General features: G+C 42.4%; 2 long non-coding RNA genes and 88 other non-coding genes across 90 annotated transcripts; 51 read left to right on the plus strand and 39 right to left on the minus strand.

Moving 5' to 3' along the window:
• The first annotated feature begins 18,582 nt into the window (after positions 1-18,582).
• On the plus strand, positions 18,583-18,655 carry trnav-aac (transfer RNA valine (anticodon AAC)). The gene has a single exon. It is a non-coding gene; the product is annotated as a tRNA-Val (tRNA).
• Positions 18,656-18,778: 123 nt separating this feature from the next.
• trnav-cac (transfer RNA valine (anticodon CAC)) lies at positions 18,779-18,851 on the plus strand. The gene has a single exon. It is a non-coding gene; the product is annotated as a tRNA-Val (tRNA).
• Positions 18,852-19,404: 553 nt separating this feature from the next.
• Positions 19,405-19,477, plus strand: trnav-aac (transfer RNA valine (anticodon AAC)). Its single transcript has one exon. It is a non-coding gene; the product is annotated as a tRNA-Val (tRNA).
• A 121-nt stretch (positions 19,478-19,598) lies between these two features.
• Positions 19,599-19,671, plus strand: trnav-cac (transfer RNA valine (anticodon CAC)). Its single transcript has one exon. It is a non-coding gene; the product is annotated as a tRNA-Val (tRNA).
• Positions 19,672-19,936: 265 nt separating this feature from the next.
• On the plus strand, positions 19,937-20,009 carry trnav-uac (transfer RNA valine (anticodon UAC)). The gene has a single exon. It is a non-coding gene; the product is annotated as a tRNA-Val (tRNA).
• A 14,740-nt stretch (positions 20,010-34,749) lies between these two features.
• trnam-cau (transfer RNA methionine (anticodon CAU)) lies at positions 34,750-34,823 on the minus strand. The gene has a single exon. It is a non-coding gene; the product is annotated as a tRNA-Met (tRNA).
• An 860-nt stretch (positions 34,824-35,683) lies between these two features.
• trnar-ucu (transfer RNA arginine (anticodon UCU)) lies at positions 35,684-35,772 on the plus strand. Its single transcript is given in 2 exon segments — positions 35,684-35,720; positions 35,737-35,772. It is a non-coding gene; the product is annotated as a tRNA-Arg (tRNA).
• Positions 35,773-36,309: 537 nt separating this feature from the next.
• Positions 36,310-36,383, plus strand: trnat-agu (transfer RNA threonine (anticodon AGU)). The gene has a single exon. It is a non-coding gene; the product is annotated as a tRNA-Thr (tRNA).
• Positions 36,384-37,103: 720 nt separating this feature from the next.
• On the plus strand, positions 37,104-37,177 carry trnat-ugu (transfer RNA threonine (anticodon UGU)). Its single transcript has one exon. It is a non-coding gene; the product is annotated as a tRNA-Thr (tRNA).
• Positions 37,178-38,940: 1,763 nt separating this feature from the next.
• Positions 38,941-39,995, plus strand: LOC143707662 (uncharacterized). The gene is made up of 3 exons (XR_013193190.1): positions 38,941-39,216; positions 39,571-39,654; positions 39,902-39,995. It is a non-coding gene; the product is annotated as an uncharacterized LOC143707662 (long non-coding RNA).
• Positions 39,996-40,758: 763 nt separating this feature from the next.
• On the minus strand, positions 40,759-41,634 carry LOC143707663 (uncharacterized). The gene is made up of 3 exons (XR_013193191.1): positions 41,478-41,634; positions 41,111-41,325; positions 40,759-41,025 (listed from the first exon to the last, which is right to left on the minus strand). It is a non-coding gene; the product is annotated as an uncharacterized LOC143707663 (long non-coding RNA).
• A 5,475-nt stretch (positions 41,635-47,109) lies between these two features.
• On the plus strand, positions 47,110-47,183 carry trnat-ugu (transfer RNA threonine (anticodon UGU)). Its single transcript has one exon. It is a non-coding gene; the product is annotated as a tRNA-Thr (tRNA).
• A 139-nt stretch (positions 47,184-47,322) lies between these two features.
• trnar-ucu (transfer RNA arginine (anticodon UCU)) lies at positions 47,323-47,411 on the plus strand. The gene is given in 2 exon segments: positions 47,323-47,359; positions 47,376-47,411. It is a non-coding gene; the product is annotated as a tRNA-Arg (tRNA).
• A 538-nt stretch (positions 47,412-47,949) lies between these two features.
• On the plus strand, positions 47,950-48,023 carry trnat-agu (transfer RNA threonine (anticodon AGU)). Its single transcript has one exon. It is a non-coding gene; the product is annotated as a tRNA-Thr (tRNA).
• Positions 48,024-48,162: 139 nt separating this feature from the next.
• On the plus strand, positions 48,163-48,251 carry trnar-ucu (transfer RNA arginine (anticodon UCU)). Its single transcript is given in 2 exon segments — positions 48,163-48,199; positions 48,216-48,251. It is a non-coding gene; the product is annotated as a tRNA-Arg (tRNA).
• A 538-nt stretch (positions 48,252-48,789) lies between these two features.
• On the plus strand, positions 48,790-48,863 carry trnat-agu (transfer RNA threonine (anticodon AGU)). The gene has a single exon. It is a non-coding gene; the product is annotated as a tRNA-Thr (tRNA).
• Positions 48,864-49,584: 721 nt separating this feature from the next.
• Positions 49,585-49,658, plus strand: trnat-cgu (transfer RNA threonine (anticodon CGU)). The gene has a single exon. It is a non-coding gene; the product is annotated as a tRNA-Thr (tRNA).
• A 747-nt stretch (positions 49,659-50,405) lies between these two features.
• trnat-agu (transfer RNA threonine (anticodon AGU)) lies at positions 50,406-50,479 on the plus strand. The gene has a single exon. It is a non-coding gene; the product is annotated as a tRNA-Thr (tRNA).
• A 10,444-nt stretch (positions 50,480-60,923) lies between these two features.
• On the minus strand, positions 60,924-60,997 carry trnam-cau (transfer RNA methionine (anticodon CAU)). The gene has a single exon. It is a non-coding gene; the product is annotated as a tRNA-Met (tRNA).
• A 95-nt stretch (positions 60,998-61,092) lies between these two features.
• trnal-cag (transfer RNA leucine (anticodon CAG)) lies at positions 61,093-61,175 on the plus strand. The gene has a single exon. It is a non-coding gene; the product is annotated as a tRNA-Leu (tRNA).
• A 778-nt stretch (positions 61,176-61,953) lies between these two features.
• trnam-cau (transfer RNA methionine (anticodon CAU)) lies at positions 61,954-62,027 on the minus strand. The gene has a single exon. It is a non-coding gene; the product is annotated as a tRNA-Met (tRNA).
• Positions 62,028-62,122: 95 nt separating this feature from the next.
• trnal-cag (transfer RNA leucine (anticodon CAG)) lies at positions 62,123-62,205 on the plus strand. Its single transcript has one exon. It is a non-coding gene; the product is annotated as a tRNA-Leu (tRNA).
• A 1,289-nt stretch (positions 62,206-63,494) lies between these two features.
• Positions 63,495-63,568, minus strand: trnam-cau (transfer RNA methionine (anticodon CAU)). Its single transcript has one exon. It is a non-coding gene; the product is annotated as a tRNA-Met (tRNA).
• Positions 63,569-63,663: 95 nt separating this feature from the next.
• trnal-cag (transfer RNA leucine (anticodon CAG)) lies at positions 63,664-63,746 on the plus strand. The gene has a single exon. It is a non-coding gene; the product is annotated as a tRNA-Leu (tRNA).
• Positions 63,747-64,410: 664 nt separating this feature from the next.
• On the minus strand, positions 64,411-64,484 carry trnam-cau (transfer RNA methionine (anticodon CAU)). The gene has a single exon. It is a non-coding gene; the product is annotated as a tRNA-Met (tRNA).
• Positions 64,485-64,579: 95 nt separating this feature from the next.
• Positions 64,580-64,662, plus strand: trnal-cag (transfer RNA leucine (anticodon CAG)). The gene has a single exon. It is a non-coding gene; the product is annotated as a tRNA-Leu (tRNA).
• Positions 64,663-65,952: 1,290 nt separating this feature from the next.
• On the minus strand, positions 65,953-66,026 carry trnam-cau (transfer RNA methionine (anticodon CAU)). The gene has a single exon. It is a non-coding gene; the product is annotated as a tRNA-Met (tRNA).
• A 95-nt stretch (positions 66,027-66,121) lies between these two features.
• Positions 66,122-66,204, plus strand: trnal-cag (transfer RNA leucine (anticodon CAG)). Its single transcript has one exon. It is a non-coding gene; the product is annotated as a tRNA-Leu (tRNA).
• Positions 66,205-66,867: 663 nt separating this feature from the next.
• On the minus strand, positions 66,868-66,941 carry trnam-cau (transfer RNA methionine (anticodon CAU)). The gene has a single exon. It is a non-coding gene; the product is annotated as a tRNA-Met (tRNA).
• Positions 66,942-67,036: 95 nt separating this feature from the next.
• trnal-cag (transfer RNA leucine (anticodon CAG)) lies at positions 67,037-67,119 on the plus strand. Its single transcript has one exon. It is a non-coding gene; the product is annotated as a tRNA-Leu (tRNA).
• A 778-nt stretch (positions 67,120-67,897) lies between these two features.
• On the minus strand, positions 67,898-67,971 carry trnam-cau (transfer RNA methionine (anticodon CAU)). Its single transcript has one exon. It is a non-coding gene; the product is annotated as a tRNA-Met (tRNA).
• Positions 67,972-68,066: 95 nt separating this feature from the next.
• On the plus strand, positions 68,067-68,149 carry trnal-cag (transfer RNA leucine (anticodon CAG)). Its single transcript has one exon. It is a non-coding gene; the product is annotated as a tRNA-Leu (tRNA).
• Positions 68,150-69,438: 1,289 nt separating this feature from the next.
• Positions 69,439-69,512, minus strand: trnam-cau (transfer RNA methionine (anticodon CAU)). The gene has a single exon. It is a non-coding gene; the product is annotated as a tRNA-Met (tRNA).
• A 95-nt stretch (positions 69,513-69,607) lies between these two features.
• Positions 69,608-69,690, plus strand: trnal-cag (transfer RNA leucine (anticodon CAG)). Its single transcript has one exon. It is a non-coding gene; the product is annotated as a tRNA-Leu (tRNA).
• Positions 69,691-70,353: 663 nt separating this feature from the next.
• Positions 70,354-70,427, minus strand: trnam-cau (transfer RNA methionine (anticodon CAU)). The gene has a single exon. It is a non-coding gene; the product is annotated as a tRNA-Met (tRNA).
• Positions 70,428-70,522: 95 nt separating this feature from the next.
• trnal-cag (transfer RNA leucine (anticodon CAG)) lies at positions 70,523-70,605 on the plus strand. The gene has a single exon. It is a non-coding gene; the product is annotated as a tRNA-Leu (tRNA).
• Positions 70,606-71,272: 667 nt separating this feature from the next.
• Positions 71,273-71,346, minus strand: trnam-cau (transfer RNA methionine (anticodon CAU)). Its single transcript has one exon. It is a non-coding gene; the product is annotated as a tRNA-Met (tRNA).
• Positions 71,347-71,441: 95 nt separating this feature from the next.
• On the plus strand, positions 71,442-71,524 carry trnal-cag (transfer RNA leucine (anticodon CAG)). Its single transcript has one exon. It is a non-coding gene; the product is annotated as a tRNA-Leu (tRNA).
• Positions 71,525-72,814: 1,290 nt separating this feature from the next.
• trnam-cau (transfer RNA methionine (anticodon CAU)) lies at positions 72,815-72,888 on the minus strand. The gene has a single exon. It is a non-coding gene; the product is annotated as a tRNA-Met (tRNA).
• A 95-nt stretch (positions 72,889-72,983) lies between these two features.
• trnal-cag (transfer RNA leucine (anticodon CAG)) lies at positions 72,984-73,066 on the plus strand. The gene has a single exon. It is a non-coding gene; the product is annotated as a tRNA-Leu (tRNA).
• A 664-nt stretch (positions 73,067-73,730) lies between these two features.
• On the minus strand, positions 73,731-73,804 carry trnam-cau (transfer RNA methionine (anticodon CAU)). Its single transcript has one exon. It is a non-coding gene; the product is annotated as a tRNA-Met (tRNA).
• A 95-nt stretch (positions 73,805-73,899) lies between these two features.
• trnal-cag (transfer RNA leucine (anticodon CAG)) lies at positions 73,900-73,982 on the plus strand. Its single transcript has one exon. It is a non-coding gene; the product is annotated as a tRNA-Leu (tRNA).
• Positions 73,983-74,645: 663 nt separating this feature from the next.
• Positions 74,646-74,719, minus strand: trnam-cau (transfer RNA methionine (anticodon CAU)). Its single transcript has one exon. It is a non-coding gene; the product is annotated as a tRNA-Met (tRNA).
• A 95-nt stretch (positions 74,720-74,814) lies between these two features.
• trnal-cag (transfer RNA leucine (anticodon CAG)) lies at positions 74,815-74,897 on the plus strand. Its single transcript has one exon. It is a non-coding gene; the product is annotated as a tRNA-Leu (tRNA).
• A 666-nt stretch (positions 74,898-75,563) lies between these two features.
• On the minus strand, positions 75,564-75,637 carry trnam-cau (transfer RNA methionine (anticodon CAU)). Its single transcript has one exon. It is a non-coding gene; the product is annotated as a tRNA-Met (tRNA).
• Positions 75,638-75,732: 95 nt separating this feature from the next.
• On the plus strand, positions 75,733-75,815 carry trnal-cag (transfer RNA leucine (anticodon CAG)). The gene has a single exon. It is a non-coding gene; the product is annotated as a tRNA-Leu (tRNA).
• A 1,401-nt stretch (positions 75,816-77,216) lies between these two features.
• On the minus strand, positions 77,217-77,290 carry trnam-cau (transfer RNA methionine (anticodon CAU)). The gene has a single exon. It is a non-coding gene; the product is annotated as a tRNA-Met (tRNA).
• A 95-nt stretch (positions 77,291-77,385) lies between these two features.
• Positions 77,386-77,468, plus strand: trnal-cag (transfer RNA leucine (anticodon CAG)). The gene has a single exon. It is a non-coding gene; the product is annotated as a tRNA-Leu (tRNA).
• Positions 77,469-78,132: 664 nt separating this feature from the next.
• Positions 78,133-78,206, minus strand: trnam-cau (transfer RNA methionine (anticodon CAU)). Its single transcript has one exon. It is a non-coding gene; the product is annotated as a tRNA-Met (tRNA).
• A 95-nt stretch (positions 78,207-78,301) lies between these two features.
• trnal-cag (transfer RNA leucine (anticodon CAG)) lies at positions 78,302-78,384 on the plus strand. The gene has a single exon. It is a non-coding gene; the product is annotated as a tRNA-Leu (tRNA).
• A 664-nt stretch (positions 78,385-79,048) lies between these two features.
• On the minus strand, positions 79,049-79,122 carry trnam-cau (transfer RNA methionine (anticodon CAU)). Its single transcript has one exon. It is a non-coding gene; the product is annotated as a tRNA-Met (tRNA).
• Positions 79,123-79,217: 95 nt separating this feature from the next.
• trnal-cag (transfer RNA leucine (anticodon CAG)) lies at positions 79,218-79,300 on the plus strand. The gene has a single exon. It is a non-coding gene; the product is annotated as a tRNA-Leu (tRNA).
• A 666-nt stretch (positions 79,301-79,966) lies between these two features.
• Positions 79,967-80,040, minus strand: trnam-cau (transfer RNA methionine (anticodon CAU)). The gene has a single exon. It is a non-coding gene; the product is annotated as a tRNA-Met (tRNA).
• Positions 80,041-80,135: 95 nt separating this feature from the next.
• On the plus strand, positions 80,136-80,218 carry trnal-cag (transfer RNA leucine (anticodon CAG)). The gene has a single exon. It is a non-coding gene; the product is annotated as a tRNA-Leu (tRNA).
• Positions 80,219-81,619: 1,401 nt separating this feature from the next.
• On the minus strand, positions 81,620-81,693 carry trnam-cau (transfer RNA methionine (anticodon CAU)). The gene has a single exon. It is a non-coding gene; the product is annotated as a tRNA-Met (tRNA).
• A 95-nt stretch (positions 81,694-81,788) lies between these two features.
• trnal-cag (transfer RNA leucine (anticodon CAG)) lies at positions 81,789-81,871 on the plus strand. Its single transcript has one exon. It is a non-coding gene; the product is annotated as a tRNA-Leu (tRNA).
• Positions 81,872-82,704: 833 nt separating this feature from the next.
• trnal-cag (transfer RNA leucine (anticodon CAG)) lies at positions 82,705-82,787 on the plus strand. Its single transcript has one exon. It is a non-coding gene; the product is annotated as a tRNA-Leu (tRNA).
• Positions 82,788-83,450: 663 nt separating this feature from the next.
• trnam-cau (transfer RNA methionine (anticodon CAU)) lies at positions 83,451-83,524 on the minus strand. The gene has a single exon. It is a non-coding gene; the product is annotated as a tRNA-Met (tRNA).
• A 95-nt stretch (positions 83,525-83,619) lies between these two features.
• trnal-cag (transfer RNA leucine (anticodon CAG)) lies at positions 83,620-83,702 on the plus strand. The gene has a single exon. It is a non-coding gene; the product is annotated as a tRNA-Leu (tRNA).
• Positions 83,703-84,479: 777 nt separating this feature from the next.
• On the minus strand, positions 84,480-84,553 carry trnam-cau (transfer RNA methionine (anticodon CAU)). The gene has a single exon. It is a non-coding gene; the product is annotated as a tRNA-Met (tRNA).
• A 443-nt stretch (positions 84,554-84,996) lies between these two features.
• Positions 84,997-85,070, minus strand: trnam-cau (transfer RNA methionine (anticodon CAU)). Its single transcript has one exon. It is a non-coding gene; the product is annotated as a tRNA-Met (tRNA).
• A 95-nt stretch (positions 85,071-85,165) lies between these two features.
• On the plus strand, positions 85,166-85,248 carry trnal-cag (transfer RNA leucine (anticodon CAG)). Its single transcript has one exon. It is a non-coding gene; the product is annotated as a tRNA-Leu (tRNA).
• Positions 85,249-86,538: 1,290 nt separating this feature from the next.
• Positions 86,539-86,612, minus strand: trnam-cau (transfer RNA methionine (anticodon CAU)). The gene has a single exon. It is a non-coding gene; the product is annotated as a tRNA-Met (tRNA).
• A 95-nt stretch (positions 86,613-86,707) lies between these two features.
• On the plus strand, positions 86,708-86,790 carry trnal-cag (transfer RNA leucine (anticodon CAG)). Its single transcript has one exon. It is a non-coding gene; the product is annotated as a tRNA-Leu (tRNA).
• Positions 86,791-87,454: 664 nt separating this feature from the next.
• trnam-cau (transfer RNA methionine (anticodon CAU)) lies at positions 87,455-87,528 on the minus strand. The gene has a single exon. It is a non-coding gene; the product is annotated as a tRNA-Met (tRNA).
• Positions 87,529-87,623: 95 nt separating this feature from the next.
• trnal-cag (transfer RNA leucine (anticodon CAG)) lies at positions 87,624-87,706 on the plus strand. Its single transcript has one exon. It is a non-coding gene; the product is annotated as a tRNA-Leu (tRNA).
• Positions 87,707-88,372: 666 nt separating this feature from the next.
• trnam-cau (transfer RNA methionine (anticodon CAU)) lies at positions 88,373-88,446 on the minus strand. Its single transcript has one exon. It is a non-coding gene; the product is annotated as a tRNA-Met (tRNA).
• Positions 88,447-88,541: 95 nt separating this feature from the next.
• Positions 88,542-88,624, plus strand: trnal-cag (transfer RNA leucine (anticodon CAG)). Its single transcript has one exon. It is a non-coding gene; the product is annotated as a tRNA-Leu (tRNA).
• A 1,402-nt stretch (positions 88,625-90,026) lies between these two features.
• On the minus strand, positions 90,027-90,100 carry trnam-cau (transfer RNA methionine (anticodon CAU)). The gene has a single exon. It is a non-coding gene; the product is annotated as a tRNA-Met (tRNA).
• Positions 90,101-90,195: 95 nt separating this feature from the next.
• trnal-cag (transfer RNA leucine (anticodon CAG)) lies at positions 90,196-90,278 on the plus strand. Its single transcript has one exon. It is a non-coding gene; the product is annotated as a tRNA-Leu (tRNA).
• A 664-nt stretch (positions 90,279-90,942) lies between these two features.
• trnam-cau (transfer RNA methionine (anticodon CAU)) lies at positions 90,943-91,016 on the minus strand. The gene has a single exon. It is a non-coding gene; the product is annotated as a tRNA-Met (tRNA).
• A 95-nt stretch (positions 91,017-91,111) lies between these two features.
• trnal-cag (transfer RNA leucine (anticodon CAG)) lies at positions 91,112-91,194 on the plus strand. The gene has a single exon. It is a non-coding gene; the product is annotated as a tRNA-Leu (tRNA).
• A 664-nt stretch (positions 91,195-91,858) lies between these two features.
• On the minus strand, positions 91,859-91,932 carry trnam-cau (transfer RNA methionine (anticodon CAU)). Its single transcript has one exon. It is a non-coding gene; the product is annotated as a tRNA-Met (tRNA).
• Positions 91,933-92,027: 95 nt separating this feature from the next.
• Positions 92,028-92,110, plus strand: trnal-cag (transfer RNA leucine (anticodon CAG)). The gene has a single exon. It is a non-coding gene; the product is annotated as a tRNA-Leu (tRNA).
• A 666-nt stretch (positions 92,111-92,776) lies between these two features.
• On the minus strand, positions 92,777-92,850 carry trnam-cau (transfer RNA methionine (anticodon CAU)). The gene has a single exon. It is a non-coding gene; the product is annotated as a tRNA-Met (tRNA).
• A 95-nt stretch (positions 92,851-92,945) lies between these two features.
• On the plus strand, positions 92,946-93,028 carry trnal-cag (transfer RNA leucine (anticodon CAG)). Its single transcript has one exon. It is a non-coding gene; the product is annotated as a tRNA-Leu (tRNA).
• Positions 93,029-94,430: 1,402 nt separating this feature from the next.
• On the minus strand, positions 94,431-94,504 carry trnam-cau (transfer RNA methionine (anticodon CAU)). Its single transcript has one exon. It is a non-coding gene; the product is annotated as a tRNA-Met (tRNA).
• A 95-nt stretch (positions 94,505-94,599) lies between these two features.
• trnal-cag (transfer RNA leucine (anticodon CAG)) lies at positions 94,600-94,682 on the plus strand. The gene has a single exon. It is a non-coding gene; the product is annotated as a tRNA-Leu (tRNA).
• Positions 94,683-95,346: 664 nt separating this feature from the next.
• trnam-cau (transfer RNA methionine (anticodon CAU)) lies at positions 95,347-95,420 on the minus strand. The gene has a single exon. It is a non-coding gene; the product is annotated as a tRNA-Met (tRNA).
• Positions 95,421-95,515: 95 nt separating this feature from the next.
• Positions 95,516-95,598, plus strand: trnal-cag (transfer RNA leucine (anticodon CAG)). Its single transcript has one exon. It is a non-coding gene; the product is annotated as a tRNA-Leu (tRNA).
• Positions 95,599-96,264: 666 nt separating this feature from the next.
• trnam-cau (transfer RNA methionine (anticodon CAU)) lies at positions 96,265-96,338 on the minus strand. Its single transcript has one exon. It is a non-coding gene; the product is annotated as a tRNA-Met (tRNA).
• A 95-nt stretch (positions 96,339-96,433) lies between these two features.
• trnal-cag (transfer RNA leucine (anticodon CAG)) lies at positions 96,434-96,516 on the plus strand. Its single transcript has one exon. It is a non-coding gene; the product is annotated as a tRNA-Leu (tRNA).
• A 1,402-nt stretch (positions 96,517-97,918) lies between these two features.
• On the minus strand, positions 97,919-97,992 carry trnam-cau (transfer RNA methionine (anticodon CAU)). Its single transcript has one exon. It is a non-coding gene; the product is annotated as a tRNA-Met (tRNA).
• Positions 97,993-98,087: 95 nt separating this feature from the next.
• Positions 98,088-98,170, plus strand: trnal-cag (transfer RNA leucine (anticodon CAG)). The gene has a single exon. It is a non-coding gene; the product is annotated as a tRNA-Leu (tRNA).
• A 634-nt stretch (positions 98,171-98,804) lies between these two features.
• On the minus strand, positions 98,805-98,878 carry trnam-cau (transfer RNA methionine (anticodon CAU)). The gene has a single exon. It is a non-coding gene; the product is annotated as a tRNA-Met (tRNA).
• Positions 98,879-98,973: 95 nt separating this feature from the next.
• On the plus strand, positions 98,974-99,056 carry trnal-cag (transfer RNA leucine (anticodon CAG)). The gene has a single exon. It is a non-coding gene; the product is annotated as a tRNA-Leu (tRNA).
• Positions 99,057-100,346: 1,290 nt separating this feature from the next.
• Positions 100,347-100,420, minus strand: trnam-cau (transfer RNA methionine (anticodon CAU)). The gene has a single exon. It is a non-coding gene; the product is annotated as a tRNA-Met (tRNA).
• A 91-nt stretch (positions 100,421-100,511) lies between these two features.
• Positions 100,512-100,594, plus strand: trnal-cag (transfer RNA leucine (anticodon CAG)). The gene has a single exon. It is a non-coding gene; the product is annotated as a tRNA-Leu (tRNA).
• A 778-nt stretch (positions 100,595-101,372) lies between these two features.
• Positions 101,373-101,446, minus strand: trnai-gau (transfer RNA isoleucine (anticodon GAU)). The gene has a single exon. It is a non-coding gene; the product is annotated as a tRNA-Ile (tRNA).
• A 1,070-nt stretch (positions 101,447-102,516) lies between these two features.
• Positions 102,517-102,590, minus strand: trnam-cau (transfer RNA methionine (anticodon CAU)). Its single transcript has one exon. It is a non-coding gene; the product is annotated as a tRNA-Met (tRNA).
• Between the last annotated feature and the right edge of the window lie 17,257 nt (positions 102,591-119,847).

A 119,847-nucleotide genomic window follows, 5' to 3' on the forward strand; every position in this document is an offset into this window, starting at 1 on the left:
AATCACACCTTAAAAAGCAAATTAAAGTAAAGGGTAAAGCTACAAGCAGGTGATTTTTTTCAAGGTTGGAGGTAAACTGCAGGAAAGGTCTAGAGTTGAAAATCCCTGAATATAAGATTTTTCTTTTCATAAGAACTTACATTTTTCCCCACAAAATGTTTTTTACTATCATTGTAGGGACATTTGGTCCTGGACCACACACACAGGTTGGTATTCCCTGTTTTATGCAAACTTTTCATAGGCATGATTTTTATACTGTATAGACTCCATCCCTTTAACCCTAAACCTACCCATCACTGAAAACTTTCTGCAGTTTTACATTTTCAAAAAACATAATTTGGTGTTGTCTCTGCTCCGCCATGGTGCCCTGCTCTCCGTGTTCCCTTGTATTGGTTTGGTTTTGGCTTTGTTTTCATTAAGGTACCGCACCTGCACTTAAATACATTTTTCCTGTCTGCCATTCTTGCTTCCCCCATATAATAGTACGCATTACTGTACTGCTGTAACAATATAAATGTAAGTGTAATACAAGTATATAATAACACAAGTATACAATAATATAAGTGTAATACTGATAATGCAAAAGGTATGTAAACATAAAAACGGGATATTCCCAGTAGTGTTTTGTGTTGAGCACATCACTGTGTTGTTGGTTGTTAGACATATCTCTTCATTTGTCTTTGGGGACAATTGGGGAAAAAAATATATTTTTAGTCCCCTTTCTATTGACAAAGTGATGAGCTGAATCAGATGGAGACAGTACACTTTTAATGATCGAAACACAGTATAAAGAAACAATTACCTGTTATCTTAATGTCATGATTAATCCACACAAACCCACATCGCAAGCAAGCTTGGGCCGAATGTGGCCTCAAGCTAGCACTGCTGGCCTTCTGTCGGCAATAGCACGTATCCTTTCAGCCAGAACTGGGCATTGTGGCAACGGTGAGGGCCGATTGTTGATGGAAGGAATGTGGCCCAGATCAATCCAGTGATCATTTGGTCCAAATCAGGATTATGAACTTATTTCATTTGAAATTATAAAATTTTACTCTGTTATGATTTGGCATTTCAAAGGATACATTTTAAACAATACTACAGTTTAAAATATTGAATTCATAAAATAATTGTGTGATCATTTAACCATAATCATGCAATATTTCTGTAATATTGTTTATCGTGGGGCATATTTTTATTAATATGCTGTCATAAAATACACCAGATTTTATTCCTGTAGTCCAAATCTTTGGAATGTCATGCTTTGTGTGACAAACTGTCTAATGCAGTTCAACTTAGATTAAAAAGCAGCAAAGAAGAACCTGTTGTTTGTGCATGTGGAGTCCACCTGTGATGCGGCTGATTTTACTGCTTGCTGTTGAACTCACTCTGTCGTGTTCACTACTTCACGGGTGTTAAGCAGCAATGTAACGCAGGTTAATAGGCGGGAGGTTCACTTCCCTGATTGAAGGACGGGCCAGTCAAGAGTTGAAACGTGGACCAGTAAAAATCCCCAAAAAACGGTGTGTTAGAATCCAGTAATGAATGAGTACGGGCTATAAGCAGGAGCGAGTACTAGTTTTGGCATGTTGTCTCATCAGGAGAGATGTGATCACCGGAAAGATGCTGTTTCTATCCATTGTGCTGCGGTTTTAAGTTTGTTTGTTTGCGCTACCGCTGTACTGCCGCTGTATATGTGCGCGGTTTGTATGCCTGATAACTGTTACTTTGGTCACGTTGATAAAACCTTGTTTGCGGCCTGATGTTTAACGATGTGGGCTTTATAGTATCCGTTATATTTTAAGTAAATGTTTGGATTTGGAGCGTTTCACTGTCACACGAGTTACTTCCTGTTTGCGGTGCCGGATGGGTAATGCAGTTAATTGCTTTACATTGATAATGGATTACTATGCTCAGCGTTACTACTTAAAACTACACTCACTGGTTTCATTTTGGGCCAAAACACTGAGAATACCTTTTGTGGTTTTGGGCGAATGGTTTAGTGTATAACATTGACATTGTTGTATATTTGGTGTGTGTGAAACTGTAGCATTTCTGTGTTTAAATGTGTATGCTTTGTTTAGTCATTTAGTTTAAACACTAAGTATATTATAATATTTATAATATTGAATGTTGATTAAATTCCATAATATATTATATATTATTCCATAGTGTTTATAGTATTGGCTATATTGGAATTTATATTTATTTATATTTGTGTATTATTCAGAATTTATGATATATTATGTATGATATATTATGGATCCGATACAAGATGCTTCTTTCCCCTCTCTCCCTGACATGTCTGCCGATCGCAAGCTGAAGTCCAAAAGGTACACTGGGGCATTAAACATGAACACCCGGCCTCTCTCACAGCAAAGCAGCCCAGAAAGAACCAAAGGATACTCTAATCTCAAGCCTCAAATCAGCCTTGAAAAAGCACGGCTACCCACTTTCTCTGGTGACATGAGGGACTATTACTGCTGGAAGACTGAGTGGGAGGACCTACAAGAATTGGGTAACCCACAAGGTGTGGAATGTTTAAAAAGGTTCCACTTATTAAATAGTCTCCACGAAAAGGTCAAGAAGGATCTTGTCCTATCTAGCTGTGGATCCGCCGACGATATGTTTAGGCTACTGGACAGCAAATACGGGAACAGAGCGAAAATAGTCTTAATGGTCACCAACGAGGTCCAGTCTCTTCCCCCCGATAAAGGAAACAATCCAAGAAGAACCATTGAATTGATCCAGGCTGTGGAAAGGGCACTGTGCAACCTCCAGATTCTTGGTGAAGAAGACGCCGTGAAGAACTGTGTTGTTGCTCAATCTCTTGAAAGCAAGCTTCCCAGTTCACTCAAGAAGGAGTGGATTATGCACAAAACTGACCCGGAAAACAGGTTCTCTCCACTGCATCATTTTGATTGCCTCATAGGATTCTTGAAGAAGCAGGAGGAGATTCTTGAGGAGTTGGAACAGGTGGAGCCAAGCCCTGCAGATAAAGGCCCTGTGGAAAAGGGTGCTGCAGAATACCCAGATAAGAGAGGGAGGAAGGCATTCACTAAATCCACAGCAGGTCAGAAGGACGACTATCCCAGCTGTACTGTCTGTGAAGATGACTCCCATGCCTGCAAGCTATTTGCGTGCAAGGTCTCCAGGGAAGAAGATCTCTTAAGAAAAAGGGCCCATGTGAAGAAGCTATGGTTGTGCTCCAAGTGTTTGCGGCCCCACCCCAAGGATGGGAAAGGATGCACACCCAGATACCTCTGCCGAAAAGTAGACTGTCGGAAAGGAGGGATATCGGACCACAATTACCTTCTGTGTCTTAAGCCACCGACTTCAAAGAAATACAGCAGCAGTGAGGAGCAGAGCACCATAAAAATTGGAGGAAAGAAACTTGGCCTAACCAACAAACACGAAGAGTTTCTTGCAGAGCTTACTCCAGAACAAAGAGAGAAATGCAAGAATGTGTTCTCAAACAAAATATCATCAACTGTATGTGCCAAGGCTGGAGATGGACTGCAAGAACATCCAGTGGTGATGATGCTGATGGAAGTAACGACAAACTCGGGTTGCCTTATTGGCTCACTAATCGACCTCACATCTGACACCAATTATATCACCAATGAAACAGCTGATCGCCTTGGACTGTGCGGTGAGAATATCAGGCTTATAGTCCATGGAGTCGGGGGGATGAAGAAGACTGTCCTTACCAAAAGATATTCCCTATGGTTGAAAGTGAAGACACCCAAGGGAGAAGTGGCAAAAAAGTTTACAGACACTGTGTCGTAAATATGAGGCTATAGCACTCAGGATCCCTGACGACACCACATACAGCAAGAGCAGATATACAGTATAACAGGACATTGAATGAGGCGAGAAGCATAAGCACTTTACAATAAAACAATATAATTGCAGAAAAAAAGAGAAAATAAATTGGGAATAGGCTATGGTAAAGCTGCAAAATAGATAAAAAACAAAAGTAGGGTTTAAAGAGTTTTATGTTCCATTCCCCCTTTACCTTTAACAAAAAAATCTAAGAGGTAAACTAAATTCACAAAACTCCAAATGTAAAAAAAGGGTGAGGCTTACTTATGATTTGGATTGAACAAACACCAGATGTAAAGCTGTATGGTTACCAGTGTTGGGTAAGTTACTCAAAAAAAGTAATCCACTACAAATCACTAATTACTACTTTAAAATTGTAATTTGCTTACATTACTGATTACTGCAAGTAAAATCAGATTACTAATTACTTTACTTTCAAGTTACTTTGAAAACCTATTAAAACTACAAGAATTCACTGCAAAGTGAAACTCAGTTCTTTCCGTAATTTAATATTGCAGACATCCCAAGTCTCCCAGAAGTTCCGGGAGTCTCCCGCATATTGATAGCGGCTCCCTGATGCCTGCTTCCTGATGCCCGCAAATTAGTTCAAATCTCCTGGAATCTAGAGTGAGCGAGCAAGAGCACGCATGCGAGAACTGTGCTCCAAACCGTGTAGCGCGCGCACGGCGGAGAGGGAGAGAGCGAGAGACCTTTGCGTGTGTGTGCGTTTGAGCCTCATGAAGCACGTTCTCCGGTAATTCATTAAACCTCATGCTCATTAACTGACGCAGCCGGCCAAATGTGATTAGAAATGCATTTCTAAGACACAACTCTTTGCGCATGGGCGTGCGGTTTGTGTTTGGAGCTCCGTCGAATTGATTCATAAATCCTTGATTTTCTTCTTTACCACTCATTTATAAACAAGCACTTTCTGTTTTTATAGCATGTGAACTTATCTTCGATACTTTTCCTTATAAAAACAATCGGATTGCTTTGATTTCGCTACTTAGATCCAACTTTTCGAATCTCCGCTACTAGCCTTTAGCCCGCTAGCATCGCACACGTGGCCTCTCGCCTATTGATCTCATTTACACCCGTTTCACTGAAAGGATACGGGTTATATCCAGGATTTCAGTCCTAAATTAGTAGTGATATTGGTAGTATCACTACTAATTTACTGTTCATCTGTTATAATGGCGAATATATCGGATGTGTGTCTAACGTTACCTCTGAGTGCAGGTGAGGACACATTAGAGCTGCATTCGGTGCTGTTGGAGCTGGAGTCCGTGGAGAAGCAGATCCTTGGTCTGCTAGAGAGGCAAGCCGAGCTGCGAGATCGGCGTTCAGCGCTTGAAACATCAAGCGCCGATGCTCACAAGTCAGTGGTTAGTAACTTTTTGACTCCGACCTCGTCTACTCCGTGTGCTTCCTGCACAGGACGCAAGCACCCAGGACGCGATCATCCCTGGCTTCATTCACTCCGGCACCGGCACAACACCATGGGCCCTGGGTGATTCCTCAGCGGAAGACACGAGCCAGGACCAGACCAAGAACCTCTCCACCTCTCCCGGTCTTCGAGATCTCCACCCGGAACCGCTTCTCCCCTCTTCGCGAGTCGGAACGCGACGACGCCGTGATCATCAGCAGTTCGTCCGTCATGTCCGTGCTACCTCAGGTAAGGGTAAGGTGCGCACTCACTGCTTTCCTGGTGCTTGTGTTCTAGATGTCGCTGCATATGTTCCCGAGATCCTGAACGCTGACGAACGCGTCGGAGCTGTTGTGCTGCACGCGGGAGTGAACAACATCAGTCTGCGGCAGACGGAGGTTCTGAAGAAGGACTACAGGAGCCTGACCGAGACGGTACGCAGCACATCACCTGAAGCAACGATCATCGTGTCTGGACCGCTTCCCACGTACCGACAAGGACAGGAAAGGTTCAGTAGATTATTTGCACTAAATGAATGGTTAATGTCATTGTGTAATGAACAGAAACTGCTCTTTGTAAATAATTGGAATCTGTTCTGGGAACGACCTAGGCTCTACCGTGCTGATGGCCTGCACCCCAGCAGAATCTGAGCGGCTGTTCTGTCAGACAACATCTCCAAGACGTTACACACCATATGACTAGTAAGTCAAAGTCCAAATCACAGTCTTTGCTGTCCCAACTTAATTGATATAAGTAGTGTAGAACATTATGTAGAAACTGTGTCTATTCCTCGTTTAGTGAGGCCAAACAATAAATCTACTGTAGGATCTAGGAAAATTCTTATTGTAATTAAACCTGAAAATCTCAATATCAGTGAACAAAAACAATTTCTAAAGCTAGGTCTTCTAAACATTAGATCGCTCACACCTAAGGCGGTTATTGTAAATGAAATGGTCGCAGATAATAGTTTCGATGTATTCTGCCTTACTGAAACCTGGCTTAAACCAAATGATTATTTCGGTCTAAATGAGTCCACTCCACCAGGATACTGTTATAAGCATGAGCCCCGTCTGATCGGTTGTGGCGGCGGTGTTGCAACAATCTATAGAGATATTCTAAATGTTACTTAGAAAACAGGTCACAGGTTTAATTCGTTTGAAGTACTTGTGCTAAATGTTACGCTCTTAGATGTAAGAAAGAAATCCCTATTATCTCTAGCCTTGGTTACTGTATATAGACCTCCAGGGCCCTATGCTGATTTCCTAAAAGAGTTTGCAGACTTTCTCTCAGATCTATTGGTCAATGTCGATAAAGCAATAATTGTTGGAGATTTTAACATACACGTAGATAACACAAATGATGCGTTAGGGGCTGCGTTTACAGATTTATTAAACTCCTTTGGGGTCAAGCAAAACATCAGTGGTCCCACTCATCGTCTAAATCATACACTAGATTTAATTATATCATATGGAACCAATCCAACTGATATAGATATTGTACCGCAAAGTGATGATGTCACTGATCATTACATGATAACTTGCATAATACGTACTCCTGAAATTTGTCATGTTGCGCCACGTTATCGACCAGGCAGAACAATCCTTCCAACCACTATAGATAGATTCTCAAATAGCTTACCTGATCTATCTCAGCTGCTCAGTGAACCCAAACAAACAGATGAACTAGAGGAAATGACTAGCAGTTTGAGCACCATTTTCTCTAGTACACTAGATATTGTTGCACCAATTAGATTAAAAAAGGTTAGAGAGAAAACTAAAGCACCATGGTACAACAGTGCTACGCATGTTATCAAGAGAGAAACTTAGAGCGTAACTTAGAGCGTAAATGGAAACAAACTAATTTAGAGGTCTTTAGAATCGCGTGGAAAGACAGTATGTCACGTTATAAAAAGGCTCTAAAAGCAGCCAGGGCTGATTATCTCCGCAAACTAATAGAAAATAACCAAAATAATCCAAGGTTTTTATTCAACACCGTAGCTAGACTAACAAATAAACAAACATCACCAGAGCAAAATATTCCATTACAGTATAGTAGTAATGATTTTATGAATTTCTTCAATGAGAAAATAGAAAGCATCAGAAACACAATTGTAAATGTACAATCTTTTATGGTGTCTTATGATTCAGCCTCAATTATCGCCCCTCAAGAACAACTACACCGCTTTACAACTATAGGACAGGAAGAGTTAAATAAACTTATCATTGCATCTAAACCAACAACATGTTTATTAGATTCAATACCCACTAAACTACTGAAAGAAGTGTTACCTGTAGTGGAAGAGCCTCTTCTCAATATTATTAACTCGTCTTTATCTTTAGGTCATGTTCCAAGAATATTCAAACTGGCAGTAATAAAACCTCTCATTAAGAAACCGCAATTAGATCCAAATAACCTAGCAAATTACAGACCCATTTCAAATCTTCCATTTATGTCTAAAATTCTAGAAAAAGTTCTGTCCGCTCAATTGTGCTCTTTCTTGCAAGAAAATGATATCTATGAAAAATTTCAGTCAGGATTCAGACCGCATCATAGCACAGAAACTGCGCTAGTTAAAATTACAAATGATTTACTTTTAGCTTCTGACCAAGGCTGTATCTCAATACTAGTTCTACTCGATCTTAGCGCTGCGTTCGACACTATAGATCATAAAATACTCTTGGATCGACTACAAAACTACACTGGTGTTCAGGGACAGGCATTAAGCTGGTTTAGATCGTACTTATCAGACCGTTATCATTTTGTCTGTTTAAATGTGGCAAAATCGAAGATAACGTCAGTAGGCTATGGAGTGCCGCAAGGATCGGTGTTAGGCCCTCTGCTATTCTCAATATATATGCTGCCACTTGGTAATATTATAAGAAAACGTGGAATTAATTTCCACTGTTATGCTGATGACACTCAATTATATATTTCATCACGACCAGATGAGAACACTAACTCATCTAAATTGACAGAGTGTCTCAAAGATATAAAATGCTGGATGACGTGTAATTTCCTGCTATTAAATTCAGATAAAACGGAGGTATTACTTATTGGTCCAAAAAACTACCCCCACAACCTTGTACAATACAACTTTAATTTAGAAGGATGTCCTGTTACTTTATCCACTACAGTAAAAGATCTGGGTGTTATACTAGACCGCAACTTGTCTTTCGAAAATCATATTTCATATGTTACAAGAATAGCCTTTTTCCACCTTAGTCAGTTAGTTCATGCATTCATGACCTCGAGACTAGATTACTGTAATGCTTTATTAGCTGGCTGTCCTGCATCCTCAATAAACAAGCTACAGTCTTAACATACCTGAATAGGAATGGGAACGGAAATGCCAGGGAGAGGAGACCCCACCCCATTGGCCAGCCAATCCATACCCCAAACTAAACTAATCAGATGATAAAATAACTTATTCTGCCACAATAATATTACATAAAAAACAGTAGCAGTCAATTTCACATGATTTACAGTAGCCTTGTGATATTGTGGCATCAGTATTATGACAATCTGTTATTCAAATTACTTTTAAAGGGTTAGTTCACCCAAAAATGAAAATTCTGTCAGTAATTACTCATCTACATGTTGTTTCAACCTCGTAAGACTTGCGTTCATCTTCGGAACACAAATTAGGATATTTGTGATGAAATCTGAGAGCTGGGTCACTCCTCCACAGGCTTCTAAGGGATTTTCTTCTCTGTGGGCCTAGAGTGAGTTTACTAGTGTAATAGCGCAGCGCTTCTGTGTCGTTAAATTGGCTCACTATTGGCCGACGCTGGTCATGTGTGTGATGCGTGTGACGTGTGAAATCTTTCAGAGTATCACGGCACTGCATGAATTTCTGCAGTAGTATTGGGATGTGAAATTAACAATTAATATTAAACAATTTAATCAGAGACTCTGATATCAGTCAATCAGGCCACTAAAAGATGACTACTGTAATTCCTCAAATAAAAACCGGTAGTCAATTAAACGCCAGCTGGGCCTCTGATAGTGGCCGGGGGCGGGGTCAACACAGACAATTAAAGGCCGGTCTTAAATTAAGGCTGGGGAAAATTTAGTGTTGATAGGTAATCTCCTAAGTGCCTTTCATGTAATGACATAACGTAACATACTCATTTTCCACTAGATATTTCCCTCTAACGTTACATCTCATCAGCAATTTCGATTTTGGCACGCACTGCAGGAGCTGACCACTGAGGAGCGGATGTACAGTGACGTGACATCACTGCCAAATTCAAACTGTGCTTTCGCGCTATGGCTGGCGCTGAGCTAAAGACGGACTTTCAGCGCTGGTCATACCGTCCGTATATATCACAACTATTCAGTGTTTTTAACCACATAATTTTTATTTTAGGTTTCAGACATAAATACATATAATTTATAGCAAAACAATACATTTATAGTTTGTAAAATACACAATGGTGTCTATGGAACCAGCAATAATTATTCATTCAAATATATTTGCCGAGGTGTTTTAGGGTGCTTTCACACCTGCCTCATTTAGTTCGGTTGAATCGCACTAGAGTTCGTTTTCCCCCTTGGTGCGGTTCGTTTGAGCAGGTGTGAAAGCAGCAAGCGCACATGGGTGCGCACCAAAAGCGGACCAAATAAGCGTACCGAGACCTCCTCGAAGAGGAGGTCTCCGTACGCTTTCAAGCGAACTCTGGAGCGGTTTGTTTGTGGTGAGAACGTGATCCGACCTCGAACAGACCCAACTGCCAAAGAACTGCGCATTTTTGGACTTAACCAGCTGCCGTAGTCGAACAAAATTATTATTTAGATTGTCAATAGCGCTCCCTTTAAGCCATGACTGACTTACCGCGTTCTGCACTCTCACTAAAATCTCATCATAAACCCTGAAGTTGTCTGCACTGCACAGTGAATTTCTTATTTATATCGCATCTAGACTTTGTTGTTTATGGGGGGATTTGCGAAAGGATAAAGCTTGTGCTGATTCTGAACATAATTTTTTTTTACTCTACTTCCAGTTCACCGGCCACTTACTTTCATGTATTTTAGGAGAAACTGATGAATTCACGTGCTGTAATAAATCCAACAGACAGGAATCTCTTAACTGCTGCGGCCCAAACAAACATCTCACGTTACAGATAAAGATCATTGATAAAGGTTTTTTAAACGACAAAACAAACTCACTTGCATGTATTTGAGAATCGGAATAGAAGATAGTTGATAACATGGTAAGCAAGTTTGTTAATATTTAGAAATAAAAGTACTACATCTGTCATACAGCGCTATTTTGGCTGTGGTGAATCACATGCCAAGCATGACGCGTCACCATGGAAACATGGGGGGGCGGGGGGGATCGCGATGCCGTCTCAACATAGTGATGTCTGTCAGCCATCGCGATAGATGATTGCATCGTCCATCGGCCCAATCCTATTATTTATCAAAAAGATGGAATTAGAAATAAAGGCCTGCCTCTAACAAAAGCCTGCTTCAAATAAAAGCTTGTTACCTCCTGCAGTTCAGGTAAATAAAGGCCCCGGTTTTTATTTGAGGAATTACGGTATACAATCATTAACAAGTGAACAACATCATCTAAGTTTCGCTTGCATTTTTCGCCATAACATTTGTGTTTTTTTCCCTCCAATGGTTAATGCCACATTGTGGCATAGTCGGATTATTTTAAATTTTGATTTACTTTTCCCTCCACTTGTTAATGCCACACTATCACCAATACATGACCAACTTCATCTGATGACATTTTCTCCTGCATTTTTTGGCATAACAAATATTATAAGAAATACACAGTTACAGCAGCCAGAGACAAACTAATGATAAGACGTCAAGGGTCAAGAGCCCAACTAAAGCAAACAATAATCACCATAATTTATTTTCAATGATACATCAACATCTAAAGTTGGTCATGTATTGGTGATAATGTGGCATTAACAAGTGGAGGGAAAAGTAAATCACATCAATCCCAATGCTAACATTAGCACGGCACTCGGCCAGCTTCAGCTCATGGTAACTAAACAACAGAGGGCTCATCCGGATGGTGTTCACATCATCGCGGGGGACTTTAATAAAGCTTGCCTTAAGACTGTTCTCCCCAAATTCCATCAGCACGTCAAGTGTGCCACTAGGGGAGAAAACACATTAGATCATGTTTATTCCAACATTAAACATGACTACAGAGCGTCCCCCCTCCCCCACCTCGGACAATCAGACCACCTCTACCTGCTCCTCTTCCCGGCCTACACCCCCCTAAGGAGGCAAACAAAACCAGCCACACAGACCATCACAGCCTGGCCTGAAAATGCTCTCATCCAGCTGCAAAACTGCTTCGTCTGCACAGAGTGGAGTATTTTTGAAGATCAGGACCTGGACACACACACACAGAGTCTGTCCTCTTCTACATCAAGTGCTGTATCGAAAATGTCACAGCGAAGAGACGCATTTAGATTCTTCCCAAACAGCAACATAAAATCCAGGTTGTATGTGGTTATTAAGTCGTTGACTAAAAGTGATTTATTTTTAAGTGAACGGATGTTTAAAAGTGCTAACTTAACAGTCTTACTTTTTGATAATCAAATAAACAGTCGCCCTAAGGGGTCGAAAGGTCGTAGGACCTCCCCCGAATCGGGCCCCAGAGTATCGTGGCTCTAGATGCTTCCCGAGCCTAGTAGGCCCTCTAATCCTAACTGCTGAATTAACCCTAGCAGACACATGCTCCTATAGAGATCAATGGGAGACAGAGAGGTGCATAAAAAATAGCTAAAAATAAACTTGGCATGTCTCGACCTAGCCCGCTCGGTCTGTCGCAGAGGGCCACGTGACGCAACTTTTTGTCGAGTTTGGGGCCCCTCGGACCCCTGGCGGCCGCGCGGGAGCCACTGACACGTGCAACTTATCCCATTCATTTTCATAGGCGTTTGGTGGACATCCCCACGGAACGGTCCCAATAGCTCCGAATGGCTCCAATTTGAAATCTGTGGCCCCTCAGGGTCCCCTCAGACGGTCCACAAAGACTGGGGTCCGTAGTACCCCGTTAAGTGCGTTAGAGTCAAAAACAGCATCCCACCTGTAACCTATTTGACGGGTGCCCTAAATGCTGTCCGTGGACAGTCCATATTTAGGCTAATTATGCATAATTAATAGTTTTAATGTACATCAGTGTGTTGTATTCTGTCCTCGGTTTGGTGTACAGTAGGTTTGACCACAAAAAACCACTGCAATTATGAATTATGGCCTATTAATGCATTGACCACGGACAACCTATTTGGACTCCGTCAAATAAGTTACAGGTGGGCCCTTACTTTGCCCACCTGTAACTTATTTGGCAGGGTCCAAATAGGCTGTTCGTGGACAGTCCATTTTTAGGCTACAGTGGGCCCTTAATTTGCCCACCTGTAACTTATTTGACAGGGACCAAATAGGCTGTTCGTGGACAGTCCATTTTTAGGCTACAGTGGGCCCTTAATTTGCCCACCTGTAACTTATTTGACAGGGACCAAATTGGCTGTTCGTGGACAGTCCATTTTTAGGCTAACTATGCATAATTAATAGCTTTAATGTACATCAGTGTGTTGTATTGTGTCCCCAGTGTGGTGTACAGTAGGTTTCACCTTATAAAACCACTGTAATTATGAAATATGACCTATTAATGCATTGACCACGTAAAGCCTATTTGGATCCTGTCAAATAAGTTACAGGTGGGCCCTTACTTTGCCCACCTGTAACTTATTTTACAGGGTCCAAATAGGATGTCTGAGGACACCTTCCTGTGCCCACCTGTAACTAATTTGACAGGATCCAAATAGGCTGTTCGTGGACAGTCCATTTTTAGGCTAACTATGCATAATTAATAGCTTTAATGTACATCAGTGTGTTGTATTGTGTACCCAGTGTGGTTTACAGTAGGTTTGACCTCACAAATTTGAGTTTTCCAAAAACTCACCCATAGTTTCCAAGAACTCACCCGCTCCAAAAAAGTAAAAAAAAGCATCCCACCTTTAACTTATTTGACAGAGTCCCTGTAAGCTGTCCATGGACATGCCATTTTAAGTCTAATAATGCATAGTTCTTCTGATGGGACACATAGGCCATTCGTGGTCACATAGGCGGTCAGTGGGACAAATAGGCTCTCTGTGGTCAATGGGCAGGGCCACGGGCTGTCACTTAGATTTGCCGTGGACGAACAGGCCATTCAAATAAGTTGCAGGTGGGATGCTGTTTTATATTTTGATGTCATGACTGATAAAAATGAATAAAATTGATTAAATATAAATTTTACGTTAATCTCTGGGCCCCCCTGAGCGATTTGCAGCATGGTACGTACCCCTTTGAGATTTTTTTGGGACGTATTTTCAAGTTTCTCCAATCTCTTTGAAATTCACACCATGGGCAGGGCATGTCCAGATGAGCACAGGAGCGCAGGTTTCATCTCCAAATTGTGTCCAGAGGCTGAGATCTGGACGTCCCACCTGCAACTTATCCCATTCAAAAATTTAGGCTGTTTCATGGACAGTGGAATTGCGGGGTTCTGAAGGCTGCAAATCGCTCAGGGGGGCCCAGAGATTATCGTAAAATTGATATTTAATCATTTTTATGCATTTTGTTTTATCAATCATGACATTAAAATATAGAAAAGATCCCACCTGTCACCTATATGACAGGGTCCCTGTAAGCTGTCCGTGGACATGTCATTTTAAGGCTAATTATGCATAATTAATAGCTTTAATGTACATCAGTGTGTTGTATTGTGTCCCCAGTGTGGTTTTCAGTAGGTTTCACCTTATAAAACCACTGTAATTATGAAATATGACCTATTAATGCATTGACCACGGACAGCCTATTTGGACCCCCTCAAATAAGTTACAGGCGGGCCCTTACTTTGCCCACCTGTAACTTATTCGACAGGGTCCAAATAGGCTGTTCGTGGACAGTCCATTTTTAGGCTAATTATGCATAATTATTAGCTTTAATGTACATCAGTGTGTTGATTGTGTCCCCAGTGTGGTGTACAGTAGGTTTGACCACATAAAACCACTGTAATTATGAAATATGACCTATTAATGCATTGACCACGGACAGCCTATTTGGACTCCGTCAAATAAGTTACAGGTGGGCCCTTACTTTGCCCACCTGTAACTTATTCGACAGGGTCCAAATAGGCTGTCCGTGGACAGTCAATTTTTAGTGGGCCCTTACTTTGCCCACCTGTAACTTATTTGACAGGGTCCAAATAGGCTGTTCGTGGACAGTCCATTTTTAGGCTAATTATGCATAATTAATAGCTTTAATGTACATCAGTGTGTTGTATGGTGTCCCCAGTGTGGTGTACAGTAGGTTTCACCTTATGAAACCACTGTAATTATGAAATATGACCTATTAATGCATTGACCACGTACAGCCTATTTGGACCCTGTCAAATAAGTTACAGGTGGGCCCTTACTTTGCCCACCTGTAACTTATTTGACAGGGTCCAAATAGGATGTTCGTGTACACCTTCCTGTGGTCACATAGGCGGTCAGTGGGACAAATAGGCTATCTGTGGTCAGTGGCCAGGGCCACGGGCTGTCGCTTAGATTGGCCGTGGACGAACAGGCCATTCAAATAAGTTGCAGGTGGGATGCTGTTTTATATTTTGATGTCATGACTGATAAAAATGAATAAAATTGATTAAATATCAATTTTACGTTAATCTCTGGGCCCCCCTGAGCGATTTGCAGCCTTCATAACCCCGAAATTCCACTGTCCACGAACAGCCTAAATTTTTGAATGGGATAGATTGTACGTGGGACGTCCAGATCTCAGCCTCTGGACACAATTTGGAGCTGAAACCTGCGCTCCTGCGCTCATCTGGACGTGCCCAGACCGTGCTGTGAATTTCAGGGCGTTTGGAGAAACTTGAAAATCCGACTCAAAAGTTCTCCCTTTGAGATTATTTGGGTCGGATTTTCAAGTTTCTCCATCTCTTTGAAATTCACACCATGGGCAGGGCATGTCCAGATGAGCACAGGAGCGCAGGTTTCATCTCCAAATTGTGTCCAGAGGCTGAGATCTGGACGTCCCATCTGCAACTTATCCCATTCAAAAATGTAGGCTGTTCGTGGACAGTGGAATTTCGGGGTTCTGAAGGCTGCAAATCGCTCAGTGGGGCCCAGAGATTATCGTAAAATTGATATTTAATCATTTTTATGCATTTTTTTATCAATCATGACATCAAAATATAGAAAAGATCTCACCTGTACCCTATGTGACAGGGTCCCTGTAAGCTGTCCGTGGACATGTCATTTTAAGGCTAATTATGCATAATTATGAGCTGTAAAGTACACCAACATGTTGCATTGTCTTCCCTGTCCACTGTACTGCATGTTTTAAGCAATAAAACATTTACAATATGAATTGTGACCTGTTAATGCATCGACCACGGACAGCCTAAACAGGTCCGGTCAAATAAGTTACAGGTGGGACCTTCCCGTGCCAACCTGCAACTTATTTGGTGCCCACCTGCAACTTATTTGACAGGGTCCTTGTAAGCTGTCCATGGACATGCCATTTTAAGTCTAATAATGCATAGTTCTGCTGATGGGACACATAGGCCATTCGTGGTCACACAGGAGATCAGGAGGACGAATAGGCTGTCCGTGGTCACTGGGCAGGGCCACGGGCTGTCACTTAGATTGGCCGTGGACGAACAGGCCGTTCGTGGTCACATAGGCTGTCAGTGGGATGAATAGGCTGTTCGTGGTCACACAGGCCAAAATTAACATAAAATCAAACTGTCCACAAAAAGCTCACAGGGGCTCCATCAAATAAGTTGCAGGTGGGATGCTGTTTTCAACTTAGACATTTTCAGCGGGTGAATCCCTGTAAACAATTGGGGACTTCAGCACATATGATGAAATCCCCAATTCTTTTCAGGGATTCACCCGCTGAAAATGTCTAAGTCGAAAACAGCATCCCACCTGCAACTTATTTGACGGAGCCCCTATAGGCTACCCGTGGACGGTCAGTAGGATGAATAGGCTGTTCGTGGTCACATAGGTGGTCAGTGGGATGAATAGGCTGTTCGTGGTCACATAGGCGGTCAGTGGGATGAATAGGCTGTACGTGGTCAGTGGGGAGGGCCACGGGCTGTCACTTAGATTGGCCGTGGACGAACAGTCCGTTCGTGGTCACATAGGCGGTCAGTGGGACGAATAGGCTGTCCGTGGTCAGTGGGCAGGGCCACGGGCTGTCACTTAGATTGGCCGTGGACGCACAGGCCGTTCGTGGTCACATAGGCTGTCAGTGGGATGAATAGGCTGTTCGTGGTCAAACAGGCGGTCAGTGGGATGAATAGGCTGTTCGTGGTCACATAGGTGGTCAGTGGGATGAATAGGCTGTTCGTGGTCACATAGGCGGTCAGTGGGATGAATAGGCTGTACGTGGTCAGTGGGGAGGGCCACGGGCTGTCACTTAGATTGGCCGTGGACGAACAGGCCGTTCGTGGTCACATAGGCGGTCAGTGGGACGAATAGGCTGTCCATGGTCAGTGGGCAGGGCCACGGGCTGTCACTTAGATTGGCCGTGGACGAACAGGCCGTTCGTGGTCACATAGGCGGTCAGTGGGACGAATAGGCTGTCCGTGGTCAGTGGGCAGGGCCACGGGCTGTCACTTAGATTGGCCGTGGACGAACAGGCCGTTCGTGGTCACATAGGCTGTCAGGGGGACGAATAGGCTGTTCGTGGCCACATAGGCAGTCAGTGGAAGGAATAGGCTGTTCGTGGTCACACAGGCGGTCAGTGGGATGAATTGGCTGTTCGTGGTCACATAGGTGGTCATTGGGATGAATAGGCTGTTCGTGGTCAGTGGGCGGGGCAACGGGCTGTCGCTTAGATTGGCCGTGGACGAACAGGCCGTTTGTGGTCACATAGGCTGTCAGTGGGATGAATAGGCTGTTCGTGGCCACATAGGCGGTCAGTGGGATGAATAGGCTGTTCGTGGTCACACAGTTGGTCAGTGGGATGAATAGGCTGTTCGTGGTCACACAGGCGGTCAGTGGGATGAATAGGCTGTTCGTGGTCAGTGGGCGGGGCCACGGGCCGTCGCTCAGATTGGCCGTGGATGAACAGGCCGTTCGTGGTCACACAGGCGGTCAGGGGGACGAATAGGCTGTTCGTGTCAGTGGGCGTGGTCAGGGGGCGGTCACGGGCTGCTCACAGGTCACAGGTGGGACGAACGGGCGCTTGGTGGTCGGTGGGTGTGGTCAGGGAATTTCGCGAAAAGGCGGTCAGGGGGACACGCGTGCGCTCCGTGGACGCCCGCCTGCGACCTGTTCGGTGCGCGTCGAATCGACTGTGGGCGGTCGGTGAGCCCCCCTGTGGCCGAGGCCCGGGTTGCGGGCAAGGGGGCCGAATTTCGTCGGGCTCCCGCGGGGCCCCCGGGGCCGCCGGGCCCGACGCGACGCCTCCGGCCCGCCCCACGGGGCCCCCCCCGCGGCCGGGCGCGGTCGGCCGGGCCCTGAAAAATCGCCTAGGGGGCGTTGCGCGCTGGTCCAAGGCACTACCTTTTAAGCTGTCCGCGGACCCCTTCCCTTACTCGGTGGCCTAAAGGGCGAAAGGTCCTCGGTTCGAAACCGAGCAGAAACAGTGGTTGGATTCTGACAGAAAATGTAAACTGTTTGCAATGCTAGGGGGGTGCAGCGCTCATTTCCTTTATATGCTTTTTAATAAGCGTGCACCTAAAGATTTATGTCTGCAACCACAAGACGTGTTTCCGTAGCATAGTGGTTATCACGTTAGCCTCACACCCGAAAGGTCCCCAGTTCGAAACTGGGAGGAAACAGTGGGTGGTTTTTGCAAAAATTACACTTGCAGGGATGTTTGTGGTTTAATCTCTTTAGAAAAGGACAAAAATAAAACAAATGACCGTTGAGGTTTCCTTTACAGTAATAAAAAATGTTTGGTCTGCCAACAAAATTAGCAGCTTTTTGCCATGTTTAAAACACTGGGCAGTTTATAGTTTCAGTTGCTTTTGAACAAGCGTAGCCTAAAAGCGGTGGGACTGATGTCTAAATCAAGTTTCCCTAGAGTAGTGGTTATCACGTTCGCTTTACATGCGAAAGGTCCTCAGTTCAAAACTGGGCGGAAAAAAGTGGAGGCATTTTAAATATAAATGCTGCAATTCACTACAAAACCCTTACTTTGGAGACAGGTGAAGGCCATCGTACGTAAGGAGCTGTAGGCAGACTGCCATGCCGAATAACCTCTGTTCTGTTGTTTGTGGAATTCACAGACTGTCACACTGCCTGCGGAGCAGATTATGGGAAGGAGCCATCTTCTAAAAAGCACATGTGTCTCATCAATAGGTTTCTGTAGTGTAGTGGTCATCACGTTCGCCTAACACGCGAAAGGTCCTCGGTTCGAAACCGGGCAGAAACAGTGGTTGGATTCTGACAGAAAATTTAAACTGTTTGCCACGCTAGGTGGGTGCAGCACTCATTTCTTTTATATGCTTTTTAATAAGCGTGCACCTAAAGATTTATGTCTGCAACCTGAAGACGTGTTTCTGTAGTGTAGTGGTTATCACGTTCGCCTCACACGCGAAAGGTCCCCAGTTCGAAACTGGGCGGAAACTGTGGGTGGTTTTTGCAAAAATTTCGTATGCGATTTTCTGTTGAGCAGGTCAGTACACTTGCAGGGATGTTTGTGGTTTAATCTCATTAGAAAAGGACAAAAATAAAACAAATGACCATTGAGGTTTCCTGTACAGTAATATAAAATGTTCGGTCTGCCAAAAAAATTAGCAGCATTTTGCCATGTTAAAAACACTGGGCAGTCTATAGTTTCTGTCGCTTTTGAACAAGCGTACCCTAGAAGCGGTGGGACTGATGTCCAAACCAAGTTTCCGTATTGTAGTGGTTATCACGTTCGCTTTACACGCGAAAGGTCCTCAGTTCAAAACTGGGTGGAAACAAGTGGAGGCATGTTAAATATAAATGCTGCAATTCGCTACAAAACCCTTACTTTTGAGACAGGTGAAGGCCATCGTACCAAGGAGCTGTAGGCAGATTGCCATGGCGAATAACCTCTGTTCTGTTGTTTGTGGAATTTACAGACTGTCACACTGCTTGCAGAGCAGATTATGGGAAGGAGCCATATTCTAAAAAGCACATACACCTCATCAGTAGGTTTCTGTAGTGTAGTGGTCATCACGTTCGCCTAACACGCGAAAGGTCCTCGGTTCGAAACCGAGCAGAAAGAGTGGTTGGATTCTGACAGAATTTAAACTGTTTGCCACACTAGTTGGGTGCAGCGCTCATTTCCTTTATATGCTTTTTAATAAGCATGCACCTAAAGATTTATGTCTGCAACCTGATGACGTGTTTCCGTAGTGTAGTGGTTATAACGTTCGCCTCACACGCGAAAGGTCCCTAGTTCGAAACTGGGCGGAAACTGTGGGTGGTTTTTGCAAAAATTTCATATGCGATTTTCTGTTGAGCAGGTCAGTACACTTGCAGGGATGTTTGTGGTTTAATCTCTTTAGAAAAGGACAAAAATAAAACAAATGACCATTGAGGTTTCCTGTACAGTAATATAAAATGTTCGGTCTGCCAACAAAATTAGCAGCATTTTGCCATGTTAAAACACTGGGCAGTCTATAGTTTCTGTCGCTTTTGAACAAGCGTACCCTAGAAGCGGTGGGGCTGACGTCCAAACCAAGTTTCCGTAGTGTAGTGGTTATCACGTTTGCTTTACACGCGAAAGGTCCTCAGTTCAAAACTGGGTGGAAACAAGTGGAGGCATGTTAAATATAAATGCTGCAATTCGCTACAAAACCCTTACTTTTGAGACAGGTGAAGGCCATCGTACCAAGGAGCTGTAGGCAGATTGCCATGGCGAATAACCTCTGTTCTGTTGTTTGTGGAATTTACAGACTGTCACACTGCTTGCAGAGCAGATTATGGGAAGGAGCCATCTTCTAAAAAGCACATGCACCTCATCAGTAGGTTTCTGTAGTGTAGTGGTCATCACGTTCGCGCAACACGCGAAAGGTCCTCGGTTCGAAACCGAGCAGAAACAGTGGTTGGATTCTGACAGAATTTTAAACTGTTTGCCACACTAGTTGGGTGCAGCGCTCATTTCCTTTATATGCTTTTTAATAAGCATGCACCTAAAGATTTATGTCTGCAACATGAAGATGTGTTTCCGTAGTGTAGTGGTTATAACGTTCGCCTCACACGCGAAAGGTCCCCAGTTCCAAACTGGGCGGAAACTGTGGGTGGTTTTTGCAAAAATTTCGTATGCGATTTTCTGTTGAGCAGGTCAGTACACTTGCAGGGATGTTTGTGGTTTAATCTCTTCAGAAAAGGACAAAAATAAAACAAATGACCATTGAGGTTTCCTGTACAGTAATATAAAATGTTCGGTCTGCCAACAAAATTAGCAGCATTTTGCCATGTTAAAAACACTGGGCAGTCTATAGTTTCAGTCGCTTTTGAACAATCGTACGCTAGAAGCGGTGGGACTGACGTCCAAATCAAGTTTCTGATAATCAAATAAACAGTCGCCCTAAGGGGTCGAAAGGTCGTAGGACCTCGAGATTCGTCACGGACGACCGCCACGGGCCCCCGAATCGGGCCCCAGAGTATCGTGGCTCTAGATGCTTCCCGAGCCTAGGAGGCCCTCTAATCCTAACTGCTGAATTAACCCTAGCAGACACATGCTCCCATAGAGATCAATGGGAGACAGAGAGGTGCATAAAAAATAGCTAAAAATAAACTTGGCATGTCTCGACCTAGCCCGCTCGGTCTGTCGCAGAGGGCCACGTGACGCAACTTTTTGTCGAGTTTGGGGCCCCTCGGACCCCCGGGGGCCGCGCGGGAGCCACTGACACATGCAACTTATCCCATTCATTTTCATAGGCGTTTGGTGGACATCCCCACGGAACGGTCCCAATAGCTCCGAATGGCTCCAATTTGAAATCTGTGGCCCCTCAGGGTCCCCTCAGACGGTCCACAAAGACTGGGGTCCGTAGTACCCCGTTAAGTGCGTTAGAGTCAAAAACAGCATCCCACCTGTCACCTATTTGACGGGTGCCCTAAATGCTGTCCGTGGACAGTCCATGTTTAGGCTAATAATGCATAATAGTTTTAATGTACATCAGTGTGTTGTATTCTGTCCCCAGTGTGGTGTACAGTAGGTTTGACCACAAAAAACCACTGTAATTATGAATTATGGCCTATTAATGCATTGACCACGGACAACCTATTTGGACTCCGTCAAATAAGTTACATGTGGGCCCTTACTTGGCCCACCTGTAACTTATTTGACAGGGTCCAAATAGGCTGTTCGTGGACAGTCCATTTTTAGGCTACAGTGGGCCCTTAATTTGCCCACCTGTAACTTATTTGACAGGGACCAAATAGGCTGTTCGTGGATAGTCCATTTTTAGGCTACAGTGGGCCCTTAATTTGCCCACCTGTAACTTATTTGACAGGGACCAAATAGGCTGTTCGTGGACAGTCCATTTTTAGGCTAACTATGCATAATTAATAGCTTTAATGTATATCAGTGTGTTGTATTGTGTCCCCAGTGTGGTGTACAGTAGGTTTCACCTTATAAAACCACTGTAATTATGAAATATGACCTATTAATGCATTGAGCACGTACAGCCTATTTGGACCCTGTCAAATAAGTTACAGGTGGGCCCTTACTTTGCCCACCTGTAACTTATTTTACAGGGTCCAAATAGGATGTCTGAGGACACCTTCCTGTGCCGACCTGTAACTTATTTGACAGGATCCAAATAGGCTGTTCGTGGACAGTCCATTTTTAGCCTAACTATGCATAATTAATAGCTTTAATGTACATCAGTGTGTTGTATTGTGTACCCAGTGTGGTTTACAGTAGGTTTGACCTCACAAATTTGAGTTTTCCAAAAACTCACCCATAGTTTCCAAGAACTCACCCGCTCCAAAAAAGTCGAAACCAGCATCCCACCTTTAACTTATTTGACAGAGTCCCTGTAAGCTGTCCATGGACATGCCATTTTAAGTCTAATAATGCATAGTTCTTCTGATGGGACACATAGGCCATTCGTGGTCACATAGGCGGTCAGTGGGACAAATAGGCTCTCTGTGGTCAATGGGCAGGGCCATGGGCTATCACTTAGATTTGCCGTGGACGAACAGGCCATTCAAATAAGTTGCAGGTGGGATGCTGTTTCACACTATATACATGATGCTATATACATGAAAATATATACATTATTTGGAAATGGTTCTCCGCATTTCCTCTAACCACACCTCTTTTGAAACAGTCTCAGTCTGTGGGCAGTACACCCTGCCCCTGTACTGGCTATGTCCTGTTGCACTTGTTTTAAATTGCCCACATTTTTTGCAAGTGTTGGCCTCTACGATTCTCCTGTAGGGTCTCTTGGGCATGGCGTCTGGATTGGCAGCTGGTGAAGCGGGTAAGCGGGTGCCCTGTACAGCTGTTGGCTGTAACAGTGGCTGTATCATTTGCATCCCCTGGGCCATTGGGATGCCCTGGATCATTTGCACTCCCTGGAACATTGGCACACCCTGGAACATTGGCACAGCCTGGAACATTGGCACACCCTGGAAACCTGGTGCTGATGGTATAAGTATATTTGGTACCATCTGCAGTGATGCTCCAGATGCAGATGGTGTCAGCAACGTCTGACTCTGCGCTGGTGCCTTGGGTCTGAGAGGGGGTCGCCCAACAGAAGTCTGCCTCTGCTTTGCCTGACCAGCTGTGCTCTCTGGTAGCTTGTACTGGTGCTGCTCCCCTGGTTGTTCTGGCTCAGTCCGTAGACGTTTGGCTACCTGGAGAGGCTCATGAGCTTCAGGGAGGGGCTGAGGCAACTGAATGCCCTGAAGCAGCACAGACAGCTCCTGCTTTTTCTGTCTTTTGTTATACCACTGAATCAGGGTGTTCTGGTTAACCTCCACCAGCTGCATGGATGTTCCTCCCATCACCAAGCTGTTGCCAGTACAAGCTGCCTTATCCTGCGATAGTCTTGCAGGATCAGAGACAATCTTGACAGGGCTCCCTTGCCTTTTCTTTTGGGGCTTGGGTGGACAGTGCAAAGTCTGATGAAGATGGTCTCCAGCAGACGGCAACAGTCAGGCCACTGAGCAGGTGCGCTGCTTGCACACAGCACACATCTGGTGGTGCTCTCTACACCAGGGTGAGTGGGCTTCTTCGGGACCTTGAAGCGTCCACTCAGCAGTCTCTTTCGGCATCGACTGTCATACACCACCCGTTCCTTGTCCCGGTCATCCAGGTTCTGCCAAAGAGCAATTATGGTGTTGGCTTCCTGGTTGGTCAGGCTGAGGGCTGTGTGGTCCCGGAGATCCACCAGATATTCTGCCAGCTGGTCCACATGTTGATAACCCGGGATATTTTGGTAGTCAACAGCCTATTAAAAAACACAAACATGCAATACAATTATTACATCACATCTGTCTAATGCATAATTCCATAACTGATTGTGTTATTTTCCTGTTTATCACCGTAAAGCACTGTATAGTACAAAGCAGAGAGAGCGCCATTCTTGACATTTTACAAAGCACCAAATTAATAAAGATGACTTGACTTGATGTGTATTTGCAGCTTACAAATGAATTTAGGCTGTACTTTTAAATGTAAAATATGTGGAAAGTCTGGATTTAAAGCACTGGATGTTAATTCATCATAATTATTCTAGTTAATTTGAAAGACATACAAAGGAGTAGAATTTACCGTCTCTTCTTCATCATCATCCTGACCAGCATCCTCTGGCTCTGAGGGGAGAGTTGAAACAGATGTTTCAGAGGGAACAGGTGTGACAGCAGTCCCTGAGGGTCCAGGTGATGAAGGAGACTGTGTGAGGACAAGTTTGGGGTTAGGGACCAGTGAAGGGGATGTGGAGCCCAGTACAGGTGTGGCACTTCTGGTGACCAGGGTGGAAGAACCCAGTGTCAGTGTGGAAGAGGGTGGTGACAGAACAGCCTCCGGATCTGCTATTGTGTGATCCTCGCTGATGTCACAGAAGCCCTCATCTTCATCTCGCTCCTCCACACTGAGGTCCTAAATGAGCTCTGCTGTCTGCTCAGAGTCAGGATTCATGTCCTGCAGTGCCTGACCAGTCTGCTGGAACAGATACTGCACTCCAATGAGCTCACCTGAAATAAAAACAATAAACAAACGGAAATTAAATAGAATGTTGTGTATCATATTTGATACATTAGGCTTTTGTAGTAGCTCATATAGTGTGAGAATATAGAGCTCATCGTCAAGGAGAAAAAAAACAAAACAGTTTTATTAAGAGGCCAAACACGTTTAATTATGGGGGAAAAACATGAAATGAAATGCAATACAATGATGATTGAGAGAAAAGTCTGATGATCATTTTGATATTTACATGTAACATGATTTTCTAATCAAGTGAACCCAAGCTGCTTCAGTCTAGTAACTAGTCATTAAATATTACTAACAATATAAAAGTTATTCTTACAATTACTTTATAAAATCAGTAAAGGTTTTACAATGAAAAGAAACGTGAAGCACGAGCTGAAGGTGGACACTTTTACAATTATACTAAAAGACTATAATCAATCAGACGACAGAGGGCATGTTTCCTAAAAATTTTTGATCATGTTGATCATTTAGAGTCCTTTAGAAACTTGCATATCAATTATGATACAATCGACTCTATAGGGTTAAATCTGACATTTAGACGGAGGTTACACAGAAATTGCAAGTTGATAAAATAAAAAAGATATAAAACAATTCTCACCGGTGTAACATGCAGGGGGACAAAACGTGGGGACCACTTTCCTGCCAAACAGCTTTTCATAATTGCCGTTTACACAGTGAACAAGTTCTCCTGTGTAGCTGCGCAAAGCTGATGGCTCCGATGACAGGGAAGCAGCCTCCCGGTCCTGGTTCCACCGGTGTAGACCCTCCAGCAGATAAATCTGAAAGTTCAGACTGTTTGCACTGGTCCCTGTAAATAGACACAACAGTGTTTAGGAGGTGTTAAAGGAACACACAAAAACACTTAATGCTCTTTCTTTACACCTGCACAGTGTGTGTGACAAAGACAATACCTGGGATGAAACGGTTCAGGTGTAAATGAAAGGACTCGAGAGAAGTGGAGCCTCTGGCACATCTGTAGGTCTTCAGAAGCACACCTCCCTTGTTTAGGCTCCCTGTCTCTGTATAGAGCACAACACCAGGGGGGTCTTGAATGCATTTCACATGCTTCTTCTGGACATTCCAGATGTGCTCCATCCTTTCTCGGTCCAGGAGAGGAACACCCAGGGAGTCTTTGCCCTTGCTGCTCAGGAGCTCTGTAAGCAGCCGCTCAAGGAGAAGGATGGAAGTCTCCTCTCCAAAGGTCCTCCTCCGGCAATGGAGTGCCAGCTCATTCCTGGTAAGATGCTTGTTGACATCTTCATCTGTCAGCGCAGGCCAACCCTGGGATATCAACAGCTCTCTCTTTGCTTTGCGAAGCATAGAAACATCAGCCGCATCCCACTCAAAAATGCACGCTGACAGCCGTGACATGAAGATGGGATACAGCTGATGGGCATCAGTTGTACACCCCATGGCAATCCTGCGCATAAAATGCCAGATGTCCAAGCGAATCATGAGATCAGGCCACCCTCTGAATCTGGTTTTCAGCTTGGTCTCACCCACATCAGTGCAGCAGCCACAGTCCACGTACAAAACAGCAGGTGGATCCACACTAGCCTGCTGGTACCTTTTCACCAGACCATCGACCATCATGTCCAGTCCTGCTCCTTCCTGTGCTGTCAGCACACTCATGAGCACCTGACCAAACTCATTGCCAACAGAGGTAAGCCAGAGTCCCGTTCCCCTTGCCGTCCCAGCCAGCTTCTTAGTGATCTGCAGTAGATGACAGGAAGCATGCAATGCAATGAAACATCACACCATGTAGAATATGATACTCATGCTCTGATAATGATATAACAGTAAACACCATAAATTTACAAAAATCCCCTGCTAACCTTTTTAGTGGAATCCATCTTCAAGACTGAACCATACGTAGATGTTATCCTTGCATGGATTTCATCCAGCCTTGTCAGGATGTCTTGGCTGTACACGGTGAGCAGCCACTTATAGCTTGGGACCACTGTAGGCTCTGGGGGTTCCTGGAATTGTATTTGCAACACCCCGGGTCGTTTGAGGAAGTCCACACATTGGGTGGTGTACCGGGCCATACGCTGGAGCCACTCCTCACTGTGGTTCTCACGCAGCTGTTTGATGACACGGGACTGTTGCCTAGGCCACTTTCACGCAGGAGCCGAATGACTCTCATATCACAGGCATACCTTAGGAAAAGCTAAATCCACACATTCATATATTTTACACAATTGATTTGTAAAGTATTTGCAAACATATGTGATGATGGGCTATCAACTGGATGTGGAATTAAAGTGCCCTTACTTCCGCGTGAGGATGACCCGAAATTCAGAGCGATTGCCCAGATCCAGCTGTTGCAGGACAGTCTGACTCCAGGACACATGCGAGGCTTTACACTTGGTACAGATGAGGGTTTCTGTGACCATGTTGTACATCCTATCGATGTCCAGAACCTGCCGTGCCCTTTTGTGCAGACCGCCTCCAGTCAGCTGATGCTGCCCGCAGGCAGAATTGGGACAGAGAGCCTTGATCTTCCACAGCTTGTACGGCATCCACAGCAACAGAGCATGACAAAAAAATCTGTCTGGAGCTGGAGCCTGGTTGTAAATAAGTGCTGGCTGTGGTGGGTAATACCAGAGCTGTAGGTTGTCTCGAAGCTCTGGTTTTCTCTTGGGCCCCATTTTAAAAAGCCTGCTGGCAATCCACCTGTGATCCTCTGGTGGCAAAGTGTCCGACCACAAACGATGCAGTCGAACTAGAGATGCATCTTGCAGTAATGCCCCCGAAGGAGTATTCTGTGAATGAAAAAGACAAAACATTTAGTCTAGCAGGTCATTTATTTAATTACCGCTTTATCTATCCAAGACTACCCTCATATAAAATAGAAAATATTGGATGTCAAATACGTACTTAAGGTTATAGAATAAAATGTATACATTTGTTCCAATAGTTTTCAGAATTGTGTCAGCTGCTAGCACTAATTTGTGTGACTCTACTGAGTTGTGACAGTTAATATGCAAATTCAATTATTTTAGACCAATAAAATTTGAAATTACTTACCGAGACAACATGCAATGAAATATAATATATGTTGCATATATAACAAGAGAAAGAAACAGTCATAACTGTCCAATAGGAAGTCTGTGAATGAAAAAGACAAAACATTTAGTCTAGCAGGTCATTTATTTAATTACCGCTTTATCTATCCAAGACTACCCTTATATAAAATAGAAAATATTGGATGTCAAATACGTACTTAAGGTTATAGAATAAAATGTATACATTTGTTCCAATAGTTTTCAGAATTGTGTCAGCTGCTAGCACTAATTTGTGTGACTCTACTGAGTTGTGACAGTTAATATGCAAATTCAATTATTTTGGACCAATAAAATTTGAAATTACTTACCAAGACAACATGCAATGAAATATAATATATGTTGCATATATAACAAGAGAAAGAAACAGTCATAACTGTCCAATAATTTTAACTAATCCTAGATGGAATTATACAATACTGTTTAAAGGTCTATGTTCAGTAAGATTCTTTTTGTTTTTGAAATATGATTAAAATACAGTCAAAAACAGTAATAGTGGGAAATAATATTGCAATTTAGGATCGCCGTTTATTTGAATCTGTTTTCAAAAGTATTTTCAGTTTTTTTCAATCGCTAACAAGCGCTTACCCATACTTCAGATACTTTTTCCTAAACTCTTAACACAGACTCACACCAACAAAACACAATTGGCCAAATGGATAATTTTCTTCTCAAGAACACATTTTGTTACAGATTTTTATGATTGTTTACACACTAAAATAAAAATTTCCACACAATTTGCAAAATTCTACTCCAATGAGCAAAACCCCTCCGCAGATTTGCACAACATTACACACAATGTCTGCCTTACCCTTATAGCAAAACATTACACACGGTGATTTGTAAAACTCTACACACATTTTCACACCTTAGACACAGATAAGGATTGTGAGGTTACTTCCTTGTCATTACAAAGCCCCGGATTGCCATTGACCACACTAATGAATGAATTGGATATGCACATCCATCAGGCGTGGAAGCACACATGTGCTAATTTGAAAACGCATCACTCAGGAGTGCTATAAAAGGCAGCAGGTGAGTTCACCTATCTTCAACAAAAATGGAAGGAGCTAGAAGAAGAAGAAGAAGAAGAAGAAGAAGAAGAAGAAGAAGAAGAGTGAGAATAAGAGGGGGGGGGCTCAAAGAGGAGATGAAGGAGGTAGAGGAAGAGGAGAAGGAGGTAGAGGAAGAGGTGAAGGAGGTAGATGAAGAGGAGAAGGAGGTAGAGGAAGAGGAGAAGGAGGTAGAGGAAGAGGAGAAGGAGGTAGAGGAAGAGGAGAAGGAGGTAGAGGAAGAGGTGAAGGAGGTAGAGGGACCATGGACTGACACCGATGGAAGCTGGACAAAGAGTTCAACCAAAATCTCTGGTTGATACTGTAACTGAATAGTTACAGTATTCTTGTTGCTTTTACAGCAGTTTTTCTTCAGAGTCAAACTGTATGTACTTCATGCAGTAATTTTAATTTGTCTACAGATTTTATTTTTTTCATTGATTTCATTGTTGGTTGATTACTGTAACTGATTATGGTAAGAAATACTGTAAATAAATACTTGAAATATGAGTCTGCAGAAATCAGTGTTGTGCAGTGCTTGGTAAGTTTATAGTAGGCCTATTTGTGTACATTCTCCCTATATCTCAAACTAATCATGAAGAATGTTGTTTTCTAAATTATCCCTTACATAATGTCTGGCCAAAAATCTAGCACATGCTATTTCCTAAAAATAGTATTTTTACTAAGGTGTTTTTTATTTATCACAACAGTGTGAAACTGGTTACAATAGTGTCTGATCATTGAGGACTGTGTTGGTTAAATGAAAACTAATAGCATTTTCACAAATATGTGTATATCTTTTGACTGAAGTGTGTATGTTTTGACAGAAGTGTGTCATTTTCCAAACAATCTAGGAATTATGCCAATTGAGTGTGGTGTTTGGATAATTGTGATTACATTTTGAAAAAAAGAACCCGGTTTTCAAAATTGCGTGTAAACAATTGAAAAAAACTGTAAATATATACTAACTCTTCATTTCAAAATAGAACACATCTTTCTCTGCACACACTAACTTTACCAAAACACTGGAAATCTGACTCAGAATGAAATTATTCTGTCAAAGAATAACACTTGTTTTCACTTCACAAGGTACATGCAGTCAATCAAAGTACAACAGGTTTCAAAATACTGGCTATTGTATTACAAAAACTTCATAGACTTTTGTGTTTCAGTTTTACAGGTATTTGCATACAAAACATGCAATCCACCATTTTTACACTAAATTTATTGGTTGGGAACTGTATGTCCACATGTACAGTATTCCAGTAAAAAGCAAATCAGTTTTTTTTCCCTTTACTGTTTACCAGCCTCTCTTAGTGAAAGACCGTGGTTGATTACATGGTCAATGATAGTGGCACGAATTTCATCACTGACTACTGTTCTTGCAGCCCTTGGAATGCCATCACCACACATTCTTACACCTCTACCTTGCCCTCTCCTTAGGCCTGCTCTTCTCCCTGGCCCTGCTCCTCTCACTGCACATCTCACTGCACATCTCACTGCACATCTCACTGCATCTCTGACTGCACCTCTCACTGCACATCTCACTGCATCTCTCACTGCACCTCTCACTGCACCTCTCACTGCACATCTCACTGCACATCTCACTTCACATCTCACTGCATCTCTGACTGCACCTCTCACTGCACATCTCACTGCATCTCTCACTGCACCTCTCACTGCACCTCTCACTGCACATCTCACTGCACATCTCACTGCACATCTCACTGCACCTCTCACTGCATCTCTCACTGCACCTCTCACTGCATCTCTCACTGCACCTCTCACTGCACCTCTCACTGCACATCTCACTGCACATCTCACTGCACATCTCACTGCATCTCTGACTGCACCTCTCACTGCACATCTCACTGCACATCTCACTGCACATCTCACTGCACATCTCACTGCAAATCTCACTGCACATCTCACTGCACCTCTCACTGCACCTCTCACTGCACCTCTCACTGCACATCTCACTGCATCTCTCACTGCATCTGTCACTGCACATCTCATCTCTCACTGCACCTCTCACTGCACCACTCATCTCTCACTGCACCTCTCACTGCACCTCTCACTGCACCTCTCATCTCTCACTGCACCTCTCACTGCACCTCTCACTGCACATCTCACTGCATCTCTCACTGCACCACTCATCTCTCACTGCACCTCTCACTGCACCTCTCACTGCACCTCTCATCTCTCACTGCACCTCTCACTGCACATCTCACTGCACATCTCACTGCACATCTCACTGCACATCTCACTGCACCTCTCACTGCACATCTCACTGCACCTCTCACTGCACATCTCACTGCACATCTCACTGCATCTCTCACTGCATCTGTCACTGCACATCTCACTGCACATCTCACTGCACCTCTCACTGGACATCTCACTGCACATCTCACTGCACCTCTCACTGCATCTGTCACTGCACATCTCACTGGGCCTGCTCTTCTCCCTGGGCCCCTTGCTCTTACTCTTCCTCGTCCAGACATTACAGTGTTTGTCTTTTTCTGTTTCCAAAAACATCACTCCTCAAAGTCCTCCTTTTACTGTATAAGTGTCAATGTAACAGAAAAAAATAACCCCTGCCACTGAGTCTAAGCCAGACTGGAATCAGCTATGGTTGGCCCAATTTACCCAACATAAATCAGGTGTGTGTCAATTATTCAATTGTTTGTTTATTATCAGCTGAGATATATTGTTTTTGAACTGATATCATTGAAGAAGCCGAGGTTTTTATACTGTATCTAAGGTTTGGAATATTGTTTTTGCTATTGTGGGGTGGTGTGTGTTAACATTTGTAAATACTACAAAAACAATCCATAATTTTGTTGGGAGGTATAGCTTGTCTGTTACGAAAATGTAAGCATTGTGGAAATGTGTTCACTGACTGCATATTGTGTGAAAACTGTATAGTATTGCTCTTAATTCATTATGATAAGATTTCCTGCATACAAAATATATTTCTAAAAAGTGCACAGATGTGGAATGTGTCTTAGAATGCAAGTTTCTAAAAAGTGCACAGATGTGGAATTTGTCTTAGAATGCAATGTGGATTATGCCAGTACTTACAGAGACAGTGGTGCTTGGTGTAGGGGCACTGGACACTGCACTGTGTCCAGTGATGCAGAGATGCAGTGAGATGTGCAGTGAGATGTGCAGTGAGAGGTGCAGTGAGAGATGCAGTGAGAGGTGCAGTGAGAGGTGCAGTGAGAGGTGCAGTGAGAGATGCAGTGAGAGGTGCAGTGAGAGGTGCAGTGAGAGGTGCAGTGAGAGGTGCAGTGAGAGGTGCAGTGAGAGATGCAGTGAGCACTGCTTTCTTTCTTTAACTTATTTTTTTGTCTGTGTATTACCACACTCTACTACTTATACAGATTGAAATAAGCACAGTTAGAATAGAAAAATGTTTGGGAAGGTATTGCTAGAATGTGAGTATATAGTAATTTAACAAGTACCTTTTAAAAATGACTTAAAATCAAAAATAGTTTGCACATAGTTTGTAAGAGAAAGCGTTTATTAACAGTAATGAAGGTTACACTTGAAATGGCAACAAAGCAGATTCATGATGACTTAATTAATAATACGTGTATAATTAATTGTGCATAAGTGGAATGTTACCTGAGAAATACAGAATGAAAGACGTAGCTTCAGTAGCCAGTTGGAAAAATCAAGAGAGATGCCATGAAGGACGTGAGTGTCCTTTAACCCATAATGGCAAAGCCCAATTAGAGAGGAAGAGGAGAATGCAAGAGCAGAGCCCAGAGAAGAAAGAGAGATCACATAGGTTACATTGTTCTTTCACCATTTTACTTGATCTAAACCAACCTGAGACAGTGAAACTGACCAATAAGCAGACTACAGCCGCCCCTGTACAAGGTGTGACAGCTGGCAGGTAGGTGTAAAAACATACCAGCCATTTCCACTGAACTTAAACCTTTATACTAAACGTATATTAAAACTGCAATTATATATATAAAAAAATGTTATTACCTTTGACAAACTTGGTATAATTTTAGAAGTAGGCTGGGGTGGGAGCTGACGCTGACTCTGCGCCATGACCTCCTGTGCTGGTCCACTAGCGGCAGACCGTTGTTCAACAACCCTTGGTGCTTGTCCATTAGAGGCTGTGGCCTGCTTAAGACAACCACAAAAATACATAGGCTACAATAATTGTTGAACGAGAAGAATTTGTTCAGTAAATTATATATATATAAAAAAAATACAAGTTACATCTTTACATTGTTACCTTTTGAGTCTGAAAACCACATATGCACTTTGGGACCGCTCCGAGCAAGGTTGTCTGGCCGCGAGACTGCATCGGACATCTTTCAATCTGTAAACATTATCACACATATAATATAGAATACATGCATTTCTAACTTATCAGTATGAATGCCACATTAATTTATTGTAGTGTGTCATTTATTTTTATTCATGTTCTTTGAAGGGGAGATACAAACTGTAAAATTAGAGATAAAGAGTGAGTAAAGTTTGTATCCTCCTTTAAAAGAACAAGAGAGGAACATTTGACACCTTCAAAAAACATCCATTCACTCAACATCCCCACCCCCACTGCCTCAAATCTCTGAATCTCCCAGTGCAAAAAAAAGTTTTTTTTTTACATAAATAAACATAAATCTCAAATACCTGCAACATTATCTACATACATATCTATAAATAATGATGACATAGAATTAAATGATTAGGATTACAATTATTACATCATGCAAAGGTGACAAAAGCACACTCACCCTTTGGTACACGTCATGCCACTTTTTCTGTCGAGGAGCTAGCCTGTTACCCTCATTTGATGGCCAAACTCCTGTGCTTGCAAACTTTTTTAGCCTTGCAATCCAGTCAGTATCTGACATGGCTTTATGGGATTTTTTGCCAGACATTTTTTTGTTGGGGGGCTAACGGTTAGGTTATATCGTTTTGAACAAAACTACTATAATACAAATTATTTCTTTAAAAAAAGCACACACGATATTTACAATTATAATATAGTATACAATTATATACAAATATAAAATTACATTGTCCGAAAATACAGTTAAAGTTGCCGAAAAATAAATTTCGCAGTCCTCCTTTAAAATGATGCTGCCTGACCTCCGTGACAGTGATGCTCGACGTCTGAACTTTTTGACCTCTGACACGCCCCTCAGGATATGTCATTACTTCGTACACCTTCGGCTCAGTTCGGCAACTTGATTGACAATTGGCTAGCTTCCTGACTCCTCCTCCTAGCGGTGCTAAGCGTAAACGTGCCATTGACATTTCCTTGTACTCTGATTGGTCAAATGTCGAAAATGATAAGGAAAAAGTCAAGAATGGCGCTCTCTGATTGGCTGCAGATGTTATAATGTCGAGAATGGCGCTCTCTAATTGGCTGCAAATGTTATAGCGCGTCGACGTGATTGGCTGTGGCGTTCAACATTGTTCAACATTATCCCCATTTTGACGGACTATCCTTCGGCAGCTGGCGTTCAGGTTGCAGTCTCCCCTGGAGGCGTTGGTTCGAATCCCACTTCTGACAAACCTAACCTTTGGCTGCGGGCTCAAGCTAGAGTCTTTAACCCTCTGGCAAGTTTATCCAGAAATGCAGTAATTTTGACAAAGCACTGCAATTCAGTTCATGCTAGAATTAACCAAACATTAAAGTAACACTGACCTGCAGTACATGACCTTTATAGTAACACTTTAGTGCAATGTATGGGATTCTATGGCACTTGGAATTTCAAGTCATGACATTTCAGAAAAAATGGACATGTTGATTGAATCGGATTCAACTGAATTTCACGAAATAACATGTTGTGATGTTTACCGGAAGAAGATGCAGTAGAATTGCATGGCAAGGATTCTTGGAAATTTCTTGGAATGAAATGTCATGGGTTTGGGGGCATGGGGTGGAGTGTCATGACACAAGATTCAAGGAAAGTCATGTAAAACATTACATTAGCATTAACAAGACATGCCATTAGAATGAAAGAATGATATCAGCCTTAACAAAACATTGTAACAACACCAACACATATGACATGAATATGAGAGTAATACAATTACTGCATTTGTTCAACATTAGTCTTAAAAAAACACTGGATTTCAATTACAGTGCATATGAAGAAATGGACAAAGGCATAAAAGGGAATACAGAAAGCAGCTCATTTATTTACACGGTCCCGTGTATCAAAAAGCATCATTCTGCCCCGTGTGAGGCTCGAACTCACGACCTTCAGATTATGAGACTGACGCGGTGCCTAACTGCGCCAACGAGGCATGTGCTGTGACACGGGTGAGCGGTGAAGCCCTAGATTCTAGATCATCTGCCATTCTGTGTAGGTGCAAAAATGCTGCTCATCACTGGCTGTCATGTCAGGATGCCTGAGCGGTCTAAGGTGCTGCGTTCAGGTCGCAGTCTCCCCTTGAGGCATGGGTTCTAATCCCACTTCTGACAAACCTAACCTTTGGCTGCGGGCTCAAGCTAGAGTCTTTAACCCTCTGGCAAGTTTATCCAGAAATGCAGTAATGTTGACAAAGCACTGCAATTCAGTTCATGCTAGAATTAACCAAACATTAAAGTAACACTGACCTGCAGTACATGACCCTTAAAGTAACACTTTAGTGCAATGTATGGGATTCTATGGCACTTGGAATTTCAAGTCATGACATTTCAGAAAAAATGGACATGTTAATTGAATCGGATTCAACTGAATTCCACGAAATAACATGTTGTGATGTTTACCGGAAGAAGATGTAGTAGAATTTCATGGCAAGGATTCTTGGAAATTTCTTGGAATGAAATGTCATGGGTTTGGGGGCATGGGGTGGAGTGTCATGACACAAGATTCAAGGAATGTCATGTAAAACATTACATTACATTAGCATTAGCATTAACAAGACATTCCATTAGAATGAAAGAATGATATAAGCCTTAAGAAAACATTGTAACAACTGTCTAGTAAACAGGAGATCATGGATTCGAATCCCAGCAGTGCCTATGCCACAGGATGTGGGCACCGCTCACTTAATCTTTTACATATGTAAATCTTTGCATGCTGAACAGTGTGCATCTGCACAAAATGTGGAAATCTAAGAAGTGATGTGGATGCAATAGCGTCTTAAAGCTTGTCTTTTGTGGCTCTGTGGCGCAATGGATAGCGCATTGGACTTCTAGATTGTGAACGGAGGTATTCAAAGGTTGTGGGTTCGAGTCCCACCAGAGTCGTGCATACACTCTTTTGCTCAGATGTCTTTGTGTTGGACAAGCATATGCTTAAAACTTGAATCCACAAACTACTTCAGAAGCATACCCTTCACGTTCTGCTTATTTCCCTTATTGGACACACCCAAATCAGATCACAGAGTACTCTACTAATTAACTTAAGTCACCTATTTAAATAAGAATAGGTTGAAATCCACTGGCCTAGGCCAAAATCTGCAACAACCGATTGTTGGCCACCTACCTAGAAAAAAAAGAAGAAAAAAAACACGCTTTCCATTTCTCCAAGCTGAAACAGCATTTAGATGTATCGTAACTGGAGGTTCCCGAAACATTTGAGACACGAGTACTGAGAGTTTCGATCCAGAAATAAATGGCTTGAGATATTCCCTTGTCCCTCAACAGAAGCCTGCACACCTTTCAGGTTTTGGAAATAATCCTGTAACTTCAAAGGGACCTATTCATGATGTAATCAGCTATTCTCCTGACATGCTACCTCTTTTAGACTTTGTATAAAAAAGCATCGAACCAGTGACAGTAACTGGCGCTGTGGCTTAGTTGGTCAAAGCGCCTGTCTAGTAAACAGGAGATCCTGGGTTCAAATCCCAGCAGTGCCTAATCTGTGGCTTTTAAGATTAGTCATTCAACCTTCTCGGATGTGAAAGTCTTGGCAGGAAAGACAATCTGGACTTCTCGGTTGCAAATGAAGGTTTTAAAAAGGTTGTCGTTTTTTGGGTCCCACCAGAGTCACGAATGGTGTCCCTTTGCACAGACGTCTTTACCAGACTGACATTTGCTTAAAGCTGGGGTTTTCCAACTTTTTCAGAAGCCTACGCAACACATTTTTCTTCTTTTCCTTATTGAGCACACCCAAGTCAGATCGTCGAGTACGTTACTTATCAATCAATTATTTGATTCATCTGTATTAAATGAGAGAGATAATAAAAATATATATATATGTGATGCAGATGCGCTTCAAGAATGGTTTGCAAGCTCCTGGCTTAGGCCTGAAATCTGCTACTACCTATTGATATGGTCAAGCCTATGGATATTTGTACAAACAAAGTCTTTACATATATGAAGAAGAATACATGGATATCTTTCTGGATTTTGCCCTTTCATATCAGAAGAAGGCTCAGGAAACATTTTAGGCATGACTATCGAGAGTGTAGAGCCAAAATTAAATGAGTTCAGACATTCCCTTGAGGCGTGAAAGGCCCTCGTGTTTTGGAAACAATCCTCTTACCTCTAAGGGACCTCGTTCATGACGTGATCAGCTGTTTTCCTGATGTGGTACCTCTTTTAGACTTGTTTTACCAACAAATTTCACCATATCTGGCGCTGTGGCTTAGCTGGTCAAAGCGCCTGTCTTGTAAACAGGAGATCCTGGGTTCAAATCCCAGGAGTGCCTTTGGCACAGGATATGGGAGTGCTTAACCTTTTCACATATGAAAGTCTTTGCATGACGAACTGTGTTTACTTGCACAAAACTGGAAAAACTAAGAAGTGCTGCGCATGCAATACTTCCCTGAAGTGTGTCATTTTATGGTACAATGGATAGAACTTTGGACTTCTAGGATGCGAATGGAGAAATTCCCTGGTTGTGGTTGTGAGTCCCACCAGAATAGTCAGTGGCCTCTTTTGCTCTGATGTCTCTGTGAGTCAGACATATGTTTAAAACTGGGGTCCACAAACTACTTCAGAAGCCTACCCTTCACATTCTGCTCATCTCCCTTATTGGACACACCCACGTCAGATCATTGAGTACTCTACTAAGTAGCTCAATTAACCCTTTTGAAATAAGGAAGATAACGAAAATGTATAGCGTCTGGGAGGTTTCGAGAATGGTTTGAAAACCACTGGCTTAGGCCAGAATCTGCTACTTCCTATTGTTGAGATCCAGCCTCTGGATGTATTCAAAACAGTCTTTACTACGGTGGCCGAGAAGGGTCACAACACATACAAACCCCACAACAACTACATATTCAGAAAACACATACAAATTCAGAAAACACATGCAAACAACGCCACAACAACTACATATTCAGAAAACACATACAAATTCAGAAAACACATACAAATTCAGAAAACACATGCAAATTCAGGAAACAACTTTGTCGATTTCACATTCGCTGCAAATATTCGCAGCACGAGCAAATAGGGAAACGAACTGCAAACTGCAAAAACACAACGGAAATGTTTCCGGGGGGGCCATAATCAGTGACGGACCCGCATACATCCGGTTGTCTTAGCGCTATTTTTTGAATGTGTGCTGTGCTTTTGTTGTCTCAAGAGGTAAGTGTTTCTCTTTCATTATGACAGACTTGTCGATGTGCTCTGATACCGAAGTGGTTTTGTGTGTTTTTAACATATTAAGTTATTGTCCCCATAACGTATTAATCTGCCAACGTTGTTAGCTGGAAACTAAGTTAGCTGGCTAGCTCGCGTCTGGCCATTAAATAGATGCATTACTGGCGTTTGTACAATGTTGTCCTGATATCTGAACTATTTATTTAATTTTTAGTTTGAAATGTTCTGTCCGTATTGTGCCGAGCAACTGGGGGACGCTCCCAAGTTTTGCACGTCGTGTGGTCTGAACGTGGGGTTCCTTACGGAGCGTCAGCCTAAGGTAACATCCCCTTACTGTGTTCCTATTTATAAATTTATCAACCCCATTAAAGCATATTAGTTTTTATAATTAATCTTTCTGTGTGTGTGTGTTGTGTCGGTCCAGAGGATGACCTAATACGTGCTTACTTTAGAAAGGACCACTCCAACGACGTTATTCGCGATTTTTTGGAGTCAAAGCATGGTATTGTAATGAGCCTGAAAACTCTAAAAAAGAAGGCTGAAACGGCTAAATCTAAGTCGGAGTGCAAATTACAGTCCACTGGAGACTGTGAATGCTGCCATCACTAGTGAATTGAACGGCTCAGGACAGCTGTTGGGCTACAGGGCTATGTGGCAGACCCTGAGACAGAAGCATTCACTGACAGTGAAACAAGACGATGTCATGCAAGCCCTCAGATTATTAAATCCAACAGGAGTATCTCTCCGTCATAGGCGCAGGTTTGTTAGGCGATCCTATTGCTCTGCAGGACCCAATCAGGTGTGGCACGTGGATGGCTATGACAAGCTCAAGCCCTTTGGGATTGCCATCAGTGGCTGCATCGATGGGTATTCAAGGCGGGTTATGTGGCTCAGTAGTGGCAGCACCAACAACGACCCTGCAGTAATAGCTCACCATTACCTGCAGTGTGTTTCGAGCTGTGGCCTTCCGGCTCGTCTTAGGACAGACTGTGGGACAGAAAATGGAGACATGGCTGCCATCCACTGTTCTTTAAGAGAGGACCACACCGATGACTTTGCAGGTTCTCTCAGCCACATGTATGGCACTTCAACTGCCAATCAAAGGATTGAAAGTTGGTGGTCCTTTTTCAGGAAACAGAGGTACGTTTAACAATACTGTTACTCACATATTTTTCAATACTGTTTCATATTTCTGTAATCTTTTCATAATATTATGCTGGGTTGGCACCATACAATGCTGACTTTGAAAATGTAGGCTTATTTATATGAGCGTCATACATGGATCAGGCTGTGTACTGCCGATTGTGCAATAGTTATGATAAGTAAAAGGATTAGTGTGCATGGTTGACTGTTTCAAATTGTAATAAGTGTTGACAGTCCATTCTGCACTGGTGAATCCAGTGCAGAATGTTGTTTTCCAAGACTGTCACATAATTTAAGTATTTGTATTAGAAACATTTATACAAAACTAAAATCACTGTACTCCATTATTAGGACACAGTTCTGGATGGATTTATTCAGTGACCTGAGAGAGAGACACTACTTCAATGGCACCCATGAACACAAGTGCCTTGTACGGTATGTGTTCCTGGGCATCTTTCAGAAAGAGCTTGATGAACACCGAGAGCTTTGGAATAACCATACCATCAGACCCGTCCGGCAGTCTCTCTGTCCATCTGGGAAACCTGATACCATTTACAACCTGCCTCACAGGTTTGTATGTAACACCTGTATTGTCATTTTCAATAAATGTTTGGTTGGTTTCCCTTTGAGATTTAAACACTATTCAAATGAGTTCACTGTTGTGCTTTCTGTGCGGCCTTAGGTTTGGTGGAAGGGATTGTGGATTCCCAGTGGATCCCCAAGTGTTACAGGAGTTCAAAGACCTTCTGCCACCCACAAACAGTTTGTGTGGAGATGCTAGCCTCCAAGCATATTTTGCCAACTTGGAGAGACAGAGCCAGCTCGCTCCACCCATCAACTGGCCAGCTGCTGTTGACAACTACATTAGACTTGTTAGAAATGGCTGGTCTTTGAGAGAGAGAACTAACAGACGTGTAGGCAGTTTATTTTCTTTCAGACAGCATTGCCTCCAGTGTGGTGTACTGATATGGACACCTTAAATTAAAGGTTAAATTAAAAGCAAAGATATTAATCGATTGCAATGACTTCCCTTACTTTTTCCACCATCACAATGTATGCTTTTGGTGTTAACAGTGTTGATAAATACGGTATGCTGAAGCTAATGGTGACTTTCATGCTAGATCGGTAACATTTCATGACCAATTTATGCAACAACAAATAAACTTCATTCTGATGGCTCTTGCAAAATGTTTCAGAATAGACAAACTTACATTTTCTTATAAAAATTATTTTATTTCTTTTAACTGTTAAAATACTGACAAACAGTAAAGTGCGAACAGTAACAGCAATGTAAATCTGTCACGGAAAGTTTCCAAATAGAGAAACTTGCACCTTTTCTTATACAAAAAATCATTGGACTTCTGTAAACCATGTAACCATACAAATAGTAAAGTGCGAACAGTAACAGCAATGTAAATCTGCCATGAAAAGTTTCCAAATAGAGAAACTTGCACCTTTTCTTATAAAAAAAAATGGATTTCTGTAAACAATGTAACAGTGCAAAGTGCAATGCAAACAGTAACAACAATAATGCAAATTTGCCACTGATAATTAATTTCTGATTGACACCTCAATGGAGCCCAAATCCTGGAGCGTTCTTGATTCCATAATTCATGGCTTCCTCAAAGATTTCATATGAGGGTAAGATCGGGAGTTTTAATGTGTTCGCGCAGACATTAGCCTCAGGAAACCTTGAGTGTTTCTGGAATGTGAGTTGAGGCTGTGGTATTAATTTTGCTGCTGGGATTTCTTTCAGGCCTGTGGCGAACATCAGAATGTCCTGCAAGGACATCCCTGACCCTTCCTCTGTGGGGGTTGGGAGTAAAGAAACACATTGAGATTTATCATCCATTTGTGAACTTCACTTCAAACAACATACAGAAAATTATACCTTTTACAGCGATTAAGTAGTCCAGCCAGTAGCCAAGCACTCTCTCCTCCTCATGGCGATTTGAGCTACCAGTTGGGCTCATTTCTGGACGGAACAGTGACTCTACACTCTCGGCTGTCAGGTCTTCCGCACTGTAACACATGTAGGGCAGGAAAATGGAGGGATGCTGTTCCAGAGCGTTGAAAAAGTTGAGGGTAGCCAGGCCATCCTTGAACCTATTACCGGGTTGGGTTGTGGGTGAGGGGAAGAGGCAGATCATGGTAAGTTCTTAATGCTATTGCCAGTAGGACTCACATTTGTTAGACACTCATTTGAGTTTCATTCAAATTCTCGTTTGAATTCTTACAAAGTAGTCAGAGTGACCTACCTCTGGAAGGAAACATGGTTGCGGTAGGTGAAGTACTACTGGATGTAACCATCCACAACTTTTTCCTTATCCTCCAGTGTCCTCAGGCATTATAGCATCCTGCTGTCTGAAGCATGCTGGAGTGCTTATCTGCGAGTTCCACGAGTTCTTCCAGTGTCCTAGCATTCTTAATCTAGAGTAAAATAAAAACACTGTCTGTACACTCTAAAAAATGTTGGGTTATTTTGTGTACCCAATAACATTTCTTCTGGTGAGAAAATCCTGCACAACAGCTCTGTACTTTCATGTCAAGTTATAATATTTTGTCTATGATATAATGGACTTGTTTAAAGATTAATCCATTGTTCTTTCTGTTTTATGTAAAGACACTCTTGGAGATGTTGCTTTAAAAACCCTGCCAGCTATCCTTCCTCCATTGCCACACAAAACAGGCTGCAAGATGGTTCGGCCCTCTTACCATGAGGCAAAACAAGCATTTGTTGATTTACAGCCTGTAGGTACATCATTTATGACAACACATTTGGGGTAATATTTGATCCATTTGTGCATATTTACCATTTAAAATTTCTATTTAAAGGTTGGAACAAACATCATCAAGTATTTGGAGGAGGAGGAGCAACGGAGGCAATTCCCTCATGTCCTGCAGCTTGGGGACAAATTCAACTGCTCACAAGCCTTCGTCATTTTGGGAGGAGCGGCACTAGAGCAAGACAGCCTTTTACAAGCTGTGGATACATGCTTTAAATTATTTTATGTTTTAGACATTGAGTATCCAACGCCTGCGGCAGCTGTTTGGCAGTTGCTACAACACACAATATTTCACGAGTTCACACTTACATACAATTAAAGGGAATAAAGTATAATGCGTATTTGGCGTGCTGTACGGGGGGAGGGCTCCGAGCTCGGAATTCGGCCCGAACCCAGAGTACTCCCCCCTGTATGTAAAGTGGTTTAGGACTAGAAGAGTGGAGAAGGGGTGGTGGAGGGACGCTGCTAAACTGTCAGAGAAATGAGGTGAGACTGCTGAGTCTATATATACACGTTTTAATCATGATTGCTGAGTGGTCTCCACCCGTGTTAATTATCTGAACGTGCTTCTCCCGAACTTTGTTAATAAAACATCATATTCTGTGCCAGGAGGAGTTCCATCAACTCATTGTCGCCTACTTAGGCAGTTTATAATTGGATAAGCTGGACAAGCTTTGGTTTGTTTTGTTTGTGTATTTGTATTCCATGTTTCTTAGAACTTAAAACATAATTGTAATTAAATTAATTTTAGCATTCTGTGGCAGGAGCTGTTCCCTCAACACACTGTCGCCTTATGAGGCAGTTTATAATTGCATTACTTCTATTTATTTATTTATTTATTTATTTATTTATTTATTTATTTATTTATTGAAAGAATTTCTTATTTTAAGGAAGTAAATGAAAGCAATTGCAAACAATAACTTAATGAAAATGTTTACAACTTGTAATGTTTACAACTGTTTATTTGTGTTTTTGTGATCCATGTTTCTTAGAACTTAAAACATAACTCTAAATTAATTAATTTTAACATTAATATTCTGTGCCTGGAGGTGTTCCCTTCAACACGTTGCCTTATGAGGCAGTTTATAATTGCATTACTTTTTTTTATTTTATTTATTGAAACACTTGCAACAATAACTTTTGAATGCAATGTCTAATTGGATGTAAATAAAGCATTGTTAATATACTTAAGTTGTGAGTGAGTGAGTTATTTTCATGGAAATAATTAATTATTTAAGTAATTAAGAAGTAATTATAATTAATATTAATAATAGTTTGATTAAAGCATTTTGGCCAAATAACCCAACAGATTCGTTTTTTGAAACCCAATTTATTGGGTAAACTAGTTACCTAATTTATTGGGTTAAAATAACCCAACAATAGGTCGGTGCTATATCAACCCACCATTGGGTTAGCTGTTGGGTCGATTTTAACCCAACTTTTTTAAGTGAGTATTGGTTGGAATTTAGACTACATATTAGTGACAAAGCATGGAAGTCACTGGTTTTATTCCAATATCACACTGGTTTTTCAAGCTACTGGGGTGTCCAAATTGTTGATTGTTCATCAAAATATATAAAAAAAAATTATTGAATATTCTTAGAAACACATAATTACAATTACCTCAAGGAGAACATTCCTGACTTCAGTATCAGTTATATCCTCAATTGGGCCCTCAATGGTCTTAACTTTACCAACCAGGTACTGGTAGAAGCTTGGGGAAAAGCATCGAGGCCCTGGACCACCATGTACAATGGAGACAGCAACCATTCTTCCAACATGGAAATACTCATCACCTTCTGCAGCTAACAATGGCAATGTTCCACGGTTAGTTCAAATTGATTTATAATACTGTCAAAATGTGACAAAAAGTGAATTACCTTTGCTATCAAATGACAGGTATTTGCCATCTTCTTTGCCTTCAAAAAATCGACTGGTTTTAATGGCGTCCATCAAGAGTGTCAGAAATTCCCGTGTAGGCCCTCCTGTGTCCACAGCCTCCTCTGTTTGCCCGATGTCATCAGTGAATTTGACCAAAAGGCTACAGGTGGGGTCAAATGAGAAACGTTTGAATCCCCTCAGAGCACCATCCCAGACATTAGCACGGTTTATATTTAACCTGCTACAGCTTTTTGTGTTAATGTTGTATGACAGATTTGACAGAACGTCTGCAGCCGTCAGTCCAATATCTGCGTCTCTGCAACACAAGAAAGAGAAACATTAACACTGCCTTTTATTTGGATAATTAAAATATAAATCTTTTATGGTCCCATTACAGTGAGAACACCATATGTGTGTGATGAAATGTGATGGGCATAAGCATGAAGCACACATTGCAAGCTTTCAATAATTTCTGCCAGATTTTGTTTCGGTTTAGGGGTAAGTAAAAAAATATATACAATTTGAATATTTGCTTTAATAATTGTATGGCAACAGAAACCAGGTAAAATGCCAAATGTAGCTTGAACTATGTAATATATCTGAGGAAACAAACAAAAAAAAACAACAAAGGTTGACAGCATTATTTCTATCAAAGTACCTGTCTTCCTCCTGAAAATTGTCTACGTCCTCAACATCAGAGCAACTGCTGTCAATGACAACTGGTGCATAGATCTTGGTATATGTGCTGTGGATTAAAGGAACAATGAAATACTAAAACAAGATGGTTGTGAAATTACAGTAAAAAAGTGTTATACTTGGTACTGTAATGCATTACATTCAGCAGTCAATATTTCATGCTAAACCCAGAGCCAAAAGTATTAGTGCAATGAACGAACAATTTGAATCCATTGTGACTTACTTGTAGAAGTCACATGATGTGGTGTTTTTGGGTCCTGGTCCTGCTCCATTGGCCTGTTTATGAAAGTAGAGATAACACCAAACAAATTAACAATAATTACATCATTAACATAAACTTAATAACATTACAGAATAATACATACTTGCCCATCAGATGGCCTGGACACTGTTGGTGGACATTGTTTTGGTAAACTAAAACAAACAAATAATTTGAATAATTTAATTTAAATCATAATATAGATATTTGTTAATATGATTTAAAGAGCACAACATGCTCGATCTATTCCTTCTCGCAATTGAAAGAAAAAATAAATGAATGCTGTGAAATACGTGGATAATCAAAAACCACTAGCACAGGTCTCAAATTAGCGGGAGAAACTTACATTTTCAGTGGAAGGCTAGCAAATGCCTCATCATCGGATTCTGAAGAGGAGTCATCTCCATGACCTTGGAAAGAGAAAATGATGCATCATTATTAGGCTAGGTATATGCAAAATATATGGCAATTTTACAACCAGCTCAAATTAAATTAAGAACTCACTTAATTACCAACCATTATCAATTATTATTATTATTATTTTACATACATGTACTTCAATACTTACTCGAATCCTGAAGGGGGCAGATGTACAGTACGATCCTCTGGTAAGACTTTCCAATGGCCTCTTTATAATGTTCAAGGACAAAGGGTTTGTCTGTGCCTGGTATATTTTGTACCTGAGAGCCATCAGGATATACCAGGACATATTCTCCATCGTACATCATGTCTTGATTAAAATCTCGCTGTTTTTTTATAGCAGCTGGCGAAATTTGTTTTGATGACCACAGGGGTTCAACATTTAATGGCAAAGTTTCCCCTCTTATAGGTTTTAACCCATATTTTGTTCTGGTCATTATGCCAATTGAAATCTACAGAAATAAGAAAAGAAGAAAAACAAACATGTTTAAGACTGTGTACTGTGTAATAGACACATTGTGACCTAAACCTCCATATTAGTTTACCTTGACCATAATGTTTGGTTTCTTTTTAGCCTTTGAAAAGGTCCTCCTCTCAGCCTCTTTAACTTCCCTGAACCTCATGAATTGACCTGCTCTTCCTTGGATACTTGTCTCATTCACTAACACACACACACACTGATTCATTATAGCTATGCTTTGTGATTGGTTGATAAATTGCCACCTTTCTGACAGCTAAAACCACGGGACAATTCAATGCAGCACAGTAACGTTAAAATGGGAGCACAGTAAGGGGATATTACCTGTAGGCCCACGGCCTAGGCTTGATGACGTGGATGGACACACCGTAAGGAACCCCACGTTCAGACCACACGACGGGCAAAACTTGGGAGCGTCCCCCAGTTGCTCGGCACAATACGGACAGAACATTTCAAACTAAAAATTAAATAAATAGTTCAGATATCAGGACAACATTGTACAAACGCCAGTAATGCATCTATTTAATGGCCAGACGCGAGCTAGCCAGCTAACTTAGTTTCCAGCTAACAACGTTGGCAGACTAATACGTTATGGGGACAATAACTTAATATGTTAAAAACACACAAAACCACTTCGGTATCAGAGCACATCGACAAGTCTGTCATAATGAAAGAGAAACACTTACCTCTTGAGACAACAAAAGCACAGCACACATTCAAAAAATAGCGCTAAGACAACCGGATGGATGCGGGTCCGTCACTGATTATGGCCCCCCCGGAAACATTTCCGTTGTGTTTTTGCAGTTTGCCGTTCGTTTCCCTATTTGCTCGTGCTGCGAATATTTGCAGCGAATGTGAAATCGACAAAGTTGTTTTCTGAATTTGCATGTGTTTTCTGAATTTGTATGTGTTTTCTGAATTTGTATGTGTTTTCTGAATATGTAGTTGTTGTGGCGTTGTTTGCATGTGTTTTCTGAATTTGTATGTGTTTTCTGAATATGTAGTTGTTGTGGGGTTTGTATGTGTTGTGACCCTTCTCGGCCACCGTACTTTACAAATATGAATATATAATTCATGAAAATCTTTCTGGATTTTGTCTTTCAGATCAGCTGAAAGCATAGCAGAGATTGCTTTCCATTTCTCTCAGCTGAGACAGAATTTAGATGTATTGTAACTGGAGGTTCCAAAAACATTTCAGACACAAGTATTGAGAGTTTCAGATATTCCCTCTTTCTTCAACAGAGCCCTGAATGCCCCTCGGGTTTTGGAAATAATCCCCTAACCTCTTTCATGATGTAATCAGCTATTTTCCTGACCTGCTACCTCTTTTAGACTTTTTATCACAACACATTGTAGAAGGTTCAGCAAGTGGCGCTGTGGCTTAGTTTGTCAAAGCGCCTGTCTTGTAAACAGGAGATCCTGGGTTCGAATCCCAGCAGTGCCTATGCCACAGGATGTGGGCACCGCTCACTTAATCTTTTACATATGTAAATCTTTGCATGCTGAACAGTGTGCATCTGCACAAAATGTGGAAATCTAAGAAGTGATGTGCATGCAATAGCGTCTTAAAGTTTGTCTTTTGTGGCTCTGTGGCACAATGGATAGCGCATTGGACTTCTAGATTGTGAATGGAGATATTCAAAGGTTGTGGGTTCGAGTCCCACCAGAGTCGTGCGTACCCTCTTTTGCTCAGATGTCTTTGTGTTGGACAAGCATATGCTTAAAACTTGAATCCATAAACTACTTCAGAAGCATACCCTTCACGTTCTGCTTATTTCCCTCTTTGGACACACCCAACTCAGATCACAGAATACTCTACTAATTAACTTAAGTCACCTATTTAAATAAGAATAGGTTGAAATCCACTGGCCTAGGCCAAAATCTGCAACAACCTATTGTTGGCCACCTACCTAGAAAAAAAAGAAGAAAAAAAAACACGCTTTCCATTTCTCCAAGCTGAAACAGCATTTAGATGTATCGTAACTGGAGGTTCCCGAAACATTTGAGACACGAGTACTGAGAGTTTCGATCCAGAAATAAATGGCTTGAGATATTCCCTTGTCCCTCAACAGAAGCCTGCACACCTTTCAGGTTTTGGAAATAATCCTGTAACTTCAAAGGGACCTATTCATGATGTAATCAGCTATTCTCCTGACATGCTACCTCTTTTAGACTTTGTATACAAAAGCATCGAACCAGTGACATTAACTGGCGCTGTGGCTTAGTTGGTCAAAGCGCCTGTCTAGTAAACAGGAGATCCTGGATTTGAATCCCAGCAGTGCCTATGCCACAGGATGTGGGCACCGCTCACTTAATCTTTTACATATGTAAATCTTTGCATGCTGAACAGTGTGCATCTGCACAAAATGTGGAAATCTAAGAAGAGATGTGCATGCAATAGCATCTTAAAGCTTGTCTTTTGTGGCTCTGTGGCGCAATGGATAGCGCATTGGACTTCTAGATTGTGAATGGAGATATTCAAAGGTTGTGGGTTCGAGTCCCACCAGAGTCGTGCATACCCTCTTTTGCTCAGATGTCTTTGTGTTGGACAAGCATATGCCTAAAACTTGAATCCACAAACTACTTCAGAAGCATACCCTTCACGTTCTGCTTATTTCCCTTATTGGACACACCCAAGTCAGATCACAGAGTACTCTACTAATTAACTTAAGTCACCTATTTAAATAAGAATAGGTTGAAATCCACTGGCCTAGGCCAAAATCTGCAACAACCTATTGTTGGCCACCTACCTAGAAAAAAAAGAAGAAAAAAAAACACGCTTTCCATTTCTCCAAGCTGAAACAGCATTTAGATGTATCGTAACTGGAGGTTCCCGAAACATTTGAGACACGAGTACTGAGAGTTTCGATCCAGAAATAAATGGCTTGAGATATTCCTTTGTCCCTCAACAGAAGCCTGCACACCTTTCAGGTTTTGGAAATAATCCTGTAACTTCAAAGGGACCTATTCATGATGTAATCAGCTATTCTCCTGACGTGCTACCTCTTTTAGACTTTGTATACAAAAGCATCAAAGAAGTGACAGTAACTGGCTCTGTGGCTTAGTTGGTTAAAGCGCCTGTCTAGTAAACAGGAGATCCTGGGTTCGAATCACAGCAGTGTCTTATCTGTGGCTTCAGAGAGTAGTCATTCAATCATCTCTGATGTGAAAGTCTTGGCAGGAAAGACAATCTGGTCTTTTCGGTTGCAAATGAAGGTTTTAAAAAGTGTGCCGTTTTTTGGGTCCCACCAGAGTCACGAATGGTGTCCCTTTGCACAGACGTCTTTACCAGACTGACATTTGCTTAAAGCTGGGGTTTTCCAACTTTTTCAGAAGCCTACGCAGCACATTTTTCTTCTTTTCCTTATTGAGCACACCCAAGTCAGATCGTCCAGTACGTTACTTATCAATCAATTATTTGATTCACCTGTATTAAATGAGAGAGATAATAAAAAATATATATATATGTGGTGCAGATGCGCTTCAAGAATGGTTTGCAAGCTCCTGGCTTAGGCCTGAAATCTGCTACTTTCGATTGATATGGTCAAGCCTATGGATATTTGTACAAACAAAGTCTTTACATATATGAAGAATAATACATGGATATCTTTCTGGATTTTGCCCTTTCATATCAGAAGAAGGCTCAGGAAACATTTTAGGCATGACTATCGAGAGTGTAGAGCCAAAATTGAATGAGTTCAGACATTCCCTTGAGGCGTGAAAGGCCCTCGTGTTTTGGAAACAATCCTCTTACCTCTAAGGGACCTCGTTCATGACGTGATCAGCTGTTTTCCTGATGTGGTACCTCTTTTAGACTTGTTTTACCAACATATTTCACTGTATCTGGTGCTGTGGCTTAGCTGGTCAAAGCGCCTGTCTCGTAAACAGGAGATCCTGGGTTCAAATCCCAGCAGTGCCTTTGGCACAGGATATGGGAGTGCTTAACCTTTTCACTTATGAAAGTCTTTGCATGACGAACTGTGTTTACCTGCACAAAACTGGAAAAACTAAGAAGTGCTGCGCATGCAACACTTCCCTGAAGTGTGTCATTTTATGGTACAATGGATAGAACTTTGGACTTCTAGGATGCAAATGGAGAAATTCCCTGGTTGTGAGTCCCACCAGAATAGTCAGTGGCCTCTTTTGCTCTGATGTCTCTGTGAGTCAGACATATGCTTAAAACTTGAATCCACAAACTACTTCAGAAGCATACCCTTCACATTCTGCTTATTTCCCTTATTGGACACACCCAACTCAGATCACAGAGTACTCTACTAATTAACTTAAGTCACCTATTTAAATAAGAATAGGTTGAAATCCACTGGCCTAGGCAAAAATCTGCAACAACCTATTGTTGGCCACCTACCTAGAAGAAAAAGAAGAAAAAAAAACACGCTTTCCATTTCTCCAAGCTGAAACAGCATTTAGATGTATCGTAACTGGAGGTTCCCGAGACATTTGAGACACGAGTACTGAGAGTTTCGATCCAGAAATAAATGGCTTGAGATATTCCCTTGTCCCTCAACAGAAGCCTGCACACATTTCAGGTTTTGGAAATAATCCTGTAACTTCAAAGGGACCTATTCATTATGTAATCAGCTATTCTCCTGACATGCTACCTCTTTTAGACTTTGTATACAAAAGCATCGAACCAGTGACAGTAGCTGGCGCTGTGGATTAGTTGGTCAAAGCGCCTGTCTAGTAAACAGGATATCCTGGGTTCGAATCCCAGCAGTCCCTAATCTGTGGCTTCTAAGAGTAGTCATTTAACCTTCTCTGATGTGAAAGCTTAAAGCTTGTCTTTTGTGGCTCTGTGGCGCAATGGATAGCGCATTGGACTTCTAGATTGTGAATGGAGATATTCAAAGGTTGTGGGTTTGTCATATGGGTAATTAATAAATAAAAACGTATCGATACAAGGCCCCCACTCCAGAGCATTTTTTCACACACCGGCTTGTCTTGTGGATGTCTTGTGGATAACATACCACCTTTGGAAGGTCAGGCTGTGCTGTCCTGTGTGTGGAGAATCAGGGTGTTCTGGTTAACCTCCACCAGCTGCATGGATGTTCCTCCCATCACCAAGCTGTTGCCCAGTACAAGCTGCCTTATCCTGCGATAGTCTTGCAGGATCAGAGACAACCTTGACAGGGCTCCCTTGCCTTTTCTTTTGGGGCTTGGGTGGACAGTGCAAAGTCTGATGAAGATGGTCTCCAGCAGACGGCAACAGTCAGGCCACTGAGCAGGTGCGCTGCTTGCACCCAGCACACATCTGTTGGTGCTCTCTACACCAGGGTGAGTGGGCTTCTTCGGGACCTTGAAGCGTCCACTCAGCAGTCTCTTTCGGCATCGACTGTCATACACCACCCGTTCCTTGTCCCGGTCATCCAGGTTCTGCCAAAGAGCAATTATGGTGTTGGCTTCCTGGTTGGTCAGGCTGAGGGCTGTGTGGTCCCGGAGATCCACCAGATATTCTGCCAGCTGGTCCACATGTTGATAACCCGGGATATTTTGGTAGTCAACAGCCTATTAAAAAACACAAACATGCAATACAATTATTACATCACATCTGTCTAATGCATAATTCCATAACTGATTGTGTTATTTTCCTGTTTATCACCGTAAAGCACTGTATAGTACAAAGCAGAGAGCGCCATTCTTGACATTTTACAAAGCACCAAATAAATAAAGATGACTTGACTTGATGTGTATTTGCAGCTTACAAATGAATTTAGGCTGTACTTTTAAATGTAAAATATGTGGAAAGTCTGGATTTAAAGCACTGGATGTTAATTCATCATAATTATTCTAGTTAATTTGAAAGACATACAAAGGAGTAGTATTTACCGTCTCTTTTTCATCATCATCCTGACCAGCATTCTCTGGCTCTGAGGGGAGAGTTGAAACAGATGTTTCAGAGGGAACAGGTGTGACAGCAGTCCCTTAGGGTCCAGGTGATGAAGGAGACTGTGTGAGGACAAGTTTGGGGTCAGGGACCAGTGAAGGGGATGTGGAGCCCAGTACAGGTGTGGCACTGCTGGTGACCAGGGTGGAAGAACCCAGTGTCAGTGTGGAAGAGGGTGGTGACAGAACAGCCTCCGGATCTGCTATTGTGTGATCCTCGCTGATGTCACAGAAGCCCTCATCTTCATCTCGCTCCTCCACACTGAGGTCCTCAATGAGCTCTGCTGTCTGCTCAGAGTCAGGATTCATGTCCTGCAGTGCCTGACCAGTCTGCTGGAACAGATACTGCACTCCAATGAGCTCACCTGAAATAAAAACAATAAACAAACGGAAATTAAATAGAATGTTGTGTATCATATTTGATACATTAGGCTTTTGTAGTAGCTCATATAGTGTGAGAATATAGAGCTCATCGTCAAGGAGAAAAAAAACAAAACAGTTTTATTAAGAGGCCAAACACGTTTAATTATGGGGGCAAAACATGAAATGAAATGCAATACAATGATGATTGAGAGAAAAGTCTGATGATCATTTTGATATTTACATGTAACATGATTTTCTAATCAAGTGAACCCAAGCTGCTTCAGTCTAGTAACTAGTCATTAAATATTACTAACAATATAAAAGTTATTCTTACAATTACTTTATAAAATCAGTAAAGGTTTTACAATGAAAAGAAACGTGAAGCACGAGCTGAAGGTGGACACTTTTACAATTATACTAAAAGACTATAATCAATCAGACGACAGAGGGCATGTTTCCTAAAAATTTTTGATCATGTTGATCATTTAGAGTCCTTTAGAAACTTGCATATCAATTATGATACAATCGACTCTATAGGGTTAAATCTGACATATAGACGGAGGTTACACAGAAATTGCAAGTTGATAAAATAAAAAATATATAAAACAATTCTCACCGGTGTAACATGCAGGGGGACAAAACGTGGGGACCACTTTCCTGCCAAACAGCTTTTCATAATTGCCGTTTACACAGGTAACAAGTTCTCCTGTGTAGCTGCGCAAAGCTGATGGCTCCGATGACAGGGAAGCAGCCTCCCGGTCCTGGTTCCACCGGTGTAAACCCTCCAGCAGATAAATCTGAAAGTTCAGACTGTTTGCACTGGTCCCTGTAAATAGACACAACAGTGTTTAGGAGGTGTTAAAGGAACACACAAAAACACTTAATGCTCTTTCTTTACACCTGCACAGTGTGTGTGACAAAGACAATACCTGGGATGAAACGGTACAGGTGTAAATGAAAGGACTCGAGAGAAGTGGAGCCTCTGGCACATCTGTAGGTCTTCAGAAGCACGCCTCCCTTGTTTAGGCTCCCTGTCTCTGTATAGAGCACAACACCAGGGGGGTCTTGAATGCATTTCACATGCTTCTTCTGGACATTCCAGATGTGCTCCATCCTTTCTCGGTCCAGGAGAGGAACACCCAGGGAGTCTTTGCCCTTGCTGCTCAGGAGCTCTGTAAGCAGCCGCTCAAGGAGAAGGATGGTAGTCTCCTCTCCACAGGTCCTCCTCCGGCAATGGAGTGCCAGCTCATTCCTGGTAAGATGCTTGTTGACATCTTCATCTGTCAGCGCAGGCCAACCCTGGGATATCAACAGCTCTCTCTTTGCTTTGCGAAGCATAGAAACATCAGCCGCATCCCACTCAAAAATGCACGCTGACAGCCGTGACATGAAGATGGGATACAGCTGATGGGCATCAGTTGTACACCCCATGGCAATCCTGCGCATAAAATGCCAGATGTCCAAGCGAATCATGAGATCAGGCCACCCTCTGAATCTGGTTTTCAGCTTGGTCTCACCCACATCAGTGCAGCAGCCACAGTCCACGTACAAAACAGCAGGTGGATCCACACTAGCCTGCTGGTACCTTTTCACCAGACCATCGACCATCATGTCCAGTCCTGCTCCTTCCTGTGCTGTCAGCACACTCATGAGCACCTGACCAAACTCATTGCCAACAGAGGTAAGCCAGAGTCCCGTTCCCCTTGCCGTCCCAGCCAGCTTCTTAGTGATCTGCAGTAGATGACAGGAAGCATGCAATGCAATGAAACATCACACCATGTAGAATATGATACTCATGCTCTGATAATGATATAACAGTAAACACCATAAATTTACAAAAATCCCCTGCTAACCTTTTTAGTGGAATCCATCTTCAAGACTGAACCATACGTAGATGTTATCCTTGCATGGATTTCATCCAGCCTTGTCAGGATGTCTTGGCTGTACACGGTGAGCAGCCACTTGCAGCTTGGGACCACTGTAGGCTCTGGGGGTTCCTGGAATTGTATTTGCAACACCCCGGGTCGTTTGAGGAAGTCCACACATTGGGTGGTGTACCGGGCCATACGCTGGAGCCACTCCTCACTGTGGTTCTCACGCAGCTGTTTGATGACCCGCGTGGGACTGTTGCCTAGGCCATGCTCACGCAGGAGCCGAATGACTCTCATATCACAGGCATACCTTAGGAAAAGCAAAATCCACACATTCATATATTTTACATAATTGATTTGTAAAGTATTTGCAAACATATGTGATGATGGGCTATCAACTGGATGTGGAAATTAAAGTGTACTTACTTCCGCGTGAGGATGACCCGAAATTCAGAGCGATGGCCCAGATCCAGCTGTTGCAGGACAGTCTGACTCCAGGACACATGCGAGGCTTTACACTTGGTACAGATGAGGGTTTCTGTGACCATGTTGTACATCCTATCGATGTCCAGAACCTGCCGTGCCCTTTTGTGCAGACCGCCTCTAGTCTCCTGATGCTGCCCGCAGGCAGAATTGGGACAGAGAGCCTTGATCTTCCACAGCTTGTACGGCATCCACAGCAACAGAGCATGACAAAAAAATCTGTCTGGAGCTGGAGCCTGGTTGTAAATAAGTGCTGGCTGTGGTGGGTAATACCAGAGCTGTAGGTTGTCTCGAAGCTCTGGTTTTCCCTTGGGCCCCATTTTAAAAAGCCTGCTGGCAATCCACCTGTGATCCTCTGGTGGCAAAGTGTCCGACCACAAATGATGCAGTCGAACTGCAGATGCATCTTGCAGTAATGCCCCCGAAGGAGTAGTCTGTGAAGGAAAAAAACAAAACATTTAGTCTAGCAGGTCATTTATTTAATTACTGCTTTATCCAAGACTACCCTCATATAAAATAGAAAATATTGGATGTCAAATACGTACTTAAGGTTATAGAATAAAATGTATACATTTGTTCCAATAGTTTTCAGAATTGTGTCAGCTGCTAGCACTAATTTGTGTGACTCTACTGAGTTGTGACAGTTAATATGCAAATTCAATTATTTTGGACCAATAAAATTTGAAATTACTTACCGAGACAACATGCAATGAAATATAATATATGTTGCATATATAACAAGAGAAAGAAACAGTCATAACTGTCCAATAATTTTAACTAATCCTAGATGGAATTATACAATACTGTTTAAAGGTCTATGTTCAGTAAGATTCTTTTTGTTTTTGAAATATGATTAAAATACAGTCAAAAACAGTAATAGTGGGAAATAATATTGCAATTTAGGATCGCCGCTTATTTGAATCTGTTTTCAAAAGTATTTACAGTTTTTTTCAATCGCTAACAAGCGCTTACCCATACTTCAGATACTTTTTCCTAAACTCTTAACACAGACTCACACCAACAAAACACAATTGGCCAAATGGATAATTTTCTTCTCAAGAACACATTTTGTTACAGATTTTTATGATTGTCTACACACTAAAATAAAAATTTCCACGCAATTTGCAAAATTCAACTCCAATGAGCAAAACCCCTCCACAGATTTGCACAACATTACACACAATGTCTGCTTTACCCTTTTAGCAAAACATTACACACAGTGATTTGTAAAACTCTACACACATTTTCACACCTTAGACACAGATAAGGATTGTGAGGTTACTTCCTTGTCATTACAAAGCCCCGGATTGCCATTGACCACACTAATGAATGAATTGGATATGCACATCCATCAGGCGTGGAAGCACACATGTGCTAATTTGAAAACGCATCACTCAGGAGTGCTATAAAAGGCAGCAGGTGAGTTCACCTGTCTTCAACAACAATGGAAGGAGCTAGAAGAAGAAGAAGAGTGAGAATAAGAGGGGGGGCTCAAAGAGGAGATGATGGAGGTAGAGGAAGAGGAGAAGGAGGTAGATGAAGAGGAGAAGGAGGTAGAGGAAGAGGTGAAGGAGGTAGATGAAGAGGTGAAGGAGGTAGAGGAAGAGGTGAAGGAGGTAGAGGAAGAGGTGAAGGAGGTAGAGGAAGAGGTGAAGGAGGTAGATGAAGAGGAGAAGGAGGTAGAGGAAGAGGTGAAGGAGGTAGAGGAAGAGGTGAAGGAGGTAGATGAAGAGGTGAAGGAGGTAGATGAAGAGGAGAAGGAGGTAGAGGTTTACAAAATTGCGTGTAAACAATTGAAAAAAACTGTAAATATATACTAACTCTTCATTTCAAAATAGAACACATCTTTCTCTGCACACACTAACTTTACCAAAACACTGGAAATCTGACTCAGAATGAAATTATTCTGTCAAAGAATAACACTTGTTTTCACTTCACAAGGTACATGCAGTCAATCAAAGTACACCAGGTTTCAAAATACTGGCTATTGTATTACAAAAACTTCATAGACTTTTGTGTTTCAGTCCACATGTACAGTATTCCAGTAAAAAGCAAATCAGTTTTTTTAACTGGGCCCCTTGCTCTTACTCTTCCTCGTCCAGACATTACAGTGTTTGTCTTTTTCTGTTTCCAAAAACATCACAAGTCCTCCTTTTAATGTATAAGTGTCAATGTAACAGAAAAAAATAACCCCTGCCACTGAGTCTAAGCCAGACTGGAATCAGCTATGGTTGACCCAATTTACCCAACATAAATCAGGTGTGTGTCAATTATTCAATTGTTTTTTTTTATCAGCTGAGATATATTGTTTTTGAACTGATATCATTGAAGAAGCCGAGGTTTTTATACTGTATCTAAGGTTTGGAATATTGTTTTTGCTATTGTGGGGTGGTGTGTGTTAACATTTGTAAATACTACAAAAACAATCCATAATTTTGTTGAGAGGTATAGCTTGTCTGTTAAGAAAATGTAAGCATTGTGGAAATGTGTTCACTGACTGCATATTGTGTGAAAACTGTATAGTATTGCTCTTAATTCATTATGATAAGATTTCCTGCATACAAAATATATTCCTAAAAAGTGAACAGATGTGGAATGTGTCTTAGAATGCAATGTGGATTATGCCAGTACTTACAGAGACAGTGGTGCTTGGTGTAGGGGCACTGGACACTGCTGCGCTGGGTTGGTCAACAGCCTGAGATGTTTCCTGGAATACAAAATGTTTCTAAAAAGTGCACAGATGTGGAATGTGTCTTAGAATGCAATGTGGATTATGCCAGTACTTACAGAGACAGTGGTGCTTGGTGTAGGGGCACTGGACACTGCTGCGCTGGGTTGGTCAACAGCCTGAGATGGTCTCCTAGCCACACTCAGATTTGGCTTTGCAGCAGCAATGTGGGACCCACCAAATCTTGGCTTGGTAAACTAAAAAAGGGCAAAACAATTTCAATGAAAAGACAAATTGAATTGTAACAGCACATTGGCCAAAAATATAATAAAATGTAAAATGAGAAAATATCTATTGATCCTATCATTATTATATAACTAAAGGACCTGCTTTCTTTCTTTAACTTATTTTTTTGTCTGTGTATTACCACACTCTACTACTTATACAGATTTAAATAAGCACCGTTAGAATAGAAAAATGTGTGGGAAGGTATTGCTAGAATGTGAGTATATAGTAATTTAACAAGTACCTTTTAAAAATGACTTAAAATCAAAAATAGTTTGCACATAGTTTGTAAGAGAAAGCGTTTATTAACAGTAATGAAGGTTACCCTTGAAATGGCAACAAAGCAGATTCATGATGACTTAATTAATAATACGTGTATAATTAATTGTGCATAAGTGGAATGTTACCTGAGAAATACAGAATGAAAGACATACCTTCAGTAGCCAGTTGGAAAAATCAAGAGAGATGCCATGAAGGACGCGAGTGTCCTTTAACCCATAATGGCAAAGCCCAATTAGAGAGGAAGAGGAGAATGCAAGAGCAGAGCCCAGAGAAGAAAGAGAGATCACATAGGTTACATTGTTCTTTCACCATTTTACTTGATCTAAACCAACCTGAGACAGTGAAACTGACCAATAAGCAGACTACAGCCGCCCCTGTACAAGGTGTCACAGCTGGCAGGTAGGTGTAAAAACATACCAGCCATTTCCACTGAACTTAAACCTTTATACTAAACGTATATTAAAACTGCAATTATATACATATATATATAAAAAAAATGTTATTACCTTTGACAAACTTGGTATAATTTTAGAAGTAGGCTGGGGTGGGAGCTGACGCTGACTCTGCGCCATGACCTCCTGTGCTGGTCCAGTAGCGACAGACCGTTGTTCAACAACCCTTGGTGCTTGTCCAATAGAGGCTGTGGCCTGCTTAAGACAACCACAAAAATACATAGGCTACAGTTGAACGAGAAGAATTTGTTCAGTAAATTATACATATATAAAAAAAATACAAGTTACATCTTTACATTGTTACCTTTTGAGTGTGAAAACCACATATGCACTTTGGGACCGCTCCGAGCAAGGTTGTCTGGCCGCGAGACTGCATCGGACATCTTTCAATCTGTAAACATTATCACACATATAACATAGAATACATGCATTTCTAACTTATCAGTATGAATGCCACATTAATTTATTGTAGTGTGTCATTTATTTTTATTCATGTTCTTTGAAGGGGAGATACAAACTGTAAAATTAGAGATAAAGAGTGAGTAAAGTTTGTATCCTCCTTTAAAAGAACAAGAGAGGAACATTTCACACCTTCAAAAAAACATCCATTCACTCAACATCCCCACCCCCACTGCCTCAAATCTCTGAGTCTCCCAGTGCAAAAAAAAAGTTTTTTTTTTTACATAAATAAACATAAATCTCAAATACCTGCAACATTATCTACATACATATCTATACATAATGATGACATTGAATTAAATGATTAGGATTACAATTATTACATCATGCAAAGGTGACAAAAGCACACTCACCCTTTGGTACACGTCATGCCACTTTTTCTGTCGAGGAGCTGGCCTGTTACCCTCATTTGATGGCCAAACTCCTGTGCTGGCAAACTGTTTTAGCCTTGCAATCCAGTCAGTATCTGACATGGCTTTATGGGATTTTTTGCCAGACATTTTTTTGTTAGGGGGCTAACGGTTAGGTTATATCGTTTTGAACAAAACTACTATAATACAAATTATTTCTTTAAAAAAAGCACACACGATATTTACAATTATAATATATACAATTATATACAAATATAAAATTACATTGTCCGAAAATACAGTTAAAGTTACCGAAAAATAAGTTTCGCAGTCCTCCGTTAAAATGATGATGCCTGACCTCCGTGACAGTGATGCTCGACGTCTGAACTTTTTGACCTCTGACACGCCCCTCAGGATATGTCATTACTTCGTACACCTTCGGCTCAGTTCGGCAACTTGATTGACACTCGGCTAGCTTCCTGACTCCTCCTAGCGGTGCTAAGCGTAAACGTGCCATCGACATTTCCTTGTACTCTGATTGGTCAAATGTCGAAAATGATAAGGAAAAAGTCAAGAATGGCGCTCTCTGATTGGCTGCAAATGTTATAATGTCGAGAATGGCGCTCTCTAATTGGCTGCAAATGTTATAGCGCGTCGACGTGATTGGCTGTGGCGTTCAACATTGTTCAACATTATCCCCATTTTGACGGACTATCCTTCGGCAGCTGGCGTTCAGGTCGCAGTCTCCCCTGGAGGCGTGGGTTCGAATCCCACTTCTGACAAACCTAACCTTTGGCTGCGGGCTCAAGCTAGAGTCTTTAACCCTCTGGCAAGTTTATCCAGAAATTCAGCAATGTTGACAAAGCACTGCAATTCAGTTCATGCTAGAATTAACCAAACATTAAAGTAACACTGACCTGCAGTACATGACCTTTATAGTAACACTTTAATGCAATGTATGGGATTCTATGGCACTTGGAATTTCAAGTCATGACATTTCAGAAAAAATTGGACATTTTGATTGAATCGGATTCAACTGAATTACACGAAATAACATGTGATGTTTACCGGAAGAAGATGCAGTAGAATTTCATGGCAAGGATTGTTGGAAATTTCTTGGAATGAAATGTCATGGGTTTGGGGGCATGGGGTGGAGTGTCATGACACAAGATTCAAGGAATGCAGTAGATGCAGTAGAATTTCATGGCAAGGATTCTTGGAAATTTCTTGGAATGAAATGTCATGGGTTTGGGGGCATGGGGTGGAGTGTCATGACACAAGATTCAAGGAATGTCATGTAAAACATTACATTAGCATTAACAAGACATGCCATTAGAATGAAAGAATGATATAAGCCTTAACAAAACATTGTAACAACACTGACACATATGACATGAATATGAGAGTAATACTATTACTGCATTTGTTCAACATTAGTCTTAAAAAAACACTGGATTTCAATTACAGTGCATATGAAGAAATGACAGATTATGAGACTGACGCGCTGCCTAACTGCGCCAACGTGGCATGTGCTCTGACTCGGGTGAGCGTTGACCCCTAGACTCTAGATCACCTGCCATTCCGTGTAGGTCCAAAAATGCTGCTCACCACTGACCATCATGTCAGGATGGCCAAGCGGTCTAAGGCGCTGCGTTCAGATCGCAGTCACCCCTGGAGGCGTGGTTTAGAAACCCACTTCTGACAAACCTAACCTTTGGCTGCGGGCTCAACCTAGGTTCTTTAACCCTCTGGCAAGTTTATCCAGAAATGCAGTAATGTTGACAAAGCACTGCAATTCAAGGAATGTCATGTAAAACATTACATTAGCATTAACAAGACATGCCATTAGAATGAAAGAATGATATAAGCCTTAACAAAACATTGTAACAACACTGACACATATGACATGAATATGAGAGTAATACTATTAATGCATTTGTTCAACATTAGTCTTAAAAAAACACTGGATTTCAATTACAGTGCATATGAAGAAATGGACAAAGGCATAAAAGGGAATACAGAAAGCAGCTCCTTTATTTACACGGTTCCGTGTATCAAAAAGCACCATTCTGCCCCGTGTGAGGCTCGAACTCACGACCTTCAGATTATGAGACTGACGCGCTGCCTATCTGTGCCAACGAGGCATGTGCTCTGACTCGGGTGAGCGGTGAAGCCCTAGATTCTAGATCATCTGCCATTCCGTGTAGGTGGAAGTGGCCAGCTGACCACTGGCCGTCATGTCAGGATGGCCGAGCGGTCTAAGGCGCTGCGTTCAGGTCGCAGTCTCCCCTGGAGGCGTGGGTTCGAATCCCACTTCTGACAAACCTAGCCTTTGGCTGCGGGCTCAAGCTAGAGTCTTTAACCCTCTGGCAAGTTTATCCAGAAATGCAGTAATGTTGACAAAGCACTGCAATTCAGTTCATGCTAGAATTAACCAAACATTAAAGTAACACTGACCTGCAGTACATGACCTTTATAGTAACACTTTAGTGCAATGTATGGGATTCTATGGCACTTGGAATTTCAAGTCATGACATTTCAGAAAAAAATGGACATGTTGATTGAATCGGATTCAACTGAATTTCACGAAATGACATGTTGTGATGTTTACCGGAAGAAGATGCAGTAGAATTTCATGGCAAGGATTCTTGGAAATTTCTTGGAATGAAATGTCATGGGTTTGGGGGCATGGGGTGGAGTGTCATGACACAAGATTCAAGGAATGCAGTAGATGCAGTAGAATTTCATGGCAAGGATTCTTGGAAATTTCTTGGAATGAAATGTCATGGGTTTGGGGGCATGGGGTGGAGTGTCATGACACAAGATTCAAGGAATGTCATGTAAAACATTACATTGGCATTAACAAGACATGCCATTAGAATGAAAGAATGATATAAGCCTTAACAAAACATTGTAACAACACTGACACATATGACATGAATATGAGAGTAATACTATTACTGCATTTGTTCAACATTAGTCTTAAAAAAACACTGGATTTCAATTACAGTGCATATGAAGAAATGGACAAAGACATAAAAGGGAATACAGAAAGCAGCTCCTTTATTTACACGGTTCCGTGTATCAAAAAGCACCATTCTGCCCCGTGTGAGGCTCGAACTCACGACCTTCAGATTATGAGACTGACGCGCTGCCTAACTGTGCCAACGAGGCATGTGCTCTGACTCGGGTGAGCGGTGAAGCCCTAGATTCTAGATCATCTGCCATTCCGTGTAGGTGGAAGTGGCCAGCTGACCACTGGCCGTCATGTCAGGATGGCCGAGCGGTCTAAGGCGCTGCGTTCAGGTCGCAGTCTCCCCTGGAGGCGTGGGTTCGAATCCCACTTCTGACAAACCTAACCTTTGGCTGCGGGCTCAAGCTAGAGTCTTTAACCCTCTGGCAAGTTTATCCAGAAATGCAGTAATGTTGACAAAGCACTGCAATTCAGTTCATGCTAGAATTAACCAAACATTAAAGTAACACTGACCTGCAGTACATGACCTTTATAGTAACACTTTAGTGCAATGTATTGGATTCTATGGCACTTGGAATTTCAAGTCATGACATTTCAGAAAAAATTGACATGTTGATTGAATCGGATTCAACTGAATTTCACGAAATGACATGTTGTGATGTTTACCGGAAGAAGATGCAGTAGAATTTCATGGCAAGGATTCTTGGAAATTTCTTGGAATGAAATGTCATGGGTTTGGGGGCATGGGGTGGAGTGTCATGACACAAGATTCAAGGAATGCAGTAGATGCAGTAGAATTTCATGGCAAGGATTGTTGGAAATTTCTTGGAATGAAATGTCATGGGTTTGGGGGCATGGGGTGGAGTGTCATGACACAAGATTCAAGGAATGTCATGTAAAACATTACATTAGCATTAACAAGACATGCCATTAGAATGAAAGAATGATATAAGCCTTAACAAAACATTGTAACAACACTGACACATATGACATGAATATGAGAGTAATACTATTACTGCATTTGTTCAACATTAGTCTTAAAAAAACACTGGATTTCAATTACAGTGCATATGAAGAAATGACAGATTATGAGACTGACGCGCTGCCTAACTGCGCCAACGTGGCATGTGCTCTGACTCGGGTGAGCGTTGACCCCTAGACTCTAGATCACCTGCCATTCCGTGTAGGTCCAAAAATGCTGCTCACCACTGACCATCATGTCAGGATGGCCAAGCGGTCTAAGGCGCTGCGTTCAGATCGCAGTCACCCCTGGAGGCGTGGTTTAGAAACCCACTTCTGACAAACCTAACCTTTGGCTGCGGGCTCAAGCTAGGTTCTTTAACCCTCTGGCAAGTTTATCCAGAAATGCAGTAATGTTGACAAAGCACTGCAATTCAAGGAATGTCATGTAAAACATTACATTAGCATTAACAAGACATGCCATTAGAATGAAAGAATGATATAAGCCTTAACAAAACATTGTAACAACACTGACACATATGACATGAATATGATAGTAATACTATTACTGCATTTGTTCAACATTAGTCTTAAAAAACACTGGATTTCAATTACAGTGCATATGAAGAAATGGACAAAGGCATAAAAGGGAATACAGAAAGCAGCTCCTTTATTTACACGGTTCTGTGTATCAAAAAGCACCATTCTGCCCCGTGTGAGGATCGAACTCACGACCTTCAGATTATGAGACTGACGCGCTGCCTAACTGTGCCAACGAGGCATGTGCTCTGACACGGGTGAGCGGTGAAGCCCTAGATTCTAGATCATCTGCCATTCCGTGTAGGTGGAAGTGGCCAGCTGACCACTAGCCGTCATGTCAGGATGGCCGAGCGGTCTAAGGCGCTGCGTTCAGGTCGCAGTCTCCCCTGGAGGCGTGGGTTCAAATCCCACTTCTGACAAACCTAACCTTTGGCTGCGGGCTCAAGCTAGGTTCTTTAACCCTCTGGCAAGTTTATCCAGAAATGCAGTAATGTTGACAAAGCACTGCAATTCAGTTCATGCTAGAATTAACCAAACATTAAAGTAACACTGACCTGCAGTACATGACCTTTATAGTAACACTTTAGTGCAATGTATGGGATTCTATGGCACTTGGAATTTCAAGTCATGACATTTCAGAAAAAATTGGACATTTTGATTGAATCGAATTCAACTGAATTACACAAAATGGCATGTGATGTTTACCGGAAGAAGATGCAGTAGAATTTCATGGCAAGGATTCTTGGAAATTTCTTGGAATGAAATGTCATGGGTTTGGGGGCATGGGGTGGAGTGTCATGACACAAGATTCAAGGAATGTCATGTAAAACATTACATTGGCATTAACAAGACATGCCATTAGAATGAAAGAATGATATAAGCCTTAACAAAACATTGTAACAACACTGACACATATGACATGAATATGAGAGTAATACTATTACTGCATTTGTTCAACATTAGTCTTAAAAAAACACTGGATTTCAATTACAGTGCATATGAAGAAATGGACAAAGGCATAAAAGGGAATACAGAAAGCAGCTCCTTTATTTACACGGTCCCGTGTATCAAAAAGCACCATTCTGCCCCGTGTGAGGCTCGAACTCACGACCTTCAGATTATGAGACTGACGCGCTGCCTAACTGCGCCAACGAGGCATGTGCTCTGACTCGGGTGAGCGGTGAAGCCCTAGATTCTAGATCATCTGCCATTCCGTGTAGGTGCAAAAATGCTGCTGTCCACTGGCCGTCATGTCAGGATGGCCGAGCGGTCTAAGGCGCTGCGTTCAGGTCGCAGTCTCCGCTGGAGGCGTGGGTTCGAATCCCACTTCTGACAAACCTAACCTTTGGCTGCGGGCTCAAGCTAGAGTCTTTAACCCTCTGGCAAGTTTATCCAGAAATGCAGTAATGTTGACAAAGCACTGCAATTCAGTTCATGCTAGAATTAACCAAACATTAAAGTAACACTGACCTGCAGTACATGACCTTTATAGTAACACTTTAGTGCAATGTATTGGATTCTATGGCACTTGGAATTTCAAGTCATGACATTTCAGAAAAAATTGACATGTTGATTGAATCGGATTCAACTGAATTTCACGAAATGACATGTTGTGATGTTTACCGGAAGAAGATGCAGTAGAATTTCATGGCAAGGATTCTTGGAAATTTCTTGGAATGAAATGTCATGGGTTTGGGGGCATGGGGTGGAGTGTCATGACACAAGATTCAAGGAATGCAGTAGATGCAGTAGAATTTCATGGCAAGGATTCTTGGAAATTTCTTGGAATGAAATGTCATGGGTTTGGGGGCATGGGGTGGAGTGTCATGACACAAGATTCAAGGAATGTCATGTAAAACATTACATTAGCATTAACAAGACATGCCATTAGAATGAAAGAATGATATAAGCCTTAACAAAACATTGTAACAACACTGACACATATGACATGAATATGAGAGTAATACTATTACTGCATTTGTTCAACATTAGTCTTAAAAAAACACTGGATTTCAATTACAGTGCATATGAAGAAATGACAGATTATGAGACTGACGCGCTGCCTAACTGCGCCAACGTGGCATGTGCTCTGACTCGGGTGAGCGTTGACCCCTAGACTCTAGATCACCTGCCATTCCGTGTAGGTCCAAAAATGCTGCTCACCACTGACCATCATGTCAGGATGGCCAAGCGGTCTAAGGCGCTGCGTTCAGATCGCAGTCACCCCTGGAGGCGTGGTTTAGAAACCCACTTCTGACAAACCTAACCTTTGGCTGCGGGCTCAAGCTAGGTTCTTTAACCCTCTGGCAAGTTTATCCAGAAATGCAGTAATGTTGACAAAGCACTGCAATTCAAGGAATGTCATGTAAAACATTACATTAGCATTAACAAGACATGCCATTAGAATGAAAGAATGATATAAGCCTTAACAAAACATTGTAACAACACTGACACATATGACATGAATATGATAGTAATACTATTACTGCATTTGTTCAACATTAGTCTTAAAAAAACACTGGATTTCAATTACAGTGCATATGAAGAAATGGACAAAGGCATAAAAGGGAATACAGAAAGCAGCTCCTTTATTTACACAGTTCTGTGTATCAAAAAGCACCATTCTGCCCCGTGTGAGGATCGAACTCACGACCTTCAGATTATGAGACTGACGCGCTGCCTAACTGTGCCAACGAGGCATGTGCTCTGGCTCGGGTGAGCGGTGAAGCCCTAGATTCTAGATCATCTGCCATTCCGTGTAGGTCGAAGTGGCCAGCTGACCACTAGCCATCATGTCAGGATGGCCGAGCGGTCTAAGGCGCTGCGTTCAGGTCGCAGTCTCCCCTGGAGGCGTGGGTTCGAATCCCACTTCTGACAAACTAACCTTTGGCTGCGGGCTCAAGCTAGAGTCTTTAACCCTCTGGCAAGTTTATCCAGAAATTCAGCAATGTTGACAAAGCACTGCAATTCAGTTCATGCTAGAATTAACCAAACATTAAAGTAACACTGACCTGCAGTACATGACCTTTATAGTAACACTTTAATGCAATGTATGGGATTCTATGGCACTTGGAATTTCAAGTCATGACATTTCAGAAAAAATTGGACATTTTGATTGAATCGGATTCAACTGAATTACACGAAATAACATGTGATGTTTACCGGAAGAAGATGCAGTAGAATTTCATGGCAAGGATTGTTGGAAATTTCTTGGAATGAAATGTCATGGGTTTGGGGGCATGGGGTGGAGTGTCATGACACAAGATTCAAGGAATGTCATGTAAAACATTACATTAGCATTAACAAGACATGCCATTAGAATGAAAGAATGATATAAGCCTTAACAAAACATTGTAACAACACTGACACATATGACATGAATATGAGAGTAATACTATTAATGCATTTGTTCAACATTAGTCTTAAAAAAACACTGGATTTCAATTACAGTGCATATGAAGAAATGGACAAAGGCATAAAAGGGAATACAGAAAGCAGCTCCTTTATTTACACGGTTCCGTGTATCAAAAAGCACCATTCTGCCCCGTGTGAGGCTCGAACTCACGACCTTCAGATTATGAGACTGACGCGCTGCCTATCTGTGCCAACGAGGCATGTGCTCTGACTCGGGTGAGCGGTGAAGCTCTAGATTCTAGATCATCTGCCATTCCGTGTAGGTGGAAGTGGCCAGCTGACCACTGGCCGTCATGTCAGGATGGCCGAGCGGTCTAAGGCGCTGCGTTCAGGTCGCAGTCTCCCCTGGAGGCGTGGGTTCGAATCCCACTTCTGACAAACCTAGCCTTTGGCTGCGGGCTCAAGCTAGAGTCTTTAACCCTCTGGCAAGTTTATCCAGAAATGCAGTAATGTTGACAAAGCACTGCAATTCAGTTCATGCTAGAATTAACCAAACATTAAAGTAACACTGACCTGCAGTACATGACCTTTATAGTAACACTTTAGTGCAATGTATGGGATTCTATGGCACTTGGAATTTCAAGTCATGACATTTCAGAAAAAAATGGACATGTTGATTGAATCGGATTCAACTGAATTTCACGAAATGACATGTTGTGATGTTTACCGGAAGAAGATGCAGTAGAATTTCATGGCAAGGATTCTTGGAAATTTCTTGGAATGAAATGTCATGGGTTTGGGGGCATGGGGTGGAGTGTCATGACACAAGATTCAAGGAATGCAGTAGATGCAGTAGAATTTCATGGCAAGGATTCTTGGAAATTTCTTGGAATGAAATGTCATGGGTTTGGGGGCATGGGGTGGAGTGTCATGACACAAGATTCAAGGAATGTCATGTAAAACATTACATTGGCATTAACAAGACATGCCATTAGAATGAAAGAATGATATAAGCCTTAACAAAACATTGTAACAACACTGACACATATGACATGAATATGAGAGTAATACTATTACTGCATTTGTTCAACATTAGTCTTAAAAAAACACTGGATTTCAATTACAGTGCATATGAAGAAATGGACAAAGACATAAAAGGGAATACAGAAAGCAGCTCCTTTATTTACACGGTTCCGTGTATCAAAAAGCACCATTCTGCCCCGTGTGAGGCTCGAACTCACGACCTTCAGATTATGAGACTGACGCGCTGCCTAACTGTGCCAACGAGGCATGTGCTCTGACTCGGGTGAGCGGTGAAGCCCTAGATTCTAGATCATCTGCCATTCCGTGTAGGTGGAAGTGGCCAGCTGACCACTGGCCGTCATGTCAGGATGGCCGAGCGGTCTAAGGCGCTGCGTTCAGGTCGCAGTCTCCCCTGGAGGCGTGGGTTCGAATCCCACTTCTGACAAACCTAACCTTTGGCTGCGGGCTCAAGCTAGAGTCTTTAACCCTCTGGCAAGTTTATCCAGAAATGCAGTAATGTTGACAAAGCACTGCAATTCAGTTCATGCTAGAATTAACCAAACATTAAAGTAACACTGACCTGCAGTACATGACCTTTATAGTAACACTTTAGTGCAATGTATTGGATTCTATGGCACTTGGAATTTCAAGTCATGACATTTCAGAAAAAATTGACATGTTGATTGAATCGGATTCAACTGAATTTCACGAAATGACATGTTGTGATGTTTACCGGAAGAAGATGCAGTAGAATTTCATGGCAAGGATTCTTGGAAATTTCTTGGAATGAAATGTCATGGGTTTGGGGGCATGGGGTGGAGTGTCATGACACAAGATTCAAGGAATGCAGTAGATGCAGTAGAATTTCATGGCAAGGATTGTTGGAAATTTCTTGGAATGAAATGTCATGGGTTTGGGGGCATGGGGTGGAGTGTCATGACACAAGATTCAAGGAATGTCATGTAAAACATTACATTAGCATTAACAAGACATGCCATTAGAATGAAAGAATGATATAAGCCTTAACAAAACATTGTAACAACACTGACACATATGACATGAATATGAGAGTAATACTATTACTGCATTTGTTCAACATTAGTCTTAAAAAAACACTGGATTTCAATTACAGTGCATATGAAGAAATGACAGATTATGAGACTGACGCGCTGCCTAACTGCGCCAACGTGGCATGTGCTCTGACTCGGGTGAGCGTTGACCCCTAGACTCTAGATCACCTGCCATTCCGTGTAGGTCCAAAAATGCTGCTCACCACTGACCATCATGTCAGGATGGCCAAGCGGTCTAAGGCGCTGCGTTCAGATCGCAGTCACCCCTGGAGGCGTGGTTTAGAAACCCACTTCTGACAAACCTAACCTTTGGCTGCGGGCTCAAGCTAGGTTCTTTAACCCTCTGGCAAGTTTATCCAGAAATGCAGTAATGTTGACAAAGCACTGCAATTCAAGGAATGTCATGTAAAACATTACATTAGCATTAACAAGACATGCCATTAGAATGAAAGAATGATATAAGCCTTAACAAAACATTGTAACAACACTGACACATATGACATGAATATGATAGTAATACTATTACTGCATTTGTTCAACATTAGTCTTAAAAAACACTGGATTTCAATTACAGTGCATATGAAGAAATGGACAAAGGCATAAAAGGGAATACAGAAAGCAGCTCCTTTATTTACACGGTTCTGTGTATCAAAAAGCACCATTCTGCCCCGTGTGAGGATCGAACTCACGACCTTCAGATTATGAGACTGACGCGCTGCCTAACTGTGCCAACGAGGCATGTGCTCTGACACGGGTGAGCGGTGAAGCCCTAGATTCTAGATCATCTGCCATTCCGTGTAGGTGGAAGTGGCCAGCTGACCACTAGCCGTCATGTCAGGATGGCCGAGCGGTCTAAGGCGCTGCGTTCAGGTCGCAGTCTCCCCTGGAGGCGTGGGTTCGAATCCCACTTCTGACAAACTAACCTTTGGCTGCGGGCTCAAGCTAGAGTCTTTAACCCTCTGGCAAGTTTATCCAGAAATTCAGCAATGTTGACAAAGCACTGCAATTCAGTTCATGCTAGAATTAACCAAACATTAAAGTAACACTGACCTGCAGTACATGACCTTAATAGTAACACTTTAATGCAATGTATGGGATTCTATGGCACTTGGAATTTCAAGTCATGACATTTCAGAAAAAATTGGACATTTTGATTGAATCGGATTCAACTGAATTACACGAAATAACATGTGATGTTTACCGGAAGAAGATGCAGTAGAATTTCATGGCAAGGATTGTTGGAAATTTCTTGGAATGAAATGTCATGGGTTTGGGGGCATGGGGTGGAGTGTCATGACACAAGATTCAAGGAATGTCATGTAAAACATTACATTAGCATTAACAAGACATGCCATTAGAATGAAAGAATGATATAAGCCTTAACAAAACATTGTAACAACACTGACACATATGACATGAATATGAGAGTAATACTATTACTGCATTTGTTCAACATTAGTCTTAAAAAAACACTGGATTTCAATTACAGTGCATATGAAGAAATGGACAAAGGCATAAAAGGGAATACAGAAAGCAGCTCCTTTATTTACACGGTTCCGTGTATCAAAAAGCACCATTCTGCCCCGTGTGAGGCTCGAACTCACGACCTTCAGATTATGAGACTGACGCGCTGCCTAACTGTGCCAACGAGGCATGTACTCTGACTCGGGTGAGCGGTGAAGCCCTAGATTCTAGATCATCTGCCATTCCGTGTAGGTGGAAGTGGCCAGCTGACCACTGGCCGTCATGTCAGGATGGCCGAGCGGTCTAAGGCGCTGCGTTCAGGTCGCAGTCTCCCCTGGAGGCGTGGGTTCGAATCCCACTTCTGACAAACCTAGCCTTTGGCTGCGGGCTCAAGCTAGAGTCTTTAACCCTCTGGCAAGTTTATCCAGAAATGCAGTAATGTTGACAAAGCACTGCAATTCAGTTCATGCTAGAATTAACCAAACATTAAAGTAACACTGACCTGCAGTACATGACCTTTATAGTAACACTTTAGTGCAATGTATGGGATTCTATGGCACTTGGAATTTCAAGTCATGACATTTCAGAAAAAAATGGACATGTTGATTGAATCGGATTCAACTGAATTTCACAAAATGACATGTTGTGATGTTTACCGGAAGAAGATGCAGTAGAATTTCATGGCAAGGATTCTTGGAAATTTCTTGGAATGAAATGTCATGGGTTTGGGGGCATGGGGTGGAGTGTCATGACACAAGATTCAAGGAATGTCATGTAAAACATTACATTAGCATTAACAAGACATGCCATTAGAATGAAAGAATGATATAAGCCTTAACAAAACATTGTAACAACATTGACACATATGACATGAATGTGAGAGTAATACTATTACTGCATTTGTTCAACATTAGTCTTAAAAAAACACTGGATTTCAATTACAGTGCATATGAAGAAATGGACAAAGACATAAAAGGGAATACAGAAAGCAGCTCCTTTATTTACACGGTCCCGTGTATCAAAAAGCACCATTCTGCCCCGTGTGAGGCTCGAACTCACGACCTTCAGATTATGAGACTGACGCGCTGCCTAACTGCGCCAACGAGGCATGTGCTCTGACTTGGGTGAGCGGTGAAGCCCTAGATTCTAGATCATCTGCCATTCCGTGTAGGTGCAAAAATGCTGCTGTCCACTGGCCGTCATGTCAGGATGGCCGAGCGGTCTAAGGCGCTGCGTTCAGGTCGCAGTCTCCCCTGGAGGCGTGGGTTCGAATCCCACTTCTGACAAACCTAACCTTTGGCTGCGGGCTCAAGCTAGAGTCTTTAACCCTCTGGCAAGTTTATCCAGAAATGCAGTAATGTTGACAAAGCACTGCAATTCAGTTCATGCTAGAATTAACCAAACATTAAAGTAACACTGACCTGCAGTACATGACCTTTATAGTAACACTTTAGTGCAATGTATTGGATTCTATGGCACTTGGAATTTCAAGTCATGACATTTCAGAAAAAATTGACATGTTGATTGAATCGGATTCAACTGAATTTCACGAAATGACATGTTGTGATGTTTACCGGAAGAAGATGCAGTAGAATTTCATGGCAAGGATTCTTGGAAATTTCTTGGAATGAAATGTCATGGGTTTGGGGGCATGGGGTGGAGTGTCATGACACAAGATTCAAGGAATGCAGTAGATGCAGTAGAATTTCATGGCAAGGATTGTTGGAAATTTCTTGGAATGAAATGTCATGGGTTTGGGGGCATGGGGTGGAGTGTCATGACACAAGATTCAAGGAATGTCATGTAAAACATTACATTAGCATTAACAAGACATGCCATTAGAATGAAAGAATGATATAAGCCTTAACAAAACATTGTAACAACACTGACACATATGACATGAATATGAGAGTAATACTATTACTGCATTTGTTCAACATTAGTCTTAAAAAAACACTGGATTTCAATTACAGTGCATATGAAGAAATGACAGATTATGAGACTGACGCGCTGCCTAACTGCGCCAACGTGGCATGTGCTCTGACTCGGGTGGGCGTTGACCCCTAGACTCTAGATCACCTGCCATTCCGGGTAGGTCCAAAAATGCTGCTCACCACTGACCATCATGTCAGGATGGCCAAGCGGTCTAATGCGCTGCGTTCAGATCGCAATCACCCCTGGAGGCGTGGTTTAGAAACCCACTTCTGACAAACCTAACCTTTGGCTGCGGGCTCAAGCTAGGTTCTTTAACCCTCTGGCAAGTTTATCCAGAAATGCAGTAATGTTGACAAAGCACTGCAATTCAAGGAATGTCATGTAAAACATTACATTAGCATTAACAATACATGCCATTAGAATGAAAGAATGATATAAGCCTTAACAAAACATTGTAACAACACTGACACATATGACATGAATATGATAGTAATACTATTACTGCATTTGTTCAACATTAGTCTTAAAAAAACACTGGATTTCAATTACAGTGCATATGAAGAAATGGACAAAGGCATAAAAGGGAATACAGAAAGCAGCTCCTTTATTTACACGGTTCTGTGTATCAAAAAGCACCATTCTGCCCCGTGTGAGGATCGAACTCACGACCTTCAGATTATGAGACTGACGCGCTGCCTAACTGTGCCAACGAGGCATGTGCTCTGGCTCGGGTGAGCGGTGAAGCCCTAGATTCTAGATCATCTGCCATTCCGTGTAGGTCGAAGTGGCCAGCTGACCACTAGCCATCATGTCAGGATGGCCGAGCGGTCTAAGGCGCTGCGTTCAGGTCGCAGTCTCCCCTGGAGGCGTGGGTTCGAATCCCACTTCTGACAAACCTAACCTTTGGCTGCGGGCTCAAGCTAGAGTCTTTAACCCTCTGGCAAGTTTATCCAGAAATTCAGCAATGTTGACAAAGCACTGCAATTCAGTTCATGCTAGAATTAACCAAACATTAAAGTAACACTGACCTGCAGTACATGACCTTTATAGTTACACTTTAATGCAATGTATGGGATTCTATGGCACTTGGAATTTCAAATCATGACATTTCAGAAAAAATTGGACATTTTGATTGAATCGGATTCAACTGAATTACACGAAATAACATGTGATGTTTACCGGAAGAAGATGCAGTAGAATTTCATGGCAAGGATTGTTGGAAATTTCTTGGAATGAAATGTCATGGGTTTGGGGGCATGGGGTGGAGTGTCATGACACAAGATTCAAGGAATGTCATGTAAAACATTACATTAGCATTAACAAGACATGCCATTAGAATGAAAGAATGATATAAGCCTTAACAAAACATTGTAACAACACTGACACATATGACATGAATATGATAGTAATACTATTACTGCATTTGTTCAACATTAGTCTTAAAAAAACACTGGATTTCAATTACAGTGCATATGAAGAAATGGACAAAGGCATAAAAGGGAATACAGAAAGCAGCTCCTTTATTTACACGGTTCTGTGTATCAAAAAGCACCATTCTGCCCCGTGTGAGGATCGAACTCACGACCTTCAGATTATGAGACTGACGCGCTGCCTAACTGTGCCAACGAGGCATGTGCTCTGACACGGGTGAGCGGTGAAGCCCTAGATTCTAGATCATCTGCCATTCCGTGTAGGTGGAAGTGGCCAGCTGACCACTAGCCGTCATGTCAGGATGGCCGAGCGGTCTAAGGCGCTGCGTTCAGGTCGCAGTCTCCCCTGGAGGCGTGGGTTCGAATCCCACTTCTGACAAACTAACCTTTGGCTGCGGGCTCAAGCTAGAGTCTTTAACCCTCTGGCAAGTTTATCCAGAAATTCAGCAATGTTGACAAAGCACTGCAATTCAGTTCATGCTAGAATTAACCAAACATTAAAGTAACACTGACCTGCAGTACATGACCTTTATAGTAACACTTTAATGCAATGTATGGGATTCTATGGCACTTGGAATTTCAAGTCATGACATTTCAGAAAAAATTGGACATTTTGATTGAATCGGATTCAACTGAATTACACGAAATAACATGTGATGTTTACCGGAAGAAGATGCAGTAGAATTTCATGGCAAGGATTGTTGGAAATTTCTTGGAATGAAATGTCATGGGTTTGGGGGCATGGGGTGGAGTGTCATGACACAAGATTCAAGGAATGTCATGTAAAACATTACATTAGCATTAACAAGACATGCCATTAGAATGAAAGAATGATATAAGCCATAACAAAACATTGTAACAACACTGACACATATGACATGAATATGAGAGTAATACTATTACTGCATTTGTTCAACATTAGTCTTAAAAAAACACTGGATTTCAATTACAGTGCATATGAAGAAATGGACAAAGACATAAAAGGGAATACAGAAAGCAGCTCCTTTATTTACACGGTCCCGTGTATCAAAAAGAACCATTCTGCCCCGTGTGAGGCTCGAACTCACGACCTTCAGATTATGAGACTGACGCGCTGCATAACTGCGCCAACGAGGCATGTGCTCTGACTTGGGTGAGCGGTGAAGCCCTAGATTCTAGATCATCTGCCATTCCGTGTAGGTGCAAAAATGCTGCTGTCCACTGGCCGTCATGTCAGGATGGCCGAGCGGTCTAAGGCGCTGCGTTCAGGTCGCAGTCTCCCCTGGAGGCGTGGGTTCGAATCCCACTTCTGACAAACCTAACCTTTGGCTGCGGGCTCAAGCTAGAGTCTTTAACCCTCTGGCAAGTTTATCCAGAAATGCAGTAATGTTGACAAAGCACTGCAATTCAGTTCATGCTAGAATTAACCAAACATTAAAGTAACACTGACCTGCAGTACATGACCTTTATAGTAACACTTTAGTGCAATGTATTGGATTCTATGGCACTTGGAATTTCAAGTCATGACATTTCAGAAAAAATTGACATGTTGATTGAATCGGATTCAACTGAATTTCACGAAATGACATGTTGTGATGTTTACCGGAAGAAGATGCAGTAGAATTTCATGGCAAGGATTCTTGGAAATTTCTTGGAATGAAATGTCATGGGTTTGGGGGCATGGGGTGGAGTGTCATGACACAAGATTCAAGGAATGTCATGTAAAACATTACATTAGCATTAACAAGACATGCCATTAGAATGAAAGAATGATATAAGCCTTAACAAAACATTGTAACAACATTGACACATATGACATGAATGTGAGAGTAATACTATTACTGCATTTGTTCAACATTAGTCTTAAAAAAACACTGGATTTCAATTACAGTGCATATGAAGAAATGGACAAAGACATAAAAGGGAATACAGAAAGCAGCTCCTTTATTTACACGGTCCCGTGTATCAAAAAGCACCATTCTGCCCCGTGTGAGGCTCGAACTCACGACCTTCAGATTATGAGACTGACGCGCTGCCTAACTGCGCCAACGAGGCATGTGCTCTGACTTGGGTGAGCGGTGAAGCCCTAGATTCTAGATCATCTGCCATTCCGTGTAGGTGGAAAAATGCTGCTGTCCACTGGCCGTCATGTCAGGATGGCCGAGCGGTCTAAGGCGCTGCGTTCAGGTTGCAGTCTCCCCTGGAGGCGTGGGTTCGAATCCCACTTCTGACAAACCTAACCTTTGGCTGCGGGCTCAAGCTAGAGTCTTTAACCCTCTGGCAAGTTTATCCAGAAATGCAGTAATGTTGACAAAGCACTGCAATTCAGTTCATGCTAGAATTAACCAAACATTAAAGTAACACTGACCTGCAGTACATGACCTTTATAGTAACACTTTAGTGCAATGTATTGGATTCTATGGCACTTGGAATTTCAAGTCATGACATTTCAGAAAAAATTGACATGTTGATTGAATCGGATTCAACTGAATTTCACGAAATGACATGTTGTGATGTTTACCGGAAGAAGATGCAGTAGAATTTCATGGCAAGGATTCTTGGAAATTTCTTGGAATGAAATGTCATGGGTTTGGGGGCATGGGGTGGAGTGTCATGACACAAGATTCAAGGAATGCAGTAGATGCAGTAGAATTTCATGGCAAGGATTCTTGGAAATTTCTTGGAATGAAATGTCATGGGTTTGGGGGCATGGGGTGGAGTGTCATGACACAAGATTCAAGGAATGCAGTAGATGCAGTAGAATTTCATGGCAAGGATTGTTGGAAATTTCTTGGAATGAAATGTCATGGGTTTGGGGGCATGGGGTGGAGTGTCATGACACAAGATTCAAGGAATGTCATGTAAAACATTACATTAGCATTAACAAGACATGCCATTAGAATGAAAGAATGATATAAGCCTTAACAAAACATTGTAACAACACTGACACATATGACATGAATATGAGAGTAATACTATTACTGCATTTGTTCAACATTAGTCTTAAAAAAACACTGGATTTCAATTACAGTGCATATGAAGAAATGACAGATTATGAGACTGACGCGCTGCCTAACTGCGCCAACGTGGCATGTGCTCTGACTCGGGTGGGCGTTGACCCCTAGACTCTAGATCACCTGCCATTCCGTGTAGGTCCAAAAATGCTGCTCACCACTGACCATCATGTCAGGATGGCCAAGCGGTCTAATGCGCTGCGTTCAGATCGCAATCACCCCTGGAGGCGTGGTTTAGAAACCCACTTCTGACAAACCTAACCTTTGGCTGCGGGCTCAAGCTAGGTTCTTTAACCCTCTGGCAAGTTTATCCAGAAATGCAGTAATGTTGACAAAGCACTGCAATTCAAGGAATGTCATGTAAAACATTACATTAGCATTAACAAGACATGCCATTAGAATGAAAGAATGATATAAGCCTTAACAAAACATTGTAACAACACTGACACATATGACATGAATATGATAGTAATACTATTACTGCATTTGTTCAACATTAGTCTTAAAAAAACACTGGATTTCAATTACAGTGCATATGAAGAAATGGACAAAGGCATAAAAGGGAATACAGAAAGCAGCTCCTTTATTTACACGGTTCTGTGTATCAAAAAGCACCATTCTGCCCCGTGTGAGGATCGAACTCACGACCTTCAGATTATGAGACTGACGCGCTGCCTAACTGTGCCAACGAGGCATGTGCTCTGGCTCGGGTGAGCGGTGAAGCCCTAGATTCTAGATCATCTGCCATTCCGTGTAGGTCGAAGTGGCCAGCTGACCACTAGCCATCATGTCAGGATGGCCGAGCGGTCTTAGGCGCTGCGTTCAGGTCGCAGTCTCCCCTGGAGGCGTGGGTTCGAATCCCACTTCTGACAAACCTAACCTTTGGCTGCGGGCTCAAGCTAGAGTCTTTAACCCTCTGGCAAGTTTATCCAGAAATTCAGCAATGTTGACAAAGCACTGCAATTCAGTTCATGCTAGAATTAACCAAACATTAAAGTAACACTGACCTGCAGTACATGACCTTTATAGTTACACTTTAATGCAATGTATGGGATTCTATGGCACTTGGAATTTCAAATCATGACATTTCAGAAAAAATTGGACATTTTGATTGAATCGGATTCAACTGAATTACACGAAATAACATGTGATGTTTACCGGAAGAAGATGCAGTAGAATTTCATGGCAAGGATTGTTGGAAATTTCTTGGAATGAAATGTCATGGGTTTGGGGGCATGGGGTGGAGTGTCATGACACAAGATTCAAGGAATGTCATGTAAAACATTACATTAGCATTAACAAGACATGCCATTAGAATGAAAGAATGATATAAGCCTTAACAAAACATTGTAACAACACTGACACATATGACATGAATATGATAGTAATACTATTACTGCATTTGTTCAACATTAGTCTTAAAAAAACACTGGATTTCAATTACAGTGCATATGAAGAAATGGACAAAGGCATAAAAGGGAATACAGAAAGCAGCTCCTTTATTTACACGGTTCTGTGTATCAAAAAGCACCATTCTGCCCCGTGTGAGGATCGAACTCACGACCTTCAGATTATGAGACTGACGCGCTGCCTAACTGTGCCAACGAGGCATGTGCTCTGACACGGGTGAGCGGTGAAGCCCTAGATTCTAGATCATCTGCCATTCCGTGTAGGTGGAAGTGGCCAGCTGACCACTAGCCGTCATGTCAGGATGGCCGAGCGGTCTAAGGCGCTGCGTTCAGGTCGCAGTCTCCCCTGGAGGCGTGGGTTCGAATCCCACTTCTGACAAACTAACCTTTGGCTGCGGGCTCAAGCTAGAGTCTTTAACCCTCTGGCAAGTTTATCCAGAAATTCAGCAATGTTGATAAAAGCACTGCAATTCAGTTCATGCTAGAATTAACCAAACATTAAAGTAACACTGACCTGCAGTACATGACCTTTATAGTAACACTTTAATGCAATGTATGGGATTCTATGGCACTTGGAATTTCAAGTCATGACATTTCAGAAAAAATTGGACATTTTGATTGAATCGGATTCAACTGAATTACACGAAATAACATGTGATGTTTACCGGAAGAAGATGCAGTAGAATTTCATGGCAAGGATTGTTGGAAATTTCTTGGAATGAAATGTCATGGGTTTGGGGGCATGGGGTGGAGTGTCATGACACAAGATTCAAGGAATGTCATGTAAAACATTACATTAGCATTAACAAGACATGCCATTAGAATGAAAGAATGATATAAGCCATAACAAAACATTGTAACAACACTGACACATATGACATGAATATGAGAGTAATACTATTACTGCATTTGTTCAACATTAGTCTTAAAAAAACACTGGATTTCAATTACAGTGCATATGAAGAAATGGACAAAGACATAAAAGGGAATACAGAAAGCAGCTCCTTTATTTACACGGTCCCGTGTATCAAAAAGAACCATTCTGCCCCGTGTGAGGCTCGAACTCACGACCTTCAGATTATGAGACTGACGCGCTGCCTAACTGCGCCAACGAGGCATGTGCTCTGACTTGGGTGAGCGGTGAAGCCCTAGATTCTAGATCATCTGCCATTCCGTGTAGGTGCAAAAATGCTGCTGTCCACTGGCCGTCATGTCAGGATGGCCGAGCGGTCTAAGGCGCTGCGTTCAGGTCGCAGTCTCCCCTGGAGGCGTGGGTTCGAATCCCACTTCTGACAAACCTAACCTTTGGCTGCGGGCTCAAGCTAGAGTCTTTAACCCTCTGGCAAGTTTATCCAGAAATGCAGTAATGTTGACAAAGCACTGCAATTCAGTTCATGCTAAAATTAACCAAACATTAAAGTAACACTGACCTGCAGTACATGACCTTTATAGTAACACTTTAGTGCAATGTATTGGATTCTATGGCACTTGGAATTTCAAGTCATGACATTTCAGAAAAAATTGACATGTTGATTGAATCGGATTCAACTGAATTTCACGAAATGACATGTTGTGATGTTTACCGGAAGAAGATGCAGTAGAATTTCATGGCAAGGATTCTTGGAAATTTCTTGGAATGAAATGTCATGGGTTTGGGGGCATGGGGTGGAGTGTCATGACACAAGATTCAAGGAATGTCATGTAAAACATTACATTAGCATTAACAAGACATGCCATTAGAATGAAAGAATGATATAAGCCTTAACAAAACATTGTAACAACATTGACACATATGACATGAATGTGAGAGTAATACTATTACTGCATTTGTTCAACATTAGTCTTAAAAAAACACTGGATTTCAATTACAGTGCATATGAAGAAATGGACAAAGACATAAAAGGGAATACAGAAAGCAGCTCCTTTATTTACACGGTCCCGTGTATCAAAAAGCACCATTCTGCCCCGTGTGAGGCTCGAACTCACGACCTTCAGATTATGAGACTGACGCGCTGCCTAACTGCGCCAACGAGGCATGTGCTCTGACTTGGGTGAGCGGTGAAGCCCTAGATTCTAGATCATCTGCCATTCCGTGTAGGTGCAAAAATGCTGCTGTCCACTGGCCGTCATGTCAGGATGGCCGAGCGGTCTAAGGCGCTGTGTTCAGGTTGCAGTCTCCCCTGGAGGCGTGGGTTCGAATCCCAGTTCTGACAAACCTAACCTTTGGCTGCGGGCTCAAGCTAGAGTCTTTAACCCTCTGGCAAGTTTATCCAGAAATGCAGTAATGTTGACAAAGCACTGCAATTCAGTTCATGCTAGAATTAACCAAACATTAAAGTAACACTGACCTGCAGTACATGACCTTTATAGTAACACTTTAGTGCAATGTATTGGATTCTATGGCACTTGGAATTTCAAGTCATGACATTTCAGAAAAAATTGACATGTTGATTGAATCGGATTCAACTGAATTTCACGAAATGACATGTTGTGATGTTTACCGGAAGAAGATGCAGTAGAATTTCATGGCAAGGATTCTTGGAAATTTCTTGGAATGAAATGTCATGGGTTTGGGGGCATGGGGTGGAGTGTCATGACACAAGATTCAAGGAATGCAGTAGATGCAGTAGAATTTCATGGCAAGGATTCTTGGAAATTTCTTGGAATGAAATGTCATGGGTTTGGGGGCATGGGGTGGAGTGTCATGACACAAGATTCAAGGAATGCAGTAGATGCAGTAGAATTTCATGGCAAGGATTGTTGGAAATTTCTTGGAATGAAATGTCATGGGTTTGGGGGCATGGGGTGGAGTGTCATGACACAAGATTCAAGGAATGTCATGTAAAACATTACATTAGCATTAACAAGACATGCCATTAGAATGAAAGAATGATATAAGCCTTAACAAAACATTGTAACAACACTGACACATATGACATGAATATGAGAGTAATACTATTACTGCATTTGTTCAACATTAGTCTTAAAAAAACACTGGATTTCAATTACAGTGCATATGAAGAAATGACAGATTATGAGACTGACGCGCTGCCTAACTGCGCCAACGTGGCATGTGCTCTGACTCGGGTGGGCGTTGACCCCTAGACTCTAGATCACCTGCCATTCCGTGTAGGTCCAAAAATGCTGCTCACCACTGACCATCATGTCAGGATGGCCAAGCGGTCTAATGCGCTGCGTTCAGATCGCAATCACCCCTGGAGGCGTGGTTTAGAAACCCACTTCTGACAAACCTAACCTTTGGCTGCGGGCTCAAGCTAGGTTCTTTAACCCTCTGGCAAGTTTATCCAGAAATGCAGTAATGTTGACAAAGCACTGCAATTCAAGGAATGTCATGTAAAACATTACATTAGCATTAACAAGACATGCCATTAGAATGAAAGAATGATATAAGCCTTAACAAAACATTGTAACAACACTGACACATATGACATGAATATGATAGTAATACTATTACTGCATTTGTTCAACATTAGTCTTAAAAAAACACTGGATTTCAATTACAGTGCATATGAAGAAATGGACAAAGGCATAAAAGGGAATACAGAAAGCAGCTCCTTTATTTACACGGTTCTGTGTATCAAAAAGCACCATTCTGCCCCGTGTGAGGATCGAACTCACGACCTTCAGATTATGAGACTGACGCGCTGCCTAACTGTGCCAACGAGGCATGTGCTCTGGCTCGGGTGAGCGGTGAAGCCCTAGATTCTAGATCATCTGCCATTCCGTGTAGGTCGAAGTGGCCAGCTGACCACTAGCCATCATGTCAGGATGGCCGAGCGGTCTAAGGCGCTGCGTTCAGGTCGCAGTCTCCCCTGGAGGCGTGGGTTCGAATCCCACTTCTGACAAACCTAACCTTTGGCTGCGGGCTCAAGCTAGAGTCTTTAACCCTCTGGCAAGTTTATCCAGAAATTCAGCAATGTTGACAAAGCACTGCAATTCAGTTCATGCTAGAATTAACCAAACATTAAAGTAACACTGACCTGCAGTACATGACCTTTATAGTTACACTTTAATGCAATGTATGGGATTCTATGGCACTTGGAATTTCAAATCATGACATTTCAGAAAAAATTGGACATTTTGATTGAATCGGATTCAACTGAATTACACGAAATAACATGTGATGTTTACCGGAAGAAGATGCAGTAGAATTTCATGGCAAGGATTGTTGGAAATTTCTTGGAATGAAATGTCATGGGTTTGGGGGCATGGGGTGGAGTGTCATGACACAAGATTCAAGGAATGTCATGTAAAACATTACATTAGCATTAACAAGACATGCCATTAGAATGAAAGAATGATATAAGCCTTAACAAAACATTGTAACAACACTGACACATATGACATGAATATGATAGTAATACTATTACTGCATTTGTTCAACATTAGTCTTAAAAAAACACTGGATTTCAATTACAGTGCATATGAAGAAATGGACAAAGGCATAAAAGGGAATACAGAAAGCAGCTCCTTTATTTACACGGTTCTGTGTATCAAAAAGCACCATTCTGCCCCGTGTGAGGATCGAACTCACGACCTTCAGATTATGAGACTGACGCGCTGCCTAACTGTGCGAACGAGGCATGTGCTCTGACACGGGTGAGCGGTGAAGCCCTAGATTCTAGATCATCTGCCATTCCGTGTAGGTGGAAGTGGCCAGCTGACCACTAGCCGTCATGTCAGGATGGCCGAGCGGTCTAAGGCGCTGCGTTCAGGTCGCAGTCTCCCCTGGAGGCGTGGGTTCGAATCCCACTTCTGACAAACTAACCTTTGGCTGCGGGCTCAAGCTAGAGTCTTTAACCCTCTGGCAAGTTTATCCAGAAATTCAGCAATGTTGACAAAGCACTGCAATTCAGTTCATGCTAGAATTAACCAAACATTAAAGTAACACTGACCTGCAGTACATGACCTTTATAGTAACACTTTAATGCAATGTATGGGATTCTATGGCACTTGGAATTTCAAGTCATGACATTTCAGAAAAAATTGGACATTTTGATTGAATCGGATTCAACTGAATTACACGAAATAACATGTGATGTTTACCGGAAGAAGATGCAGTAGAATTTCATGGCAAGGATTGTTGGAAATTTCTTGGAATGAAATGTCATGGGTTTGGGGGCATGGGGTGGAGTGTCATGACACAAGATTCAAGGAATGTCATGTAAAACATTACATTAGCATTAACAAGACATGCCATTAGAATGAAAGAATGATATAAGCCTTAACAAAACATTGTAACAACACTGACACATATGACATGAATATGAGAGTAATACTATTACTGCATTTGTTCAACATTAGTCTTAAAAAAACACTGGATTTCAATTACAGTGCATATGAAGAAATGGACAAAGACATAAAAGGGAATACAGAAAGCAGCTCCTTTATTTACACGGTCCCGTGTATCAAAAAGAACCATTCTGCCCCGTGTGAGGCTCGAACTCACGACCTTCAGATTATGAGACTGACGCGCTGCCTAACTGCGCCAACGAGGCATGTGCTCTGACTTGGGTGAGCGGTGAAGCCCTAGATTCTAGATCATCTGCCATTCCGTGTAGGTGCAAAAATGCTGCTGTCCACTGGCCGTCATGTCAGGATGGCCGAGCGGTCTAAGGCGCTGCGTTCAGGTCGCAGTCTCCCCTGGAGGCGTGGGTTCGAATCCCACTTCTGACAAACCTAACCTTTGGCTGCGGGCTCAAGCTAGAGTCTTTAACCCTCTGGCAAGTTTATCCAGAAATGCAGTAATGTTGACAAAGCACTGCAATTCAGTTCATGCTAGAATTAACCAAACATTAAAGTAACACTGACCTGCAGTACATGACCTTTATAGTAACACTTTAGTGCAATGTATTGGATTCTATGGCACTTGGAATTTCAAGTCATGACATTTCAGAAAAAATTGACATGTTGATTGAATCGGATTCAACTGAATTTCACGAAATGACATGTTGTGATGTTTACCGGAAGAAGATGCAGTAGAATTTCATGGCAAGGATTCTTGGAAATTTCTTGGAATGAAATGTCATGGGTTTGGGGGCATGGGGTGGAGTGTCATGACACAAGATTCAAGGAATGCAGTAGATGCAGTAGAATTTCATGGCAAGGATTGTTGGAAATTTCTTGGAATGAAATGTCATGGGTTTGGGGGCATGGGGTGGAGTGTCATGACACAAGATTCAAGGAATGTCATGTAAAACATTACATTAGCATTAACAAGACATGCCATTATTATGAAAGAATGATATAAGCCTTAACAAATTATTGTAACAACACTGACACATATGACATGAATATGATAGTAATACTATTACTGCATTTGTTCAACATTAGTCTTAAAAAAACACTGGATTTCAATTACAGTGCATATGAAGAAATGGACAAAGGCATAAAAGGGAATACAGAAAGCAGCTCCTTTATTTACACGGTTCTGTGTATCAAAAAGCACCATTCTGCCCCGTGTGAGGATCGAACTCACGACCTTCAGATTATGAGACTGACGCGCTGCCTAACTGTGCCAACGAGGCATGTGCTCTGACTCGGGTGAGCGGTGAAGCCCTAGATTCTAGATCATCTGCCATTCCGTGTAGGTCGAAGTGGCGAAGTGGCCGGTGATGTTTACCGGAAGAAGATGCAGTAGAATTTCATGGCAAGGATTGTTGGAAATTTCTTGGAATGAAATGTCATGGGTTTGGGGGCATGGGGTGGAGTGTCATGACACAAGATTCAAGGAATGTCATGTAAAACATTACATTAGCATTAACAAGACATGCCATTAGAATGAAAGAATGATATAAGCCTTAACAAAACATTGTAACAACACTGACACATATGACATGTTCAACATTAGTCTTAAAAAAACACTGGATTTCAATTACAGTGCATATGAAGAAATGGACAAAGGCATAAAAGGGAATACAGAAAGCAGCTCCTTTATTTACACGGTTCTGTGTATCAAAAAGCACCATTCTGCCCCGTGTGAGGATCGAACTCACGACCTTCAGATTATGAGACTGACGCGCTGCCTAACTGTGCCAACGAGGCATGTGCTCTGACACGGGTGAGCGGTGAAGCCGTAGATTCTAGATCATCTGCCATTCCGTGTAGGTGCAAAAATGCTGCTGTCCACTGGCCGTCATTTCAGGATGGCCGAGCGGTCTAAGGCGCTGCGTTCAGGTCGCAGTCTCCCCTGGAGGCGTGGGTTCGAATCCCACTTCTGACAAACCTAACCTTTGGCTGCGGGCTCAAGCTAGAGTCTTTAACCCTCTGGCAAGTTTATCCAGAAATGCAGTAATGTTGACAAAGCACTGCAATTCAGTTCATGCTAGAATTAACCAAACATTAAAGTAACACTGACCTGCAGTACATGACCTTTATAGTAACACTTTAGTGCAATGTATTGGATTCTATGGCACTTGGAATTTCAAGTCATGACATTTCAGAAAAAATTGACATGTTGATTGAATCGGATTCAACTGAATTTCACGAAATGACATGTTGTGATGTTTACCGGAAGAAGATGCAGTAGAATTTCATGGCAAGGATTCTTGGAAATTTCTTGGAATGAAATGTCATGGGTTTGGGGGCATGGGGTGGAGTGTCATGACACAAGATTCAAGGAATGCAGTAGATGCAGTAGAATTTCATGGCAAGGATTGTTGGAAATTTCTTGGAATGAAATGTCATGGGTTTGGGGGCATGGGGTGGAGTGTCATGACACAAGATTCAAGGAATGTCATGTAAAACATTACATTAGCATTAACAAGACATGCCATTAGAATGAAAGAATGATATAAGCCTTAACAAAACATTGTAACAACACTGACACATATGACATGAATATGAGAGTAATACTATTACTGCATTTGTTCAACATTAGTCTTAAAAAAACACTGGATTTCAATTACAGTGCATATGAAGAAATGACAGAATATGAGACTGACGCGCTGCCTAACTGCGCCAACGTGGCATGTGCTCTGACTCGGGTGAGCGTTGACCCCTAGACTCTAGATCACCTGCCATTCCGTGTAGGTCCAAAAATGCTGCTCACCACTGACCATCATGTCAGGATGGCCAAGCGGTCTAATGCGCTGCGTTCAGATCGCAATCACCCCTGGAGGCGTGGTTTAGAAACCCACTTCTGACAAACCTAACCTTTGGCTGCGGGCTCAAGCTAGGTTCTTTAACCCTCTGGCAAGTTTATCCAGAAATGCAGTAATGTTGACAAAGCACTGCAATTCAAGGAATGTCATGTAAAACATTACATTAGCATTAACAAGACATGCCATTAGAATGAAAGAATGATATAAGCCTTAACAAAACATTGTAACAACACTGACACATATGACATGAATATGATAGTAATACTATTACTGCATTTGTTCAACATTAGTCTTAAAAAAACACTGGATTTCAATTACAGTGCATATGAAGAAATGGACAAAGGCATAAAAGGGAATACAGAAAGCAGCTCCTTTATTTACACGGTTCTGTGTATCAAAAAGCACCATTCTGCCCCGTGTGAGGATCGAACTCACGACCTTCAGATTATGAGACTGACGCGCTGCCTAACTGTGCCAACGAGGCATGTGCTCTGACTCGGGTGAGCGGTGAAGCCCTAGATTCTAGATCATCTGCCATTCCGTGTAGGTCGAAGTGGCCAGCTGACCACTAGCCGTCATGTCAGGATGGCCGAGCGGTCTAAGGCGCTGCGTTCAGGTCGCAGTCTCCCCTGGAGGCGTGGGTTCGAATCCCACTTCTGACAAACCTAACCTTTGGCTGCGGGCTCAAGCTAGAGTCTTTAACCCTCTGGCAAGTTTATTCAGAAATTCAGCAATGTTGACAAAGCACTGCAATTCAGTTCATGCTAGAATTAACCAAACATTAAAGTAACACTGACCTGCAGTACATGACCTTTATAGTAACACTTTAATGCAATGTATGGGATTCTATGGCACTTGGAATTTCAAGTCATGACATTTCAGAAAAAATTGGACATTTTGATTGAATCGGATTCAACTGAATTACACGAAATAACATGTGATGTTTACCGGAAGAAGATGCAGTAGAATTTCATGGCAAGGATTGTTGGAAATTTCTTGGAATGAAATGTCATGGGTTTGGGGGCATGGGGTGGAGTGTCATGACACAAGATTCAAGGAATGTCATGTAAAACATTACATTAGCATTAACAAGACATGCCATTAGAATGAAAGAATGATATAAGCCTTAACAAAACATTGTAACAACACTGACACATATGACATGAATATGAGAGTAATACTATTACTGCATTTGTTCAACATTAGTCTTAAAAAAACACTGGATTTCAATTACAGTGCATATGAAGAAATGGACAAAGGCATAAAAGGGAATACAGAAAGCAGCTCCTTTATGTACACGGTTCCGTGTATCAAAAAGCACCATTCTGCCCCGTGTGAGGCTCGAACTCACGACCTTCAGATTATGAGACTGACGCGCTGCCTAACTGTGCCAACGAGGCATGTGCTCTGACTCGGTTGAGCGGTGAAGCCCTAGATTCTAGATCATCTGCCATTCCGTGTAGGTGGAAGTGGCCAGCTGACCACTGGCCGTCATGTCAGGATGGCCGAGCGGTCTAAGGCGCTGCGTTCAGGTCGCAGTCTCCCCTGGAGGCGTGGGTTCGAATCCCACTTCTGACAAACCAAGCCTTTGGCTGCGGGCTCAAGCTAGAGTCTTTAACCCTCTGGCAAGTTTATCCAGAAATGCAGTAATGTTGAAAAAGCACTGCAATTCAGTTCATGCTAGAATTAACCAAACATTAAAGTAACACTGACCTGCAGTACATGACCTTTATAGTAACACTTTAGTGCAATGTATGGGATTCTATGGCACTTGGAATTTCAAGTCATGACATTTCAGAAAAAATTGACATGTTGATTGAATCGGATTCAACTGAATTTCACAAAATGACATGTTGTGATGTTTACCGGAAGAAGATGCAGTAGAATTTCATGGCAAGGATTCTTGGAAATTTCTTGGAATGAAATGTCATGGGTTTGGGGGCATGGGGTGGAGTGTCATGACACAAGATTCAAGGAATGTCATGTAAAACATTACATTAGCATTAACAAGACATGCCATTAGAATGAAAGAATGATATAAGCCTTAACAAAACATTGTAACAACATTGACACATATGACATGAATGTGAGAGTAATACTATTACTGCATTTGTTCAACATTAGTCTTAAAAAAACACTGGATTTCAATTACAGTGCATATGAAGAAATGGACAAAGACATAAAAGGGAATACAGAAAGCAGCTCCTTTATTTACACGGTCCCGTGTATCAAAAAGAACCATTCTGCCCCGTGTGAGGCTCGAACTCACGACCTTCAGATTATGAGACTGACGCGCTGCCTAACTGTGCCAACGAGGCATGTGCTCTGCCTCGGGTGAACGGTGAAGCCCTAGATTCTAGATCATCTGCCATTCCGTGTAGTTGGAAGTGGCCAGCTGACCACTGGCCGTCATGTCAGGATGGCCGAGCGGTCTAAGGCGCTGCGTTCAGGTCGCAGTCTCCCCTGGAGGCGTGGGTTCGAATCCCACTTCTGACAAACCTAACCTTTGGCTGCGGGCTCAAGCTAGGTTATTTAACCCTCTGGCAAGTTTATCCAGAAATGCAGTAATGTTGACAAAGCACTGCAATTCAGTTCATGCTAGAATTAACCAAAAATTAAAGTAACACTGACCTGCAGTACATGACCTTTATAGTAACACTTTAGTGCAATGTATGGGATTCTATGGCACTTGGAATTTCAAGTCATGACATTTCAGAAAAAAATGGACATGTTGATTGAATCGGATTCAACTGAATTTCACGAAATGACATGTTGTGATGTTTACCGGAAGAAGATGCAGTAGAATTTCATGGCAAGGATTCTTGGAAATTTCTTGGAATGAAATGTCATGGGTTTGGGGGCATGGGGTGGAGTGTCATGACACAAGATTCAAGGAATGCAGTAGATGCAGTAGAATTTCATGGCAAGGATTCTTGGAAATTTCTTGGAATGAAATGTCATGGGTTTGGGGGCATGGGGTGGAGTGTCATGACACAAGATTCAAGGAATGCAGTAGATGCAGTAGAATTTCATGGCAAGGATTGTTGGAAATTTCTTGGAATGAAATGTCATGGGTTTGGGGGCATGGGGTGGAGTGTCATGACACAAGATTCAAGGAATGTCATGTAAAACATTACATTAGCATTAACAAGACATGCCATTAGAATGAAAGAATGATATAAGCCTTAACAAAACATTGTAACAACACTGACACATATGACATGAATATGAGAGTAATACTATTACTGCATTTGTTCAACATTAGTCTTAAAAAAACACTGGATTTCAATTACAGTGCATATGAAGAAATGACAGATTATGAGACTGACGCGCTGCCTAACTGCGCCAACGTGGCATGTGCTCTGACTCGGGTGGGCGTTGACCCCTAGACTCTAGATCACCTGCCATTCCGTGTAGGTCCAAAAATGCTGCTCACCACTGACCATCATGTCAGGATGGCCAAGCGGTCTAATGCGCTGCGTTCAGATCGCAATCACCCCTGGAGGCGTGGTTTAGAAACCCACTTCTGACAAACCTAACCTTTGGCTGCGGGCTCAAGCTAGGTTCTTTAACCCTCTGGCAAGTTTATCCAGAAATGCAGTAATGTTGACAAAGCACTGCAATTCAAGGAATGTCATGTAAAACATTACATTAGCATTAACAAGACATGCCATTAGAATGAAAGAATGATATAAGCCTTAACAAAACATTGTAACAACACTGACACATATGACATGAATATGATAGTAATACTATTACTGCATTTGTTCAACATTAGTCTTAAAAAAACACTGGATTTCAATTACAGTGCATATGAAGAAATGGACAAAGGCATAAAAGGGAATACAGAAAGCAGCTCCTTTATTTACACGGTTCTGTGTATCAAAAAGCACCATTCTGCCCCGTGTGAGGATCGAACTCACGACCTTCAGATTATGAGACTGACGCGCTGCCTAACTGTGCCAACGAGGCATGTGCTCTGACTCGGGTGAGCGGTGAAGCCCTAGATTCTAGATCATCTGCCATTCCGTGTAGGTCGAAGTGGCCAGCTGACCACTAGCCGTCATGTCAGGATGGCCGAGCGGTCTAAGGCGCTGCGTTCAGGTCGCAGTCTCCCCTGGAGGCGTGGGTTCGAATCCCACTTCTGACAAACCTAACCTTTGGCTGCGGGCTCAAGCTAGAGTCTTTAACCCTCTGGCAAGTTTATCCAGAAATTCAGCAATGTTGACAAAGCACTGCAATTCAGTTCATGCTAGAATTAACCAAACATTAAAGTAACACTGACCTGCAGTACATGACCTTTATAGTAACACTTTAATGCAATGTATGGGATTCTATGGCACTTGGAATTTCAAGTCATGACATTTCAGAAAAAATTGGACATTTTGATTGAATCGGATTCAACTGAATTACACGAAATAACATGTGATGTTTACCGGAAGAAGATGCAGTAGAATTTCATGGCAAGGATTGTTGGAAATTTCTTGGAATGAAATGTCATGGGTTTGGGGGCATGGGGTGGAGTGTCATGACACAAGATTCAAGGAATGTCATGTAAAACATTACATTAGCATTAACAAGACATGCCATTAGAATGAAAGAATGATATAAGCCTTAACAAAACATTGTAACAACACTGACACATATGACATGAATATGAGAGTAATACTATTACTGCATTTGTTCAACATTAGTCTTAAAAAAACACTGGATTTCAATTACAGTGCATATGAAGAAATGGACAAAGGCATAAAAGGGAATACAGAAAGCAGCTCCTTTATGTACACGGTTCCGTGTATCAAAAAGCACCATTCTGCCCCGTGTGAGGCTCGAACTCACGACCTTCAGATTATGAGACTGACGCGCTGCCTAACTGTGCCAACGAGGCATGTGCTCTGACTCGGGTGAGCGGTGAAGCCCTAGATTCTAGATCATCTGCCATTCCGTGTAGGTGGAAGTGGCCAGCTGACCACTGGCCGTCATGTCAGGATGGCCGAGCGGTCTAAGGCGCTGCGTTCAGGTCGCAGTCTCCCCTGGAGGCGTGGGTTCGAATCCCACTTCTGACAAACCAAGCCTTTGGCTGCGGGCTCAAGCTAGAGTCTTTAACCCTCTGGCAAGTTTATCCAGAAATTCAGCAATGTTGACAAAGCACTGCAATTCAGTTCATGCTAGAATTAACCAAACATTAAAGTAACACTGACCTGCAGTACATGACCTTTATAGTAACACTTTAATGCAATGTATGGGATTCTATGGCACTTGGAATTTCAAGTCATGACATTTCAGAAAAAATTGGACATTTTGATTGAATCGGATTCAACTGAATTACACGAAATAACATGTGATGTTTACCGGAAGAAGATGCAGTAGAATTTCATGGCAAGGATTGTTGGAAATTTCTTGGAATGAAATGTCATGGGTTTGGGGGCATGGGGTGGAGTGTCATGACACAAGATTCAAGGAATGTCATGTAAAACATTACATTAGCATTAACAAGACATGCCATTAGAATGAAAGAATGATATAAGCCTTAACAAAACATTGTAACAACACTGACACATATGACATGAATATGAGAGTAATACTATTACTGCATTTGTTCAACATTAGTCTTAAAAAAACACTGGATTTCAATTACAGTGCATATGAAGAAATGGACAAAGGCATAAAAGGGAATACAGAAAGCAGCTCCTTTATGTACACGGTTCCGTGTATCAAAAAGCACCATTCTGCCCCGTGTGAGGCTCGAACTCACGACCTTCAGATTATGAGACTGACGCGCTGCCTAACTGTGCCAACGAGGCATGTGCTCTGACTCGGGTGAGCGGTGAAGCCCTAGATTCTAGATCATCTGCCATTCCGTGTAGGTGGAAGTGGCCAGCTGACCACTGGCCGTCATGTCAGGATGGCCGAGCGGTCTAAGGCGCTGCGTTCAGGTCGCAGTCTCCCCTGGAGGCGTGGGTTCGAATCCCACTTCTGACAAACCAAGCCTTTGGCTGCGGGCTCAAGCTAGAGTCTTTAACCCTCTGGCAAGTTTATCCAGAAATGCAGTAATGTTGAAAAAGCACTGCAATTCAGTTCATGCTAGAATTAACCAAACATTAAAGTAACACTGACCTGCAGTACATGACCTTTATAGTAACACTTTAGTGCAATGTATGGGATTCTATGGCACTTGGAATTTCAAGTCATGACATTTCAGAAAAAATTGACATGTTGATTGAATCGGATTCAACTGAATTTCACAAAATGACATGTTGTGATGTTTACCGGAAGAAGATGCAGTAGAATTTCATGGCAAGGATTCTTGGAAATTTCTTGGAATGAAATGTCATGGGTTTGGGGGCATGGGGTGGAGTGTCATGACACAAGATTCAAGGAATGTCATGTAAAACATTACATTAGCATTAACAAGACATGCCATTAGAATGAAAGAATGATATAAGCCTTAACAAAACATTGTAACAACATTGACACATATGACATGAATGTGAGAGTAATACTATTACTGCATTTGTTCAACATTAGTCTTAAAAAAACACTGGATTTCAATTACAGTGCATATGAAGAAATGGACAAAGACATAAAAGGGAATACAGAAAGCAGCTCCTTTATTTACACGGTCCCGTGTATCAAAAAGAACCATTCTGCCCCGTGTGAGGCTCGAACTCACGACCTTCAGATTATGAGACTGACGCGCTGCCTAACTGTGCCAACGAGGCATGTGCTCTGCCTCGGGTGAACGGTGAAGCCCTAGATTCTAGATCATCTGCCATTCCGTGTAGTTGGAAGTGGCCAGCTGACCACTGGCCGTCATGTCAGGATGGCCGAGCGGTCTAAGGCGCTGCGTTCAGGTCGCAGTCTCCCCTGGAGGCGTGGGTTCGAATCCCACTTCTGACAAACCTAACCTTTGGCTGCGGGCTCAAGCTAGGTTATTTAACCCTCTGGCAAGTTTATCCAGAAATGCAGTAATGTTGACAAAGCACTGCAATTCAGTTCATGCTAGAATTAACCAAAAATTAAAGTAACACTGACCTGCAGTACATGACCTTTATAGTAACACTTTAGTGCAATGTATGGGATTCTATGGCACTTGGAATTTCAAGTCATGACATTTCAGAAAAAAATGGACATGTTGATTGAATCGGATTCAACTGAATTTCACGAAATGACATGTTGTGATGTTTACCGGAAGAAGATGCAGTAGAATTTCATGGCAAGGATTCTTGGAAATTTCTTGGAATGAAATGTCATGGGTTTGGGGGCATGGGGTGGAGTGTCATGACACAAGATTCAAGGAATGCAGTAGATGCAGTAGAATTTCATGGCAAGGATTCTTGGAAATTTCTTGGAATGAAATGTCATGGGTTTGGGGGCATGGGGTGGAGTGTCATGACACAAGATTCAAGGAATGCAGTAGATGCAGTAGAATTTCATGGCAAGGATTGTTGGAAATTTCTTGGAATGAAATGTCATGGGTTTGGGGGCATGGGGTGGAGTGTCATGACACAAGATTCAAGGAATGTCATGTAAAACATTACATTAGCATTAACAAGACATGCCATTAGAATGAAAGAATGATATAAGCCTTAACAAAACATTGTAACAACACTGACACATATGACATGAATATGAGAGTAATACTATTACTGCATTTGTTCAACATTAGTCTTAAAAAAACACTGGATTTCAATTACAGTGCATATGAAGAAATGACAGATTATGAGACTGACGCGCTGCCTAACTGCGCCAACGTGGCATGTGCTCTGACTCGGGTGGGCGTTGACCCCTAGACTCTAGATCACCTGCCATTCCGTGTAGGTCCAAAAATGCTGCTCACCACTGACCATCATGTCAGGATGGCCAAGCGGTCTAATGCGCTGCGTTCAGATCGCAATCACCCCTGGAGGCGTGGTTTAGAAACCCACTTCTGACAAACCTAACCTTTGGCTGCGGGCTCAAGCTAGGTTCTTTAACCCTCTGGCAAGTTTATCCAGAAATGCAGTAATGTTGACAAAGCACTGCAATTCAAGGAATGTCATGTAAAACATTACATTAGCATTAACAAGACATGCCATTAGAATGAAAGAATGATATAAGCCTTAACAAAACATTGTAACAACACTGACACATATGACATGAATATGATAGTAATACTATTACTGCATTTGTTCAACATTAGTCTTAAAAAAACACTGGATTTCAATTACAGTGCATATGAAGAAATGGACAAAGGCATAAAAGGGAATACAGAAAGCAGCTCCTTTATTTACACGGTTCTGTGTATCAAAAAGCACCATTCTGCCCCGTGTGAGGATCAAACTCACGACCTTCAGATTATGAGACTGACGCGCTGCCTAACTGTGCCAACGAGGCATGTGCTCTGACTCGGGTGAGCGGTGAAGCCCTAGATTCTAGATCATCTGCCATTCCGTGTAGGTCGAAGTGGCCAGCTGACCACTAGCCGTCATGTCAGGATGGCCGAGCGGTCTAAGGCGCTGCGTTCAGGTCGCAGTCTCCCCTGGAGGCGTGGGTTCGAATCCCACTTCTGACAAACCTAACCTTTGGCTGCGGGCTCAAGCTAGAGTCTTTAACCCTCTGGCAAGTTTATCCAGAAATTCAGCAATGTTGACAAAGCACTGCAATTCAGTTCATGCTAGAATTAACCAAACATTAAAGTAACACTGACCTGCAGTACATGACCTTTATAGTAACACTTTAATGCAATGTATGGGATTCTATGGCACTTGGAATTTCAAGTCATGACATTTCAGAAAAAATTGGACATTTTGATTGAATCGGATTCAACTGAATTACACGAAATAACATGTGATGTTTACCGGAAGAAGATGCAGTAGAATTTCATGGCAAGGATTGTTGGAAATTTCTTGGAATGAAATGTCATGGGTTTGGGGGCATGGGGTGGAGTGTCATGACACAAGATTCAAGGAATGTCATGTAAAACATTACATTAGCATTAACAAGACATGCCATTAGAATGAAAGAATGATATAAGCCTTAACAAAACATTGTAACAACACTGACACATATGACATGAATATGAGAGTAATACTATTACTGCATTTGTTCAACATTAGTCTTAAAAAAACACTGGATTTCAATTACAGTGCATATGAAGAAATGGACAAAGGCATAAAAGGGAATACAGAAAGCAGCTCCTTTATGTACACGGTTCCGTGTATCAAAAAGCACCATTCTGCCCCGTGTGAGGCTCGAACTCACGACCTTCAGATTATGAGACTGACGCGCTGCCTAACTGTGCCAACGAGGCATGTGCTCTGACTCGGGTGAGCGGTGAAGCCCTAGATTCTAGATCATCTGCCATTCCGTGTAGGTGGAAGTGGCCAGCTGACCACTGGCCGTCATGTCAGGATGGCCGAGCGGTCTAAGGCGCTGCGTTCAGGTCGCAGTCTCCCCTGGAGGCGTGGGTTCGAATCCCACTTCTGACAAACCAAGCCTTTGGCTGCGGGCTCAAGCTAGAGTCTTTAACCCTCTGGCAAGTTTATCCAGAAATGCAGTAATGTTGAAAAAGCACTGCAATTCAGTTCATGCTAGAATTAACCAAACATTAAAGTAACACTGACCTGCAGTACATGACCTTTATAGTAACACTTTAGTGCAATGTATGGGATTCTATGGCACTTGGAATTTCAAGTCATGACATTTCAGAAAAAATTGACATGTTGATTGAATCGGATTCAACTGAATTTCACAAAATGACATGTTGTGATGTTTACCGGAAGAAGATGCAGTAGAATTTCATGGCAAGGATTCTTGGAAATTTCTTGGAATGAAATGTCATGGGTTTGGGGGCATGGGGTGGAGTGTCATGACACAAGATTCAAGGAATGTCATGTAAAACATTACATTAGCATTAACAAGACATGCCATTAGAATGAAAGAATGATATAAGCCTTAACAAAACATTGTAACAACATTGACACATATGACATGAATGTGAGAGTAATACTATTACTGCATTTGTTCAACATTAGTCTTAAAAAAACACTGGATTTCAATTACAGTGCATATGAAGAAATGGACAAAGACATAAAAGGGAATACAGAAAGCAGCTCCTTTATTTACACGGTCCCGTGTATCAAAAAGAACCATTCTGCCCCGTGTGAGGCTCGAACTCACGACCTTCAGATTATGAGACTGACGCGCTGCCTAACTGTGCCAACGAGGCATGTGCTCTGCCTCGGGTGAACGGTGAAGCCCTAGATTCTAGATCATCTGCCATTCCGTGTAGTTGGAAGTGGCCAGCTGACCACTGGCCGTCATGTCAGGATGGCCGAGCGGTCTAAGGCGCTGCGTTCAGGTCGCAGTCTCCCCTGGAGGCGTGGGTTCGAATCCCACTTCTGACAAACCTAACCTTTGGCTGCGGGCTCAAGCTAGGTTATTTAACCCTCTGGCAAGTTTATCCAGAAATGCAGTAATGTTGACAAAGCACTGCAATTCAGTTCATGCTAGAATTAACCAAAAATTAAAGTAACACTGACCTGCAGTACATGACCTTTATAGTAACACTTTAGTGCAATGTATGGGATTCTATGGCACTTGGAATTTCAAGTCATGACATTTCAGAAAAAAATGGACATGTTGATTGAATCGGATTCAACTGAATTTCACGAAATGACATGTTGTGATGTTTACCGGAAGAAGATGCAGTAGAATTTCATGGCAAGGATTCTTGGAAATTTCTTGGAATGAAATGTCATGGGTTTGGGGGCATGGGGTGGAGTGTCATGACACAAGATTCAAGGAATGCAGTAGATGCAGTAGAATTTCATGGCAAGGATTCTTGGAAATTTCTTGGAATGAAATGTCATGGGTTTGGGGGCATGGGGTGGAGTGTCATGACACAAGATTCAAGGAATGCAGTAGATGCAGTAGAATTTCATGGCAAGGATTGTTGGAAATTTCTTGGAATGAAATGTCATGGGTTTGGGGGCATGGGGTGGAGTGTCATGACACAAGATTCAAGGAATGTCATGTAAAACATTACATTAGCATTAACAAGACATGCCATTAGAATGAAAGAATGATATAAGCCTTAACAAAACATTGTAACAACACTGACACATATGACATGAATATGAGAGTAATACTATTACTGCATTTGTTCAACATTAGTCTTAAAAAAACACTGGATTTCAATTACAGTGCATATGAAGAAATGACAGATTATGAGACTGACGCGCTGCCTAACTGCGCCAACGTGGCATGTGCTCTGACTCGGGTGGGCGTTGACCCCTAGACTCTAGATCACCTGCCATTCCGTGTAGGTCCAAAAATGCTGCTCACCACTGACCATCATGTCAGGATGGCCAAGCGGTCTAATGCGCTGCGTTCAGATCGCAATCACCCCTGGAGGCGTGGTTTAGAAACCCACTTCTGACAAACCTAACCTTTGGCTGCGGGCTCAAGCTAGGTTCTTTAACCCTCTGGCAAGTTTATCCAGAAATGCAGTAATGTTGACAAAGCACTGCAATTCAAGGAATGTCATGTAAAACATTACATTAGCATTAACAAGACATGCCATTAGAATGAAAGAATGATATAAGCCTTAACAAAACATTGTAACAACACTGACACATATGACATGAATATGATAGTAATACTATTACTGCATTTGTTCAACATTAGTCTTAAAAAAACACTGGATTTCAATTACAGTGCATATGAAGAAATGGACAAAGGCATAAAAGGGAATACAGAAAGCAGCTCCTTTATTTACACGGTTCTGTGTATCAAAAAGCACCATTCTGCCCCGTGTGAGGATCGAACTCACGACCTTCAGATTATGAGACTGACGCGCTGCCTAACTGTGCCAACGAGGCATGTGCTCTGGCTCGGGTGAGCGGTGAAGCCCTAGATTCTAGATCATCTGCCATTCCGTGTAGGTCGAAGTGGCCAGCTGACCACTAGCCATCATGTCAGGATGGCCGAGCGGTCTAAGGCGCTGCGTTCAGGTCGCAGTCTCCCCTGGAGGCGTGGGTTCGAATCCCACTTCTGACAAACCTAACCTTTGGCTGCGGGCTCAAGCTAGAGTCTTTAACCCTCTGGCAAGTTTATCCAGAAATTCAGCAATGTTGACAAAGCACTGCAATTCAGTTCATGCTAGAATTAACCAAACATTAAAGTAACACTGACCTGCAGTACATGACCTTTATAGTTACACTTTAATGCAATGTATGGGATTCTATGGCACTTGGAATTTCAAATCATGACATTTCAGAAAAAATTGGACATTTTGATTGAATCGGATTCAACTGAATTACACGAAATAACATGTGATGTTTACCGGAAGAAGATGCAGTAGAATTTCATGGCAAGGATTGTTGGAAATTTCTTGGAATGAAATGTCATGGGTTTGGGGGCATGGGGTGGAGTGTCATGACACAAGATTCAAGGAATGTCATGTAAAACATTACATTAGCATTAACAAGACATGCCATTAGAATGAAAGAATGATATAAGCCTTAACAAAACATTGTAACAACACTGACACATATGACATGTTCAACATTAGTCTTAAAAAAACACTGGATTTCAATTACAGTGCATATGAAGAAATGGACAAAGGCATAAAAGGGAATACAGAAAGCAGCTCCTTTATTTACACGGTTCTGTGTATCAAAAAGCACCATTCTGCCCCGTGTGAGGATCGAACTCACGACCTTCAGATTATGAGACTGACGCGCTGCCTAACTGTGCCAACGAGGCATGTGCTCTGACACGGGTGAGCGGTGAAGCCCTAGATTCTAGATCATCTGCCATTCCGTGTAGGTGCAAAAATGCTGCTGTCCACTGGCCGTCATTTCAGGATGGCCGAGCGGTCTAAGGCGCTGCGTTCAGGTCGCAGTCTCCCCTGGAGGCGTGGGTTCGAATCCCACTTCTGACAAACCTAACCTTTGGCTGCGGGCTCAAGCTAGAGTCTTTAACCCTCTGGCAAGTTTATCCAGAAATGCAGTAATGTTGACAAAGCACTGCAATTCAGTTCATGCTAGAATTAACCAAACATTAAAGTAACACTGACCTGCAGTACATGACCTTTATAGTAACACTTTAGTGCAATGTATTGGATTCTATGGCACTTGGAATTTCAAGTCATGACATTTCAGAAAAAATTGACATGTTGATTGAATCGGATTCAACTGAATTTCACGAAATGACATGTTGTGATGTTTACCGGAAGAAGATGCAGTAGAATTTCATGGCAAGGATTCTTGGAAATTTCTTGGAATGAAATGTCATGGGTTTGGGGGCATGGGGTGGAGTGTCATGACACAAGATTCAAGGAATGCAGTAGATGCAGTAGAATTTCATGGCAAGGATTGTTGGAAATTTCTTGGAATGAAATGTCATGGGTTTGGGGGCATGGGGTGGAGTGTCATGACACAAGATTCAAGGAATGTCATGTAAAACATTACATTAGCATTAACAAGACATGCCATTAGAATGAAAGAATGATATAAGCCTTAACAAAACATTGTAACAACACTGACACATATGACATGAATATGAGAGTAATACTATTACTGCATTTGTTCAACATTAGTCTTAAAAAAACACTGGATTTCAATTACAGTGCATATGAAGAAATGACAGATTATGAGACTGACGCGCTGCCTAACTGCGCCAACGTGGCATGTGCTCTGACTCGGGTGAGCGTTGACCCCTAGACTCTAGATCACCTGCCATTCCGTGTAGGTCCAAAAATGCTGCTCACCACTGACCATCATGTCAGGATGGCCAAGCGGTCTAATGCGCTGCGTTCAGATCGCAATCACCCCTGGAGGCGTGGTTTAGAAACCCACTTCTGACAAACCTAACCTTTGGCTGCGGGCTCAAGCTAGGTTCTTTAACCCTCTGGCAAGTTTATCCAGAAATGCAGTAATGTTGACAAAGCACTGCAATTCAAGGAATGTCATGTAAAACATTACATTAGCATTAACAAGACATGCCATTAGAATGAAAGAATGATATAAGCCTTAACAAAACATTGTAACAACATTGACACATATGACATGAATGTGAGAGTAATACTATAACTGCATTTGTTCAACATTAGTCTTAAAAAAACACTGGATTTCAATTACAGTGCATATGAAGAAATGGACAAAGACATAAAAGGGAATACAGAAAGCAGCTCCTTTATTTACACGGTCCCGTGTATCAAAAAGAACCATTCTGCCCCGTGTGAGGCTCGAACTCACGACCTTCAGATTATGAGACTGACGCGCTGCCTAACTGTGCCAACGAGGCATGTGCTCTGCCTCGGGTGAACGGTGAAGCCCTAGATTCTAGATCATCTGCCATTCCGTGTAGGTGGAAGTGGCCAGCTGACTGCTGTCATGTCAGGATGGCCGAGCGGTCTAAGGCGCTGCGTTCAGGTCGCAGTCTCCCCTGGAGGCGTGGGTTCGAATCCCACTTCTGACAAACCTAACCTTTGGCTGCGGGCTCAAGCTAGGTTCTTTAACCCTCTGGCAAGTTTATCCAGTAATGCAGTAATGTTGACAAAGCACTGCAATTCAGTTCATGCTAGAATTAACCAAAAATTAAAGTAACACTGACCTGCAGTACATGACCTTTATAGTAACACTTTAGTGCAATGTATGGGATTCTATGGCACTTGGAATTTCAAGTCATGACATTTCAGAAAAAAATGGACATGTTGATTGAATCGGATTCAACTGAATTTCACGAAATGACATGTTGTGATGTTTACCGGAAGAAGATGCAGTAGAATTTCATGGCAAGGATTCTTGGAAATTTCTTGGAATGAAATGTCATGGGTTTGGGGGCATGGGGTGGAGTGTCATGACACAAGATTCAAGGAATGCAGTAGATGCAGTAGAATTTCATGGCAAGGATTCTTGGAAATTTCTTGGAATGAAATGTCATGGGTTTGGGGGCATGGGGTGGAGTGTCATGACACAAGATTCAAGGAATGTCATGTAAAACATTACATTGGCATTAACAAGACATGCCATTAGAATGAAAGAATGATATAAGCCTTAACAAAACATTGTAACAACACTGACACATATGACATGAATATGAGAGTAATACTATTACTGCATTTGTTCAACATTAGTCTTAAAAAAACACTGGATTTCAATTACAGTGCATATGAAGAAATGGACAAAGACATAAAAGGCAATACAGAAAGCAGCTCCTTTATTTACACGGTCCCGTGTATCAAAATGAACCATTCTGCCCCTTGTGAGGCTCGAACTCACGACCTTCAGATTATCAGACTGACGCGCTGCCTAACTGCGCCAACGAGGCATGTGCTCTGACTCGGGTGAGCGGTGAAGCCCTAGATTCTAGATCATCTGCCATTCCGTGTAGGTGCAAAATCGCTGCTGTCCACTGGCCGTCATGTCAGGATGGCCGAGCGGTCTAAGGCGCTGCGTTCAGGTCGCAGCAATATGAGAGTAATACTATTACTGCATTTGTTCAACATTAGTCTTAAAAAAACACTGGATTTCAATTACAGTGCATATGAAGAAATGACAGATTATGAGACTGACGCGCTGCCTAACTGCGCCAACGTGGCATGTGCTCTGACTCGGGTGAGCATTGACCTGCCATTCCCTGTAGGCCGTCATGTCAGGATGGCCGAGCGGTCTAAGGCGCTGCGTTCAGGTCTCAGTCTCCCCTGGAGGTGTGGGTTCGAATCTCACTTCTGACAAACCTAACCTTTGGCTGCGGGCTCAAGCTAGAGTCTTTAACCCTCTGGCAAGTTTATCCAGAAATGCAGTAATGTTGACAAAGCACTGCAATTCAGTTCATGCTAGAATTAACCAAACATTAAAGTAACACTGACCTGCAGTACATGACCTTTATAGTAACACTTTAATGCAATGTATGGGATTCTATGGCACTTGGAATTTCAAGTCATGACATTTCAGAAAAAATTGGACATTTTGATTGAATCGGATTCAACTGAATTACACGAAATAACATGTGATGTTTACCGGAAGAAGATGCAGTAGAATTTCATGGCAAGGATTGTTGGAAATTTCTTGGAATGAAATGTCATGGGTTTGGGGGCATGGGGTGGAGTGTCATGACACAAGATTCAAGGAATGTCATGTAAAACATTACATTAGCATTAACAAGACATGCCATTAGAATGAAAGAATGATATAAGCCTTAACAAAACATTGTAACAACACTGACACATATGACATGAATATGAGAGTAATACTATTACTGCATTTGTTCAACATTAGTCTTAAAAAAACACTGGATTTCAATTACAGTGCATATGAAGAAATGGACAAAGGCATAAAAGGGAATACAGAAAGCAGCTCCTTTATTTACACGGTTCCGTGTATCATAAAGCACCATTCTGCCTCGTGTGAGGCTCGAACTCACGACCTTCAGATTATGAGACTGACGCGCTGCCTAACTGTGCCAACGAGGCATGTGCTCAGATTCGGGTGAGCGGTGAAGCCCTAGATTCTAGATCATCTGCCATTCCGTGTAGGTGGAAGTGGCCAGCTGACCACTGGCCGTCATGTCAGGATGGCCGAGCGGTCTAAGGCGCTGCGTTCAAGCTGGGGAACAATAGTCCAACAAAGGTGGGGAAGAAGGGAAAGAAAAAACGAAGAAAAGAAAGGCTGAAATTTGATGTTCAAAGATATGCCTTCATTAGCATAGATCTTATGATACATTTTCCGGTTTCTTCGTGTGTGAAAATCACGCATTTATATCACACTGTTTTCTATTGCAGGTGTGCACCAAGACAGGGGTTCGAATCCAGCTAAAGACAACTTTTTGTAATATTTATTATTTGAATAAATAATCATTATTTTTGAATGCATACTGTTCCCGTTTTAATAAAATATACATATTTAATTTGTTTGTTGTGTTTTTTTGATATTCTATCATGAAAAATAATGTTATTTGCATTATTATGCAATGAACAAAGATGCAAATCATTAATTAGTAACTTATATGCTGTAAAATGTTTCACAAGAATAACAAAATGTACAAATTATATTTTTACATACAAATGTTATATTGTTGCAGTGTACTGATAAAATATTGTTATAATAAAGTAATAGTAAATAAGCTAAATTTTTTAATGCATACTGTTCCAGTGTTTATAAAATATACATATGTAATTTGTTTGTTGTTTTTTGATATTCTTTCATTTTAAAAAAATGTTATTTGCATTATTATGCAACGAACAAAGATGCAACCCATTAAATAGTAACTAATATGAAGAATGTCTGTCACAAGAATAACAAAATGGACAAATTATCTTTTTAAATACAAATGTTATATTGGTGCAGTGTACTGATGAAATATTGTGTTATATGAAAGTAAAAGTAAATAAGCAAATTCTTTTTGAATGCATACTGTTCCAGTGTTAATAAAATATACATATGTAATTTGTTTGTTGTGTTTCTTTGGTATTCTTTCATAAAAATATATAATTGCCAATGGAACAATGTTATTATTTAGTAGTTGTTGTATTATTATTGATCTGATTAAGTATTTTTTTAGGTTACATTCAAACAAGACACTTGCAAATCTGTTATTTGTAATGAACAAAGATGCAACCCATTAAATAGTAACTAATATGCTGAAAATGTCAATCACAAGAATAACAAAATGTATAAATTATATTTTTTATATACAAAAGTTATATTGTTGCAGTGTTCTGATGAACTAGTGTTATATGAAAGTCAAAGTCAAAAAGAAATCACTTGCCAATTTGTTTTTATTTTCCAGTCATGCCAACAGAACAGTAATGAATATTAAAATGTTAAATACTGGTAACATGTTTTAAAAATAAATAAATAAAATGAAGAGTTAAATAGGTTTTCAAAAACAAGAAATAAAAAGTTAAAATGTTAAATAACGTTAAAAAAACAGTTAAATAATATTCAACACAAGTATTAACTATTTAAACAACTGTTCACACTATATACATGATGCTATATACATGAAAATATATACATTATTTGGAAATGGTACTCCGCATTTCCTCTAACCACACCTCTTTTGAAACAGTCTCAGTCTGTGGGCAGTACACCCTGCCCCTGTACTGGTCATGTCCTGTTGCACTTGTTTTAAATTGCCCACATTTTTTGCAAGTGTTGGCCTCTACGGTTCTCCTGTAGGGTCTCTTGGGCATGGCGTCTGGATTGGCAGCTGGTGAAGCGGGTAAGCAGGTGCCGTGTACAGCTGTTGGCTGTAACAGTGGCTGTACCATTTGCATCCCCTGGGCCATTGGGATGCCCTGGATCATTTGCACTCCCTGGAAGATTGGCACACCCTGGCACATTGGCACAGCCTGGAACATTGGCACACCCTGGAAACCTGCTGCTGATGGTATAAGTATATTTGGTACCATCTGCAGTGATGCTCCAGATGCAGATGGTGTCAGCAACGTCTGACTCTGCGCTGGTGCCTTGGGTCTGAGAGGGGGTCGCCCAACAGAAGCATGCCTCTGCTTTGCCTGACCAGCTGTGCTCTCTGGTAGCTTGTACTGGTGCTGCTCCCCTGGTTGTTCTGGCTCAGTCCGTAGACGTTTGGCTACCTGGAGAGGCTCATGAGCTTCAGGGAGGGGCTGAGGCAACTGAATGCCCTGAAGCAGCACAGACAGCTCCTGCTTTTTCTGTATTTTGTTATACCACTGAATCAGGGTGTTCTGGTTAACCTCCACCAGCTGCATGGATGTTCCTCCCATCACCAAGCTGTTGCCCAGTAAAAGCTGCCTTATCCTGCGATAGTCTTGCAGGATCAGAGACCATCTTGACAGGGCTCCCTTGCCTTTTCTTTTGGGGCTTGGGTGGACAGTGCAAAGTCTGATGAAGATGGTCTCCACCAGACGGCAACAGTCAGGCCACTGAGCAGGTGCGCTGCTTGCACCCAGCACACATCTGGTGGTGCTCTCTACACCAGGGTGAGTGGGCTTCTTCGGGACCTTGAAGCGTCTACACAGCAGTCTCTTTCGGCATCGACTGTCATACACCACCCGTTCCTTGTCCCGGTCATCCAGGTTCTGCCAAAGAGCAATTATGGTGTTGGCTTCCTGGTTGGTCAGGCTGAGGGCTGGGTGGTCCCGGAGATCCACCAGATATTCTGCCAGCTGGTCCACATGTTGATAACCCGGGATATTTTGGTAGTCAACAGCCTATTAAAAAACACAAACATGCAATACAATTATTACATCACATCTGTCTAATGCATAATTCCATAACTGATTGTGTTATTTTCCTGTTTATCACCGTAAAGCACTGTATAGCACAAAGCAGAGAGCGCCATTCTTGACATTTTACAAAGCACCAAATAAATAAAGATGACTTGACTTGATGTGTATTTGCAGCTTACAAATGAGTTTAGGCTGTACTTTTAAATGTAAAATATGTGGAAAGTCTGGATTTAAAGCACTGGATGTTAATTCATCATAATTATTCTAGTTAATTTGAAAGACATACAAAGGAGTAGTATTTACCGTCTCTTCTTCATCAACATCCTGACCAGCATCCTCTGGCTCTGAGGGGAGAGTTGAAACAGATGTTTCAGAGGGAACAGGTGTGACAGCAGTCCCTGAGGGTCCAGGTGATGAAGGAGACTGTGTGAGGACAAGTTTGGGGTCAGGGATCAGTGAAGGGGATGTGGAGCCCAGTACAGGTGTGGCACTGCTGGTGACCAGGGTGGAAGAACCCAGTGTCAGTGTGGAAGAGGGTGGTGACAGAACAGCCTCCGGATCTGCTATTGTGTGATCCTCGCTGATGTCACAGAAGCCCTCATCTCGCTCCTCCACACTGAGGTCCTCAATGAGCTCTGCCGTCTGCTCAGTGTCAGGATTCATGTCCTGCAGTGCCTGACCAGTCTGCTGGAACAGATACTGCACTCCAATGAGCTCACCTGAAATAAAAACAATAAACAAACGGAAATTAAATAGAATGTTGTGTATCATATTTGATACATTAGGCTTTTGTAGTAGCTCATATAGTGTGAGAATATAGAGCTCATCGTCAAGGAGAAAAAAAACAAAACAGTTTTATTTAGAGGCCCAACACGTTTAATTATGTGGGCAAAACATGAAATGAAATGCAATACAATGATGATTGAGAGAAAAGTCTGATGATCATTTTGATATTTACATGTAACATGATTTTCTAATCAAGTGAACCCAAGCGGCTTCAGTCTAGTAACTAGTCATTAAATATTAGTAACAATATAAAAGTTATTCTTACAATTACTTTATAAAATCAGTAAAGGTTTCACAATGAAAAGAAACGTGAAGCACGAGCTGAAGGTGGACACTTTTACAATTATACTAAAAGACTATAATCAATCAGACGACAGAGGGCATGTTTCCTAAAAAGTTTTGATCATGTTGATCATTTAGAGTCCTTTAGAAACTTGCATATAAATTATGATACAATCGACTCTATAGGGTTAAATCTGACATATAGACGGAGGTTACACAGAAATTGCAAGTTGATAAAATAAAAAATATATAAAATAATTCTCACCGGTGTAACATGCAGGGGGACAAAACGTGGGGACCACTTTCCTGCCAAACAGCTTTTCATAATTGCCGTTTACACAGTGAACAAGTTCTCCTGTGTAGCTGCGCAAAGCTGATGGCTCCGATGAAGCCTGAAGCAGCCTCCCGGTCCTGGTTCCACCGGTGTAGACCCTCCAGCAGATAAATCTGAAAGTTCAGACTGTTTGCACTGGTCCCTGTAAATAGACACAACAGTGTTTAGGAGGTGTTAAAGGAACACACAAAAACACTTAATGCTCTTTCTTTACACCTGCACAGTGTGTGTGACAAAGACAATACCTTGGATGAAACGGTTCAGGTGTAAATGAAAGGACTCGAGAGAAGTGGAGCCTCTGGCACATCTGTAGGTCTTTAGAAGCACACCTCCCTTGTTTAGGCTCCCTGTCTCTGTATAGAGCACAACACCAGGGGGGTCTTGAATGCATTTCACATGCTTCTTCTGGACATTCCAGATGTGCTCCATCCTTTCTCGGTCCAGGAGAGGAACACCCAGGGAGTCTTTGCCCTTGCTGCTCAGGAGCTCTGTAAGCAGCCGCTCAAGGAGAAGGATGGTAGTCTCCTCTCCACAGGTCCTCCTCCGGCAATGGAGTGCCAGCTCATTCCTGGTAAGATGCTTGTTGACATCTTCATCTGTCAGCGCAGGCCAACCCTGGGATATCAACAGCTCTCTCTTTGCTTTGCGAAGCATAGAAACATCAGCCGCATCCCACTCAAAAATGCACGCTGACAGCCGTGACATGAAGATGGGATACAGCTGATGGGCATCAGTTGTACACCCCATGGCAATCCTGCGCATAAAATGCCAGATGTCCAAGCGAATCATGAGATCAGGCCACCCTCTGAATCTGGTTTTCAGCTTGGTCTCACCCACATCAGTGCAGCAGCCACAGTCCACGTACAAAACAGCAGGTGGATCCACACTAGCCTGCTGGTACCTTTTCACCAGACCATCGACCATCATGTCCAGTCCTGCTCCTTCCTGTGCTGTCAGCACACTCATGAGCACCTGACCAAACTCATTGCCAACAGAGGTAAGCCAGAGTCCCGTTCCCCTTGCCGTCCCAGCCAGCTTCTTAGTGATCTGCAGTAGATGACAGGAAGCATGCAATGCAATGAAACAAAACACCATGTAGAATATGATACTCATGCTCTGATAATGATATAACAGTAAACACCATAAATTAACAAAAATCCCCTGCTAACCTTTTTAGTGGAATCCATCTTCAAGACTGAACCATACGTAGATGTTATCCTTGCATGGATTTCATCCAGCCTTGTCAGGATGTCTTGGCTGTACACGGTGAGCAGCCACTTGCAGCTTGGGACCACTGTAGGCTCTGGGGGTTCCTGGAATTGTATTTGCAACACCCCGGGTTGTTTGAGGAAGTCCACACATTGGGTGGTGTACCGGGCCATACGCTGGAGCCACTCCACACTGTGGTTCTCACGCAGCTGTTTGATGACCCGCGTGGGACTGTTGCCTAGGCCACGCTCACGCAGGAGCCGAATGACTCTCATATCACAGGCATACCTTAGGAAAAGCAAAATCCACACATTCATATATTTTACATAATTGATTTGTAAAGTATTTGCAAACATATGTGATGATGGGCTATCAACTGGATGTGGAATTAAAGTGCCCTTACTTCCGCGTGAGGATGACCCGAAATTCAGAGCGATGGCCCAGATCCAGCTGTTGCAGGACAGTCTCACTCCAGGACACATGCGAGGCTTTACACTTGGTACAGATGAGGGTTTCTGTGACCATGTTGTACATCCTATCGATGTCCAGAACCTGCCGTGCCCTTTTGTGCAGACCGCCTCCAGTCAGCTGATGCTGCCCGCAGGCAGAATTGGGACAGAGAGCCTTGATCTTCCACAGCTTGTACGGCATCCACAGCAACAGAGCATGACAAAAAAATCTGTCTGGAGCTGGAGCCTGGTTGTAAATAAGTGCTGGCTGTGGTGGGTAATACCAGAGCTGTAGGTTGTCTCGAAGCTCTGGTTTTCCCTTGGGCCCCATTTTAAAAAGCCTGTTGGCAATCCACCTGTGATCCTCTGGTGGCAAAGTGTCCGACCACAAACGATGCAGTCGAACTGCAGATGCATCTTGCAGTAATGCCCCCGAAGGAGTAGTCTGTGAAGGAAAAAGACAAAACATTTAGTCTAGCAGGTCATTTATTTAATTACCGCTTTATCTATCCAAGACTACCCTCATATAAAATAGATAATATTGGATGTCAAATACGTACTTAAGGTTATAGAATAAAATGTATACATTTGTTCCAATAGTTTTCAGAATTGTGTCAGCTGCTAGCACTAATTTGTGTGACTCTACTGAGTTGTGACAGTTAATATGCAAATTCAATTATTTTGGACCAATAAAATTTGAAATTACTTACCGAGACAACATGCAATGAAATATAATATATGTTGCATATATAACAAGAGAAAGAAACAGTCATAACTGTCCAATAATTTTAACTAATCCTAGATGGAATTATACAATACTGTTTAAAGGTCTATGTTCAGTAAGATTCTTTTTGTTTTTGAAATATGATTAAAATACAGTCAAAAACAGTAATAGTGGGAAATAATATTGCAATTTAGGATCGCCGCTTATTTGAATCTGTTTTCAAAAGTATTTTGTCATGATCCTGGTTCCCTTCTCATGTTTTATTGGTCTCTGTCTCCCTCTTCTGGTCATTCTCTGTATCTTTTCCCTTTTGTTCGCTCTCACTCTTCATTCACTTAACTTCCCCAGCTGTTTCTCATCTTCTCATTATCGCACCTGTTCTCTATCATTTCATCAGCTTCTCTCTATTTCTAGTCTCTTGTGTTCCACTCTAGTTTGTCGGATTATTGTTGACCGTCACGTTTGTTACCGCTATTGATCTCCTGTTATTTGTTATGTCCTGTCTAGTCCAGTTGTCAGTTATCCACCTGCTACTTTACCAGATCAGCGGTTACCTGTGTTGAGTCCAGAAGAGGTGTGAGGGATCTGCGCTTCTCCAGTCCACGAGACCTGCTGCGATCGCTTCTCTGTTTCTTCACGAACATTTTGAGACATTTCTGTTGATCGGCCGTTTCGGCTCTGCCTTGTTTTTTCATTAAAGACTGTTAACCTGCTTTTCGTCTCCTGAAGTTTCCTCACGCAGCAGTCTTCGTGACAGAATAATCCGACCACCATGAATCCAGCTGATGGGCAACCCATTCAGAACGTGCTTGAGATCCAGGGAGCCATGCTGGGGAGACACGAAGAGGAACTCGCTGCCGCTCGCCAGGCTGTTGAGACGCTGGCTTCCCAGATGTCTGATTTGTCTGGGCAGTTTCATCTTCTTCGAACAGATCCGGTCCGGTCCTCTTATTCCTCCGCTTCCGAGCCACGTGTGAATAATCCCCCCTGCTATGCGGGTGAGCCTACCGAGTGCATGACTTTTCTAACCCAATGTGAAGTTGTGTTTTCGCTTCAGCCACACACTTATTCTGAACAACGGACTCGCATAGCCTACATCATCTCACTTCTCAAGGGACGGGCTCGTGAGTGGGGAACAGCGGTCTGGAATTCCGAAGCCATCTGCCTCGACAGTTATTCCCTTTTTAAGGACGAGATGTTACGAGTGTTCGACCGTTCGGTGCGGGGACTGGAGGCTTCTCGTCAGTTATCCACTCTGCGTCAGGGAAGACGCTCTGTCGCCGACTTCTCGGTGGAATTCCGCACGCTCTCTACCTCTTGTGGCTGGAACGAGCCCGCGCTGGTAGCGCGCTTTGTCGAAGGGTTAAACGCCGAGATCAGGGATGAGGTTCTGGCTCGTGAGATACCATCTTTCCTCAACCCCCTCATTGATTTGGCTCTACGTGTGGAGGAACGTTTTGAGTTGCGTCGACGAGCACGTTCAGCGGCCCCGCCTTCTCTCTCATCGTCTATCGGCTTCCCTGCTACTGCACCTGCGGCGGACCAGGAACCCATGCAGCTGGGTGGAATCCGGATCTCTGCTTCAGAACGCCAGCGTCGAATTATGAACCGTCTGTGTCTTTATTGCGCCGCTAACAACCATTTCGTCACCTCCTGTCCTTTAAAAGACAAAGCTCCCCAGTAAAGCGAGGGTTACTGGTGAGCGCATCTTCTCTAAGCCCTCCGCCGCCTTCTCGGACTATTTTTTCTGTTCATCTCCGCTGGTCCGACTCTTCTATAGATTGTCAGGCTCTTATTGACTCTGGTTCCGAGGGCAATTTTGTGGACGAGGCCTGGGCTCTTAGGCATGGCGTTCCCCTCATTGATCTTCAGGAGCCCACCACTATTTACACCTTGGATAGACGGGTTCTCGCCAGGGTTCACCATTCTACTGCCCCCTTGAGTCTCACCGTGTCCGGTAACCACCGCGAGACCATTTCTTTTCTGGTGTTTCATTCCCCTAATATACCTGTGGTGCTGGGTCATCCGTGGCTGGTAGAACATAACCCCCAGATTAACTGGTCCAAGAACACAATCTTGTCATGGAATCTCTCGTGTCATGCTAAGTGTTTGGTGTCTGCTGTGTTTCCTGTGTCTTCTGTCTCTGTTTTTCAGGAGGAGCCAGGTGATTTGTCAGGAGTTCCCGAGGAGTATCGCAATTTGCGAGCGGTTTTCAGTCGATCCCGGGCGGCATCCCTTCCACCTCATCGCCCGTATGACTGCAGCATTGAGCTTCTTCCTGGAACTACTCCTCCTCGGGGAAGGCTTTATTCTCTCTCTGTCCCGGAGCGTCAGGCGTTAGAGAAGTATCTCTCTGAATCCTTAGACGCTGGCACCATAGTTTCCTCTTCCTCTCCGGCTGGTGCAGGGTTCTTTTTTGTGAAGAAGAAGGACGGCTCGTTACGTCCCTGCATCGATTACAGAGGTTTGAATGACATAACTGTCAAGAACCGCTACCCCTTGCCACTTATGTCATCAGCCTTTGAAATCTTGCAGGGAGCTAACTTCTTCACAAAACTGGATCTTCGCAGCGCGTATCACCTAGTCCGCATCAAGGAGGGTGATGAATGGAAGACCGCTTTTAATACCCCGCTGGGCCACTTTGAGTACCGGGTTTTACCGTTCGGCCTGGTCAACGCTCCTGCCGTATTTCAAGCTTTGGTCAATGACGTTCTGCGAGACATGCTAAACGTTTTTGTCTTCGTCTACCTTGATGACATTTGATTTTCTCTCCGTCTTTACAGGTTCATGTGCAGCATGTACGTCGAGTCCTCCAACGACTTTTAGAGAACAAATTGTTCGTCAAAGCCGAGAAATGCACGTTTCATGCTCAGTCTGTTACATTTCTCGGCTCCGTCATCTCGGCACAGAGCATCAGTATGGACCCAGCTAAAGTTCGCGCGGTCACCGATTGGCCAACACCCGACTCTCGTATTGCGCTCCAACTTTTTTAGGGTTCGCTAACTTTTACCGTAAGTTTATAAAGAACTTTAGTCAGGTGGCCGCTCCGCTAACCACTTTAACTTCTGTCAAGTCTCGTTTTGTCTGGAGTAACGCGGCTCAGACCGCCTTTGATCATCTTAAGACATTGTTTACGACCGCGCCGGTTCTCGTCACCCCTGACACTTCTAAGCCTTTCATTGTCGAGGTTGATGCCTCAGAGGTAGGAGTAGGAGCCATCCTCTCGCAGCAGTCTTCTGCTGACGAGAGGATCCATCCTTGCGCTTTCTTTTCGCATCGTCTCTCTCCGTCTGAACGAAACTATGACGTGGGTAATCGCGAACTTCTCGCCGTCCGTTTAGCCCTGGGAGAATGGCGTCACTGGCTAGAGGGGTCTTCCTTTCCGTTCGTGGTCTGGACAGACCACCGAAATCTTGAGTACATCCGATCCGCTAAGAGACTCAACGCTCGTCAGGCTCGTTGGTCTCTATTCTTTGCTCGTTTCGATTTCTCCCTCTCCTACCGCCCTGGTTCTAAGAATTTAAAGCCTGACGCGCTGTCTCGTCAATGCTCCTCCCCCGAGTCGTCACCCATTGAGTCTATCCTTCCTCAGGAACGAGTGGTAGGGGCTGTTACTTGGGGAATAGAACGAACCGTCAAGCGCGCGCTTTCTCACGCAATAACTCCTCGTGGCTGCCCTAAGGGTTCATTATTTGTTCCCCCTTCCGCTCGTCGTGCCGTTCTTCAGTGGGGCCACTCCTCCAAACTTTTCGCCCATCCTGGGGTTAGGGGTACTATTGCGTCTGTGTCTCAGAAATTTTGGTGGCCCACTCGGGAACGTGATATCCGTCGTTTCATTGCGGCATGTCCTGTCTGTGCTCAGACTAAGGTTAGTAATAGACCTCCCGCTGGTCTCCTTAGACCGTTGCCTGTTCCGTCACGTCCGTGGGCTCAGATTGGCCTTGATTTTATTACAGGACTTCCTCCTTCGGGTGGAGAGACTGTAATTCTTACTGTCGTCGATCGATTTTCGAAAGCGGCTCGCTTTGTCCCTCTTCCAAAGCTTCCCTCCGCCAAGGAGACCGCCCAAATTGTTGTCGATCACATTTTTAAGATCCACGGTCTCCCTGAGAATATCGTATCCGATAGAGGGCCACAGTTCGCTTCCCTGTTTTGGAAAGAGTTCTGTCGCCTCATCGGAGCCACGGTCAGCCTTTCCTCGGGTTTTCACCCCCAGACCAATGGACAAGCTGAACGCACTAATCAGACCATTGGCCGAATTCTGCGAAGCCTCGCGTACCGCAACCCTGCCTCCTGGTCTGAGCAACTTCCATGGGCAGAGTACGCGTTCAATTCCGCTCCCTCATCCGCCACCGGCCTGTCTCCTTTTCAGAGCTGTTTAGGGTACCAACCCTCTCTCTTTCCTTCCTCGAGTCCGGAATCTAATGTTCCATCTGTAAAATACGTTTATCCAACGCTGCAAACGAACCTGGAGGACGGTGAGATCCGCTCTTTTAAGGTCTCGCTCCATCACCCGTCGGTCCGCTAACAGACGTCGTATCAAGAGTCCCCGTTATGTCATTGGTCAAAGAGTGTGGCTTTCCACCGCCAATCTCCCTCTCCAGTATCCGTCTCGTAAACTGGCTCCCAAATTTATTGGGCCCTATCGCATAATTCCGGTCCTTAGCCCTGTCTCTGTGAGGCTCAGATTGCCATCCAATCTCCGCCGTGTTCACCCCGTGTTTCATGTCTCTTCTCTCAAGCCTGTTGTTCGCCCACCCCCCCGCCCTGTTAACCCTCCGGTTCGTGTCGAGGGCTCCCCAGTCTACCGGGTCCGTAAGATCCTTGATGTCCGTCCTCGTGGTCGTGGACATCAGTTTTTGGTCGACTGGGAGGGTTATGGTATTGAGGAGAGAAGCTGGATTCCCACCCGGGATGTCCTGGACCGCTCGCTCATCGACGATTTCTTTCGCTCTCATCAGTCTTCCTCTTTGAGTGCGCCAGGGGGCGCATTTTGAGGAGGGGGTACTGTCATGATCCTGGTTCCCTTCTCGTGTTTTATTGGTCTCTGTCTCCCTCTTCTGGTCATTCTCTGTATCTGTTCCCTTTTGTTCGCTCTCACTCTTCATTCACTTATCTTCCCCAGCTGTTTCTCATCTTCTCATTATCGCACCTGTTCTCTATCATTTCATTAGCTTCTCTCTATTTCTAGTCTCTTGTGTTCCACTCTAGTTTGTCGCATTATTGTTGACCGTCACGTTTGTTACCGCTATTGATCTCCTGTTATTTGTTATGTCCTGTCTAGTCCAGTTGTCAGTTATCCACCTGCTACTTTACCAGATCAGCGGTTACCTGTGTTGAGTCCAGAAGAGGTGTGAGGGATCTGCGCTTCTCCAGTCCACGAGACCTGCTGCGAGCGCTTCTCTGTTTCTTCACGAACATTTTGAGACATTTCTGTTGATCGGCCGTTTCGGCTCTGCCTTGTTTTTTCATTAAAGACTGTTAACCTGCTTTTCGTCTCCTGAAGTTTCCTCACGCAGCAGTCTTCGTGACATATTTACAGTTTTTTTCAATCGCTAACAAGCGCTTACCCATACTTCAGATACTTTTTCCTAAACTCTTAACACAGACTCACACCAACAAAACACAATTGGCCAAATGGATAATTTTCTTCTCAAGAACACATTTTGTTACAGATTTTTATGATTGTTTACACACTAAAATAAAAATTTCCACGCAATTTGCACAATTCTACTCCAATGAGCAAAACCCCTCCACAGATTTGCAAAACATTACACACAATGTCTGCTTTACCCTTTTAGCAAAACATTACACACAGTGATTTGTAAAACTCTACACACATTTTCACACCTTAGACACAGATAAGGATTGTGAGGTTACTTCCTTGTCATTACAAAGCCCCGGATTGCCATTGACCACACTAATGAATGAATTGGATATGCACATCCATCAGGCGTGGAAGCACACATGTGCTAATTTGAAAACGCATCACTCAGGAGTGCTATAAAAGGCAGCAGGTGAGTTCACCTGTCTTCAACAAAAATGGAAGGAGCTAGAAGAAGAAGAAGAAGAAGAAGAGTGAGAATAAGAGGGGGGGCTCAAAGAGGAGATGAAGGCGGTAGAGGAAGAGGAGAAGGAGGTAGAGGAAGAGATGAAGGAGGTAGATGAAGAGGAGAAGGAGGTAGAGGAAGAGGAGAAGGAGGTAGAGGAAGAGGAGAAGGAGGTAGAGGAAGAGGTGAAGGAGGTAGATGAAGAGGTGAAGGAGGTAGATGAAGAGGAGGTGGAGGTAGAGGACGAGGAGAAGGAGGTAGAGGAAGAGGAGAAGGAGGTAGATGAAGAGGAGAAGGAGGTAGAGGAAGAGGAGAAGGAGGTAGAGGAAGAGGAGAAGGAGGTAGAGGAAGAGGTGAAGGAGGTAGATGAAGAGGAGAAGGAGGTAGAGGAAGAGGAGAAGGAGGTAGAGGAAGAGGTGAAGGAGGTAGATGAAGAGGAGAAGGAGGTAGAGGAAGAGGTGAAGGAGGTAGAGGAAGAGGAGGAGGTAGATGAAGAGGTGAAGGAGGTAGAGGAAGAGGTGAAGGAGGTAGATGAAGAGGAGAAGGAGGTAGAGGTTTTCAAAATTGCGTGTAAACAATTGAAAAAAACTGTAAATATATACTAACTCTTCATTTCAAAATAGAACACATCTTTCTCTGCACACACTAACTTTACCAAAACACTGGAAATCTGACTCAGAATGAAATTATTCTGTCAAAGAATAACACTTGTTTTCACTTCACAAGGTACATGCAGTTAATCAAAGTACACCAGGTTTCAAAATACTGGCTATTGTATTACAAAAACTTCATAGACTTTTGTGTTTCAGTTTTACAGGTATTTGCATACAAAACATGCAATCCACCATTTTTACACTAAATTTATTGGTTGGGAACTGTATGTCCACATGTACAGTATTCCAGTAAAAAGCAAATCAGTTTTTTTTCCCATTACTGTGTACCAGTCTCTCTTTGCGAAAGACCGTGGTTGATTACATGGTCAATGATAGTGGCACGAATTTCATCACTGACTACTGTTCTTGCAGCCCTTGGAAGTCCTTAGGCCTGCTCTTCTCCCTGGCCCTGCTCCTCTCACTGCACCTCTCATCTCTCACTGCACCTCTCACTGCACATCTCATCTCTCACTGCACCTCTCACTGCACCTCTCATCTCTCACTGCACCTCTCACTGCACCTCTCACTGCACCTCTCACTGCACATCTCATCTCTCACTGCACCTCTCACTGCACATCTCACTGCACCTCTCACTGCACCTCTCACTGCACCTCTCACTGCACATCTCACTGCACATCTCACTGCACCTCTCACTGCACATCTCATCTCTCACTGCACCTCTCACTGCACATCTCACTGCACCTCTCACTGCACCTCTCATCTCTCACTGCACCTCTCCCTGCACATCTCACTGCACCTCTCATCTCTCACTGCACGTCTCACTGCACATCTCACTGCACCTATCACTGCACAACTCACTGCACATCTCACTGCACCTCTCACTGCACATCTCACTGCACCTCTCACTGCACATCTCACTGTACATCTCACTGCATCTCTCACTGCATCTGTCACTGCACATCTCACTGCACATCAAACTGCACCTCTCACTGGACATCTCACTGCACATCTCACTGCACATCTCACTGCACATCTCACTGCATCTCTCACTGCATCTGTCACTGCACATCTCACTGGGCCTGCTCTTCTCCCTGGGCCCCTTGCTCTTACTCTTCCTCGTCCAGACATTACAGTGTTTGTCTTTTTCTGTTTCCAAAAACATCACTCCTCAAAGTCCTCCTTTTAATGTATAAGTGTCAATGTAACAGAAAAAAATAACCCCTGCCACTGAGTCTAAGCCAGACTGGAATCAGCTATGGTTGGCCCAATTTACCCAACATAAATCAGGTGTGTGTCAATTATTCAAATGTTTGTTTATTATCAGCTGAGATATATTGTTTTTGAACTGATATCATTGAAGAAGCCGAGGTTTTTATACTGTATCTAAGGTTTGGAATATTGTTTTTGCTATTGTGGGGTGGTGTGTGTTAACATTTGTAAATACTACAAAAACAATCCATAATTTTGTTGGGAGGTATAGCTTTTCTGTTAAGAAAATGTAAGCATTGTGGAAATGTGTTCACTGACTGCATATTGTGTGAAAACTGTATAGTATTGCTCTTAATTCATTATGATAAGATTTCCTGCATACAAAATATATTTTTAAAAAGTGCACAGATGTGGAATGTGACTTAGAATGCAATGTGGATTATGCCAGTACTTACAGAGACAGTGGTGCTTGGTGTAGGGGCACTGGACACTGCTGCGCTGGGTTGGTCAACAGCCTGAGATGGTCTCCTAGCCACACTCAGATTTGGCTTTGCAGCAGCAATGTGGGACCCACCAAATCTTGGCTTGGTAAACTAAAAAAGGGCAAAACAATGTCAATGAAAAGACAAATTGAATTGTAACAGCACATTGGCCAAAAATATTATAAAATGTAAAATGAGAAAATATCTATTGATCCTATCATTCATTATATAACTAAAGGACCTGCTTTCTTTCTTTAACTTATTTTTTTGTCTGTGTATTACCACACTCTACTACTTATACAGATTGAAATAAGCACAGTTAGAATAGAAAAATGTGTGGGAAGGTATTGCTAGAATGTGAGTATATAGTAATTTAACAAGTACCTTTTAAAAATGACTTAAAATCAAAAATAGTTTGCACATAGTTTGTAAGAGAAAGCGTTTATTAACAGTGAAGGGGGTGGATTGGAATCCACTGCTGCTTCAATGTATATGTAATGATTGATTATAATTAAGGTATTAATCAATATTTTTCCTTCTAAATATCAAATGAATTGAATGACTTCTCTGGAGATTTTACTTTATTTATATAAGTTACCAGTGTCATTACTGAAATGTTCTTTTCATGTATTCTTTAATGTCTGTATTTGATATCTGAATGCAGTGCTTGCTTATTTAACACAGCTTCCAGAAATGAAATAGGGACTTGTTTTGTGTTTGAGAAAGGTCTTCAATGTGTTTAAACATATAGGGGTCATTGAAGCCAATAGTTTAAGGGGCCATTTCTTTGTTAAAGCCTTTCTTTCCAGTTAGACCAAAGTTTAGCTATCCTTGAGAGAAAGAAGGTTACCCTTGAAATGGCAACAAAGCAGATTCATGATGACTTAATTAATAATACGTGTATAATTAATTGTGCATTAGTGGAATGTTACCTGAGAAATACAGAATGAAAGATGTAGCTTCAGTAGCCAGTTGGAAAAATCAAGAGAGATGCCATAAAGTACGTGAGTGTCCTTTAACCCATAATGGCAAAGCCCAATTAGAGAGGAAGAGGAGAATGCAAGAGCAGAGCCCAGAGAAGAAAGAGAGATCACATAGGTTACATTGTTCTTTCACCATTTTACTTGATCTAAACCAACCTGAGACAGTGAAACTGACCAATAAGCAGACTACAGCCGCCCCTGTACAAGGTGTCACAGCTGGCAGGTAGGTGTAAAAACATACCAGCCATTTCTACTGAACTTAAACCTTTATACTAAACGCATATTAAAACTGCAATTATATATAAAAAAAATGTTATTACCTTTGACAAACTTGGTATAATTTTAGAAGTAGGCTGGGGTGGGAGCTGACGCTGACTCTGCGCCATGACCTCCTGTGCTGGTCCAGTAGCGGCAGACTGTTGTTCAACAACCCTTGGTGCTTGTCCAATAGAGGCTGTGGCCTGCTTAAGACAACCACAAAAATACATAGGCTACAATAATTGTTGAACGAGAAGAATTTGTTCAGTAAATTATATATATATAAAAAAAAATACAAGTTACATCTTTACATTGTTACCTTTTGAGTGTGAAAACCACATATGCACTTTGGGACCGCTCCGAGCAAGGTTGTCTGGCCGCGAGACTGCATCGGACATCTTTCAATCTGTAAACATTATCACACATATAATATAGAATACATGCATTTCTAACTTATCAGTATGAATGCCACATTAATTTATTGTAGTGTGTCATTTATTTTTATTCATGTTCTTTAAAAGAACAAGAGAGGAACATTTCACACCTTCAAAAAAACATCCATTCACTCAACATCCCCACCCCCACTGCCTCAAATCTTTGAATCTTCCAGTGCAAAAAAATTTTTTTTTTTTTTTTACATAAATAAACATAAATCTCAAATACCTGCAACATTATCTACATACATATCTATAAATAATGATGACATTGAATTAAATGATTAGGATTACAATTATTACATCATGCAAAGGTGACAAAAGCACACTCACCCTTTGGTACACGTCATGCCACTTTTTCTGTCGAGGAGCTGGCCTGTTACCCTCATTTGATGGCCAAACTCCTGTGCTGGCAAACTTTTTTAGCCTTGCAATCCAGTCAGTATCTGACATGGCTTTATGGGATTCTTTGCCAGACATTTTTTGTTGGGGGGCTAACGGTTAGGTTATATCGTTTTGAACAACTATAATACAAATTATTTCTTTAAAAAAACACACACGATATTTACAATTATAATATATACAATTATATACAAATAAAAAAATACATTGTCCGAAAATACAGTTAAAGTTACCGAAAAATAAGTTTCGCAGTCCTCCGTTAAAATGATGCTGCCTGACCTCCGTGACAGTGATGCTCG

This window comes from Siphateles boraxobius, unplaced genomic scaffold, assembly GCF_051911475.1.
Source record: "Siphateles boraxobius isolate OS27281-9 unplaced genomic scaffold, OSU_SipBor_1 42, whole genome shotgun sequence".
NCBI lineage: Eukaryota > Metazoa > Chordata > Actinopteri > Cypriniformes > Leuciscidae > Siphateles > Siphateles boraxobius.